This window comes from Cnephaeus nilssonii, assembly GCF_951640355.1.
Source record: "Cnephaeus nilssonii genome assembly, chromosome: X".
NCBI classification, from domain to species: Eukaryota; Metazoa; Chordata; class Mammalia; order Chiroptera; family Vespertilionidae; genus Cnephaeus; species Cnephaeus nilssonii.
The window spans coordinates 123,533,061-123,677,239 of NC_137071.1; the positions used below are offsets into that span (position 1 = coordinate 123,533,061).

At 44.2% G+C, this 144,179-nt stretch overlaps 4 protein-coding genes across 7 annotated transcripts; 2 read left to right on the forward strand and 2 right to left on the reverse strand.

The window, feature by feature from the left end:
- Positions 1-31,063: 31,063 nt before the first annotated feature.
- On the forward strand, positions 31,064-53,121 carry ALAS2 (5'-aminolevulinate synthase 2). Its single transcript, XM_079764886.1, has 10 exons — positions 31,064-31,121; positions 36,390-36,585; positions 37,243-37,365; positions 41,165-41,387; positions 41,951-42,135; positions 45,032-45,211; positions 48,261-48,425; positions 49,233-49,501; positions 50,917-51,079; positions 52,838-53,121. The coding sequence occupies exons 2-10, from the start codon at positions 36,405-36,407 to the stop codon at positions 52,999-53,001; spliced, it is 1,653 nt and encodes a 550-aa protein (XP_079621012.1). The 5' UTR covers positions 31,064-31,121; positions 36,390-36,404; the 3' UTR covers positions 53,002-53,121.
- A 1,108-nt stretch (positions 53,122-54,229) lies between these two features.
- APEX2 (apurinic/apyrimidinic endodeoxyribonuclease 2) lies at positions 54,230-61,621 on the reverse strand. Its single transcript, XM_079764891.1, has 6 exons — positions 61,375-61,621; positions 60,314-60,397; positions 59,063-59,243; positions 58,380-58,526; positions 57,561-57,630; positions 54,230-55,503 (listed from the first exon to the last, which is right to left on the reverse strand). Exons 1-6 carry the CDS (start codon positions 61,520-61,522, stop codon positions 54,595-54,597), a joined length of 1,539 nt encoding a protein of 512 aa, XP_079621017.1. The 5' UTR covers positions 61,523-61,621; the 3' UTR covers positions 54,230-54,594.
- Positions 61,622-63,423: 1,802 nt separating this feature from the next.
- Positions 63,424-109,618, forward strand: PFKFB1 (6-phosphofructo-2-kinase/fructose-2,6-biphosphatase 1). 4 transcript variants are annotated; one of them, XM_079764888.1, is made up of 14 exons: positions 63,424-63,859; positions 79,911-80,036; positions 82,658-82,751; positions 83,814-83,880; positions 84,974-85,048; positions 87,763-87,819; positions 90,274-90,395; positions 94,160-94,367; positions 96,986-97,132; positions 101,128-101,232; positions 104,902-105,031; positions 107,828-107,890; positions 108,891-108,955; positions 109,288-109,618. In XM_079764888.1, the coding sequence occupies exons 1-14, from the start codon at positions 63,832-63,834 to the stop codon at positions 109,345-109,347; spliced, it is 1,347 nt and encodes a 448-aa protein (XP_079621014.1). In that variant the 5' UTR covers positions 63,424-63,831; the 3' UTR covers positions 109,348-109,618. The 4 variants fall into 4 exon arrangements, with proteins under 4 accessions (XP_079621014.1, XP_079621013.1, XP_079621016.1 ...); XM_079764887.1 differs by lacking the exon at positions 63,424-63,859 and adding an exon at positions 67,823-68,301; XM_079764889.1 differs by lacking the exon at positions 63,424-63,859 and having other exon boundaries at positions 80,002-80,036; positions 82,642-82,751.
- A 1,434-nt stretch (positions 109,619-111,052) lies between these two features.
- Positions 111,053-119,080, reverse strand: TRO (trophinin; the record flags this gene model as incomplete). Its single annotated transcript, XM_079765826.1, is given in 15 exon segments — positions 111,053-112,825; positions 113,600-113,714; positions 114,273-114,335; positions 114,757-114,799; positions 114,891-114,970; positions 115,667-115,758; positions 116,311-116,390; positions 116,626-116,689; positions 116,799-116,903; positions 117,572-117,874; positions 117,876-118,028; positions 118,032-118,168; positions 118,171-118,345; positions 118,347-118,745; positions 119,036-119,080. Coding segments are annotated over 15 exon segments (3,627 nt in total).
- Positions 119,081-144,179: the final 25,099 nt, after the last annotated feature.

Sequence of the window (144,179 nt, forward strand, 5' to 3'; positions counted from 1 at the left end):
GATTGATCACCCCTACCCACTCTGCCTGCCTGCCTGATCGCCTCTAACCACGCTGCCTGCCTGATCGGCCCAAGACACTCTGCCTGCCTGCCTGATTGCCCCTAACCACTTTGCCTGACTGCCTGACCACCCCTAACCACTCTGCCTGCCTGCCTGCCTGATCGCCCCTAACCACTCTGCCTGCCTGCCTGATTACCCCTAACCACTTGTTTGCCTGCCTGATCACCCTTAACCACTCTGCCTGACTGCCTGACCACCCCTAACCGCTAGCCAGCCTGCCTGATCACCCCTAACCACTCTGCCTGCATGATTGATTGCCCCTAACCACTCTTCCTGCCTGTCTGATCGCCTCTAACCACTCACCTGCCTGCCTGCCTGAACAACTCGCCTGCCTGATTGATCACCCCTAACCACTCTGCCAGCCTGCCGAATCGCCCCTAACCACACTGCCTGCCTGCCTGATTGCCCCTAACCATTCTGCCTTCCTGCCTTTCTGATCATCCCTAATCACTTGCCTGCCTGCCTGTCTGCCTGATCATGCCTAACCACTATCCAGCCTGCCTGATCACCCCTAACCACTCACCAGCCTACCTGATTGACCCTAACCATTCTGCCTGTCTGCCTGCCTGATCATCCCTAACCACTTGCCTGTCTGCCTGATCACCCCTAACCACTATGCCTGCCTGCCTACCATCCCTAACCACTTGCCTGTCTGCCTGATCACCCCTAACCACTCTGCCTGCCTGCCTATCATCCCTAACCACTCACCAGCCTGCTTGATCACCCCTACCTGCTCGCCTGTCTGCTACATCCACCCTAACCACTCTGTCTGCCTGCCTGATCACCCCTAACCACTCTGCCTGACTGCCTGATCGCACCTAACCACTCTGCCTGCCTGCCTGATCACCCCTAATCACTTACCAGCCTGTTTGATCACCCCTAACCACTGACCTGCCTGCCTGATTGACCCTAACTGCTTGCCTGTCTGCCACATCCCCCTTAACCGCTCTGTCTGCCTGTCTGATCACCCCTCACCACTCTGCCTGACTGCCTGATCTCCCCTAACCACTCTACCTGCCTGGCTGCCTGATGGTCCCTAACCACTTGCCTGCCTGTTTGATTTCCCCTCACCACTCACATGCCTGATTGATTGCCCCTAACCACTCTGCCTGCCTGCCTGATTGCCCCTAACCACTCTGCCTGCCTGCCTTCCTGATTATCCCTTACCACTCACCTGCTTGCTTGATTTCCCCTAAACATTTGCCTGCTTGATTGATCATCCCAAAAAACTCTGCCTGCCTACCTGATCGCTCCTAATCACTCACCAGCCTGTTTGATTGGCCCTAACCACTCACCAGCCTGCCTGATCGCCCCTAACTGCTCGCCTGTCTGCTTCATCCCCTCTAACCATTCTGTCTGCCTGCCTGATTGCCCCTAACCACTCTGCCTTCCTGCCTAATCACCCCTAACCACTTGCCAGCCTACCTGATCGCCCCTAACAACTCTGTCTGCCTGCCTGATCATCCCTAACCACTAGCCTGCCTGCCTGATTGCCCTTAACCACTCTGCCTTCCTGCCTGATCGCCCCTAACCACTCTGCTTGCCTGGATGATCACCCCTAACAACTTGCCTGCCTTCCTGATTGCCTCTAATTGCCTCTGTGCCTGATCACCCCTAATGACTTTGCCTGCCTGCCTGATCACCCCTAACCACTCGCCAGCCTGCCTGATTGACCCTAACCACTCGTCTGCCTGGTTGATCCCCCCTCACCACTCTGCCTGCCTGATTGCCATTAACCACTCTACCTTCCTGCCTGATCACCCCTAACCACCTCTGTGTGCATGCCTGACTGCCCCTAACCATTCTGCTTGACTGCCTGATCATCGCTAACCACTCTGCCTGCTTGCCTGATCAGTCCTAACCACTCTCAACCCTGCCTGATCTCCCCTAACCACTCTGCCTGCCTGCCTTCCTGATCATCCCTAACAACTCGCCTGCCTTCTTGATTGCCCCTAAATATTTGCCTGCCTGATTGATCACACCAAACCACTCTGCCTGCATGCCTGATCGCCCATAACCACTCATCAGCCTTTTTGATCGCCCCTAACCACTCACCAGCCTGCCTGACTGCCCCTAACTGCTCGCCGGTCTGCCTCATTGCTCCTAACCACTCTGTCTACCTGCCTGGCCACCCCTAAGCACTCTGCTTGACTGCCTGATCATCGTTAACCACTCTGCTGCATGCCTGATTTCCCCTAACCACTCACATGCCTGATTGATCGCCCGTAACCACTCTGCCTGCCTGCCTGATCATGCCTAACCACTCTGACTGCTTGCCTGATCGCCCCTAACTACCTGCTTGCCTGCCTGATTGTCCCTAACCACTCTGCATACCTGCTTGATCACCTCTTACCACTCTGCCTGCTTGCCTGATCACCCCTAATCACTCCATCTGCCTGCCTGATCACCCCTAACCACTCACCTGCCTGCCTGTTTGCCCCTAACTGCTCGCCCGCCCATCTGATTGCCACCAACCACTCTGCTGCCTGTCTGATCTCCCCTAACTGCTCTGCCTGCCTTCCTGATTGCCCCTAACTGCCTCAGCCTGCCTGCCTAATTGCCCCTAATCACTCTGCCTGTGTGCCTGCCTGATCATCCCTAACCACTAGCCCGCCTGCCTGATTTCCCCTAACCACTCTCCTGCATGATTGATCCTCCCTAACAACTCAGCCTGCCTGATTGATCACCCCAAGACACTCACCTGCCCCCTGATCAGCCCTAACCAATCTGCCTGCCTGCATGATTGCCCCTAAGCATTCATCTGCCTGCCTGATCGTCCCTAACTGCTCGCCTGCCTGTCTAATCACCGCTAACCACTCTGCATGCCTGCCTGATTCCCCTAACCACCCTACCTGCCTGCCTAATCAACACTAACCATTCGTCTGCCTGCCTGATCACATCTAACTGCCTCTCCCTACTTGCTGATAGCCCCAACAACTCTGCCTGCCTGATTGCCCCTAACCACTCTGCCTGACTGCTTGATTGCCCCTAACATCTTGCCTGCCTGACTGATCACCCCTAACTGCCTCTGCCTGTATGCCTGATCACCCCTAATCACCTCTGCCTGCCTGATCACGCCTAACCACTCTGCATGCCTGCCATATCACCCCTAACCACTCTGCCTGCCTGCCTGATCGCCCCTAACCACTCTGCCTACCTGCCTGATCACCCCTAAGCACAGCCAACCTGCCTGATCGCCCCTCACCACCTTGCCTGCCTCCCTGCCTGATCATCCTTAACCACTCGCCTGCCTGCCTGATTGCCCCTAACCACTCACATGCCTGATTGATCACCCCTAACCACTCGCCAGCCTGCTTGATTGCCACTAGCCAGTCTGCCTTCCTGCCTGTCTCATCATCCATAAACACTCGCCTGCCTTCCTGATTACCCCTAACCACTTGCCTGCCTGATTGACTGCCCCTAACCACTCGTCTGCCTGCCTCATTGCCCCTAACCACACGACTTGCCTGCCTGATCGCCCCTATCCACTCTGCCTGCCTGATTTATTGTCCCTAACCACTCTGTTTTCCTGCCTGATCTCCCCTAACCACTCACCTGCCTGCCTGATTGCCCCTAACAACTCGCCTGCCTGATTGTTCACATCTCACCACTCTGCCTGCCTGCCTGATCACCCCTAACCACTGCATGCCTAATTGCCCCAAACAGCCTCTGTGCCTGCTGGATCACCCGTAACCACACGCCTGCCTGCCTGATCGCCCCTAACCACTCTACCTGTCTGATTAATTGTCTCTAACCACTCTGCCTGCCTGATCTCCCCTAACCACTCACCTGTCTGCCTGATTGCCCCTAACAACTCACCTGTCTGATTGATCACCCCTCATCACTCTGACTGCCTGCCTGATTGCCCCTAACCACTCTGCATGCCTGATCTCCCCAAACAGCCTCTGTGCCTGCCTGATCTCCCATAACCACATGCCTGCCTGATTTCCCCTAACCACTCACCAGCCTGCTTAATTGCCCCAACCACTCTGCCTGCCTGCCTGATCTCCCCTAACCACTCTGCCTGCCTGATCAACCCTAACCACTCTGCCTGCCTGATTTATTGTCTCTAACCACTCTGCATGCCTGTCTGATCGCCGCTAACCACTCACCAGCCTGCCTGATCACCCCTAACCACTCTGTTTGCCTGCCTACCACATCATCCCTAACCACTCGCCTGCCTGACTGCCTGATTACCTCTAACTCCGCCTGCCAGCCTGATCGTCCCTAATAGCTCAACTGCCTGCCTGATCACCCCTAACAGATCACCTGCCTGCCTGATCACCCCTAACTGCTTGCCTGCCTGCCTGGTCAACCCTAACCACTCACCTGCCTGCTTGATTGCCCCAAGCACTCTGCCTGCCTGCCTGCCTGATCTCCCCTAACCACTCTGCCTGCCTGATCAACCCTAACCACCACTGCCTGCCTGCCTGGTTGCTCCTAACCACTCACCTGCTTGCTTGATAGCCGCAACCACTCTGCCTGTCTGCCTGATCACCCCTAACCACTCTGCCTGCCTGTATGATCACCAATAACCACTCACCAGCCTGACTGATTGCCCCTAACCACTCTGTTTGCCTGCCTGCCTCATCATTCCTAACCACTCACCTGCCTGCCTGATCGTCCCTAACCACTCTGCCTGCTTGCCTGATTGCCCCTAATAGCTCAATTGCCTGCCTGATCACCCCTAACTGCTCGCCTGCCTGCCTGATCGTCCCTAACTGCTCACCTGTCTGCCTGATGGCCCCTAACCACCTCTGCCTACCTGCCTAATCGCCCCTAACTGCCGCTGCTTGCCTGCCTGGTAGCTCCTAACCACTCACCTGCCTGCTTGATAGCCACAAACACTCTGCCTGTCTTCCTGATCACCCCTAACTACTCTGCCTGCCTGCTTGATCACCCCTAACTGCTCGCCCACCCATCTGTTCGCCACCAACCACTCTGTCTGCCTCACTGATCACCCCTAACCACCTCTGCCTGATTGCCCTTAACCACTTGATCACCCCTAACTGCTCGCCTGCCTGCCTGATCACCCCTAATTCTGCCTGCCAGCCTGATCGCCCCTAACTGCTCACCTGTCTGCCTGATGGCACCTAACAGCTCACCTGCATGATTGATCCCCCCTAACCACTCTGCCTGCCTGATCGCCCGTAACCACTCTGCCTGTCTGCCTGCCTGGTCATCCCTAATCACTAGCCTGCCTGCCTGATTGCCCCTAACCACTCTTCTGCGTGATTGATCCTCCCTAACAACTCTGCCTGCCAGATCGCCCCTAACCACTCGCCTGCCTGCCTGATTGCCCCTATCCACTTGCCTGCCAGATTGATCGCCCCAAGCCACTTGCCTGCTTGACTGATCAGCCCTAACCACTCTGCCTGCCTGCCTGATCGCATCTAACTGCCTCTGCCTACTTGGATGATAGCCCCAACAACTCTGCCTGCCTGATTGCTCCTAACCACTTTGCCTGCCTGCCCAATGGGCCATAACCACTTGCCAGCCTGCCTGATCGCCCCTAACCACTCTGCCTGACTGCTTGATTGCCCCTAACATCTTGCCTGCCTGATTGATCACCCCTAACCACTCTGCCTGCCTGCCTGAATGCCAGTAACCATCCTACATTCCTGCCTGATCACCCCTAACCATCTCTGCCTGTATGCCTGATCGCCCCTAACCATCTCTTCCTGCCTGATTGTGCCTAACCACTCACCTGCCTGCCTGACTGCCCCTAACTGCTTGCCCATCTTCCTCATCGCCCCTAACCACTCTGTCTGCCTACCTGACCACCCCTAACCACTCTGCTTGACTGCCTTCCTGATTATCCCTAACCACTCTGCCTGCATGCCCAATTTCCCTTAACCACTCACATGCCTAATTGATCACCCCTAACCACTCTGTCTGCTTGCCTCATCACCCCTAACCACTCGCCTGCCTGATTGATTGCCCCTAACCACTCTGCCTGCCTGCCTGATCGCCCCTAACCATTCTGCCTGCTTGCCTGCCTGCCTAATCATCCCTAACCACTCACCTGCCTGCTTGATCACCCCTAACCAAGTCTGCCTGCCAGCCTGATTGCCCCTAACCACTCTGCCTGACTGCATGGTCACCCCTAACCACTCTGCCTGTCAGCCTGATCGCCCCTAACCACTCGCCTGCCTGCCTGATCGCCCCTAACCACTCTGCCTGCTTGCCTCATCGCCCCTAACCACTCGGCTTGCCTGCCTGCCTGATCACCCCTAACCAAGTCTGCCTGCCAGCCTGATTGCCCCTAACCACTCTGCCTGACTGCATGGTCACCCCTAACCACTCTGCCTGCCTGATCACCCCTAACCACTCTGCTTACCTGCCTGATCACCCCTAAGCACAGCCAGCCTGCTTGATCGCCCCTGACCACCTTGCCTGCCTCCCTGCCTGATCATCCTTAACCATTCACCTGCCTGCCTGATTGCCCCTAACCACTCACATGCCTGATTGATTGCCCCTAACCATTTTGCATCCCTGTCTCATCACCCCTAACCACACGACTTGCCTGCCTGATCGCCCCTAACCACTCTGTCTGCCTGATTGATTGTCCCTAACCACTCTGCCTGCCTGCCTGATCTTCCCTAACCACTCACCTGCCTGCCTGATTGCCCCTAACAACTCGCCTGCCTGATTGATCACCCCTCATCACTCTGCCTGCCTGATCGCCCCTAACTGCTCTGCATGGCTGATCACCCCAAACAGCCTCTGTGCCTGTCTGATCACCCATAACCACACACCTGCCTGATCACCCCTAACCACTCTGCATGCCTGATTTATTGTCTCTAACCACTCTGCCTGCCTGATTGCCACTAACCACTCAACAGCCTGATCACCCCTAACCACTCTTTGCCTGCCTGCCTCATCATCCCTAACCACTCACCTGCCTGCCTGATCACCCCTAACTCTGCCTGCCAGCCTGATCGTCCCTAACTGCTCACCTGCCTGCCTTATCATCCCTAACTGCTCACCTATCTGCCTGATTTCTCCTAACAGCTTGCCTGCTTGCCCCTAACTGCTTGCCTGCCTGCCTGCCTGGTCGCCCCTTACCACTTGCTTGCCTGCTTGATTGCCCCAACCACTCTGCCAGCCTACCTGACCTCCCCTAACCACTCTGCCTGCCTGCTGATCTCCCCTAACCACTCTGCCTGCCTGCCTGCCTGCCTGATCACCCCTAACCACCACTGCCTGCCTGCCTGGTTGCTCCTAACCACTCACCTGCCTGCTTGACAGCCACAAACACTCTGCCTGTCTGCCTGATCGCCCCTAACCACTCTGCCTGCCTGTATGATCACCAATAACCACTCACCAGCCTGCCTGATCACCCCTAACCACTCTGTTTGCCTGCCTGCCTCATCATCCCTAATCACTCACCTGCCAGCCTGATCATCCCTAACCACTCTGCCTGCCTGCCTGATCGCCCCTAATAGCTCGACTGCCTGCCTGATCACCCCTAACTGCTCGCCTGCCTGCCTGATCGTCCCTAACTGCTCACCTATCTGCCTGATGGCCCCTAACCACCTCTGCCTGCCTGCTTAATTGCCCCTAACTGCCACTTGATCACCCCTAACTGCTCGCCCACCCATCTGATTGCCACCAACCACTCTGTCTGCCTCTCTGATCACCCCTAACCACCTCTGCCTGATTGCCCTTAACCACTTGATCACCCCTAACTGCTCGCCTGCCTGCCTGATCGCCCCTAATTCTGCCTGCCAGCCTGATCGCCCCTAACTGCTCACCTGTCTGCCTGATGGCACCTAACAGCTCACCTGCATGATTGATCCCCCCTAACCACTCTGCCTGCCTGATTGCCCATAACCACTCTGCCTGTCTGCCTGCCTGATCATCCCTAACCACTAGCCTGCCCGCCTGATTGCCCCTAACCACTCTTCTGCGTGATTGATCCTCCCTAACAACTCTGCCTGCCTGATCGCCCCTAACCACTTGCCTGCCTGCCTGATTGCCCCTATCCACTTGCCTGCCAGATTGATCGCCCCAAGCCACTTGCCTGCCTGCCTGATCAGCCCTAACCACTCTGCCTGCCTGTATGATCACCAATAACCACTTGCTTGCCTGCCTGGTCACTCCTAACCACTCACCTGCCTGCTTGATAGCCGCAACCACTCTGCCTGATCGCCCCTAACTACTCTGCCTGCCTGCTTGATCACCCCTATCCACTCTGCCTGCCTGTCTGAGTGCCCCTAACTGCTCACCTACCCGCCTGATCACCTCTAACCACCTCTGACTCTGCCCCCGCTGCCACGCCTTTTTCTGGAAGGACGTCCTGAAGGTCGTTTGGCTGTCTGGTCTATTTAGCATATTATGCTTTTATTATTATAGATAGATTCCTAGATATGGATATGTGGTGGTGGGAACTCAGCATCCAGGTGAAGGGGTTGATGCTTGGAAGAACAAGAGAGAACACTATAACAGAGGAAGAAGAGGCTGTCGGCAAGACCCTTTACCTCTCTGAATCTGATTGCTCTCTGTAAATGAGGCTAATAAGATCCACCATTCCCAGGAATGTTGTGTATGTCTGATTAACACAGAGCCTGTTCATTATAAGTTTTTTACCTTTTATTGTGTGTGTTTTTTTAAAGCTGAATGTTATTTGTCATATGTATGTTCCGATTTTATTGATCCATCTGTTGACGGACAGTTAGGTTACTTGTACTGTTTTTTTAAAAGCTATGCTTTAGATTTTATACAAAAAATATCTCCTTAATATCACACATCCAGTCAATATTCAAATTTCCCTAATTCTTGCACATTTTAACTGTTTCTTTCCAGAATAAATGTTACTTGATTTGTATGCCTACCCCACCATTATAGAGGTTTTAGATATATTAACAGTTTTCCTTCTAAATATGTTAAAGAAATAACTGAAGATGCATAAAGTGATTTATGATCAAAGATATTTACCCAAGCTTTTTTTTAACAGTGGAAAATGGGAAACAAAGACCATGAGTAAGGGTTTGGTTGGATAAATTAGCCTTCATATTTGCAATGGTATGTTATGGCTTTAACCCTCTGAGTGTGCCTCAAATTTTCCAGGCAAACCTAGGAAGTAACATCTGACTCCTGTAAAAAAGGATTTAAAATAACTGTCTGTGTTATCTTGGACTCCCAGGACATCACACATGCTGTTCCATCCTTCTTGAAACTTCCCCATTACCATCACCCTCCCACATACACATCTGACAAAACCCTAGCCATGCTTCAGATCTCAACTCACATGGTACTTCCAATGGCCAGCTTTCCGTGATCCTGTTAATTGTCATTCCCTATATCAGAGATAATATTTACCATTTGGTTGTAATTGCTTGCATATTCAACTATCTCCCCTACTAAGTCACTATTCCCTATACTTAGCACAGGATTGTTTGCATGTTCTGGCAAAGACTCCAGGCACACGCCCACCTCACATGTTTGTGCTGCCTGTTCCCACTAGTCCTCCAGATACCCTTGTGCTTTGTTCCCACATCATCTTTAAGATCTGCTCAAATGTCACCTTCTCAGCGAGGCATTTAAAACTGTATACAAACCGATCAGCACTGCCAATCCCACTTCCCTGCTCTGTTCTTCCAATAGACTATATTGCTCCTACTGGATTGTAGTATTTTATTTATATTCATCGCTCTCTCTACAGCTAGAGTATAAACACAACAAGGGTGGGCACTTGCGTCTGCTTAGTTCACTGGTGCACCCCCAGCTCCTAGAACACTGCTGAGCATGCAGGTGATCTCAATAAATATCTGTGGCTGGAATGATGTGCCTAGTGCATAGTAGGTGCTCAGTGAACGGCAGCCTTTATGATTGCTACTTCCCTGGTTCAGTGATGCTGGAGAGGACACAGTCGGTGACAGCACATTGCAAATTGCTGAACACAGAGGGAGGAAAGCACCATCCATCTAATTGCCTCGACCCAAGCGCTGGCAGTTGTTTTCGACTAAGTAGATGCTGCTCTCTCCCCCAGAGGAGGTGTCATCCTTATTCGTCAGACCACCCACCCTTTTCTACAGGAGCCAGATGTTACTTCCTAGGTTTGTCCAGCATGTAAAGAGACACTAAAACAGGAAGCAGGAGCTGGATTCCTTTATAGCTTCCTCTACGACATCTCATAAAATCTCATGTTTACTTTATAAATGCTTCAAACTCCCAGTCACCTCTTGTTATAAATATTAACAAGAGGCTTATTACCCCATGAAATATGAATGTTTTGTTGCAATACAATCCTTCCCTTTTGTTAAAGAACAATCGGGAAGAATTACGAGGTGGATGCTGTGTCCTTAGCCTGAGAAAATGATAAGCCCCTCTCATCTGTCCAGTTACAGGAGCTTAGGGTCAAAGCTGCTCCCATACTCTCTGGAGAGGGCAGGCCTGTTGGGATAAGTTCTTATTTTATGGGCTGGAGCAGAAACAGAAAAGGAACAATTGGCATTGTTCAAAGCAGAAGTCCTGACGTCATTGAATCTAACATCTCTCTAATTTTTTTCTTAACACCTAGTGCCATCTACAGAATTTTGGCAAACAGCTACCTACCTGATCTAATCCTTTAATTTCAAAGACCAGGAAACAGAAAACAAAGGGAGGCAATACAGCCTGCCCTAAGTCACACAAATAATGTATCTGGCCCTAACCGGTTTGGCTCAGTGGATAGAGCGTCGGCCTGTGGACTGAAAGGTCCCAGGTTCAATTCCGGTCAAGGGCATGTACCTTGGTTGCGGGCATATCCCCAGTGGGGGGTGTGCAGGAGGCAGCTGATTGATGTTTCTCTCTCATCAATGTTTCTAGCTCTCTATCCCTCTCCCTTCCTCTCTGTAAAAAAAATCAATAAAATATATTTTTAAAAATAAAAAAATAATGTATCTGAATGTGCATATAGTCATTAATATTCACACAGTGGCCCTAGCCGGTTTGGCTCATTGGATAGAGTGTCGCCTGAGGACTGAAGGGTCCCAGGTTCGATTCTGGTCAAGGGCATATACCTTGGTTGCAGGCTCGAGCTCCAGCCCTGGTCGGGGTGTGTGAGGGAGGCAACTAATCGATGTGTCTCTCACATTGATGTTTCTCTCTGTGTCTCTCTCTCCCTCCCTTCCACTCTGTCTAAAAATCAATAGAAAAATATCTTCGGATGAAGATTAATAAAAAATTATATATAATACAGTGACCCAAGAGAGGTTTTGAGAGCAAATAAATCTAAATGTTAAAAATGGCAAATTCTCCCTGATTAAAGAAAAAAAGCCTCTATCAAACAGCTTCACTAAATCACAAAGTGCACTCCAGTGGGTCTGCTTTCCCTCCATGTCAGGCCAACAAACAAGGAATTTGTACCATGCTGTGCACTGCATTGAAATGTCAGATAACTGCTGACTCTGGTAATTCATCATTGAATTGAAGGCATTACATATGGGAAGATCAAAAATCTAATTCCGGTTTCTTTCAACAAGAATTGATCTAGGAGTTCATTACAGAAAGTAATTTTTATTAACACAATGACAACAAAAAAAAGTAATGACAAGGATTTTATTTCCAATCACTATGTCTTGAAAATGTCAACATTATAATAATAACTATTAACCCCTTTGTACAGAGGATAAAAACAAAGCTCAACAAAGCATAGTGACAGAACTAAGGTTACAGAGCTAGTAAGTGACAGAACATTGATTTAAATCATAGTAAGCTTGGCTCTAAAGCCTGTGAACTTTCCATCATGTTTCAAGTGATAATATCGACTTTGCTGAGAAAACTGTACCACAGAGGAAGGACAACCACTGGGGTGGGGTTAATAGGCAGATTGGAATGCTTGGCCAGTTTCCTATTCATCAAGCTGTTTGAAAAAATAACAGCAATAACACATAAATTTTACCAGAGGGAACATGAAGGAGGCTGATTTTAAATTTCCTGAATGGACTAAAGTCTAATTCTGGCTCAGGAAAAAGATACTTAAAAGTAGTTTCTGCTTATTACACTTGATATCTTTGTCTTGCTAGAATTCGTGTTTGTAAAATATTTTATTTTGGTTGAGTGATTTTAGGGTTGTTATGAAAGTAGACTATTTGGAGTGTCACAAAATGTCTAAAAGATTGTATGTGCTTATGAAATAGAATATTTAAAGACTCATTAAACTATGAAAAGAGAAAAATAAATGACACCTAAGTAAACATATTTATTTTAATCCTTTTTTCTGTCTTTATGTGTGGCTGTGGGTATATGTATAATTTACACCACTGAGATGATGCTCTCTATATAGTTTTACATTCAGCACATTTATATAATTATTTCTAGTTCTTCTTCTAACTATAAATGCAATTATTTAGAACAGTGGTCGGCAAACTCATTAGTCAACAGAGCCAAATATCAACAGTACAATGATTGAAATTTCTTTTGAGTCGAAAACCGACTTCTGCTGATGGGCCATGAAGTTTCAATCGCACTGTACATGCGCGCCCGCACGTGGTATTTTGTGGAAGAGCCACACTCAAGGGGCCAAAGAGCCGCATGTGGCTCGTGAGCTGCAGTTTGCCGACCACTGATTTAGAACATAAGATAAACACCCCCAAAAAACAGACCAAAAAAAAAAAAAAAGGATTGTTTGGAAGACAGTATAACTACTGGGCGGATCGGGGCCAGGCCTGTGGGGAGAAGACGAAAGGAAGTTGGCCAGCTGACCAGCCTCATCGGGCTGATCAGTCTGATCAGGGCTGGGCTGGCTGGGGGGAGCGGCCACGGGCAATTGGCTGGCAGGCCCGCCCCTGATTGGGGTGGGGGGGGATATTGGGGCCAGCAGCCTAGGGGAGGGACCATGGGTGGTTGACTGGCTGGCCCTGCCCCTGATCAGAGTTGGGGGGGGGCCATCAGGGATGGGGCCAGCCAGGCAGTAGGGCTGCAGGAGGTTGGTCAGCCAGCCCCGCCCTCTATTGGGGTTGGGGGGGGGGGCGATCAGGGGCAGGGCTGGCCAATTGGGGGTGAGGCCGGCCTGAGGGGAGGGCTGTGGGGGGGTTGGCCAGCCACCCTGCCCTCCCTCAGGGTGGGAGAGGCTGATCAGGGGCGGGGCGTGGGAGGTTGGCCTCCGGCCCCACCCCCGATCAGGCTGGTTCACTAGCAGCAGTGGGTGTCATAGCAACTGGTCATTCCGGTCGTTATGGCGTTCCAGTTGCTGGCTTTTTATATATATATAGAATACTATGAAAACTACTAGAAATAAATACTGTGTTACTTACTGGCTGACATATCCCATCATTAATTTTAATTGATATTATTGTTTACCTGAGAGAGGCAAGAGAATACGTCGGAAAATCTCTTCAAATAACATATTGAGAAACCTTAATGGAAAATCTGAAAAACTTAGAAAATGAAAATGATAAAATTATTTTGAGCACTCTATTAGATGCTAATAAATGGAGAGAATTTGAGTCTGGTTAGAGGATGATGAACAAGGTGGCTGTGGGTGAGGAAAAAAGTTATCATTATTAAAATACCTAAATATAAGGACTGAAACAAACAAACAAAAAATAGAAGAAAATGTAGGTACCAAGATTATGGACCTCGGTCTTAGAGAGGATTTTATTAATTTGACCTCAAAGGCAAGGGAAATAAAAGCAAAAATAAATGAATGGGACTATATCAAACTAAAAAGCTTCTGCAGAGCAAAAGAAACCATCAACAAAACAAAAAGGCAAAAGCAAACAATCCAATTTTTAAAAAATGGGCAGAGAGCCTGAACAGATACTTCTCCTATAGACATATAATGTAAACTGGTACAGCCACTATGGGAAACAGCATGGAGAGTTGTAAAAAAAAATTAAGACTAGAGTTACTGTATGACCCAGCGATCTGTCTTCTGGGAATCTATTTAAAAATTTTGAAGGTATTTATTTGCAAAGATATATGTATCCCTATGTTCACTGCAGCACTGTTCACAGTGGCCAAGAAGAATGGATCTTGAAAATATCATGTTAAACAAGCTAAGTCAGATGGAAAAAGTCAAGAACCATACAATTTCCCTCATATGTGGGATATAAAACTGAAAGCAACGAACAAACAGAAACTCATTGATACAGACAATAGTATGGTGGTTACCAGAGGGAAATACGGGTGGTGGGTAGTAAAGAGTGTCAAATATATGGTGATGGAAGGAGACCTGACTTTGGATGGTGAACACACAATATTTCAGTGAGGTATTTCAATGACCTCAATATGGAAAATGTAGGTTTCCATATCAAAGTAATTCTACATCACTGCTTGACCAATTTATCACATACTTCATGGCTTCAAACAATATTAAGTTCCCATCTCACAGTTTTTGTGTGTCAGAAGTCCAAGGGGGGGGTTGGCTGGGTCCTCTGCTTAGAGTCTTACAAGGCCAAAATCAAGCCTTCCTGGAGGCTCTGAGAAAGAACCTACTTCCGGGCTCATTCAGGTTGTTAGTAGATATGGTTCCTTGCCAGATGTCAGCTGAGGGCCGGTTTTTTTTATCCGAGGGGCTGCATTCCTTCTCACGCTTTCCATGTGGCTTTCTCCAGCAACAGTGGGTCAAGTCCCCCTGTGACACTCTTAATCTCTCTGCCTTCCCCTTCTGCTGCATCTCTTTGACTGACTTTTCTGGCCTCCCTCTTCTGCTTTTAAGGGCTCATGTTATTGCATTGGGCCCACTCAGATAATCCAAGATCATCTGTTTTAAAGTCAACTGAATTACAGCTGCAAAGTACTTTCAACAGTAGTGCCTAGATATGCATTTGGTTGAATAACCAGGGGAAGGGAATTTGTGGGAATATCTTTAGATGTTTGCCTACCACACGTTTATTTACTGAAATTATTATTATTAATCTATTTTTAGAGATGTTGGTGAATTTTGTGGCACTGCGCCAAGGAATGATCTCGGACACTGATTCAAACTCATTTAGTTCCTGCCCTAGCTGGTTTGGCTCAATGAATAGAGCGTCGGCCTGTGGACTGAAGGGTTGTGGGTTCAATTCTGGTCAAGGGCATGTACTTCGATTACAGGCTTGATCCCCGGCCCTGGTTGGGGTGCGTGTGGGAGGCAACCAATTGATGTGTCTCTCTCACATCAATGTTTCTCTGTCTCTCCCCCTCCCTTCCACTCTCTAAAAATCAATGGAAAATATCCTCAGGTGAGGATTTACAAACTCAGTTAGTTCCTGAGCACCATAGAAAGTCTAAAGATCCTATTTCTACAACCAGAAAAATAAAATTTTCCACACAGAGTTTCAAATGAGAAATCTGAGATTGGAGGCAGGGCATCTGAGGAATACAATTGTTCACTTCGAAAGCCGCACTTATGGTTAGCAATAAAGAGTACATTCACATAAGGTATAGAGATACTAACTCTCACCTGGCCTTTTCAGGAGATCCTCTTTCTCTTTCTCTCTCTGGATCACTTGTCTCGAAGTGTTGGCCCGTGAAGAAGATAGAAGTTAGACTGCTCGGAGCAGAAGTCCTCTTGAGATTCTAGAGAAGCGGAGTCTTCCAGCAGCCAACCTGTAGGGAGTAATGACTGGATGTGGCAAGTGATTCTTGAGAAAAAGCAGGACTTTCTGAAGGATTGGAGGTTTCCTTACAGGGATAGTACAAATGAGATAAACAGGGCCCCAAATTTCCCCCCCTTTGGTCTAGGGTGACTAGAGAACAACTGTTCAGGGGCTTAATGGTGATCAGCTTCTTGGTGTTACAAGCGGGTTAGAATTTTTTTTCTTTTCATGTGAAATAAATCACTAACCCTGATTGAGACCCCTGAAACGAACACCCCATTTCCTACCTCTAGCTGGACAGTGGCACCACTGAGGGGGCCCTCCCCCAGGCTTTAGATGCTTACTGGGACACCTGATGACAAAATAAGAGTTTCCAAGGCACTAGAGATGATGTAACAGTGGAGTGATTGGGAAACAGGTCATAAACCACATCCCTGTGGTGACGGGGGAGAGGAGGGTGTGTCCAGGCAGGAGGAGGTGATGGGTAGAAGGATTTATAGGATGCATAAATCTCTATGTGACTGACTGGTGTTATTTCTTTTAGCATACACATCAAAGAATACAATTTGTATGCATTTATTCACACCTGTTTCTAATGAGAATACATACACATGTTGAAAAAACTCAATGTATCTTGTATGCATATGCAAGCACACACAGAGGAATTCGTTCTCTTTTTGCCTAGGGGATAACTGACACTTGAATAGTCATTTAAAGACTAAAAAATGGCCCTGGTCAGTGTTGCTCAATGGTTAGAATTTCAAAGATAACGTTTAAAAATTGGAGCATTGTTTTATACTAAGTGTTCACTGCAGATGTGATTATTGCAAATGATTGTCATTATCCTTATGTATTAGATGATAAAATAGGCACTTGAAAAGAAAAAAAGAACAAATAAATAAAACTGAGGCACTTTAGGTTCTTAAGAGAGCTTAAGTATGCTACACAAAGTAACAAATGCAGTAAGTGTTGGAGCCTAGATTCATGATCATCTTGGACCTTAACCACTATGCTATGCTGCCATCCACTGATGACTCCCAGATCCACATCTTCAGCTCAGTCTCTCTCCTTGATGACAGTCTTGAGTATCCAGCAACCCTCTGCACATCTTTATCTTATGGTCCCATAAACACCTGACACTCAACATGTACACCCCTAAATTTAGCCTTGGCAAATGTGTGCCTTCTCTGATGTCAGTAACTCTGTGAAAGATACCTTCATCTATCCAGCAGTTCCAGCCACCTCAGACTCTTCCACTACTCTCACCACCCCTAACACATCCATCCAATCAATAACCAGGTCTTTAAAATAAAACTTTACTCCTCTATACCCTCTTCCTACACCTGCCTAACTTCTACTAACCTTAGATGAGTTTTTCTGTCTAAGCTCTCTCTTAGGGCCCACAGAATGGCCCTGTGATAGAGAGACGTCATCTCAGATTGTAGCACTGCTTATTTTATTAACTAGAGGCCTGGTGCACAATATTCGTGCACAGAGCAGGGGCGGGTGGGGGGGTTTCCTCAGCCCGGCCTGCACCCTCTCCAATCTGGGACCCCTTGGGGGATGTCCAACTGCCAGTTTAGGTCTGATCCCACAGGGCCTCTAGTATAAGTAATGTTCACAGTTCAAAAATAAAAATCCCTCAAATGTCCATCAACAAAAAAATTGATCATAATCTGTGGTATATTACTATAATAAAATAGAATATAGAAAAGACAATAAATTAATCTACATCTACAACTGGTGGTTGGACATCCCTCTCATAATCCGGGACCGCTGACTCCTAACCACTCGCCTGCCTGCCTGCCTGATCGCCCCTAACCACCTCTGCCTGCATGGGGGGTGGGTGTCCCTCAACCCCACCTGCACCCTCTCCAATCTGGGACCCCTGAGGGATCAGGCCTAACTGGCAGTCGGACATCCCTCTCACAATCCGGGACTGCTGGCTCCTAACTGCTCGCCTGCCTGCCTGCCTGATTGCCCCTAACCCCTCTGCCTGCCAGCCTGATCGCCCCTACCTTGCCTCCCTGCCAGCCTGATCGCCCCTACCTGGCCCCCCTGCTGGCCTGATCACCCCTAACCACCTCTGCCTCGGCCCCCAGTCTGGCCTCCCTCTGTGGGATGTGACCTGGCAGATCAGGGGAAGGCACCGCCCCCATTACCCCACTGCTGCTGCCACTGCCGACCTGATCCTCAGCCCTTCACAGCTGCCCACAGCTGCCTGAGCCTCGGCCCTCACAGCTGCTGCAGCTTTGTCTGGAAGGACGTCCAGAAGCTGTCCACTCTAATTAGCATATTACCCTTTTATTAGTATAGATATGGTCTCTGATATAATGACCTCCATAAAAGCAAGAGCCCTGAATTCCAAGAGACTTGCATATTACCTGGTACACCATTTTGAATAAATTGTGTCAGAGTTGAAGACCAGATGTTAGGATGAGGATAGATTAATTTCTTAATCTTCCAGTGAAGGTTATATCTGGATGAAAAGGCAAAAGGAAAGGATGTGAAACTTTTACTGAGTGGAATGTGATGGGAACCCTTTATATCTTTCCCCACTGGACTAATATAGTATTCAGAATACACCCAGTAGAAACAGAGTCTGAAAGAACATGTAGTTTCTAGTAGATAGTTCCTTGGTCTTAATAGGAAACACATGGAAAGAATCAGCTCCACATTTTGCACTGCACATTACTGCTGTTGAGAATGTATCCTGGAAATGTGCAATAAAGGAGAAAGAACAACAATATGAAAGTAGCATAGTCCCCTTGTAATGTCATCAGAACAGTGACCTTTATAAATTATTTTTTATTTTTATTCCATCCAGGACTTTTAAAATATATATATTTTATTGATTTTTTACAGAGAGGAAATGAGAGGGATAGAGAGTTAGAAACATCAATGAGAGAGAAACATTGATCAGCTGCCTCCTGTATGCCCCACACTGGTCTAAGTCTCCTTGAGTTGATAGAGTGGCCTTGTGTAGTAGGTGTCATATAGGGCCCAGTGGCTCAGCCTCCCCAATAACCTGAGGTGGACACTCTTGATACACCCCTTTGTGGGCTGTGTGCAAAGTCTTGTTGTAGTTGAGCCTTGATTGCTGTTGGTGTCACTGGGAGGAATTGACCTCCAGGCCAATTGGCTGTGGGGACCAGCTGCGACTACAGTGGAGAACTGCTGTGCAGGAGACTCCCTTATGGGGCAGGACTTGCTTCAGTGGGGCTTTGGTGCTCACTGAGTCTGCCCCTTGAGTGTGTCCCTTATGGATCTGAGGAGTTGTAATCTGGTATGGTCTCACACTGGCCACTGGGTACGCTGGCTCTTGGGTCTCCAGGGAGGTGCAAAGTCAGCCACTGCCTGGGGCCACCCAGCAGGAGCTACAGAGAGATCTGCAGATTCCTCCTCTCTGTATCTGGTTTGGAAGTGCCCAGATGAGGCCCAGCTGTGAAGCAAGGCAAGCTGGAGCTGGTGCTGGATCTTGGGCCTTTTATTGATAGGTTTGGGGATCCCTAATCCAGCTGCAGCTCCTTTGACAGGTTTTAGCCTGAGAAACGACAGGCCCATCATATGCAAAAGCTGCTGCACACAGCTTGAGTGGGGGTTGTAAATGGGTGGGGCGGGGTCTCAGGGAATCACCAGGGCTGAGCAAACAGAAATGGCTGCCAGTCAGCCCTGCAACTGAGAAGGGCCCAACACAGGAACAATGACAACTGCAACCACCTCTATCTGGGAGAAAGCCACCCCCGAGTTCCTGCCCCGATGCCAAACAGCCCAGTTTCTCCTCGTATGTGTCTGGATCCCCCCAGAGCCTCACTTGGCACTGGCGTTCAGAGGAAGCGGGAGCTTTTAAGTTCATTTCGTAGTGTTGGCCTTTTAAGAGGAGCAGCTGGGTCTCCAGCAGCCTCTATGTCACTGAGCCCCAATCTGCACTGGTTTTTACAGCCTGTAGTTCCTACCAGTCTCAGTGTGCTTTCTTCCTTACTTCTCTAGTCGTAGAGCCTCCATTAAGCCAGATTTCTGGTGGTTCTGATGATGGTTGTTCTGTATTTTAGTTGTAATTTTGATGTGGTTGTGGGAGGTGGCGAGTACAGGTGTTTGCCTGTGCTGCCATTTTGGTTCTACCAAGGCCTATGAGTTCTTTATAAATATTAGGTATTAACCCTGGATCAGATATATGATTGGCAAATATTTGCCCTTATTTCAGAGGTTGCCTTTTCATTTTGTTGATGGTTTCCTTTGCTGTGAGTTAAACAGTTAGCAACACTCTACTCATGACTTTTTGTTATATGAGATAATTTGTCATCATGTGTTAAACCAGTTTAGTCAAGATCTTCTGTTTTGCTAAAGAAAAGTGGCTTATCTGAGAATTCTCCCTGTGCCAGGGGTTTGTTTTATGTTCATTCTGAGTTACCAAGAAGGCAAGAAGCAGCTACCTACTGGCTTATGGGGTCCTTCTGGAGACTATAAAGAGGCCTCACACATCCCATTGGCACCCTCAGAAGGTTCACAAACCCATGGAGGCAATAGTGCCAGTTCCTTCAATACCAAGCAAATTGAGGCATGCCATTGTAGCACCAGTGATTAAAGACGAACCTGTGAGGGTGGCCTTTATTCATTGAGAGTCTATCATTTTAATTCCTGTGAGCACAGCACACCTATGATTAATAAGCTATGTAAATTTAAAAAAAGAAAGAAAATTCTAGAAATAGCACCAACCCTGCCCCTTCACCCAATGCTGTCATGACAAACCAAAGACAGACTAGAACCCCAATGGTCTGGCATCCCTTCTCTCCACAGTGATTGTAGATTACCCAGGCACAGTGTGAATGCCTCCTTATAGGCCAATGCTAGGCTGTGTGTGTCTTTCACCCAAGGTAGAACAGGAGGACTAGAATTGGTATCCCAGGCCTCACCCAGCCATGACACCCAGCTGGTGGGTCCCCACCTACAACAGTTCTGGGCTATAATCAGGGCTTGTCTCCCACAGTTAATCCTTTAGAAAATAACTATATTTTCTCTGGTCAAGGAAGTGTAGAGGAGGGTAATATGGACCTATAACTGATTATACTGTATATATATTAGAGGCCCGGTGCACGAATTTGTGCATGGGTGGGGTCCGGCCAGCCTGGCCAGGGGGAGGGGACATGGGCAGTTGTCCGGCCTGCCTGCTGGTCGAACTCCTGGTCGGGGGGGACAATTTGCATATTAGCCTTTTATTATATAGGATATACACTGAGTGGCCAGATTATTATGTGTTCAGAGATCATAATAAAATTTGCACTGCACATTTTTGTTGACTGCTTCACTTTCATCAATTGTTATCAGCCTGTTCAGGTTTTCTAATCCTTCCTGATTCCATTTTGCAAGATTGTAATTTTCTAGGAATTTGTCCATTTCATCCAGGTTGTTCAACTTGTTGGCATATAGTTGGTCAGTATTTTCTTACAATCCTTTGTATTTCTATGGTGTCAGTTATTACTTCACCTCATTTGTTTCTGATTCTATTTATCTGGGTCCTCTTTTTGTTTCTTGATGAGTTCTGACTAAAGGTTCATCGATCTTATTATCTTTTTTTTTTAATACATTTTATTGATTTTTTACAGAGAGGAAGAGAGAGGGATAGAGAGTTAGAAACATGGATGAGAGAGAAACATCGATCAGCTGCCTCTTGCACAACCCCTACTGGGGACGTGCCCGCAACCAACGTACATGCCTTTGACCGGAATCGAACCTGGCACCTTTTAGTCTGCAGGCCGACGCTCTATCCACTGAGCCAAACCCGTTTCGGCGATCTTATTATCTTTTTAAAGAACCAGCTCTTGTTTTGTTGATCTTTTGTGTTGTGGTGGTTGGTTTGTTTGTGTTTTTGTTTGTTTGTTTGTCTCTATGTCATTTATTTCTGCTCTAATCTTTATTATTTCCTTCCTTCTTCTTACCCTGGGCTTTTCTTGTTGTTCTCTTTCTAATTCTTTAACTTTTAGGGTTAGATCGTTTATTAGAAAATTTTCTTATTTCTTGAGGTAGGCCTGTAGTACTATGAGTCTCCCTATCAGGACTGCTTTCGCTGTGTCCCATAGATTTTAGGTTGTTGTATGTTCATTTTCATTTGTTGCCAGGGAGTTGTTGTTTTTTTATTCCTTGGACTTCATTGATAACCCATTCATTGTTTAATCAACCAGTCTTTCTTGACTCCTATATAGGGCCTCCCATGTTGGTCTGTGTAAGGACACCATATACCCAACCAATTGCAAGTTAGTAATGGTCAGATGAAATAAACAATACAAATTATCTCACACCTAATAGTGTTGGCAGGAGGGAAGACAGCACCAGGTGTTAGACTGGTGGGGTCAGGCTGGACCTAGGTTCAGCAACCTTACTACTTGAATTCTGGTTAGGAAAGAATTCAGAGCCAAGACTCAAACTATAAGAGAACATCCTATATAATAAAGAGGTAATATGCAAATTGATCCTCATGCCCTCACAAGATGGCTGCCGACTACCAGGCCGGCAGGGGGGTTAGTGAGGGATGACTAAAAGATGGAACAGCAGGCTGCATGGGGTGACCTGGCCAGCGGGGGGGGAGGGCAGTTGGGGGTGACCAGGTTGGCAGGGGGGGAAGTGAGGGGTAACTAGGCCAGTGGGGGGGGCAGTTGGGGGCAACCAGGCCAGCAGAGAAGGGCAATTGGGGGCAACCAGGCTGGCAGGGGGGGCAGTTAGGGATGATCAGGCTGGCACACAGAGGCAGTGAGGTGCGATCAGGCCAGCAGGGGGGGCAGTTAGGGGTGACCAGGCAGGCAGGCAGGTGAGCGATTAGGAGCCAGTGGTCCAGGATTGTGAGAGGGATGTCTGACTGCTGGTTTAGGCCAGCAGTCAGGCATCCTCCAAGGTGTCCCGGATTGGAGAGAGTGCAGTCTGGGCTGAGGGACACCCCCCACCCCAGGCACAAATTTCATGCACTGAGCCTCTAGTTTATTTAGAAAATCACAGAGGTAGAAGAAATAATTCCTAGAGGAAATGGGCTTAGGAAATAAGTTATAGAGGCAAAGGAAGGGCCCTTGGAGCTTATGGGGAGAGGGAGGGGAACATCAGGCTGTACTCTCAGGAGAGAGAGTGCTCCCCTCTATTCTAAGGGTTTTTAAGGTGGAGATTTTAGGAGAGGTCCTAGGGGTAGATCTCAATAGAATATTCAGCAGCTTTCCAAGTGTGTGCTGATTGATTCAGTGCCAGGGCTGGGGTCATTATTCAGTGCAGCTTGTCCTGAATCAGCTGTGATATCCCTTGTCTGGTTTTGCTGCTTTTCCAGGTCTGGAGCTGAAATACAACTGAGGCCCAGATGTTATCTCTAGGAAGGAAAAGTCAGGAGGTATAAACTGAATGACTCGTGATTTGAAAGGTCAGGGGGTCCACATAGTATGACCAGTGATAGGCTAAGTGAGGAAAGGTCACCCTGAGAATGAGGTCCCACCCTATAATTGTCTGTTGCTAGTCACTCAGAGCTTTCCACTCTAGTGTCTTTCTGTACCTGGCCCAACGTCCTTGCTCTGCTCATGTCTGTCTAACTGCCTACCACAGTAGTGCTCAATAAATATTGATACATTCAAGTTATCACCCTGCTCTTATCTACTCTATACACACACATACCACAAATTCTACTCAAATCTGTTTTTTTATTTCTATGAAATTCCTCCAGTCTTAGAAGAGATTACAGACCGATATAAATCACCCCCCTTTTACTCCCTTCTTAAACGTTAAAGGCAGTTCACTTTAACTTATAACGTCTCTGTGGTGATCACAAGATTAAAACAACAGGGACTGTATCAAAAAGCAGTTGCCACAGAGCAGAATCTATTTTATCATCAGAAGAATATTATCGCCAGTGGTAGACTACCTGTTTTAATACACTATAATCAAAAACATTAACATATTTATTGTTTATTTCACAATTGTATATGTGAAAATGTACAGATAAGAGGCTAAAAGTGTTTATACAACATTCAAATAGAAAAACTGCTCTGAGCTGCCTGCAGCTGTCAAGAGAGTGCAGTCTACATTTTTTACACTAGGGGCAGCAACATATAAGAAATGGTTCTTGATTCCCATGACATTTCTAACAGACTGTAATATTTGACCAAAAACAAATACATATTAATTAGAAATTGAAAGACTGATACTTTGGGACCAATTTTCTGGGATTTGAGGAGGACCTCTAGGGGAAGATGTTGACTGGTGTGGTATATAATTTTGTTGCTTTTAAAGCTAGATGAAGTGATGCCTTTGTCTCTCAGCATGAGACACAGCATCAAATGGGAGAATAGCACACAGCAGGGTCTGGATTCTAAGTCATTCCATAGAGTTATTCTTAACTAAACTTCTAAAAAAATCTTTCTGTTTATCTTTGTGTATTTATATAGTGTATGTAAAAGAATTATAAGGATGAATCTGTCTGCTTGTTTGGTTAAACCCACCTTCCAGGTAACTCCATATTGTTTTCCTCAGTGGCTGCACCAGTCTGCATTCCCACCAACAGTGCACAAGAATGCCTTTTTCTTCTCATTCTCGCCAACACTTGTTTGTTGATTTATTGATGTTAGCCATTCTGACAGATGTGAGGTGATATCTCCTTGTGGTTTTAATTTGCATTTCTCTGATGATGAGTGACATGGAGGATTTTTTCATGTCTACTGGCCATCGGTATGTCCTTTTTGGAGAAGTGTCTATTCAGGTCCTTTGCCCATTTTTTAATTGGATTGTTTGGGGTTTTTTTTGTTTGTTTGTTGTTGTTGTGGTGGTGGTGTTGAGTTTTATAAGTCCTTTAGAAATTTTGGATATTAACTCTTTATTAGATGTATCATTGGCAAATATGTTCTCCCATTCAGTGGGTTGTCTTTTCATTTTGTTGATGGACCTGGAGAGTATTATACTAAGTGAAATAAGCAAGTCAGAGAAAGACAAGTACCATATGATTTCATTTATATGTGGAATCTAATGAACAAAATAAACCAACAAGCAAAATAGAAACAGATACTCATAGATACAGAGAACAGATTGACAGCTGTCAGAGGGGAGGGGGAAGTGGAACTGGGTGAAAACTGTGAAGAGATTAAACAAAAAAATCCCTCATAGACACAGACAATAGTATGGTGATTACCAGCAGGAAAGGGAGTGGGGAGGTAGAAGTGAGTAAAGGGGGGATAAATGGTGATGAAAGGAGACTTGACAAGATGGTGAACATATAATACAATATACAGATGATATATTATAGAATTGTACAACTGAAACATATATAATTTTATTAACCAATGTCACCCCAATAAATTTAGTAGAAAATGAAAAACACTCATCCTCCATAAGGTTGTGCATTTTGAATACCAATTTTGTTTTTATCTCACAAGCTGAGGAATCAAGCATATTCAGCTTCAGTTTCCTTGGCAACCAAACTGCTTCCTGTCTAGACTTCTGGTCATGAGAGAGAGAAAAGGAAAAACAAAGAATGGGGGAGGGAAGCTAAAAAATGTTATACCTTATCTCCCTTGCCTTTCCCTACCACAGTCTAATAATTCTCTACCACTCTAGCCATTATCCACAAAAATAAATTAAATCTGTGGATGATGTTGAGTGAGATTAATCCCACATGTAAAGTCCAAATTCCCTTGCTCCCATCTATGCATCTGGGGTAAAATCTAAGGTTTTCTTTCTTTTAAAAATATATTTTTATTGATTTCAGAGAGGAATAGAGAGAAAAGAGAGAGAGAAAGAGAGAGAGAGAGAGAGAGAGAGAGAGAGAGAGAGAGAAACATCAATGATGAGGGAGAATCATTGATTGGCTGCCTCCTATATGCCCCACATTGGGGATCAAGCCCACAATCCAGGCGTGTGCCCTGACCGGGAATCGAATCCTAACCTCCTGGTTCATAGGTCGATGCTCAACCACTGAGCCACACCAGCTAGGCTCTGAGGTTTTCTTGACAAGAGACCCTTGACTAAGAACTCATGACATCTTTATTTCTACTCCTTCCTGCCTCTCTTTCTGAAATATAGAATAGGATTTTTATCACTAATCATAGAAAACAGCTCTATACTTTTTTGTTCTCCTATTCCATCTCCTTATGTCTACTGAAATGAGTGAGGGAAGAGAAGAAATTTGACCCACAGAAGAGACAGGGGACAGCACTACTCCTGGAATCCCTAAATAGTAATCTATTCCAGAGCAGAGGTTCTCAGTCACTCCTATCAATGCCTCCACATTGCATTATAAAGGAAGGCTTTTTGTTGGAGACCTGCCTTCATCTTCTCCAGTCCAGCATTGTGTTCTCACTCTAAATCATCCTCATTGGCATCCATGCCACCATTCTAATTCTCAACCTCTACTGTGAACCCTCCCATAATAAACCATTTTGTGACCCTTATCACACTTCAAAGGGGCTTCCTAGAAATCCAACTATCTGGGATAAACTTCAATGCTAGCAAACCTCAAACATATGCCCTTAGATTGGCTCTATCATCTTGGCCTCAAGATTCTCCCTTTCTGGATTCTAGTTTTTAGTTGCAACAGGGTGTAAGGATACATTCAAATCCTCTCTTTCTTGGCCTAAAAGACTCCTACCACTTATAGGGCTCTGGACATCAAGGCCTCTAAATTCTCTCCCATGCACCTCTATCCTTTCTTACCCCCAGTTTCCCCATTCCCAGCCCCCACAAGGCGTCAGGGAGCAGGAGATGCAGGATAAGGATATCATTGCTAATATTTTCCCTGTAAAAAATAGAGCAATTTGCCCTAGGCAGTTTGGCTCAGTGCCGTGGTCGGCAAACTGCGGCTCGCGAGCCACATGCAGCTCTTTGGCCCCTTGAGTGTGGCTCTTCCACAAAATACCACAGTCTGGGCGAGTCTATTTTGAAGAAGTGGCGTTAGAAGAAGTTTAAGTTTAAAAAATTTGGCTCTCAAAAGAAATTTCAATCGTTGTACTGTTGATATTTGGCTCTGTTGACTAATGATTTTGCCGACCACTGGCTCAGTGGATAGAGCATTGGCCTGCAAACTGAAGGGTCCTGGGTTCAATTCTGGTCAAGGGGACATACCTCAGTTGCAGGCTTGATCCCTGTGCGGGAGACAACCAATTGGTGCGTCTCTCACATTGATGTTTCTCTCTGTCTGTCTCTTCCTCTCCTTTCTACTCTAAAAATCAATGGAAAAAATCCTCAGGTGAGGATTAATTTTAAAAAAAAGAAAAGAAAAAGAAAACAGAACAATTTAAAGGAAGCAACCAAAGCTTAAATTGTGAGGAAAGAGCTTGATGAGCTGAAGATATGTTTATAACTTTATCTCTATTCCAAGTGATCTGGGTGTCCCTACTGATATAAGTCTCAGTCCTACCCTCCCTCTCAGAGGCCCAGCTGTAGGCTGGAGCTAAGACCCTATACTCTACTCCACAACAGCTACCTTCACCCATATTCATTGGTTTATAACAACAAAAAAACTTCTAAGTTATCTTGGGGTAAAGATGAAATTTTAAAAATGCAATTACATGATAATTTGAATTGGAATCAGTAAAAACATTATAAATTCGGAGTTAAAGGAACGATTCAAGTCTATCTTCAGGCTAATTTTCATCTTGAACTGTTTTTTTTTTTCTTTTAAATAAGAGAAACTAAAAAAAAAAAAAACCACAACAACACTAAATTTTCAAAATTGTTCAACAAGCAAGCCTGAAGAAAGCAAAATAGACAGTAGAGAAAATAGCAGCAATCTTTGGCATAGTAAATAAAAAAATTGTTAAAAATTTTAAAATTTTATCTGATAATTATGTGAAATACCACAAAAACAGAGTGGACTCACATAAATAAAATCAGAAATGAAAGAGAAGTAACAACTGACACCTCAGAAATACAAAGGATAGCCCAGCTGTCCTGGCTCAGTGGTTGACCTATGAACCAGGAGGTCACGGTTCGATTCCCGGTCAGGGCACATGCCAGGGTTGCTGGCTCGATCCCCAGTGTGGGGTGTGCAGAAGGCATCCAATCAAAGATTCTCTCTCATCATTGATGTTTCTATCTATCCCTTCTTCTCTGAAATCAATAAAAATAAAAGAAATACAAAGGATTGTAAGAAAATACTATGAACAACTATATGTCAAGAAATTAGACAAACTCAGCAAAATGGATAAATTCCTAGACACATACAATCAATCTTCTGAAAATTAATCAGGAAGAATTAAAAAGAAAAACCTGAATAGACCAATTACAAATAATTAAATCAAAGCAGTAATAATAACAATAATAATAAAACTCCCAGGCAAAAAAAAAAGTCTTGGACCAGATGGCTTCACAGGTAAATTTTATCAAACATTCAAGGGAGAAGTAACACCTATCCTCCTCAAACTATTCGAGAAAATTCAAGAGAAGGGATGACTTCCAAGCTCTTTTTTATGAGGCCAGCATTATCCTAATTCCAAAACCAGATGGAGACAATACAAAGAAAGAAAACTCTGGGGCTATATCCCTGATAAACAGATGCTAAAATCCTCAACAGTATATTAGTAAACTGGATCCAGCAATACATTAAAAAGATCATACACCATGATCAAGTGGGATTTATTCCAGAGATGCGAGGTTATACAATATTAGCCAATCAATAAATGTGATACATCACATAAACAAAATGAAGGATAAAAATCACATAATATTATCAACAAATGCAGAAAAAACATTTGATAAAATCAGAACCCATTTATGATAAAAACTCTCAGCAAAGTGGGAACAGAAGGATCATATCTCAACACAATAAAGGCCATATATGACAAACCAACAATCAATATCGTATTCAATGGGCAAAAACGAAAAATGTTTCCCTTAAGATCATGAACAAGACAGGACCCACTTTTACCACTCTTATTCAATATAGTATTGGCAGAAGCACTAGCCATAGCAATCAGATAAGATGAACAAATAAAAGGCATCCAAATGGAAAAGGAGGAATTAAAACTGTCATTATTCACAGATGGCATGATATTGTACATAGAAAACTGTAAACACTCCACACAAAAAAACTTCTAGATCTAATAAATGAATTAAGCAAAGTAGCCGGATACAAAATATTCAGAAATTGGTGGCATTTTTATATACCAATAATGAACTATCAGAAAGAGAAATTAAGAAAACCATCCCACTTACTATCGCAACAAAAACATAAGGTACCTAGGAATAAATTTAACCAATGAGGTAAAAGACCTGTCCTAGGGAAATTATGAGATACTGAAGAAAGAAATTGAGAAAGACACAAATAAGTGGAAGCATGGATAGGAAAAAATTAGCATCATTAAAATGTCCATACTACTCAAAGCAATTTGTAGAATGATTGCTATTTCTATTAAAATACTAATGACATATCTCACAGATCTAGAATAAATAATCCAAAAATCTATATGGAACCAAAAAAAGACCCCAAATAGCCTCAGTAATCTTGAGAAAGAAGAACAAAGTTGGAGGTATCACACTACCTGATATCAAACTATACTACAAGGCCATAGTAATAAAAACAGCATGGTAATGATACAAGAACAGGCATATAGATTAATGAAACAGAATAAATAGCACAGAAATAAACCTATGTTTTTACAGGCAATTAATATTTGACAAAGGAGGCCAGAACATACAATGGGGTAAAGAGTCTCTTTAACAAATAGTGTTGGGAAAATTGGACAGATACATGCAAAAAAATAAAACTGGACCACCAACTTACACACCATACACAAAAATAAACTCAAAATGGATTAAATACTTAAATATAAGTCACAAACCATAAAAATCCTAGCAGAAAACATAGGCAGTATAATTTCAGACATTTCTCATAGCAATATTTTTGCTGATATATCTCCTGAGGCAAGGCAAACAAAAGAAAAAGTAAACAAATGGGGCTACATCAAACTGAAAAGCTTTTGCACAGCAAAAGAAACCATTAACAAAATAAAAAGGGTACCCACTGAATGGGAGGTCATATTTGCCAATGACATATCTGATAAGAAGTTAATTTCCAATGTATATAAAGAATTTATACTACTCAACACCAAGAAGACAAACAACCCAATTAAAAATGGGCAATGGACCAGTATAAATACTTCTCCAAAAAGGACATACAGATGGCCAATAGACATATGAAAAAATCCTCAATGTCACTAATCATCACAGAGATGAAGATTAAAAGCACAATGAGGTACCACCTCACACCTGTCAGAATGGTTTTCATCAATAAATCAACAAACAACAAGTGCTGGCGAGGATGTGGAGAAAAGGGAACCCTAGTGCACTGCTGGTGGGAATGCAGATTAGTGCAGCCACTGTGGAGAACACTATGGAGTTCCCTCAAACAATTAAAAATCAAACTTCCTTTTTGATGCAATGATTCCACTTCTGGGAATATATCTGAAGAAACCCAAAATACTAATTTGAAAGAATATATGCACCCCTATGTTCAATGTAGCATTATTTACAATAGCCAAGATCTGGAAACAATCCAAATACCCATCAGTAGATGAGTAGATTAAAGAAAAGCTGTGGTCCATGTACACAATGGAATACTTCTCCACTGTAAAAATGAAGAAAACCTTACCTTTTGCGACAGCATGGATGGATCCGGAGATTATTTTGCCAAGTGAAATAAGTCAGTCAGAGAAAGATAAATGCCATATGATCTCATTTATATGTGAAATCTAATGAACAAATAAACTGAGGAACAAAATAGAAACAGAGGCATGGACACATGGAACAGACTGACAGCTGTCAGAGGGGAAGGGGGTTGGGGAGCTGGTGAAAAAAAGGTGAAGGGATTAAACAAACAAAAAAAGCGTGGATCTGAAAGCAAACTGCCTGGGTTCATAGTTCGGCTATGTACTTACTAGCTGGCTAATTATCAGTTAGTTACCTCATCTTTCTTAGCCTGTTTCTTCATCTGTAACATGGGGATAATAATACCTATCTTGAAAGGTCCTTATGAGGATAAACTAAGTTAATCCATGTAAAGCACTTAACCAATGGTCTGGTGCATAATAAGCACTTGACATTGTTACTTCTTTGGACCAGGCACTGTGCTTAGTGTTTTCTGTACATGATGCTATTGAATTGTTACAATGCCCTAGATGTCACCTATGGAAGCTGACTGCTAGAGAGAGCCCTCCCTACTTGTGCTACGGTTGCTTTTGAGTTTGATTGCCCATCTTTTATGGCTGAAGAAAATGAGGGTCAGAGAGGTAATTTTGCTCAAGGTGCCTTAGCTATATATGAATGATCTGATTCCAAAGCCCAGGAAGTTCATTTTACTACATCAGAGGAAGAAGAGAAATAAAATAGAAAGGGGAGAACAATGCTGGGGGAGAGGGGGGAGAGAGGACTACATTGGGTTTTATCTCTAAGAAGGGCCTAAGATACCTTTGGGGCCAATGCAAGGCCAGGCCAGCAGAAGGCGGGGTGGGTGGAGCTGAGCCAAGGAGGAAGGGATAAATGCCAGGTCCTGACCCACAGCATCCACCCAGTCGTTCGTTCGTCCTCAGTGCAGGGCAACAGGTAAGAGTGACTTTCAGCCTGGTGCCCTCTTTCTGGTCTGTCTGCCCACCTAAAGGCTGCACATGCTAACTCTCTGGCCTGGCTAGATCTGACTTTGTTTCTTAGAATCTGTCTCTGTCCTTTCCTCTCCCCTTCCCCCCATGTATTTTCCTGCTTTTCCCTATTTTTAGCTTTTTTTTTTTTTTTTTTTTTTGGTCTTTGTCCCCTTGTTTCCTCTCCTTTGTTAGTTTTCAAGGTCACTCACTTCAGTTCATCTCTCTCCGACACACTAGCTTCCTCTTATTTTCCCTTCTTTGTCTGAATGCTATCTGTGTTCTTCCCTCCTCTCTCTCTCTCTCTCTCTCTCTCTCTCTCTCTCTCTCTCTCTCTCTCTCTCTCTCCTCTCCATCTCTTCCTACTATTCTGCTCAGTCTCTGTCTTTCTGTCTCTCTCTTTCTCTACTTCTCTCTCTTTCCCAGAAAGATGTCCCGATATTTCTTCCAGCAATTCTCCATTCCTCTCTCACTTTGACGCCTCTCTGCTTAGCTGACAGCATAGATCTATGAGTCAGAACCTAGGGGGACAGAAGTAGGAAGAGAAAACAGGACATGTAGAGATTATGGGAATAATGAATTGGGGAAAGATTTGAAGGAATTGAGAGATGGATAATTAGTAGAAATAAGGGGGAAAGGTGAAAGAGGAATGTTGTGTCACTGAAAGTCAATAGATTTGTTTTCTCACACTAATTCATTGTGAGACCCTCTGAAAATGGAGCTTAGCCTATGATTTCCACGGCTTCTTTTAATTTTGATTTTGTGGTCTTCTAAATTTTTCTGTTTTTAAGAATTCCTGATTTCTGCTTCCTGTTATCTAAAATTCTCTATGATTCTTTCATGATGGAGAGAGGGTGCTAGGAAGGGAAGTAAAACCTGATGCTTCCAACTCCTGTAATTAAGTGTCCACATCTACTCCAGACCTAACCCATTCTTACAAAGCAGGCCACAAAGGGGAAAGAGGGGGCAAGGAATACTACAATTAGTGGTTTCTGGCTCTCTGCTGGGGTAGAGTTGTGGTTGGCCCTTCTGATATCAGGGACTACAGATTGGCTGCTGACATGAGAGAGGATTTTAAGGTACAGGGAAAACCTACTAGTAATGATCTGTCATTTGGCCTGAAATTGCACTATTATGTCTTTGAATAAAAGCACTGTTTTAATAGGAGTCTTGGAAAGGATTGCCACAGAGTGGGTGCATAAGTTATTAAGTGGTAGAATGAATGAATAAATGAATGAATGTTCACCAGTGCCTGAAATTTTACTTCAGTTAGAAATATGTTCCTTTGGTAAAGGCATTGGTCACATTTCAAATTCAACTATTCCAGAAAGGAGCCTGTTAGTACAGCAGAGGGGATTGACCTCTGGAGTTGAGCTCTCAGTCAAGAATATATGTAGTAATATTTAAATCACAGATCCACAGTGGTTAAGTTAGTAGGATCTGGAACCAGATTCCCCAGGTTTAAATATTGGTTCTCCTACTTAACTAACTCTGTGACCCAGATAGTTTACTTAATCCTTTTGAGCCTCAGTTCCATCATCTTTGAAATAAAGTTGTCATTAGTGTCTACCTCGAAGAGTTACAAGGATTAAATAAGTTAATTCATGTGAAGTATTTCCAACAGTTAGTACTCTATGAATGTTTGCCTATTAGAATCTGATGGATTCTATGAAGTTATCCAGTCCACTGTCTGTGGAGAAACTGGGGCCCAGGGAGAGAAAGTACAGGACCCAAATTCACATAGTAAATTGTAACAGAATAAGGGCAAGAATTAGGGTTGAGACAAGAATCAGTTTTTGGGACCTGGTCTGATGCATTCATGATGTAACTCCCCTTTCCTTACATAGAAAATGTAAAAAGCAAAAATAATAGCTAACACTTTTTCAGTGTTTACTATGGAATAGACACTCTCCTATATACTTTATATAGATTATCTTACTGAATCTTCACAACATCCCTGTGAAGTAGATTGTCCTTGTTATTATCTACATTTTACAGATATAAGACACAGAGCAGAGATGTAACTTTTCTAAGGTCCCAGAGCTAGTGAGTGGTAGAGTCAGGATGCAAACCCACATAGTCTGGCTCCAGAGGCTGTGCTTTTAATACCCCAAATCACTAAAAGACTTCTTTGATTCAATTTTACTCACTCCAGTTGCATGACGGGTAGTGGGATGGATTGTAAACAGAATCCAAGGTAAATAGATTGCACAGTTATGGGTCATAAAGATGGACAGGTAGAATGAGGTGGGACAAATTCCAGGAAAGGAGTAAGAGAACAGAGAAATTAGAACTGAAACTTGAAAGAACTTGATAGTTCAATGAATTCCAAGAAGTAGTCTATATTTTTCTAGGTCCCTGAGAACCGCATAGCCAAAACCTCTTAGAGATGATGAGTATATTGCACTTCTTCCATTTGTATACAAGGGAATGGACGTAGGCTTTAATTCACCACCATCCCAAAGCAGGACTTGACTTTGCTTCCGATCTTTGGGGCTCTCCTTACTATTACATGTCCCTCTGTTGTTGTCATTACTCTCAGTGTTGATATTGGAGAAAGGCATTTCTAAGAGCCTGGAACCTAGCTATTTGTTTTGCATTCCTCTCCCTGGGTGTCCACCCCTCCTCACCACCAATAGCCAGAGTCAGCCCCAAGCCAGATGCTCAGACGTGATTCTAGAAAGGAGCTCCTCTTCTCTCCCACACCCTGGTCTCATCTGGGGAGCGGTCATACCTCAGTGGCGATAAACTCTTGGAGCTTTATCTGTGGTCTGCAGGCTCAGCCTCAAGTGCTTTAGCCTTTGCAGGCAGGCAGGGAAAGGAAAACTCATATCTCCAGATACAAAGTAGTCATTGGGCCCAATTCATTACCTTCCATATGAGGTAGGCATAAATACCTTACATTTGACAGCTGATGAAAGCTGAGACCAAGAGGGGAAGTGACTTTTCAAGAATGTCCAATAGGGAGTTGGAGAGCTAGAACTGCAATAAGAAAAGCTACCATTTATTGAAAACTATGTGCTAGGCACTGTCTTAAAAGCTTAACATGATGAGTTTCATTTAGTCCTTTAAACACCCCTTGACTTTTTCCAATTCCAAGGTCCACCCACACACCCTGCCCCACCTACTAATCTCTGCTCCTATGACAGACTGTGAGAGTTAGAGGGACAATGCTCTGGGGTGAAACAAGGGGAAGAGATTGCTTTGTGAGTCAGGGAGCACATGCTTGCTTTGTGAGACCTGGAAGGGAAGGTGTTGCTCAGTAAGAGGTGAAGGAGGTTGCCATATGAGAATAGGGCCATAAGCTCCTTCTGTTCACTTGTCCCTTACAACATAAGACCCTATATCTAATAGCATAGAGGTGCTATTAGATTCTACTTAGTAGTTTTCCTGGTGGTGCCAAGGCCTTAGTCTTCCCACATTCCTTCATATCTCTCCTATTGTCTTGTCCCATATCTTGTCTCTTGATCCTCTGATGCTGGATATCCAGTTTGCCCTTTTTCTTTTCATCTGTTCCTCCCTCTTGCTCTCCCTAGCTGTCTTTCTCTGTGTATCTCTCAGCCCTCCCTCATACTAACTTCCAACCCACCTTAACTACCTCTCTGTCTCTATTGTTTTATCTTGTCTCTACTCCCTTCTGTCACTCAGTCTCTGTCTCATCTCCCTCAACAGGTCTGAGCTCCTCTTCCCCGAACTCTTCTTTGTTGTTCTCTCCCATCCCCACAATCTCTGACAGCTTTTCTCCTTTATTTTTGTGCCTGACTGACTCTCTGCCCCTGCTAAATTCTCTCCATTCCTACTCTCAGTTTTCTGAGTCTTTATATATTCCTCTATGCTCCTTGATCTGTCCTCATTTCTCTTTCTCTCTCTCTCTCTTTATTGTTAACCCCCACCTGAGGATATTTTTCCATTGATTTTTAGAGAGAGTGGAAGGGAGAGGGAGAGACAGAGTAAAATGAGACACATTGATTGGTTGCCTTCTGCACATACCCCGACTAGTGCCGGGGAACCTGTAACCGAGGTACGTGCCCTTGACCAGAATTGAACCCTGGACCCTTCAGTCCGTGGACCTACGCTCTATCCACTGAGCCAAACTGGCTAGGGTTGTCCTTATTTCTCTTTTGTGTCCTGTCTCTGCCTTCTCATTCACTAAAATCTCTCTCTCTCTCTCTCTCTCTCTCTCTCTCTCTCTCTCTCTCTCTTCTCTTTCCCTATTCTTCTTTATTTCCCATCATCCTCTTGTCTTCTGTTTTCCTGGAGCAGTCCTCTTCTCCTTGTTCTTATCTCTACCCTCCCTTTTCCGTCTGGCTTTTATCTTTTTCTCTCTTACAATTTCTGTGCTTCTAACTCCACTACCATGACTGTACATTTGTTGTCTCTCACTTTCCTTCTTTTATCTTTCCTAATTTTTATATTCTCCTGACTCTTCCCCTGCTCTCCTCTTTTCTCCATTTGAGTCTCTGTTCACTCATTAGTTTACTCCCAAATTCAACAAATATTTATATGTACTTTTTTTTTAATGATCTTCTCTCTGTCCCCTTTCTCTCCTCTGTCTTAGCCTCCATCTCTTTTGTTCACCCATAGACTTGTTCCCCAGGCCCTTTGAGTCTTGCTTTCACCTCCTTCTCGATCTGTATTTTATCTTGTAAAATACAGAAGCAAGTCCAAGAACAGCAAAATACTATTCTTGGGGAACATGGTTTGTAGGGCCTAGGGCCTGCCATTTTGTCCTATTCCCTGAATATACTTAATCTGGTACCTGGGGCAGAAAATCTCTGGGATGAGGCTCAGAAGCTCTGATCAATGGTATCTTTGTGTATTATCAGGCTGAATCTCCACTGGGCTGAGGCCAATATTTTTAGAAAAATTCTTGGTCTTTAGTTGTGATTCAAAGAGTTAGTGGATTGTCAACTCCCATCCTGGCCACAGTCACACTTCAATGACCCCTCTGCATCACAGAGGGGGTCAGTGGCAAAGTCTGAATCAGAATTCAGGCTTTCTGACCTCCAGTTGAAACTCTTTCCGTCACCTCTTTGCTTAACAGCCAGTTTCCTATTTCTTCCTCTCTGATGCCCTATTGGTACTTTTAAACATTGGGGAAATTCTTACCCTGAAAGGACAATAAGGGCAAGCATTTGGGTAAGAAGCTAAAGACAAAGAATCAAATACAGGAAAGACCCTTGGCTTTTGGCGGGGCTTTCATGATGAAATCTCATCTCTTCCACATCTTCTGCAGGACTTCGGGCTCAAGATGGTGGCAGCGGTCATGTTGCTACAACGCTGTCCTGTGTTTGCCCGGGGTCCCTCGGGCCCCCTGGGCAAGCTGATTAAGACTCACCAGTTCCTTTTTGGTAATGGATGCTGTCCCATCCTGACCACCCAAGGACCAACCTGTTCTCAAATCCACCTTAAGGCAACCAAGGCTGGAGGAGGTAAGAAGAAGCTACTGGAAAATGGGGAGAATGTCTGGGTCCTAGACACAAGGTCCCAAGTCATACAATTCATCATTGCCTAATGATTGGTATGGTTTATGTGAAAAGAGTTAAGGCAGAATGAGCTGGCCTAAAATGAGCTGGGATATGACTTCTGCCAGCATCTCCAAAGAATCTCAGGCTCATGCCCCTCATACTCTACATACTCCAGTCACTTTGAATTACTTAAAATTGCCTAGATCAACTCTATTATCTGAAGCTTCTGTGCCTTCACTCCTCTCAAATGATCCTCTTCCACACCCTTTACCAGAGTATCTCATATTTCTCATGAGACACTTAACTTGGGCATCATCTTTTCTGTCAAACCTGCCTAGACTTCCAGCCTGTCCAATTCCAATTCTGTGTCATGTGTCCTCCCACTTTTAGGCTTTCTGTACTCTCCCAGCACTATTTATAATGCATCTTCAATGGGTGCCATTCCTGCCAGTTTAAGAGCTCTCATCACAGGAATCTAGCATAGGGACCAGACTCATCCATCTCTGTGTCTCTACCATAGTCTGAGATGGCACTTTGGGTTATAGTAGGTTTCAGTAATAATTGCTAAATTGAACTTATGGTTAAAAATGCACTGCCACTTACTCGCTTACCTTTGCATAGACTCTCCATCTTGGGCCAAGAGCCACTGTCCCTTCATGGTGTCAGAACTCCAGGATGGGAAGAGCAAGATTGTGCAGAAGGCGGCCCCAGAAGTCCAGGAGGATGTGAAGACTTTCAAGACAGGTTGGTGTCAAGTTCTATCTCATCAACCTCTACTCCTAATACTTGAACTCACTTCACTAGAGTCCTGAGCTAGGCTACTCCAAGGGCAGCTAGCTAATATACATCCCATTATGGGGAGTCTAGTCTTTCTAGGGGAACCATGGTAGGCAATAGCTTAGACTGTGCACTGAAATGCACCCTCCCCAATACACACAAATGCACAGGTTCCTGTAACTTTTAGCCATTAGTCTAAAATACCATTCTTGGGGAACATGGTCTGTAGGGCCTAGGGCTGCCGTTTTGTCCTATTCCCTGAATATACTTAATCTGGTACCTGTGGCCTCAAATTCCTTCTTCCTTTAGAGTTCTGCCTCTTCTCTTCCAAGTGGCTAAATGGATCCCAACAGGCTGGGCTCCCACATTTAAGCAATACCACACTGACAATCTGGATTTGCATGAAAGAATAAGTGTTGGAAACAGGTACATACTATCCAAGGTTATGGAGCCCCAGGTCAACCCAAATGGTTCAGATCACTCAAGATAATCACACTTGAGAGATGGTTGCATTGTTGACATCTTTCATAGGCCCTTTTGTTAGATCATTAAGGATAAACATTTCAAAATCAAATTTTAATGACATTCAGAAAATAAGAGTAAGATACACTGTGCTTCATCTACCTCCCACATGCAAGACCCAGGGTGGCTTGTCCCAGTTACCTCACCTAAGGGAAAGTTCTAGTGGAGAGAAATGTGATTCACATTATGGAAGGTTTCCTGACACAGGAGGCTCCACTTGGGGGGATAAATAGGTGATCACTTTGCAGAACATTTTTTTCTTTCTGTAGAGGGCTTACCTACGTCATAAACTTGAATTAACATATTTTGCTTTGAGTTAAAAATGACTACACATGCTTTCTTTTCCTCCCTTCCCCTGCATCTTCATGGCCTATGTATTCCACACTCCCTTTCAGACCTATCCAGCTCATGGCTTCAACCAGCCTGAGGAATCTATTCTCTAGTCCCCAGGAACCAGAGTAAATTTCAGAGAAAGTCACATACCTGCTACAGAACAACATGGGTAGTGAATTTGCTGAGGTGGAAATAAAGGAGGTAGAAATATGGAAGGAGTGATAAAAGGGCTTCTAACACAGTAGTGGAAATGGCAAGCACTTTGAAATCAAAGGGAGTGTGAGTTTAAATTTTAATGCTGGCACTTGCTGGATCTGGATCAGTGGGATTTTAATACCTGCTTCAGTGGACATGTTTCTAGCTTGTTATGAGGCCTCATTAAATGTTGTTTATTCCTATCATTTATTCTCCATGCTTCCCTCAGAAACACTCATCCTTCATAGAGCCTTTTCCCTGTTTTGTATTTGTTTATATTTATTTTCATAATGGAATGTGTTTTACTATCCTAATATAAAAGGAATGTGATTCACTGTAAAATATTTTCCAACAGATACAGTAAAGTATAAAGAGAAAAATTTAAAACCAGAGCTCTACAATCCACCATTATTTTTTGCTGTTTTCTTCCAGATATTCTTCTATGACTAAACACACACACACACACACACACACACACACACACACACACGCCTCCTACATTCTCCTCCACCTATGTTTTTATTAGGAATGTGATCTTATTCTACCCAGAGTTTGTTATTTTGCTTTGTTCACTTAACCATATGTCATGGGCATCATTCCATGTCTCTAAACATGGAGCTGCATAATAATTATTAAGGGCCGAGGCAGCCAGTATCCCAAGAGGCAGCCAGTATGCCAGAAGCAGCCAGTATCACGAGGGACAGTCAATATCGCGAGAAGCAACCAGTGTCGTGAGAGGCAGCCAGTATATGAGAGGCAGCCAGTATGCAAGAGGCAGTCAGTATCGTGAGAAGCAGCATCAGGGGTAGGACAGTCTCAGACAAGCATCTATTTCTGTGATAGGTAATAATAATGAGGGGGAAGCACATACAAAAAAACGGTCGAAGTATGTTCTGTAGCATGAATGCAGTATCATTCAGTTAATCAAGCACCTATATTTCAGGTTATTGTTGTGCGAATTCTTTCAATTTATACTGTATGTTGATGTTCCATTCATATAAATGTACCCAGATATAATTTGTAGTATTATCTTAGACTTAGTATGAATATACTTGAGATAATTTATCTACTCTATTGGGTTGCTTCCAATTTTTCCTATTACAAACAGTAGTACAACAAACATCATTGAATTTATCTCTTCATACACATAGGTAAGTGTTTTCTAAAATGTACAAACCCTTACACCCCAAGAGGTAGAAATTCTTGTGGTGTAAGGGTGTGTACATTTTCAGTATTAATAAATATTGCCTATTAGCCCTTCAAAGTGATGCACCAGTCATTACAGAAAGTATCCACATTCTCACACCCTCTCCAGCACTTGATATTATCAAACTTGTCTTTATCAATTTGATAGTGGGAATATGTTTGTGCAGTTTGTTTTTCCCTGATGAAGCATTTTTTTCTACATTTATTGAATTCTCTGTCTATATTCTTTGCCTACTTTTCTACTAGACTGAACATTGTTCATAGTAATGTTTCAATGTATAAAAAGGAATTCTGGATATCAATAATTTTTGTCAAATGTGCTACAAAGTTTTTGTAGGTATGTCGGTCTGTGCATTTAATAAACTTTTTTATATATACTTTCATTGATTTCAGAGAGGAAGGGAGAAGGAGAGAGAGATAGAAACATCAAGGATGAGAGAGAATCATTGATTGGCTGCCTCCTGCACGCCCCCTACTGTGGATATGCCCTGACCTGGAATCAAACCTTGACCTCTTGGTTCATAGGTGGATGCTCAAGCACTGAGCCGTGCGCACATTTTAAAAACTTTTGATACATATTTCCAAATATCCTTGCAGCAAATATGTTATCAGTGTACACAGCCCTACATCATGAGTTACCATTGGCAACAATCATGATTTCTGTCTCATGTATAGAGTTCTAGAGTTTAACAAGCCCTTTGGCATATGTTATTTCAATTTATTCTGAAAATAGGATTGCCCCATTGTGTATTGGTAGTGGTCATTTACTGGTAGGCCACTTACTTGCTATATGACCTTGATCAAGTTACCTAACCTCTCTATGCCTTGGTTTCCTCATTTGTAAAATGAACATACTATTAGAACTTCCCACATGGGGTTGTTGTGAGAAATAAATGAAATAATAGTTATAAAGTTCATAAGGCAGAGCATTACAAATAATAGACAGTCATTAAATATTGGCTATAATAATATAATCAAATAGTTATTATTATTATTACCACTACTACTATTACTTTACTCATAATAATATGTGCCAGGTATTAGTTTAGGTGTATTACATTCTGTGTGTAATCAGATGATCCCAATTCTTTAAGAAGGTATTATTAGCCTCATTCTACACATGAAGAAATTGAAACTAAGAGAGAGAATTCATGACTTTCTCAAGGTCACATAAGTAGAAAGTGGCAAAGTAATTACTTGAAACTAGATCTGTCAATACTCTTTCCACTAATACTGGAAGTAGTGATTCCAGTGAGGCTTCTACACTAACCACGGGGGTAGAAAGCCTGAGTGAATGTATGAATAAATTACTGAGTGAATGAGTAAGCAAAAGAATGGTTGAATTAAGTAGTGGAGAGTTAATGTGGCCCAGTAAGTTAATGACTGATCAAACAAATGAATAATTGGAAAGAAAACTAGAGAAGGCAAAATGAACTGTATAAATAAAATGCAGACTTGCCAGGAAGTGATTTTAAATGAATTCTTTTCATCCCCATCTCTACTCCTGCAGGAAACCATGTCTTTGGTTATGACCAGTTTTTCAGGGACAAGATCATGGAGAAGAAACGGGACCATACCTATCGTGTGTTCAAGACTGTGAACCGCTGGGCTGATGCATACCCCTTTGCCCAACACTTCTCTGAAGCATCTGTGCCCTCAAAGGATGTGTCTGTCTGGTGCAGTAATGACTACCTGGGCATGAGCCGACACCCTCGGGTCTTGCAAGCTACACAGTGAGTAGTAGGGTCTGGGCCATGAGCTATGGGGACAATTCAGAGAAGAGCCAAAGCCACACATGGAAGGAAAAGGCAGAGCTGGAAGTCGAAACCTGGGTTCCACCCACCACCTCTGTTGTACAAGGACCTCCAGCATATTTAATCCTCAGATAGGAACTAAATCAGTCAACAAACCATGTTTTGTAAACTCTTGAGTGTACAGTGCTATTGAGGAGAGGATAGAAGAACAAGCAAGCCCACTCTCCATGAGTTCTCATTCTGGCTGCAGGATGAGTATTGACAGAGATGGTGTATGACCTCCTCTAGAAAGTCTTCCAAGCTGCTCAAGCTCAACCTAGATTTTCCCTCCATCCCTGAGTGCCTTCAGCCTGAGAAGGAGGTTCCAAGTCTTTCCACCATCCCCATCCTTCCCTCTACTTAGTCACTTAGGTCACAGCTCACACAGGATCACTGTCATCATTGACCCCCATCAATGGGTGGAACACATGAGAAACCTATCCAGTTCCTCAGTGTCTGTCAAGGGTTTCTTCTCCTTGTCTCCCCTGTTTTTTCCTGACTAGGGAGACCCTGCAGCGTCATGGAGTTGGAGCTGGTGGCACCCGCAACATCTCCGGTACCAGTAAGTTTCATGTGGAGCTAGAGCAGGAGCTGGCTGAGCTGCATCAGAAGGACTCAGCCCTGCTCTTCTCTTCCTGCTTTGTGGCCAATGACTCTACTCTCTTCACCTTGGCCAAGATCCTGCCAGGTAAGCCTAAGGCCTAAGCTTTATACAGCATACAGTCTAACTGTTTTCATTACTCTTTCCCTCTATTCTGAGTTCACTTGCTCTCATTGCCCTTCCTTCTTACCCACCTCGCATATCCTCAATGCTGGATGACTACAGTCCTCTCCTTTCTTCTCTTCCATACATAGGCTGAAGATCACTACTAAGGAACACTGCCCAACTTCACAGAAGAGTAACACAATAAATTTGTCACCCCCAACTCAACTAGGCTCTTAATACTCATAAACAATACTTTTATGTCCCCACATCCAATTTTTAAAACTTTCTTCCCTCATCTAAAACCTGTGACTACCTCCTCCTTCACTCTTAACCAGTTACCTCACATTTTACATCACACGCACACACGCAAATCACCAGACAGGGACTCCTTTAACTTACAGCCACCAAACCTACAAATTTTTCTAATTGTTCATTGATTCTTCTTTCATTCTTCCCTTTTACAATTTGAAAGTGCATCTCTTCTTCTGCCTAATACCAATCCCTTCCCTTGTACACTGGATCCCATCTGGATCCTACCTTCCCACTCTCTAGTCAACAACATCCCACCTTCCCTCTCTCCCACTCTTTAGTGAAAAATATCCTCAACTCATCTAGCTGTCATCCTTCCATCATAGCCCCAACCCTGGATGAATATAACTCTCCACCTTCTCTCTCAATCCTGGGCTTATATAATTGCTCAGGCGGGAGCCACTACAAATTTATGGTTCCCAACTTCTGTCAGCTTGTCTATGCTCTCTGGCAATCCTGTTTCCATGGTCAGTTCTCCAAGTCTCCAGGGTAGCTTTGCCAATTCCCATTTCCTCAGCCCTCCTAGACCTACACCTCACTCTCACCCACATGAGTGAGCATCCTCACATGTCCTTTCCTCATTCCTTCTCTCCTATCACAGTAGAAAAGGTGCCCTTTTTCTTGTTGACAAATCTTGCCACTGGTACTCTGTGTCCCATTCCCCTCTACTTCCTCAGGAACTTTGATCTATGTTTCCTCTCCCCCGTATCTTCAGCCTCTCCCTTTCTTTAATCACGTTGAAGCTGATTCTTTGGCACACTGTAAACATCACCACTGCCTCTCTGAAACTTATTCTGAGGTCACACATAACCCCAACTAAATCCAATATCCTTAGAAATTTTTTCAGTGAACCCCCTCCTCAACCATTACAATTCAACTTCTTCCCATTTCCACTGCAACCATCTTAGCCTAGACTAATATAATTTTTAAATATATTTTATTGATTTTAGAGAGGAAGGGAGAGGAAGAGAGAGATAGAAACATCAATGATGAGAGAGCATCGTTGATTGGCTGCCTCATGTACGTTGGACCGAGCCCACAACCCAGGCATGTGCCCTTGACTGGAATCAAACCTGGGACCCTTGGGTCCGCAGGCTGCTGCTCTATCCACTGAGCCAAACCGGTTAGGGCCAATATAATTTATTGATTTCACATTTGCCCTCCTGCAATCTATTCTTCACATCAGGCAGAATGATATTTTTTAAATGCATACATATTTTTGTTACTCCCCTGCCCAAAACCCTTTAATATGTCCTCATTGCCCTTAGGACCAATTCCAAATTCTTTTTTAAAAATATATTTTTATTGATTTCAGAGAGGAAGGGAGAAGGAGAGATAGAAACATCACTGATGAGAGAGAATCATCGATTGGCTGCCTCTTGCACACCCCACACTGGGTATCAAGCCCACAACTTGGGCATGTGCCCTGACCGGGAATCAAACAGTGACCTCCTGGTTCATAGGTTGATGTTCAACCACTGAGTACACCGGCCGGGTCCAATTCCAAATTCTTTATCATGGCTTCTAAAGCTCCAAACAATCTGGTCTCTACCTACCTCTTATGCCTCATCTTTTGATACCCCCTTTTTTTCATTCTTTCATTTGGCAATATATTCACTCATATATATATTCACTCACATATATTAGTTATGTTTATTCATCCATTTATTCAAAAAGTGCTTATTTATCAACTACTGTGTACCTAGCCTTATACTGGGTATCAGAAAGAGAAAGATAAAAAGATGTGGCTCCTTATCAATTGTCGGGGAAATCTGATGAAAACTTGCCCTTGTGCACAAAGATGCACGTTCAAAAATGTTCACTGCAAAGTTGCTTCGAAGAGTGAAAATTTGGAAACTCTAAAAAGTCCACTGGTGTGGGAGTGGTGAAGTGGGTTATGGTACACCCATTACTCATGATAGATGCAATTGTAAAAACAAGGTAGACTTGTATTTACTGATATGGAGATCACCAAGATATACAGACCTATTGCCAAATAAAAAGAAAGAAGTCACTGAACAATGGAAATCGTCCATTTAGATCGCCACAGACGTAAGTGAAGATGCACAATTTTGTAAACTGAGGCAAAGGTAACTTTCTGAAAGAACCATGTGGGAACGTAACGGTGTTTCCCTCTTGTACACAGGGAGTGAGGGTCCTCTCCGCTTTCCACTCTATTTCCATGTTGATAGAATTGTTTATAACTAGGGTGAATTTCCTTGTTCTCTATGTAATTAAAAGAAAATAATAAATGCTGCTTTTAAAAAAAAGATGTGGTTCCTGCTCATAATAATGATAACAGCTAACATTTACAGAGTGCTTATTACATGCCAAGCAAAATTATTAGCATTTTATGTATATTAATGTACTGAATCTTCACAATTCTATGGGGTAAGTGTTATTATTCTAACTTCCAGTCTACTTGTCCTTCATGGTAGGTTCACCAGAAAGTCATGCAGGGTCTTCAACGGGAGGAAAGGGTTGGCCCTCTGTCCCTGCCAGGTTGTCCCTGAGGATCAAGTAGGAATACTGGGACAGAAACTTAAGAATTATGCATCTGGTTCCTCAGGGTGCGAGATTTACTCAGATGCAGGCAATCATGCTTCAATGATCCAAGGTATCCGCAACAGTGGAGCAGCCAAGTTTGTCTTCAGGCACAATGACCCTGACCACCTGGAGAAACTTCTAAAGAAGTCCAACCCTGAGACACCCAAAATTGTGGCCTTTGAGACTGTTCACTCCATGGATGGTATGTATATGTGTAAATGTATGTTTACTAACATTGGTCTCACAGAAACCATGATAATAATGATAACAGCTAACATTTACAGAGTGCTCATTACATGCCAAGCAAAATTATTAGCATTTTATGTATATTAATGTACTGAATCTTCACAATTCTATGGGGTGTTATTATTCTTTCTATTCATTTACATGAGGAAAGTGAGACACAAACTAGTGAAGTAACTTGCTTAAGATCACACAACCAGTAAATGCCAAAAGATTGAGGCAGCTATTATAGTGATCTTACGGATTAAGAAATTAAAGTTCATAGGCAGCTTCCAACTTCTCTTGATTCTAATATGATTCTAATTCCTTCATACAAGGGCTCCCTCCGTGATAAATTATGTATAAATCAATGCTATCAGTGTCTGGTTTCTGCAATGGAAAATTTTTACAAATTATTGCCTGAAGATTGTCTTCAAGGTTCAGTATGAAGCGTTGGAGTCAAAACAGGCTTTGAAATCAGACAGATCTGGGTTCAAATTCCAGGAACTTACTGGCTCTATGACCTTGGATAACTCTAACTCTCTGAGCCTAAGTTTCCCCCAAGGTAAAATATCTAGTTGTAAGAATTAGAGATAATGAAAGTCATCCCATTTATTATGATCTAAGTAGAAAAAAATGACCTTTTCCCTCCTGCCTCTTCCTCCCCAAACTGAAACAATCCTCAAATCATTTTATTGCTGCCCCCTTTGAGCAGAAATCATGTATTTTAGACATCGCCTTCTGGATTTATTGAAGGGAAGAGGTCCTCACTTCATTTCAATTTGTCACTTTTCCAACTAAAACAAAGAAGAGTTCCTGATATAGCGAACGTACATGCCATGTAATGGTAATGCACAGGCTGTGAAACCAGACTATCCATTTTGAAAACTCAGCATGACAAGTTACTTAACTTGAGCAAGTTTCTTAATTGCTGTGTCTCAGTTGCCTTATTTGAAAAATAGAGGTGATAATAATAGAGTAGCTGTGAGAATTAAATGAGTTGACATATGTACAGAACTTATTGTGCCCACGCCCACATTTCTACAACTAGCAATAAAGTAAAACCATCCTATGATTATATTCCTACTACTGAGACTAATCTAGTTCATGATTTCTCTGGTGGAAACCATGTTAGGACCATCCTACTTCCTTACTTTTGCAAGTGAATGGTTCCTTTTTTTAAATCCTCACCCCGGGACATTTTTTCCATTGACTTTTAGAGAGAGTTGGAGGGAGAGAGGAGAAGGAGAGAGAGAGAGAGAAACTGACATGAGACAGAGACATCGATTGGTTGCCCTCCAGCAGGAGCCCTGACCAGGGGCGGGGATGAATCTGCAACCGAGGTACATGCCCTTGACCAGGAATTGAACCTGGGACCTTTTGGTCCGTGGGCCGACGCTCTGACCACTGAGCAAAACCAACCAGGGCTGGTTACTTATTTTTTTATGGAAACTCTGCCTAAACTGTCTATCGTAGGGCAGAATTTCTCTCATTGACATGATGCTTGAGCTATCACACTGCCCCATTTATCTTGGGCTACATCTCCTGTGGTTGTTCCCACCAGTTGCTCACATTCTTTAATCCTGGCCTGGAGTCCCTGTTTCCCCATGAACAAGTTTCTTCTGTATTTCGATTCTCCGCACCTGAGTAGTTTCCAGGGATGGTGAAGGTGTGGATTCTTGTATATGCAGAGTCTGCATATGGGATTCATAGCCACTGGAAAACCTTATAAAAACTATAAGCATATAAGATGTCTAGAATAACATAGATTAAAAAAAGGTAATCTGTATGGAAATGAAGATGAACCTACAGATCACTTCTAATTCACCTTCAATTCAATAGATTGAGATTAAGCCTGTGGTGGTGGTGGGGGGTGCCCTCATATAACATTGACAGAGATGAGAAATATGCTGTCATGGAGACACGGGGAATACAAAGAGACAGAGGCACCAAAAACAACAACAACCACACACACACACACACACACACACACACACACACACACACACACAGAAAGGGACACAAAGGTACAGAGAAAGAAAGTCCAAAGCAGAGAGAGAGGTAGACAGAAAGAGACACAATGCAAAAGTGAAGGAGGGATGGACAGAAGCAGAGACACAGAGAGGAAAGAATGGGAGGGGAGAGAGAAAAATATGGCAGAGCCATAAAAATAGAGATATAGAAACAAAGATGGAAATGCCACAAAAAGAGAGATAGTGACAGAAAGCCAGGCAGATAAAAATAGGGAGGACCAGTGAAGGATAAATATATTGCCAGGGCTGCCAACAGCACCTGGCTGAGGGGATGAGTGGTATCTGAAATCAGAATGGCATTAACCTGGAGCAAAAGGTGACATTTTTTCAATTTATTTAAACAAAGGTATCACACAGGCTAGTGCCAATCCTAAATGGAAATACACAGATAGGGGAGGGGGGAGGAAGAAAGCATAGAGAGGCTGGAAAATGACATAAATAAGAGAACATATATTGGCAATATGAAGTAAAAATAGGAAAGGGAGGCAAGCCTTGATCATAGCCTGGAGAAACACACACACACACACACACACACACACACACACACACACACACAGAAGGAGGGGAAGGAGATGCTCAGCCAGCATGGCTCAGTGTTTGAGCATTGACCTATGAACCAGGAGGTAACAGTGCGATTCCCATGCCTGGGTTTCGGGCTCGATCCCTAGCTGGGGTGTGCAAGAGGCAGCTGATCAATGATTCTCTCTCAGCATTGAATCATTGATATTTATCTCTCGCTCTCCCTTCCTCTCTGAAATAAATTTAAAAATGTATTTTTAAAAGAGGGGGAGGGGAGGGAGAAGCGGGGGGGGGGGGGCGGAAGGAGAGGCAGAAGGAGAAAGAACACGCAGGAGCTTGGGTAGGAGTGAGGTAAAGGCAGTCATTACATACAGAGAGGTCTGAAATAGTCCTCAAGTAGTTGTGGGTCCCAATTCCACACTGGAGATGGAGTTGGGGAAGGGTTATGATCTACCTCTGTTCCTTGGCTTTGCTCAGGTGCCATCTGTCCCCTCGAGGAGTTGTGTGATGTGGCCCACCAGTATGGAGCTCTGACCTTTGTGGATGAGGTTCATGCTGTAGGACTGTATGGTTCCCGGGGCGCTGGGATTGGGGAGCGTGATGGAATCATGCACAAGATTGACATCATTTCTGGAACTCTTGGTGAGTGAGTGCCTTGGACTTCCCTGACATACAATCCAGAAAGGAGGCCCCTGTAAGATCCTTTTCTCCCTCCCCAAAGTTGCAGAAGCTATTTGGGTAGAATTCACAGCCCTAGACCCGTGGTCGGCAAACCACGGCTCGCGAGCCACATGCGGCTCTTCGGCCCCTTGAGTGTGGCTCTTCCACAAAATACCACGGCCTGGGCGAGTCTATTTTGAAGAAGTGGCATTAGAAGAAGTTTAAGTTTAAAAAATTTGGCTCTCAAAAGAAATTTCAATCGTTGTACTGTTGCTATTTGGCTCTGTTGACTAATGAGTTTGCCGACCACTGCCCTAGACTGTGGAACTCCTGGATTCCCTCCTTCCACTCCCTCCTCACTACAGAGTTGCTAAAAAAAAATCTGGGGTTGTGTGGTTTTTTTTTTAGAAGACCCCTGAACTGGGCCAAATAGCCAGGTTCCCCTCAGTAAGTGAAGAGTTGTAGTCCTAATCTCCTTTCCCATCCCAGCTCCAAGCTTCATCGGAGCTCCACCTTTGGGCCTAAACAGCTCAAGATCCCCACCCACCTCCTGCCTATCTAGTCATTGCATATGGCAGGCCTTGAAAGTCCTATCTCAAAGCAGCAGAATTATTAGCTCTTGCTGATAATAATTCTCCTGTCACGGGCAGGAAAAATGAGCAGAGGTCTGGGAAGGGAGGCAGGAGCTCCAGCTTCTGCTGCACCTCCTTGTGTTACCTGGGGTTTGATCCTACTCTTTTGAGGAATGAAAATGGGGTCTGTGCATATCTTCCTCCTCCCTGTCTCCAGGCAAGGCCTTTGGCTGTGTGGGCGGCTACATCGCTGGCACCCATGACTTGGTGGACATGGTGCGCTCCTATGCTGCCGGCTTCATCTTCACCACTTCACTGCCTCCCATGGTGCTCTCTGGGGCTCTGGAATCTGTGCGGCTCCTCAAGGGAGAGGAGGGCCAAGCACTGAGGCGGGCCCACCAGCGCAATGTCAAGCACATGCGCCAGCTACTCATGGACAGGGGCCTTCCTGTTATCCCCTGTCCCAGCCACATCATTCCCATCCGGGTGAGAGCCCCACGCTTCCCATCACCCTCTCCTCCTCTCTCTTCTGGGAGCCTTCCCACACCCAGCAAACTGACACCTGCTCCTGTCATCAACTCTTTGCTTTCCTGTTAACCATTTTTGAAAAGTTATCAGTCGTTCTGGATTAACCAGTCTTTTTTTTTTTTTCTTTACTTTCTTTTCTTTTTTTTCATTAGCCATCCTTATTAGACTGTTCTGACCCTCACAATATTGAGTCTATGACCTATGTATAATTCAGTGTTTTTCGGACTGTGCATAAATACCGTTCGTTAGTGGACCATACATAACATCACCTTAATAGGTTATGATGAGAATCTTTCTTAAACATCCAGCCTCTTAAAGAGACCGCCTCTTAAGGAGCCTATAAACTATGCATGATGAAAATGCTTGTATTTTATTAAGGAATGGCCATTGTCTTAACTCACCACATCTATGGTATCATGACTATAAATATAGTTGCTTACAAAAAAAATAGCAGCAAAGAACATGTACATCACACATAGTAAAAGTTTCATTTTATGGGAAATTTGTTTCAGTTTTGCATATGACTATATGCACATGCATGTACATATGTGTATGTGTATAGCATGATCATGAAATATATTTCTTATTGAGAATTGAAGTCAGAAAATATAACATCAAAAGCCATGGGACTAGCTGCTATTTTTGTGTTTTTGTTTTATTTATTTATTTTTCTAGCTGCTATTTTGGATCCTCAACTATGTTTGAGTGTTTACTGCCTTTAAAAATTAACTGCGACTTCTTTATTATTATTTTTTATCATTGACAGAATTATAGATGTCTCCCCCTTCTTCTCCCCTCCACCCAGCCCCTATCCCACCCCAGGCCTTTACCACACTATTATCTGTGTCCATAGACTATACTTATATGTATATATGTTCTTCTTTCTTAAATAACATCAATTTGTGTGTCGGTAAGTAGGGGAGCAGGGAGGATACTTTTATGTGACTGTTGAAAGAAATAGTCATTGCTCCTTGGACCAACCCAACATTCCCTTGAAATATTGCTTTTGTAAATAACTGTTGTTGTTTTTTAATGAACCCAGTGGCAGCATCCCAGATGGGGGATGCTTAAGGGATTTTCCTTCTTATCCAGAACCACCCAAATTAACATACTAGCTAAGTAAAACCTGTGTACTTGGTCTGCATACAGTTTCAAGACAAGGTTCCTAGCACCACCTCCACCCCACTCCTTAAAATTTGATTGGTGCCTCTGAGTAACTCCTTGCTAGAGATATTCTGGAGCTGCCACTGATTAAGGCCCTTATGAAAAAAAATATGTTTATAAATTCAGTGTTGTTCCTTCATCTGGTTCCCTCCACCTGCGATAGCGGGGCAAGGGTGACAGATATTGACAGGCTTTTCTCCTGAGCCCAGGTGGGTGATGCAGCGCTGAATAGCAAGATCTGCGATCTCCTGCTCTCCAAGCATAGCATCTATGTGCAGGCCATCAACTACCCAACTGTCCCCCGGGGTGAGGAGCTGCTGCGCCTGGCACCCTCCCCCCATCACAGCCCTCAGATGATGGAAGACTTTGTGGGTAAGTCCTCGACATGGTTGCCTATAGCACTTTCCCTCCTTTCAGCCCCAGGATATGAAGAAGATGAGTGAATGGATGCCATTCATTTTTTTAAAAATGTATTTCTGAAACATCTATTATGTTCCAGACTCTCCACTAGGGCCATAAATGGATTAAAAACACACAAAAAACAGTCCCTAGACTTGTAGGGCTCCAGTTTGGTTGAGGAGGCCATCCATAGCAGATACAATCACTTCAAGGGGTGAAAGTTCAACACAGTACATGTGGAAGGTGTGGGAGCAGAAAGGAGGGGCCTGACCCAACATATGAGATTCAAGACAGGCTTCCTAGTGGAGATGACACCTGAACTGAGTCTTTCAAGGTGAATGGTATTGAACCAAGAGAATAAAGAGGGTGTGGAGGGGTATTCCTAGCAAAGGGAAGAACATAAAAGGCAAGGAAGAGAGGGTAAGAAGCAGCCTTGGATATATCAAGAATAAGCAGGTGCCCAGTTGGTGTGCCTCAGTGGTTGAGTGTCGACCTATGAACCAGGCAGGTCACAGTTCAATTCCCAGTCAGGGCACATGCCTAGGTTGCGGGCTTGATCTTCAGTGGGGGGCATGCAGGAGGCAGCCAATCAATGATTCTCTCTCATCATGGATGTTTCTATCTCTCCCTCTCCCTTCCTCTCCAAAATCAATAAAAAATATTTTTAAAAAATAAGCAGGTGTTAGAGGAATGCAGGATAGTAGGAATGGTGTGGGGGAGGGGAGTGTCAAAAAGACAATACAGAACAAGGACTGGATTGAGAGATTTATAGTGCTAACTGAATAGCTTGGTTTTTATCCTGAAAGATGGCAGTTTAGTCAATTCACCTAAAGTTTATTGTATTCCTATAGGGTGCAGTTTTTAGCATGGGGCCTGACATTGGAGATATTGAAAGGCAACTGAAGATACAAGTCTAGAATTCAGGAGGGTGGTCTGGGATGGGGATGAAAATTTGAGAATCATCAGCATAAAGATGGTGTTTAAATCCATGAGACTGTATGAGATCACCAAAGGAATGGTCATTTAAAAAGCCATGGATAGCCCTAGCCAGTTTGGCTCAGTGGATAGAGCATTGGCCTGTGGACTGAAGAGTCGTGGATGAGATTCTGGTCAAGGGCATGTACCTCAGTTGCAGGCTCAATCCCCAGCCCTGGTTGGGTGGCAACCAGTCAATGACTCTCTCTCACATCGATGTTTCTCTCTCTCTGTCTGTCTCCTCCCCACTCTTCCACTCTCTAAAAACCAATGGAAAAGGATTAATTAAAAAAAAAAGCCATGGACAGAGCCCTGGCACACACCTGAGGCATTTCTGAAAGTGAGGTCAGGTTCTCTCCTCTGGGTTCCCACCCCCTCCAGGAACTCCCCACCCCAGGTTCCCGTGTCACAACAGTGACACTGTGTGGTTACTGTCAGTGTCATTTTTCTCTCCAGGCTAGGTGTTTCAAAGTAGATGATTTCACTTCTTGGGCCATAGCATGTCCTGTACCAGGCCAGTGCAGCTATAAACTGTGTCAAATTAGGAGCTTGGCAATCTTTTATACATCCCAGCACCCATTCACAAATGGCAACATTCATCACACACACTGGAGCAAACCAGAATCCACTTGTAGTTCCAAGACATCTTGAAGGGTTGAAGGGAATCTACATCTTGGCACAGCTGTACTGTGACACAAGGATTAAGAAAACCTAGTCTAACCAATTCTTTCCCTCCTCTCTTCTCCTCAACTTCAGAGAAGCTGCTGGTGGCCTGGACTGAGGTGGGTCTGCCCCTCCAGGACGTGTCTGTGGCTTCCTGCAATTTCTGTCGCCGTCCTGTGCACTTCGAGCTCATGAGTGAGTGGGAACGCTCCTACTTTGGAAACATGGGGCCCCAGTATGTCACCACCTACGCATGAGAAGCCAACTGACTTGGATCCCCAGCCACCTGCACTTCACTTGGGGCTGGGCCTCTTCCTTTGCTTTGTTGTGTGCCTTCAGCTGACTTCAGTTTGAAAACAAATAAAGAGCAAATTGCAGCATTTGTTGCCCTCTGTTGGACAGAGAACAAACGACTGCACTAACCCCGACTCCCTAAGGACAAGCAGCAGGGCCATCAGTAAACCACAGATCACTTGTAGATCCGACCACCCCATTTTACTGATAGGGAAACTGAAATCCAGAAAGAAGGAGACTATACAGTAAGTTGGACAAAAAGCGGAGACACTTGGCAGGTTTATTTGAAACTAGAGGCCTAGTTCACAAATTCGTGCATGGGTGGGGTCCTGCCGGCCACCCCAATTGGGGCCAATGGGGCCAGGCTGGGCCGGGGGAAGGGGCCACGGGTGGTTGGCCAGCTGGCGCCACCCCCTGGTCAAACTCCAGGTTGAGGGGACAATTTGCATATTAGCCTTTTATTATATAGGATGGCTCTCACCCAATAGTTTCAACAAAAATCCTGGGATTGACTCTTCACTGGTAGGCCTGGACACCTGAGCCTCAGATAGCCCCTGAAGCCAGGAGGTAGAGTCAGCTCAAACCAATCTGCCTAGAGGAGAAGAACAGTTCCCCAAAACTTTGGAGTTATTTTCCAGTAGAAGGAATGGATGTCCTCCTCAATCCATTATCCTTGCCTTCCCACACCTTACAGAACAGGACTTACCAGCCCCATTTTACCAGGTGAGAAAGAGGCTTGACTATAGAAAGCAACTTATTTAAGGCAATGCTCCCAACCTTCCCAGATCACAGGACACAGAAAACATTGGCATGGCATACTTGGGTCAACTAGTGATACTTGCCTAGGAGGAAATCTTTCCTGACACTTGTGCAATTTTTGACCCTGGCTGGCAACTCTAGAGCTGAGACCCATTACTTTCCACCCCATAACCCATTTATGGCAGCTGTCAGACACACCAGTTGGGAAGTATTGGTTTATGGCTGAGATTTCTGTCACACCACACCCACCTCCTCTGTCGAGCCAACCTCAGCAGTGCAGGAACCCCTACAACTCAGCAGAGCCCTTTATGGTGAGCACCACTCCTCCTTCCTCTCCTTCCTCCCGAGTTATACCACCAAGCGACAAGCAGTTGGCAAACCCAGTATTCAGATATCATCTAAGGAGCATATCTAAAACCTTCAAATGGCACTAAAACAAAGACACAGACTTTATTGAGGCAGATACATTTCCTAGCAAGGGAGGAAAGGGTCTTAAAAGTTCCTGGAGCAACTGGTTCCTGTGTACTTCTTACAGGAAGGTGGAAATTGGGGTGGAGGACTGGGGTGCAGAATTAAGGCACAAGTAGCTCACCAGTGAGGAGCAAGGCAGGAAGAGAAAGGAGAGAGGCCTTAGAGGAGGAAGAGAAAGAAGAAACAGAAGGATCCCTGAGGAAGGTGAAGGAGGAGGAGGGGGGTGGGGAAGGAGGCCTTGGGGGAGGAGGTGACAGCTTAGGAAGGTGCTGGCCTCAGTTCATGTACAGGGCTGACCAGGCCAGATATCACTGGGCTGGGTGGGCTCAGCTGGGCCTGCTCCAGAGGAAGAAGTTGCAGCGAGAAGAGGGGTCAGTGGAAGGCCCCCGGGGCCTGGAACACATGTAGAAGTGGCGGCCCTGGTTGGGTCCTGCCTTCTTCACAGTTCGCATCACACATGGCTCTCCATGGCCCCCACAGAGCGGCATGGGCAAGGGACCCCCCAGCACAGACTTCCAGAATGACGTCCGTACCTCCTTCTTATCCTTGGCCTCTGCATCCTTGGCCTGCCCCTCTACCCCTTTGCCCATCACCTCGTCTTCTGGGATCTTTGGGGTCACAAGGGCACACAGGTTAGGAAGCTCCAAATTGGGAGAAGCTTCGATACGGCTGGAGGATGGCTGGAAGTAGTTGATCAGTTTTTTCTGGCCTCTGCTGGAGCCAGCCCGACTTGGCCGAGGCCTGATCGAGCGCACATGGGCTTTGTTTTGGCGCATCTGTCCCTGGGTTTGACTGCTGAGCTGCAGCACTGACTGCTTGGACACAGGCTCTTGTTTGGGATGAACTAGGAAATGAAGGATCTTGAGCTGGGTGCCTGAAAACTCAGGGAGGAAGCGGGTGCAAAGAGGAGGGCATTGTTTTGCTGGCACAGAAGACACGCTCAAGACTGCACCCACGGGACAATGGTCAGAGCCCATCACCTCAGGCAGCAGGAAGGAGTCCTGGAAGGTGTCTATAACCAGAGTCCTGTCTCCCAGCACATAGTCAATCCGGGAGCCATAGTTCAGACGCCGGGCGCCAGTGATTGTTGACCAGCAGGTAAAGGCCCTCTCCTGCTTTGGATGGAAGCAGCGGTAGGTATCAATAAAAGCCCCAACGTGGGACCCATCCTGGCAATCCAGCTTACTGAGCAGGCCGTCCATCCACTTGCGTCCTGGGTCCTCTTCAAAGCATTCCTGGGGAAAGGGAAGGGGGACAAAGAGAGAGGCAGAACTAGATGCCGGAAGGGACTTGGCTTCATTTTACAGACAAGAAAACGTAAGCCAGCAATGGCTGGGATTCCATTTCCATCCTTCCTGATTTGTTACTTGCTTCATCAAAGCAATTCTTAGAATTGCTCACCAAAAGAATGGAAAATAGGAAGCTAAAGGTGGCTGCCTCTAAAAAGTAGGGCTAGGGCCGGGAGTTAAGAAGACTGCTGCCTTTTCATTTAAACCCTCTGGCACTATTTGGCTTCTCTTGTGTCAAAGCCCTCACTGACCATCCCTCACTCCTGAGCTCAGGGGCTCCAGAAATCCATGTCTGATTTCTTCCTTTGACTCTGCTCCCCAGTTCATCCATCCATCCAATTCACCCACCCACTCATTCAACCAACAAATGTTCAAAGAACACTGAGCAGGAGTAACCTAGGCAGAGGGCGTTACAAATGAAGAGAACAGCCTCTCTGATGGGCCTCTGGAGGGAGGGGACAGTATACCCAAACACCTGAGGGGCAGCCAAACTGAGGGCCAGAATACCAGCAGAAGATGACTACTATAGTTCAGGCCAGCAGCAGATGATGGTCACTTAGACTAGAGGTGTACCAGAGGAGACAGAGAAAATTGAAATTAAAAGATGATGTGGAGCCCGACAGGTGTGGCTCAGTGGTTGAGCTTTGACCTATGAACCAGGTCATGGTTTGATTCCCAGTCAGGGCACATGCCGGGTTGCAGGCTCAGTCCCCAATGGGGAGCATGCAAGAGGCAGCCGGTCAATGATTCTTTCTCATTATTGATGTCTCTATCTCTCTCACTCTCCCTTCCTTTCTGAAATCAATAAAAATATATTTTTAAAAAAGAGATGATGTGGAGCTAGACTCTATAGTACTCGCTGGCCAACTGAATGTGGGAAGGGTAGAGGAAGGAAGAAGGGCAATAGTAACACAATTCTCAGGCTTCTGGGAAGAGCAACCAAGGGGATAACAGTGTCATTTTTAAAGATGAGAAGACTAGAAGAGCTGGTCTTGTGGGAAGTAGACATATTCTGCTACTTTGGACAGTGTCATGTGACCTGGTACTATTAATTCTCATTTGCTAGAAGAAAGAAGGTAGGAGGTGCACTTAGATCTAGGACAGTTCTGAACTAAAAAAAAAAAAAAAAAGGTTCATGAGCAGAAGACAGAGTGTATTAGAAAAATGATTGCCCTAGCTGGTTTAACTCAGTGGATACAGCGTCAGCCTGTGGACTGAAGGGTCACAGGTTCAATTCCAGTCAGGGGCACATGCCTGGGTTGTGGGCTTGATCCCCATTAGGGGACGTGCAGGAGGCAGCCAATCAATGATTCTCTCTCATTATTGATGTTTCTATCTCTCTTTCTCTCTGCCTTCCTCGCTGAAATCAATGAAGATATATTTTTTTAAAAAAAAGAAAAATGATTGGCCCTTGAATTCTGGCTCCAAAGGGGCCCCATCTCCTGCCACTCACCTCCCTTCCTATGTCACCCCCTAATAAGAATGGGACTTGCAGCCCCCTATGCACACCAGGCAAATTCTCAACCTGCAGCCTTTTCTCATGCTAGAATGCTTTGGTGCCCTCGCCCCAAACCCCTACTCTACTCATCTTTTAAGATTCAGGACATTTTCAGATGCCTCCCCGATGCCCAGGCTGGCCCAGGAATCCCATTTCTGAGCTCCCTAGCTACCTGGACTGCCAACTCTGTCTCAGCCCTGAAGACACCATTCTATAAGTGGCTGGTCATGTGTCCACAGCCCACCACCACGCAGAGAGCTCTGAGGGGCCAAGAGCCAGAACTGGGTGGTAACCTGAGTCCCCATCATGTGAGTCGGGCTAGGTCAAGGGTAGGGTCAGTAATGTCTATTGAATAAATAAACAATCCTCAGTGGTTTGAGAATAGTATTTCAAAGGAAGCTGCTCCTGAGCCAAAAAACAAAACAAAACAAAAAAAACAGCACTGATTGGCTGGCTGAATAGAACCACAGTCAGGAGTGAGTTCAGAGGCATAGAGGGAGCCTACCAGGTTGACTGCATCCCAGTGGTCAATGGGGCGGTGCGCTGTGTTCAGGTCACCCAGAATGATCACATGGCTGAAAAACACAACAGTGGGATTGTCAACTGGGAAGTCAAGAGAGGGAAGCAGTAGTCCTGGCCCATCTATGTTCTCCTGGGCTCAAGAGCTCAGACAGGCCACCTCCCAAATTGAGGCCAAGGTGAGAACCAGCAGCAACTCAGAACAGCCTCTTTCTCCAACCTCATTGTAACCTTGCTGCCCTTTACTCTTGACCAACTCAATTCTGATCTCCAAAGGTGACACTGTTCCATCTGACATGACTGTCTGGTTGATCACCTCAGGGTATTTTTCTGGTCCTTCAAAGTTGAACTGGGGTACCACTTCTTCTAGGAAGCAGCCCTTGATTACTCTAACACACCCTCACTTTCCTGTCCCTCTCTGGGATAACACTTATTATTTGCTCCCAGGAATTTTATATTCCTCATCTCATTTCATTCTTAAAGCTATTCTGCGAGATAGGGAGTCATGCATTCATTTGACAAAAGAGAAAAGAGAAGCAGGACGAGCCTTGGGGCTCGTAATGAGTAAAAGGAGGAGCCAGAATAGGTGCTCAGAGGTATTTGAATACAAACCCTATATTTGTGTTCCTTTCCCTGGTCCTTGACTCTTATAGAGCAGGGCCTATTCAGGTAGGCATGCTGGTGTCTGCCACTAGACTGAAAAAACTCCCAAGATGAAGATCCCATTTCCCATCCAATGGAGCCTGACATGGGCTGGACACACAAGAAAGACTCAAGGAAGCCTTGCTGCCCAGGCTTGCAGTACCTGCCAGCTGCCAGGAGGGCTTCTGCTCGGATCTGCAGCAAGCGATAGAAGCGCATCTTAAAGGTCAGCCGCTCAGGCCTCCCAGGGTCCGCGTGGGGGCAGTACACGTTGATTATGGTCAAGATCTTCTCCTTACCATCCCATGTGCTGGGGAGAACAGAACCCCCCCAAGAAAATGAGTCATTTTCAAGCCTCTCCTCCCCACACCTTGTGGCTTCCACTTAATGGTTATCTGTGGGATGGGCGCAAAGAAAAGGGACAGAAAGACATGAACGAGCTGGCACACACAGGACTTGGGGACTGACTATAGATTTGGCAAGGAGAGGGCCATCTAGGATGACAGCCAGGTAAAGCAGGGCATGGTGCTGCCAGTCAAAAAGACAGGACGCACAGAATGAGAGCACCTTGGGGCAATGAGTTCAGCCCACGATAAACTGCTTTTGTTTGTGCCTGTGGAAATACGAGAGCTGAATCTCCCAGCCTTGCCCCCTGTAGAGATCCCCATCTCAAGGCTCAGAGGGAACACGATTTACCCAGTGTCACACAGCCAGGACTAGAGTCCAGGAAAGGCAAGTTTGGGAAGTTTCCTATGGTGAATGCCTGTTTATAAAGGCTAGCCTCACAATCACCACATGTAGACTACGACCAGCAGTGCTCAGTGACAGGGGGAGGTGGGCTATTACCGGATCTTGTGCTGAGTGAGGAGGGCCCGGCCCTCATTATCCAGAGCCCGAAGCTCCTCTTGGCTGAACTCATCCATGTTTCCATAGCAACCCACGTCCCCATTCTGAGGGGCAAGTAGGCCGCTCAGGCCTTCTTCAGCAGCCAGTGGGGTGGTGCTGTCCTTACAGAAGGTGGCTACACCTAGAGACAGACAGGGTATTTTGAGCAGGCCTGGCAGCCAATAGCCTGTTGCCCCCCCACAAGTCACCTCAAGTTACCTGAGTCATCTCCATCAAGTGTGGTTGTATCAACGCTTCTACCAACTCAAAGGCCTTGATGGCTCCCTAGAGCCTGGGGAAATTCTACTCAAACCCTGAAGTCTCAATTTCTTCATGTACAGCAGCTAATATTCTAAGTATTGTACATGAATACATGGTAAGTGTTCGACTAGTGTTAGCTACTACCATTATCACATGAACTCATTTGTGTAATCCTTATAACTGTCCACAGTGGTCGGCAAACTCATTAGTCAACAGAGCCAAATATCAACAGTACCACGATTGAAATTTCTTTTGAGAGCCAAATTTTTTAAACTTAAACTTCTTCTAACGCCACTTCTTCAAAATAGACTCGCCCAGGCGGTGGTATTTTGTGGAAGAGCCACACTCAAGGGGCCAAAGAGCCCCATGTGGCTCGCAAGCCGCAGTTTGCCAACCACTGCCCTAGGACAGTGGTCGGCAAACTCATTAGTCAACAGAGCCAAATATCAACAGTACAACGACTGAAATTTCTTTTGAGAGCCGAAAACCGACTTCTGCGCATGGGCCACGAAGTTTCAATTGCGCTGTATGTGCGCGCCCGCACGTGGTATTTTGTGGAAGAGCCACACTCAAGGGGCCAAAGAGCCGCATGTGGCTCACGAGCCGCAGTTTGCCGACCACTGCCCTAGAAGGTACGTATTATCCCCATTGTCTAGCTGAGGCATAAAGAGATTAAGCAACTTGCCAAAGGGTACAGAGCTAGGAAATGAGCTAGGATTTAAACCCAGGCAGTCTGACTCCAGAGCTCATACAAGTAACCACCACACTATTGTGCTTCTGAGGTCCAATAGGATAATTTGACACATAAAATTTGACACATAATTTTATGCGGCTTTAGCTCTATGGACTAAAAGCCTAAGTTTCTCATTACCTTCTCACCAAATATTGGAAAACCCTTTCTCCCTTCCTGCTTTCATCACCAATTTCAAGTCCCCAGAAACCCCCATTTACCGGAATAGCCACTACGGTTGCGGCTGAAGCTGAAATAGGAGTTATAGCCCTCAATGATAGCCAGGGGCTCTGTCAGCGCATCCCCTGAAAAAAGATGCAAGATTATGTCAGAGATGAAACTAAGACCCAGGACACATAATTACAGTTGTAAGGCTAATTCCTTGTACACATCAGAGTCACAGTTGGAAAATAAAAGGAAGTATCTATGATTAGAGGAGGAGCTAGAAAGTTGAGGACTAGAGAGGGAATTGATATCAGAATGAGGAGGAGGGAACTATGAAATGGGAGGTGGAGAATTAGGTAGGAGAAGGGAGGTGACTAAGTGACAGGATGGAGCTGGGGGAAGGAAATGGGGATCTGGGAGAGGGATCTGGGGATCTGGACTGGGGGGAGGAGAGGGAATTAGAGGATCTGAACTGGAGATGGAAGGAAAAGTAGGGAGTCTCAGAAGGGAGTGTGTGGGGCAGAGAAGGAATCAGGAGAGGGAGCTGGGGGTGGGAGATGGATGGGAAGGAGAGGGAATTAGGAGGAATAAGCTTGGGATGTGACATGAAGGAGAAATGATGAGAGGCTCTGAGCTGGAGAGTAGCGATAAGGGGAACCAGGGATCTAATTAGAAAGTATAAGGAGGAAATTAGGGAGTCCGATCTGGGGGCAAAAATGGGGTTGGAATGAAAGGATATGAGCTGGGGGCAGGGAGGAGGAATTGGGGAGTCTGACTTGGAAGTGGGAGATGGACAGCATGCGGGTGGGGAGAAAATTATGGGGCCTGAGCCGGGGTGGGAGAATGAATGGGAATTAAGAGGGTCTGAGCGAGGATGGAGGTTGCAAGGGGGAGGGAATTAAAGGTCTGCTGGGGACAGGAGAGATGAACTGGGAATTAGGAGATCTAGCGGAATTGAGAAATAGGGGTTTCAAGGGGTGGGGACCGGGGTTCTGAGAGGGTCTGAGAAGGGGTGGATTCTAAAGACAGAAATGGAAGAGTGAAATGAGATGGAGCAGCGGGCAAGTTAGCAGAAAGGGGAAAGTATGGTAGGGGTCTTGGATTCTTGAACGCTCACTGGTAACTTTAGTCTCCTGAAGACAGAGGATGTCAGCATCCAGCTTGTCCAAAATGCGCGCCATGGCCATGGTGGTACAGTGGTTGGGCTCCTCCGCTTGCAGAGGGCTCCGGATCCCATTAATGTTCCAGCTCACCACGCGCAGCATTGTGACTCCAAACCGCTAAAGCCTCCCAGCCCGCGCCCTACCCGGGGACCAGAGGGCGGCGAGCTCCCCCACGTCCCCCCTGGCCCGGCCTTCGGGCCTTCCGGCTTTCCGAGCGCACTTGCGCAGGCGTCCTCTGACGTACCACGCAACGGTGGGACGTACGTGGGCGGGGCTTCAAGCCCCTCCGTTCCCATTGGCTACAGGAGAGGAAGCTGCAGGGGGCGGGGCGGACGTCTAGGAGGAATGAATGGCGGGAAAAAGGCCTCCGGTAGGGCTTCTGCTTCTTCCGCAGCACTTGATTATTTTTTGTCTTTCTTGTTAAAAGTATCATATATGTCCCCTTTTCCCCCCATTGTCCCGCAGCACTTTAGCCCACGCATCCTAGTGTGACTGCGTTTCTGCTCTGCCCAAAAGCCCTTTTGATGCTTCCGATGACTTACAAATGCAGCGGAACCGTCCAGCCACCGAAGCCCCGCCCCCAACGTGGCAGCCCGCCCAGCCGGAAAGCAGACAGCTGTAGCGCTGGCGCCCTAGGAGGAGCAGCTGACGTAACTGTGCTGCGAGGGAGGAAGGATGCGTGAAGGGAACTTCGCCGCTGCAGGAGGGAGCTTTAAGAAGCAATACGACTTAGGAGAGGGCCCTGGCTTTATTGGGTGGGGAGGGTGGGAGGGAGGAGGGTGTCTCAAGCCTGCTCAGTAGCCATTATTTGTCTTGAGCCTTATAACATCCTAAGGACATGGCTGGACACATACAGTCTCTTGGCTCCATTTCTCAGATGAGTAAAATTGAGGCCCAGAGAATTTAAGTGAGCTCCCAAGCTCCCATGGCTCTTACATATGCATTATCTCATTTCATTCTCAGGACAATCCTTTAAGGGCCATTAAGACTAAGTAGGAGAGATTGAGTGAATTCACTCCATTCTCAGAGAAGTGACAGTGTCAGGATTCAAAACCTATCTTAATCAGCTCAAGGAATATATTTTTAAGTAACTTTTTTCTAACCACCCACCTCCCCAGTTAGATCTTTTCCTCTAGGCCCTCCCGGCACCCTATGGTCCATTCTGTCACAGCACTTATCACATTGCACAGCTACCATTGATTTCTATTTCTGTCTCTAGACTGCCAGCAACTTGAGAACAATGAACATGTCTGATTCATCTTGTTAGTCCCATCCCCTAATATGGGGGATAACATATATTAGAGGAGTTAGTAGATATTTGTTGAATGAATAACAAAGGACAATTGCAATAGCACCAACAGGTTAGTGACTTGATTTTTTTTAAGTTAATTCATTTTATTATTATTATTATTATTTATTTATTTTAATCCTCACCTGAGGATATTTTTCCCATTGATTTTTAGAGAGAGGGAGAGACAGAGAGAAATATCAAAGTGAGAGAAACACATTGATTGGTTGCCTCCTGCACGCGCCCTGACCAGGGTCCAGGCCGGGGAGGAGCCTGTGCCAAGGTACATGCCCTTGACTGGAATAGAACCTGGGACCCTTCGGTCTGCAGGCTGATGCTCTACCCACTGAGCCAAACCGGCTAGGGAGTGACTTGTTTTTGAGAACACAAAAATAGAAATAATAGACATATACAATGTACAAGGGAAAGTGTAACTTAGGTTCCTCACACAGAATTGCAGCATAATTATTTCCCCCCCCCCCCAGAATTTGATAGCCTTAGATTAACCATCCTCAATGTCTGCAGACTGAAAGAGCTGCTTTTCCTACTGGGGGACTTAAAGGTTACCTTCCAGTTGTTGCCATCAGAAAACAGCTCTGCAATTAAAATTAAATATGTGCTGTTTTAAACTTTTTCATGCTTTGGTGGTTATTGGTTCAGGGTTGAATCCCAGGAGTGGGATAATGAGGACAAAGGAAATGAACCTTTTTATTGCTCTTGCTTTATATTGCCAAATTACTCTCCAGTAAGGGATCATGCCTACTTACACCGAAGAACAATCTGAAATTTCGCCCCAAGGAAATGCATACAGATCTTGCCTGTCTCAGTTGCTGGTTTTAATTTTCCCATTCTGCAGTGGCTTGTTAATATTAGTTCTGACCTTTGGGGCAAGGTGAACACATGGTTAGCTTAAAGAGAAAAGGCTCTGGGTGGCTCAGGAACTTCTTTGGCAACTACAACAGCTGATATTTCAACAGAGCACACACACACCCCTCTTACCAAGGGTACTTCCCCAGCCTTCCCAGAGAACCAACGGAAGGCTCCAGGCTCCCTCTTTGACGCCACCCACTGGACCTGTTTGGGGGGTCTAAATAGAAGAGGACTGCGTGTCGGATAATTACCAATGGAAGAAAAAACCTCTAAGAGAACAGGTAGGTGAAACAGAGGAAAAAAGAGTTACACAAATCCAAATCCGTTCTTTAGGCTGTCTGGAAAGTTTGTTGTTGTTGTTTTAATTTGAATAGGTGGCCACTTGAAATGTGCATTAAAGGGTGTGGGAGAGTTGGGGAAAAGATGATATCTATATCCATCTATCTATCTATCATCTATCTATCTATCTATCTATCTATCTATCTATCTATCTGTCATCCTTCTGATCTGTCCTTGTGGGACACTGGTCCAAAAAGCCTCTCTGACTTGGTCTACTTCAGTTTTGAATGAACTGGGAGATAGAGATTATGTCTTTTCTTCCCCCAGCGTATGAGGTAGGGCTGGTTTGCTCTGGCACTTGGAACAAACCTTTTAACTTCTCTGGGCTTCAGCAGCCTCCTCAACTAAAATGGAGAGTGACGTTCCCTTAGAGGACTGTCTCTAGGTGAAGAGGCGTGGAAGGACAGGGACCAGAGCTCTTTAGAGATATTTTAGGACTTCTATACTCTCTGTGACATTAGTGATCCTGCTTTTTCTGCAGTCTTGGCAGGCAGTACAACGCACAACCCTCTATCTGCTCTTCTCCTTGCGTGACTGTGGTCTATGAAAAGCTACTCCTAGAACTAGGATGCAGTGAGCCTTGGACCCAACACATGGGGCTGAAAATACGGGGGGATGGTGGGCCAAGGCAGTAGCTAAGAAAGAAGAAGATCCTAGGCTGCCGCCGCAGCAGACCTGGTACTTATATATAGGCACCTGACCTGTAAGCATGTGGCCAATCTCCCCTCTGCACCCTAACCTCCCACAAGTGCATTCACACCCACACGCTTCAAGAATTACCAATAGGGAAACCCCATTGGTGATTTTGTTACCCATCCGTCCTATCTTGATACTGCTTTTAATGGAATTCTCTAACATAACTCATACTTTGGGAGGATGATCAGGATCGGTGGGCCACAGGAAGTCACACTGTATGCTTTTCTTCCCCAGAATTAACCCCATTTTAGAATTTGTGGCTCAGCTTTTGGTCTTGAGTGAGTCTCTGATATTGAGTGAACACTTCTTCTTTAACCAGTTAATTCGACCTGTTCCCGGAGGACTTCCTTCTCTTATGTATTCTGTTCTGCCCCATTCAAGGTGGAGAAAACTTCTAGATGCCACTTTCTATCTTCAGACCAAGTTAGTTCCTCCACCCAGGACCCTGCATAGCTCTCTGTATAACATTTACCTTGTTTGAATGGGGATTATTTGTCCACATATTCATCTCATCTAGGGCAAAGAGATGAAGATTGTACAAACACTCATTGAGCAATTGTCTCCTCTGTGCCAAGGCCTTAGCTGGCCACTGGAAACACAGATTGCAGACAGCAGAGATCCCGTTCCCATTCTCAAGAATCTCACAGTCTAGTAAGGAAGCAGAGCAGTAAAAACACAGGTGGATATTTGCTCAGATAGACAGAAGCATAGTTAATATGACAACCAAAGACAAAATCTGCCCTGAGGGTACAGGGAAGGCTTCCCAAGGAGGCAAACATTGAAGAGTGAGTTGTATTGAACAAGGCCTTGAAGAGTGAGTTGTATTTTGTTGAGTATGGAAGGGAAGAGAAGGCATTCCAGGCTAAGCAAAGACTGAGGCAAAAGAGAAAAAAAGTACATGGTATGTTTTGGGGCCCAGTGAGTCAGCCAGTGCAGTTTAAGCATGGGGGTGCCTAAAGAGATGCATGACTAGAGAGGTGGGTTAGGACTTGATTGACAAGATCCAGGCTGAGGCCTTTCCATGAAGCTTGATTAATTCTCCTGCTTCTGGGACCAGAATTGATAACAGTGGTAAAAAATAAATTAATAGCTAATTCCAGGCCGTTTTAAGCTGGGTTTTCAAGATTGGACCCTAGGTTTACCATTTCAGTCCTTGCCAAAAGCCCGCTAGTCTCCTATATCAGATTTCCTACTGCTAAAATTATCTTTCTGCCTTTTGGCAGGATCGTGAGGACAAAATTATAAACAGATGAGGGCTCATGTTACTGGCTCAATTACCTTGGACAAGCCCCTTCCCCTCCCACACCTCAGTTTCCCTGTGAGGCTAGTGAGAGTGTTTGTAAGGAGCAACTAGGATAAGGAATATGTTGCTGCTTTGTGGGCCATGGAAAACATACATGGAAAAAGTTATTAAGATTATTAGCATTAGCAGAGTGATATTTATTAAGAGACTTTTTAGGATTAAGAGAGTTACATATCTTTCAAAGTCTAGTTATGAGACTCTAAAGATTCTAAGCTAATGTGGAAGGACGCATTCTTAAATCAAGCTAGATTGATCAATTAGCCAATGAAAAGCCCTGGAGTGGGAGAAATATGGTACCCAGTGTTCTACTCCTGACTTATTTGCTGCAGCGCCTTAGGAAAATACTGCCCTCTCTGGGCCTCCAGTTTCTTACCTGAGAGGGTTGGATGAAACAATTTCTAGGGGGTTCACAAAACCAAAAAAGTAAAAGTGAATTCATCTTTCTAGTTGGTTGGCAGGAGCTCTTTATTTATTATAAATGTTAACCCTTTGTCTTAACGTTGTACGTTTCCTTTAGCGAGTGATTCCTGTTTGCTCAGCATTACATTTGCCAAAGACATGACTGATCATTTACTTCACAAAAGGAATCACACAGCGTTAGGGGATATATATTGAGCATTTCCCAGGTTGCTTTACATGTATTAACATGTTGAATCTTCAACAACCATAAGGGGGTAGGTACTCTTAGCAGATGAAAAAACTGAAGCATTAAGTTGTCTTCTGCCCTGGGTCTCATGACAAGGGGCAGAGGTGGGAGTCCACTCAAGTAGTATGGCTCCAAGAGCCTGTTGCTCTTCACCACTGTGATCCACTGCTTCAGTACATCCATTTACATGGGCAGGCTCTGAAATGCATTGAAATTTTATGATTTATAAACAGCAACTGGAGGGGATCTAACCCTTGTGTAGAGTAGGACACTGAGAATGTACTTCAGGGAATTTCTTAAAAGGCAAAGTGGAGCTAAGAGCATTGGAGGGCAGGGGTTGGAGATTTCTATTCCCAAGCGATTGCCCCTGTATAGCCCAGCTGAGTGGAAGAAAGTTGAGCTTCCTTGTAGCCAATCACAAGAGGTTCATCAGGGGGTGGGAAGGTTGCAAAATAATGAAGTAAGAGCACACTTGGACACCTTCCAGGTAAGCTGTGCCTTTAGATGAGTTATACACATAAAAGCCTCAATACAGCCAGGGGGAGATGGAGGGTAAAGTGGAGACATCTGGGTGGGATGTCCTACTTTGAGTTCATTGCTCCCTATTGCCCACACTCAGCCTGCTACAGCCTTCACCCTAAACCTCCATTCCTATGGGTTGGCATGAGGAACTTTTGCCAGGTTTTGAATCAGATCACATTGCCTTTTCCCCTAGGGCCTAGGGCACCCGATGGCTGCTGGCAGCCATGTGGGCAGTGCTTGCCATCTCTCCCCCAGCAATGGCTGCATTCATTCCTCTTCCCAGAGGTGTCAGGTTTACTCCTATTTATTTAGCCTTGGCTGAAGAGAGCATAAAGATGTTTAGATAGTGCCCATCTCTCCAAGACTGCCCCAGGCAGCATATTTTCGGAGGAGAGGCTCTGCCATAGACAAGTCAGCAGAATTGAGGGGAACACAAGTGTTGCAATGCCATTTTGTAGGAGAGGGTGGGGTAGCAAGGCAGTGAACCTTCCACTTCCAGTTTGGGCCTTTGATTGCTGCTAGATCAAAACATTGCATTCGTCAGTAGGGACTGTGTGTGTGTTCGTATTTGGGAACCTTGCATTTCTGATGTGGATCTCTGTTTCCGGGTTGAACCTTGACATTCTACTTGGGCCTGTATTTTATTTCAAAGCTGTGAAAGCTGTTGAGACCTGCCTCCATCACCTTTGCCTCCCCACCTTGCACAGGATGTAAGCACATGATCTTTGGTCTTTTATTTGCATACTCTACTAGTCCTGTCTTCATTGGAGGGAAGTGACTGGCCAGACCTGGGCTGTCTTGCTGGCCGCCCTCCTTTGCTGGAAGGAACTTATCTCCTATGTACACAGCTCTTGGAGTTCAAAGGCCTCTACTGACCTCTGCCCAACCTCTCCCTCTCTGCACCCAAGTCCCCACTGCTACATACAGGACCAAAGACAGGCAAGGACTAAGTAAAAGGAGAGGAGGCTGGAGACAGGCTGCCAGAGGGCTCAGCTCACTTCCCTGTCCCAACGCTGTCCACCTACTGCTGTGGCCACAGCAACAGAAGAGACAGTTAGCAGGACAGGAAGTGAGGCCCGGTACCTTGTGGACAGTGGTGTCATTAGCTGTGACATCTAAGATGTCTCGAGAGATGGAAGAGCTCACCCAAACAAGGTTACAGAAGATCTGGATTCCACACAGCAGCGACAGCAGTGGGCTGCAACGGAGGAGGGGCTGTAAGTGGGGTTTGCTTCCGTGGACTTCAAGGTGGTGGTGGTAAAGTGGGTATAGAAGAAGAGCAAAGGAAATGCCTCCCCTATGCACCCCTACCCCAACCTGGAAGCTGGAATTGATGAACAGCTGGGTAAAGTAGCTATAACATAACAAGGGGCTAATGTCAGAAAAAGTAGAGAAAGAATGAGAGAACGACAAAAAGAGATAAAGACAGACAGAATGAGGACTGGGTCAAGACTACTTAATCAGAGGGATTTTTGATACAGGCCCAAGTAGAATGTCAAGGTTCAACCCGGAAACAGAGATCCACATCAGAAATGCAATTTTTGACTAGGAGCTTTTTTTTTTTTTTCTCATATCAAGCTTACTTGGAATGCTTCTTGTTTGAAATTTGACATTTCTAGTTTGGAACCGTTCAGTGCTTAGCCGAGAGTGTCTCATTTTGGTGACCTCAGTGAAATGTCTGAAAATTGGTCCTGTCTGATAGTGCATGGGTGAAATAAGGTTATGGCTCCTAGAATAGTTTCTCAGGGGACAGGTGCAGGGTACACAACAGTACCATATCATTGGTCAGTTTTGCTCCTCCTCTTTCTCAAGCCTCTTCTAATAAATCTATACCTGACTGGGTTGGGAAAGGCTGGGTGTCCTGTCTCCTATGTTGCCTTCTTGGCACATATGGACACTTTCGCTGCTCTCGTCAGAGAGAGAAAGAAGACAGTCTTCTCAGGGAAAGCCTGTTGTGTTGTTATATTGTTCACTTTGAAAATTTAAGGAAACAGAGGGTCAAGGGAGAAGCAAATGAAACCTGTACAACTATTTTTAAAAAGCTGGAGTATACCATTTCCCATAGATAATAGAGGACAGTTGTGGACCAAGGTGCTTCCAGCTCAAGGATTATGGCCCGAGGAGCCATAAGGTGGGCAGAGATAAGACAGCTGTGGACTGTGGGACTGAGACAACTCAAGGACCATCTGACCAAGCTTCCATTATGCTAATGCTGCAGGAGGTCCAGGGTCAGGGCCTGGTGGGAGGAAGGGTAGTTGCTTAGAGGATCCAGGAAGATGTAGGATGTTAAATATCGTCTGTAAGATGTAGGATATAGATGGAGGAAGAAGAGCAGAAGGGGAGGAAACCCGGACTCATGTTCTCCTCTGTCCTCCTTTTCACCAGCAGTTTTACTCACTCATTGGGAGATCTAGGAATTGCATCTCACCCTCACCTACCTGGACAGTCTTGAACCTTTCTAAGGGGCTGTTGGGTTTAGGTGGCATGCAGGCAAGCCACTCTCTGCATACCTGGGTTCTCCAGAATTAAGACCCTTATATTACTGGGAACTTCCTTTTTAGGTTGGAGAAATAATACACACCAATCACCTAATATAGTCTCTGTCACCTATATTATTGTTGCATGCAATTGTAGCTTGTTTATTCTCGCTGTGTAATATTACATTTTGTGAATGTCCCAGTTTATGCATCTTAATGTTCAGGAGCATTTAGGTAGTTTCTAGTTTTTGGTTATAAAATATAATTAAATAATAAAAGGGCTTGCACATCATCGTAAAAAACTTTTTGCTTATTTTTGTTGCTATTTTAAAGAATACATTTTTAGAAAAGTTACATTTTATAGCAGTTTATTGGTAATGTATACAAATATAATTGGTTTGTTTTATATTGCATTTATAACAAACCTAATCGATCATTACTTTTTAAAAATCCTCACCCGAGAATATGTTTATTGATGAGAGAGAGAGAGAGAGAGAGAGAGAGAGAGAGAGAGAGAGAGAAACATTGATGTGAGAAACATCCATGGGTTGCCTCCTGTATGCATCTGGACCAGGGTACAAAATAAATATGTGCTCTCTTTGGTTCTGAGCTTCTCTCTCCTCAGCTGTAAAACAGGATTAATACCTATCCCCTATTTTGTTGGATGATTCAGTGATTCAGAGGTTCTGGATTTAGATTGCCTAGGTTTCAGTCCCAGCTCCTGCCTCCGTGACCTTGGACAAATCTATTTGTGCTTTCATTTCCTCATCTGTCAAAAGAAGTTAGTAGTAGTGTTGTTATGAAGATTAGAGAGCCAAAGCATATAAAATGCTTAGAAGAGAGTCTAGCTTATAGTATAGCTCAAGAAATGCTATTATTATTTAAACAAGAAGATGGGTGTGTGGTCCTTTTCCCCACCATATCCCCAGCATCATGACCAGGGCATCTTGTATAATAAAAGGCTGATATGCAAATTGTCCCTTCAGGAGTTTGACCAAGAGACCAGGAGTTCAATCGCTCGCTATGACGTGTGCCAACCACCGGGGGTGGAGCGGAACATGGCGAGTGATCAGCAGAGGTGGCAGGGTGCTGAGGGAGCAAGGGAAGGAGGAGGCGGGGAACCTGATTGGCCCTGATTGCTGGCCAGGCCTAGGGACCCTACCTGTGCATGAATTTCATGCACTGGGTCTCTAGTGGTACATAAAGGTGCTCAGTAAATGGTCACTCTATTACTTCCACTCTACCACTCACCATAGCCAAGCATGGAGTTCTCTGTGTGCAAGACTACGTGAGTGATTGAATTATGTAAGATCATAGGTGCAATAAGCTTAGATAGCGTTTGCCACATCCTGCCTGGGTAATGTCTGCTTCACTTTTTTTTTTTTTTTTTTTTTTTTTTTTTTTTTTTGCTGGGGAGGTCAGGTTATTTACCCCACAAATATCTGAGTCATCTTTTGCTTGGAGCATCCTCTCTAGAAGACCTGCCTGGCCCCAAAGGGAGTGGTGGCAGGGAGGGGGAGGGAGGCATACAATCACATAATGAGGTTGTTCTGAGGATTAAATGCATTAACATGTATAAAGTGCTTGAACTGCTGTGTATATTCATCTGTAACTTGTTTTTCTCATTCATTGTTATGTTTTGCTGGCCACCTATATTATTGTTGCATGCAATTGTAGCTTGTTTATTCTTGCTGTGTAATATTACATTTTGTGAATGTCCCAGTTTATTCATCTTAATGTTCAGGAGCATTTAGGTAGTTTCTAGTTTTTGGTTATAAAATCTAATTAAATAAAATGAAAATGTTGTCCCATAAATTCTAGAATCAGCTTTTCAAGTTACACCAAGTTACATGCGCGCGCATGCGCGCGCGCGCGCGCGCGCGCACACACACACACACACACACAGAAAATGTTTGGGATATTTATTGGAATTGCATTCAATCTGTAGGTCAATTTAAGGAGAGTTAACATCTTTGCAATATTGTCTTCTGTAAACATGGTATGTCTCTCCATCTATTTAGACTATTTTATTTTTTTACATATATTTTTATTGATTTCAAAGAGGAAGAGAGTGGAAGAGAGAGATAGAAACATCAGTGATGAGAGAGAATCATCGATCAGCTCTCTCCTGCACGCCCCACACTGGGATAGAGCCCTGGCATTTGCCCTGACCAGGAATCGAACCCTGACCTCCTGACTATTGGTCGATGCTCAATCACTGAGCCACTATTTTCATGTCATTTAAGTAAAGTTTTGTTATTTAAAAGGGCTTGCTTAAGCCTTCGCCAATGAGCTCATTGGTTAGAGCATTGGCCTGCACACCGATGGGTCATGGGTTCAATTCCCAGTCAAGAGCATGTACCTGGGTTGCAAGTTTGATCCCCTGCCCCATTAAAGCACGCAAGGGAAGCAAACAATCAATGTCTCTCTCACATTGATGTTTCTCTCCCCCTCGCTCCCTCCCTCCCACTCTATCTAAAAGCAATGGAAAAATATCCTTGAGTGAAGATTAACAATAAAAATAAAAGGGCTTGCACATCATCGTAAAAAACTTTTTGCTTATTTTTGTTGCTATTTTAAAGAATACATTTTTAGAAAAGTTACGTTTTATAGCAGTTTATTGGTAATGTATACAAATATAATTGGTTTGTTTTATATTGCATTTATAACAAACCTAATCGATCATTACTTTTTTAAAAATCCTCACCCGAGAATATGTTTATTGATGAGAGAGAGAGAGAGAGAGAGAGAGAGAGAGAGAGAGAGAGAGAGAAACATTGATGTGAGAAACATCCATGGGTTGCCTCCTGTATGCACCTGGACCAGGATCAAACCCATAACCTTTTTGGTGTGTGAGACAATGTTCCAACCAACTGAGCCAGCTGGCCAGGGCTAATTTTGATAAGTTTTATGTAAATAAGTTTTCTTTATTCCCTTCCATTCCTTATATTTTTAGTCATTTTTTCTTATATTACTGCACTGCTAGGACCTCCTACCTCCAATACACACACATCATTTTCAGTACAATGTGAATACAAATGTTAATAGTGTACATTAGGTTGATCCTAATTTTAAAGGGAATACTTTAAAAGTTTCACCTTTGAGTAAGTTTGCTGTAGTTTTTTAATAGATACCATTTAACAGGCTAAGGAAGTTTATTCTTTTTTTTCCCCACAGTGCAGGGTTTATTAGGGGAGACTCCCCAATTTTCCAATAGGATTATTTTCAAATGAGTAGATGCTGGATTTTATTAAAGGTGTTTTCTGTATCCACTGAGGGCTTGACAGGCTAATTTTACACTTTAATCTGTTAAGGTAAGTTAAATTAGAGGTTTTTTATTGTGTTGAACTAATCTTGCAGTCTGATGACAAATAAAAACTGCTTGGATTTAGTTCATTAATACTTTGTTTAGGAATTTGGAGTTTTGTTCATAAATGAGATTGTCCTTTAATTTTTTCATTCTCTATTTCCCTATTTGATTTTGGTGTCATAAAATGAAATGGGAACTATTTTCATTCATTCTATTTTATGACAGAGGTTGTCCAAGGAATTATCAGTTCTTGAAATATTTGGCACAATTTTCAGGTAAAAACATTGGGGCCTGGCATCTTCTTTGTAAGAAATATTTTATTTTTAATTAAAAAATATTTTAATTGATTTCAGAGAGGAAGGGAAAGGGAGAGAGAGATAGAAACATTGATGATGAGAGAAAATCATTGATCAGCTGCCTCCTGCACTCCCTACACTGGGGATCAAGCCTGCAACCAGGGCATATGCCCTAACTGGAAATCGAACTATGACCTCCTGGTTCATAGGTTGACACCCAACCACTGAGCCACGCAGGCCAGGCAGAAATATTTTAACTGATACAATCTGTTAAATATTTATTGGATCACACCAGTTTGCTATTTCTACTTGTCAGTTTTGTTAAGTTATGGTTTTCTAGATTTTTTTCTATTTCACATCACTTTTCAAATTTATTTGCATAAAGTTCCTATCTTTACATTTAAAAAAATCTGTGTTGCATTTACAGTTATATCCTCTATTTTTTTCTAATGTTGTTTATTTGCACCTTCTCTTTTTCCTTCTTGATCAATTTTTCCACAAGTTTGTTACTTTTATCTGTTTTTAAAAATAGACGACTTTGGCTTTTTTATTCTTTCTGTATATTTTTGTGTTCTATTCAACTACTTTTCTTATCATTATCCTATTTCTTTCATTCTCTCTTGGTTTATTCTGCTATTCTTTTTAACCTCTGGAGTTGGATGCTCAGTTCATGAATGTTCAGACTTTCTTTTTTAAAATATAAGCTTCCAATGCTATAATTGGCCTACTAACCAGGGCTGATATTTGACGGATATACAATTGAATGGACACATGTATTTGTAAAATATCTCCAGAAAATTGGGTCAGTAAGCACTGCTCCAGGTTTCTTAGTTCCTCTGCCACTTAGCCGGTTGTCCTGACCATCTCAGTCCCTTTTCCAGGATTGCTGGGGCCTCAAGTTATCATCTTGCAACTAAAAGGTTAATGCCTGCACAGCAGGAGACCTTCCTTAATCCCTGCCTGACCTTGGGCCAGGGCAAGTTTCGGTTTTAACAGATCATTGCCTTGCCATTTCCAGTCTGATTTAATTATCTTCACAGAACAAACTTTGCGTGATTTCAGGTGTTTGAAATCTACTGAGATTTGCTTTATGGTCTAACATAAAGTTTTTGCTGACTATTCCATGAGCACTTGAAAAAAATGTACATTTTACAGTGGGTTCAGTGTAGTATATACTTAAGTCTAATGCTCAGTTTTTCTGGAGTTTTGGCTGCTTGTTGATATGCAGATTTTGTTAATGTTTCCTTGTGACTATGTCAATTTTGAAGCTTTGTAAATAGTTACAAACAAGTTTAGAACTGCTATATCTTCCTGGTGACTTGAACATTTTATTCATGTATAAGGAGCTTATTTATTTCTGGTAATCTAGTTCATTGGCATTTTGCCCTGCAATCAAATTTTTTTGGATATTAATATACATATTAGTTTTATTTAGCTTAACATTGGCCTCATATATCTTTTCCTATACTTTTTAAAAAAAATTGTCCTTAATAGAGAGATAATTCGCATACTATCAAGTTCCCCATTTTAAAATGTACTTATTGGTTCCCTAGCTGGTTTGGCTTAATGGTTAGAGTGTCGGCCCTTGGACTGAAGGATCATGGGTGCATTACCCTCAAGGGCGCCGCATACCTGGGTTGCAGGTTCTGCCTTGCTGGGGCGCTTGCTGGAGGCAACCAATCCATGTGTCTCTCACACATTTCTCTATCTATCTATCTATCTATCTATCTATCTATCTATCTATCTATCTATCTATCTCTATGTCTAGCTCTTCCACTTTCTCTAAAAAATCAATGGAAAAAATATGCTCAGGTGAGGTTTAACAAAAAAATAAAATGTATTTAGTGGTGGTTAGTATATTCACACGGTTGTATAGCATCACGACTAATTCCAGAACATTTCATCACCCCCAAAAGAAACCACATACCCTTTAGAGTTATTCCACATTCCTCTCTTCCCTCAGGCCCTGGCAACCACTAATTTACTTATTGTCTCTATAGATTTGCCTAGTCTGGACATTTCATGTAAATGGAATAAAACAATATGTTGCCTTTTATATCTGGTTTCTTTCATTGGGCATAATATTTTTAAGGTTAATCCATGTTGTAACATGTATAGGTACTTCATTCTTTTTTTATAGCTCAATAATATTCCATGAGTATGGATACACCACGTTTGTTTATCCATTCATAAATTGATAGACACTTGGATTGTTTCCAATTTTGGGTATTATGAATAATGTTGCCGTGAACATTCTTGTAGAGCTTTTTGTTTGGACATATGCTTTTATTTCTCTTGGGTATATACCTAGGAGTGGAATTGCTGTGTCATATGGTAACTCTTTATACAGTAGTCCCTGCACAGGGGATATGTTCTAATACCCCCAGTGGATGCCTGAAGCTACAGATAGTGTCGAAACCTAGATATACTATGTTTCTCCTACACACAGAGACCTATGATAATGGTTAATTGGCAAATTAATTTCAATAAGAGATTAACAATGGCCAGTGAAAACAAAATAATTATAACATATATTATAATAAATGTTACAATACAAGTTATGTGAATTTGGTCTCTCTCAAAATATCATATGGTACCATACTCACCTTTCACTTGAAGGAAGCACTTTACAGCTTCTTTGGGCATATCCCAATTGCCAGCAACACTATTCTTGTGCTTTGGATCCATCATGAAGTAAAATAAGGCTTATTTGAACACTAGCAGTTTGATACCATGACGTCGATCTGGTAACTGAGAAGGCCACTAAGTGACTAACAGGTGGGAGGTGTACACAGCATGGATATGCTGGACAAAGGGATGATTTACGTCTTGGGCACGACGGAACTGGATGGTGTGATATTTCATCACTCAACTCAAAATAGTGTGCAATTTTAAGCTTACCAATTGTTTATTATTGGGATTTTCCATTTAATATTTTCAGACGATGGTTGAGCGTGGGTAACTGAAACCACGGAAAGCGAAACCCAGAATAAGTGGGGACTGCTGTAGAATACTTTGAGACACTGTCAAGCTATTTTTCAAAGTAGTTTCACCATTTCACATTCCCCAAAGCAGCATATGAGGATTCCAATTTTTCTATATCCTCACTACCACTTGTCCATTTTTTTATTGTAGCCATCTTAAGTAGATAGGAAATTTCTCATTGTGATTCTCATTTGCATTTCATTAATGACTTATGATGTTGAGCATTTTTTCATGTACTTATTGACCATTTCTTTACCTTCTTTGGAGAAACGTCTGTTCAAATATTTTGCCCATTTTTTTAAAAAAATAAGTCATTTGTCTTTTTATTTGTATTGTTTTGTAAGAGTTTTTTTAATATATATTTTGGAAAGTAAGCTCTTATCAGATATATGAATTGCAAATATTTACTCCTAATCTGTGGGTTGTCTTTTCATGTTCTTGACAATATCTTTTGAAGCACAAAGTTTTCATTTGGATGAAGTGAGATTTACCTATTGTTTCTTTCTTTTTTTTTTATTGTTTAAAGTATTACATATGTCTCCTTTTTCCCTGATTGAACCCCCTCCCCACTTCCACTCCCTCCCCTGAGGACAAGCCCTCACTGCCCCAGTGTCCGTGTCCATTGATTATGCTAATATGCATGCATACAAGTCCTTTGGTTGATCTCTCACCCCCCCCCTTACCTTCTCTCTGATATTGGACTGTCTGTTCAGTGTTTCTTAGTCTCTGGATCTATTTTTGTTCATCAGTTTATGTTGTTCATATATCTCACATATGAGTGAGATCATTGTGATATTTATCTTTCTCTGACTGGCTTATTTCGCTTAGCATAATGCTCTCCAGGTCCATCCATGTTGTTGCAAATAGTAAAAGTTCCTTGTTTTTTATAGCAGCGTAGTATTCCACTGTGTAGATGTACCACAGTTTTCTAATCCACTCATCTGCTGATGGGCACTTAGGCTGTTTCCAAATCTTAGCTATTATAAATTGTGCTGCTATGAACATAGGGGTGCATATGTCCTTTCTGATTGGTGTTTCTGGTTTCTTGGGATATATTTCCAGAAGTGGGATTACTGGGTCAAATGGGAGTTTCATTTTTATTTTATTTTTTGAGGAAACGCCACACTATTTTCCACAGTGGCTGCCCCAGTCTGCATTCCCACCAGCAGTGCACGAGGGTTCCTTTTTCTCCACATCCTCACCAGCACTTGTCGTTTGTCGATTTGTTGATGATAGCCATTCTGACAGGTGTGAGATGGTACCTCATTGTCGTTTTGATTTGCATCTCTCGGACGATTAGTGACTTTGAGCATGTTGTCATATGTCTCTCAGCTTTCTGTATGTCCTCTTTCGAAAAGTGTCTATTTAGGTCCTTTGCCCATTTTTTGATTGGATTGTTTATCTTCCTTTTGTTAAGTTGTATGAGTTCCCTATAAATTTTGGAGATTAAACCCTTATCGGAGATAACGTTGGCAAATATGTTCTCCCATGCAGTGGGCTTTCTTGTTGTTTACTTGAAGCTTTTTATTTTGATGTAGTCCCATTTGTTTATTTTCTCCTTAGTCTCCATTGCCCTAGGAGCTGTATCGGTAAACATATTGCTATGACATATGTCTGATATTTTGCTGTCTATGGAGTCTTCTAAGATTTTTATGGTTTCCCATCTTACATTTAAGTCCTTTAACCATTTTGAGTTTATTTTTGTGTATGGTGTAAGTTGCTGATCTAGTTTCATTTTTTTTGCATATATCTGACCAATTTTCCTAGCACCATTTATTGGAAAGACTGTCTTGACTCCTACCTGTTGTTTCTTTTGTTGCATTTGCTTTAGGTATTATATCCCTGAAAACATCTAATCCAAAGTCACAAAGAGTTATGCCCAGGTTTTCTTCTGAGTTGTATAGTTTTAGCTCTTATATTTAGGTCTTTGATCCATTTTGAGTAAATTTCTTCATATGTTTCTTTCTTATGTCTCGATGCTCAAATACTTACCATTGGGGTATAATTGCCTATACTATTCAGTACAGTAACATGCTATATAGATTTGCAGCCTAGGAGCAATAGACTATACCATATGGCCTGGGTGTGTAGAAGGCTATACCATCTGGGTTTGTGTAAGTGAAATCTGTGATGTTCACACAATGATAAAATTGGCTAATGACACTGCTCAGAACATATCCCCACTATTGAGCAATGCATATCTGTATAACTCTTTGCTCTGGCACTTGGTTAGTCTATTTTAATTAAGTCCGTTTCCCTGTGGTGTTGCTCCTGGAGCCTTTGGGCTCACATTGACTATCTCTTTCCCTGATCTTTCTATTAGACTGTCAGTCTCAACTGCTATTATGCTCTAGGCCAGGGGTCCTCAAACTTTTTAAACAGGGGGCCAGTTCACTGTCCCTCAGACCGTTGGAGGGTCGGACTATAGTTTTTTAAAAAAACTATGAACAAATTCCTATGCACACTGCACATATCTTATTTTGAAGTAAAAAAAACAAAACGGCAAAAACACCCACATGTGGCCCGCGGGCCGTAGTTTGAGGATGCCTGCTCTAGGCTCTACTACTTACTGATTGCTCTATTTTTGTTTTCATATTTGCCAGCTTTGCTTGTTTCACTGGGAGAGTAGGTACATGGAGCTCTTAATGATGGAAGTGAAAGTCTCACAATTGATTTTTGTGCATTGACCTTGTATCCTGCAACCATGCTGAATTCACTTCCTAGTTCTAAGGTACTTTATAGTTTGGAGGAATTTCTATGCATAGAATCATGACATCTACATATATGGAATATTTTATTGATTCTTTTTCAAATTATATGCCCTTTATTTCCTTTTACTGCTTCATTGCACTGGTTAGAATTTTCAGTACTATGTCAAAAGAGTGTAGAGTGGACATCCTTACATTGTTTCTAATCTTATGGGAAAAGCATTCAGGCTTGCACTTTCAAGGGTAATGACGATGGTAGGTTTTTGTTATAGAGGTCCCTTATCAAGTCTAAGTAATTCACCTCTATTCTTAACTTGCCGTACATTTTATTATTAATGGGTGTTTAATTTATGAAGTGTTTTTCTCATGAATTGATATATTTTTCTTCTTTAGTTTGTTAATATCGTGGATTATGTTGATTGACTTTTTTGAACATTCATCTAATCTTGCATACCTGGACAGAATTCCACTATGATTCTTTTTATGTGATATTGGCTTCTATTTTACAATATTTTCATGAGGATTTTTGCATTTAAGTTTATGAGAGATACTGGACTCTAGGGCTTTTTTTTTTTTTTTTGGCATTCTCTTAGTCTTGTTTTGGTATATCTGGTACCTCTGGTTACCAGAGGCCAGGGTTACTCTGGATTCATAAAAGTAGTTGGGAATGCTCCCTCCTTTTCTTGTGCTCTCAAGCTATAGTTTCATTGTCTTTTCCCCGTGATGATTAGGGCTTTTTTCTACCATAGGGTATGTAGAGAGAATGGTCTGGGGAAAATTTCAGCAATAGTTGCTGTTTTTTTTCCCTTCCCAAGCCAGAATAAAATATCTTTCTCAGGATTCTTCTCAGTCTTTCCTGAAGAAGCTTGTCTCTACAGATTTTAGGTTAGATGTTTGCACTGCAATCTCAGTTTTCTGATTAATTCAAGAGAAGTCAATTTGCAATTTCCAGGGATTTTTATATAGTTATAAAATTCTGCATCCCTGAGTTGATACTAGAAGATCATATGAACCTGGAGACAAGTTTTTGAGGTTCTGTTTGTCTTCCAGCAACTATACCCCAGTTTACCAATTCCCCCACAATGGTGATTATGGTGGGTTTACCAGCTCGAGGAAAGACTTACATCTCTACGAAGCTCACCCGATATCTGAACTGGATAGGAACACCAACTAAAGGTAAGTCTCTGAAACCTTTTGTTATACAGCCCCCTACAGGCTACTGGCTGCAAACAGAGTAAGGTAGTATGCCTCAGTACCAGGAAAATCTCAATTATTAATAGAATGTGGACTATTACTGCTACTGCTATTACTACTACTACCACTACCACTATACTCTTATAAAATTTAAAATTTCTTGAGCACATACTCTGTGCCCTACCCCAGGCTAGGTGCTAGGCAGGAAAACTAGTAAGATTAAATATCTTTCCTCAAGAGAGCTCCATTTTTGCAAGACCATGCACCTCTGAACTCCCACACAAACCCTACCACAGCCCCCTGTATGCCAACACTAATTACATAGTGTGTTGTTATAGTGTGTGTCTGGGTCTCTCTCCCCCGGACCTGCTCTGGGGGGAAAGGAACTAGATCATATTTATCTCTGTCTCTCAAGTATGACAAGATTAAAACTAAATACCAAAAGATAGGGTGCTCCCACATCATACGCAATTCAGAATACAAACAGTAAATGTAAAATAGTCTACCAAAGGTTTTTATTTATTCCCTAATGACTATGCTGATGCTTTTAAAGAATATCAACATAGTTGAATATTTTTATTGGGCCATGTTCCTCCTTTACGTGTGCACTAGGCAAGTAGTTAGACTTCTCTAGTGAAATGGAGCACACTACTCTCCAGTGTAGAAAACGGGTCTCCTAGGCATTCATTTATCCACTCAAACATTAATTATTTGTTGGGATGTTGGGCAAACAAAGACAAGTAAGTCAGGATGTCTGTCCTCACAGAACTCACAGCTATTCTTAAGTTCTTAAAACACCCAGGAAGGAGGAACTGTTATCGTCATTTCACAGTTGATAAAATTAATGCCTGGGAGGTGAAGTGTCTTATCTAAGGGCACATGGCCAATAAGTGACAGAACCAGGATATGAGCCCACATTTACGTGATTCCAAAGCCTGACACTCACTGTGCCAGGGCTCATACTTGGCTCTACTGATGGGAAGAGAAAAGAATCCCACATTGGCCCTGTACCCTCCCTTCCTCCACTCTTTTCCTCTCCTTTCTCTTGCCCATCCCAACACCTTTATTTATCTGCCCCATTCCCAAACCGCCCCCCCCCACTGAGTCTCCTCCTCTCTTCCTCCCATTTCTTCTTTCTCTTAATGCACTTTCTCTAATTCACTAGTGAAGAGTTTCCCAATGCTTTTCCATGTGCCAAACCCATGCTAGGCATCGGAGGTGTAAAAATGGATGCTATTCGCACCCTGTTCTTGAAGAGTTCTCCATCTGGTTGTGATGCATAAGAGTACTTCATGTCACCTAGGAATCCCAGATCAGGGTACTGAGGGGGCTCACAGAGGAAATTACCAACAGGAAGGCAGTGAAAGCTTCCAGATAGGTTATATGTGAGCTGAGTCCTGTGGGAGACGTAGGGCATTCACAGAACAGAGGGCAGAAGGAACAGTTCTCCTGGAGGCCTGCAGGCTCACAGGAGCCTCTCCTGAGTGTAGGAGGCACATAACCCAGTGGTGGATGGGTCTTAACTCTAAGCTGCTTTGCCTGTTGTTCAAGGACTTCTACAATCATCCCCTGCAAGTCTCTCAGGCCTCAGTCACAGGGGATGACTCACCATCCCCAAACATGCTCTGCCTTCTGCCAATGCCCTACCTTTTTTTGCTCAAGCTGTTCCTCTACCTGGAATTGTCTTTGTTCCCCCCATCTCCCATGTTGGCCCGTAAAAGTCCTGCCCCCACCCCCGAAAGGATTGATTCAAGTCTGCTTTCTCCAAGAAGCCTCAGATCGCCCAAAGTTAATTAGTCTTTCCTTTCCCCTTACTTTTCTACATGGCTCTGTCAGAGCACTTAACAAACTGGATAAGAGCTGTTTACTGATTTCTTCTCTGTCCTGTCTGTTGGATTCTGAGGACTTTGAGAGCCTCATCACACAAATATGGTTCATCTCTGAGACCCCAGAAGTCATGTCCTTCTTCACAGAGTGGACATCTGAATAAATGTATTAGTTGAATGCATGAAATATTACTTTACCTCATTGCCTATTATCCCCTTTCCTTCCCTCCTCTCTGTTTTTTTTTACCATTACAAATGAGAAATATGGCCTAGAGAGGGCTTAAATTTAGTTTCTCTGTCAGGATACAGAAAGATGTAATAACATTGGACTATGATTCAGAAAGCCCAAACTAGTTCTGACTCACTGTTTGACTCTTGGTGATTGATTTTACTCACTGGACCTCAGTTTCTTTATCTTTCCAATGGAGTAGGGCATGAAAAGGGTTGGAGTTTATGATAAACTAAAATAGTGGGAAGACCACCAGCTTTGGAACCAAACAGCTCTGAGTTTAAATTCCAGTTCCCCACTAATTAACTGTGGTGTTACTTACCATCTCTGAACTTCAGTTTCCTCATTTGTAAAATGGAAATGGCGATTCCCACTTTGCAGGATTGTTGTGAACAATAAATAATCTGGTAGACAAAATTTAAAGCTTTATAAGCATATTATATAGCTACAAATTATACCTTCTTCTACCTCTAAATTCCCTCCCAACAAGGACATGTTTTTGCTACTGAGATCTTCCCAAACTCTTCACCAGTGTTCCCTGCTTTCAGTGTTTAATTTAGGCCAGTATCGACGAGAGGCAGTTAGCTACAAGAACTACGAATTCTTTCTTCCAGACAACATGGAGGCCCTACTTATCAGGAAGTAAGTATCTAACATTTTAGGGACCTGCGCTGCTCCCTGGCTGAGGGAGGGCTTTGTTCAGGTGATGGGGGACTAGGGCAGAGCCAGGAGGGTTATCAAGGAGACCCTCTAGACTCTCAAAGGGTGGTTTGGACAGCCCTTCTACCATATTACCTACAACCTGTTTCTGGTCATAGCTATCCCCTGCTTAAAAACTTTAAACAGTCTCTTACTTCTGACAGGAAGAATGGAAACTTTTCAGGCTAATATTTGAGACAAGAGTCTCAGTAGCTTGGCATATTCCAATCTCTCCAATCACATCCATTCAACCTCAAGGTGTCTCTCCTCTAAAAGACTGAGCACTTACAGAAAAGAGCCCTTGTCTCACTTATTGATCCATGCCTTCATAATAGAACCTTGAAAAGAGTAATCACTAAATAGATTTTTACCAAAACCATAAATACATTGCCAATGCCATACATGTGCTTGCACTGGTACCCATGTCAGGAATGCCTTCTCCTTCACAGACCGTATACTCAGGCTCTAACTGGGTTCAAGAAGCAGTTCAGCTTGAGCTCTAGTAACTCAAGGGATGGAGCCTTTTTATATTTTTTATTTTTAAAAATATATTTTTATTGGCTTCAGAGAGGAAGGGAGAGGGAGAGAGATAGAATCAGCAATGATGAGAATCATGGATCGGCTGCCTCCTGCACGCCCCACACTGGGGATCGAGCCCGCAACCCGGGCATGTGCCCTTGACTGGAATCGAACCTGGGACCCTTCAGTCTGCAGGCCGACGCTCTATCCACTGAGCCAAACCGGCCAGGGCAGGATGGAGCCTTTAATAGTATGGCTTCTGCCACTTTATACCTGCCCCCAAGATGTTCACACAGAGCCACTTTCCCCTGTGTGACACCTCTGTGCTTGTCATGGTGCCTAGAAGATAGGACACCTTGTGTAGATGTTTAATAGGTGAATAATTCAATCTAGGACATCTGAGAGATGGTGCAAAAGATACTGCAGAAAAATGGAGAGGAACCAATCTTGAGGATGGGTCTTGTTTGTTTCTCTCTCCTTTTACAGGAGGTGTGCTCTGGCAGCCCTGAAGGATGTCCATGATTATCTCAGCCGTGAGGAAGGCCACGTTGCGGTAAAGAAACTTGTATTGTTCCCTAGGGTTTCTGCTGGGATGGAGAACAGTTAATATGTGTATTGAGCATTTACTGTGTTCCACACGTTATTCTAGGTACTTTGTACATATTAATTTAATTCCACCTTACCCCATGAGATAGGTATTATACCCTAGTTTATATCCCAGAAGAATGACACACAGAGAGATTAAATAGTTTCCAAAAATGCCACAGTATGTATGTGGCAGGACAGAACTGTAATCCAAGTTGTGTTGCTCCTAAATCTACAGTTAACTACTATACCTCCCACCCCACTCCCAAGAATTTAGCAGCACTACACTACAATTTAAACTACAGTAAAACATTTATGAGTTCTGAGATTTACCTAAACATTTTAGTCAATTTAATCTCAGGCTTTTGAGATAGGATTTGCAAATTCTAAAAGGGGAAAAAGATCCTCAAATATGCAAATTGTCCCATCTAAGGTGCTGGATCTAGGGAGCTGTTTCCTGTTCTTAAAGAGCTCCTGGGTGATAAGGAAGGAAGAAGCCTCACCTAGAAGATGAGAAATCAGTTCTAACTATGCTCTGTCAGCAACTCTCAGTGAGCTTGGTTAAGGCAAATCCTTCCTCAAAGGCTCAGCTACTTCACCATATAAAAACCCACAATTTTTGCTTGGCCAGCATGGCTCAGTGGTTGAGCATCGACCTGTGAGCCAGAAGGTCATGGTTCGATTCCTGGTCAGGGCACATGCCCACGTCGCAGGAGGCTGCCGATCAATGGTTCTCTCTCACCATTGATGTTTCTGTCTCTCTCTCCCTCTCACTTCCTCTCTGAAATTGGTAAAAATATATTTTTAAAAACCTCACAATTTTTTTTCTTTTCTTATTATACTTACAAAGCCTGCTACATTTTGTGAGAGACAGTAGGACTCAATGAGTACTTGAGAAATTGACACAAGCCAATTCCAAATCTTTCCTATCATTCGTCACCAAGTCCAAGTTCTCTCTCCTCCTGGTAGCACTCCACTTGGCTAAATACAGGAATGCTCAAAGAGTAGGCTTTCTACCAGCACCAGACTCACAGGAAACCAATCTCATCATGTGCCTCTAGGTTTTTGATGCCACCAACACTACCAGAGAACGACGGTCACTGATTTTGCAGTTTGCTAAGGAACATGGTTACAAGGTACAGTAACTCTGCCACTCTTATCTAGAGCCTACTAATCCAGCACAAACTCCAAAGAAAGGCAAACCAGAGGACTCATCAGTGCCAAATCAGCTACCATAGGCTCAATATTTTAATTTGGTTGAGATGGCTTTCCAGATCATGGTTAGAAGCAGCAAAACAGAACAGAACAGGAAAGGAGAGGTGCCATGTTAGGCAATGAAGGTGATGGCTGACAGGCTGACACTGTGGGAGGTTGGGGGTGAGGAAAGTGGAGAGAGAACCACTACAAAACACATATACACTGAGTGGCCAGATTATTATGATCTCTGAACGCATAATAATCTGGCCACTCAGTGTATATCCTATATAATAAAAGGCTAATATGCAAATTGTCCCCTTGACCAGGAGTTCGACCAGCAGGCAGGCCAGCCAACCGCCCATGTCCCTTCCCCCTGGCCAGGCTGGCCGGACCCCACCCATGCACGAATTCATGCACCAGGCCTCTAATATATATATACTAGAGGCCCAGTGCATGATTGAATCATGCACGTGTAGGGTCCCCTACACGCTTTTGCTTTTCGCAGTGGAGCTGGGTGCCTGTCCAGTGGTGCACCAGGCCTTTCAGAAGCCTCCGGCTCGGACAGGCACCCAGCTCCCCCACTTTTGATGGTCCGCGGCCACTGAGGGGGGCTACCCTGCTGTTGAGAGGTGCAGGGGGCGGGAGTCCCGCCCCCTGCACCTCTCAACAACCGCTGAGTGGGGCTGCCGTGGACACCTGGCTACCCTGCCATTGAGAAGCGCAGCTGGGTGTCCGCGGCAGGCCCCCTCAGCGGCCACGGATCTGGCCGTTGAGAGGCACAGGGGGCGGGAGTCCCGCCCCCTGCGCCTCTCAACAGCAGGGTAGACCCCCTCAGTGGCAGCGGATCCGTGCCTCTCAATGGCCGGATAGGCCACCTCGAGTCCCGCCCCCCAGCCTCCCGCCGCCCAATCATGGGCGTAGCGGAGTGATGGTAATTTACATGTTACTCTATTATTAGATAGGAGATATATACACACACACACACACACACACACACACACACACACACACACACACACTGAGTGGCCAGATTACTATGTGTTCAGAGATCATAATAATCTGGCCACTCAGTGTATAAGAACTAAAAGCCAGTAAACACAGCAAAGAAAACCATGAACAAAACGGGGAAAAAAAATCTACTGAATGAGAGAAGATATTTGTGATATACTTGATAAGGGGTTAATATCCAAAATATAAAAAACTCATACAACTCAATATTAAGAAAACAAAAAAATCCAATTGAAAAATGGGTAGCAGACCTGAATATATATTTCTCCATCGGAGACATACAGATGACTGATAGACATAAGAAAAGATGCCCAACATCACTAAACATCAAAACCACAGTGAATACCCCTCACACCAGTCAGAGTGGCTATCATCAATAAGTCAACAAGCCCTGGCCGGGTGGCTCAGTTAGTTGGAGCGTCATCCCATACACCAAAAGGTGGCAGATTTGATTCCCAGTCAAGGCACATACTGAGGTTAAGGTTTGGTTCCCAGTTGGGGCAGATAACTGATCAATGTTTCTCTCTCATATTAATATTCCTCGCTCTCTTCCTTCCTCCCTCTGAAAAATCAATTTAAAGAATTTTAAAGCCAACAAATAACAAGTGTTGGCGAGAATATGGAGAAAAGTGAATCCTCATGCATTGTGGGTGGGAATGTAAATCAGTGCAGCCACTGTGGAAAACAGTATGGAGATTCCTCAAAAAATTAAAAACAGAATTGCCATACGCCCCAGAAATACTACTTCTGGTTTTTTATTCAAAGAAGATAAAAACCCTAATTAAATATATATGCACCCCTATGTTTATTGCAGCATTATTTACAGTGGCCAAGATATGAAAGCAACCTAGGTGTCCATCAATAGATGAATAAAGAAAATATGGTATATGGAGAACGATTAGGTTCTTAGAAAGTTGTAGTGCTCCAAGAAGGATGTATATATACTTACACACACACAATGGAATATTACTTAGCAATTAAAAGAATGAAAATTACCATTTTCAACAACATGGATGTACCTAGAGGGTATTATACTAAGTGAAATAAGTAAAAAAAAAAGATGAATACCATATGATTTCATTTATTTATAGAATCTAAAACACACACACAAATGAATAAATAAAACAGAAACAGACCCATAGATACAGAGAATAAATTTGATTGCCAGAGGGGATATGGGTATAAAAGGTGAAGGGGAATTTTTTAAAGTTTTCTTTGCGACAAAAAAGAAAGAAACAAAGAAAGAAAATGGTCATTAATTAATTAGATGAATTGGCATCAGGAGAATTGATTTCAGGTGAAATGGTATCAGGTGAGCTAAATCCCCATCACCACCGTAGCATGCTACTTACAAAAGGTTGTCCATCCCTCTTGGAACATTGTCTTTCTAAGAGCCTGATTTATTCTGTAGACATTACTTATAGGATCCCACATTTTAAAAAGCAGTCAAAATACAAAGCAATAATCTGGAGCCATTCAATTTAGAGCCCATCTGCCCCCCAAAAATCTGAATCCTTAAAAGCACCACTGAATGAAATTCTGTTTCAGAGATGCCCCCAGTGATGAATCAGAGCCATTGAGAAGGGGTCAAGCTCCTATCAAACATAATTCCCTGCTGGAAATCTCTCTTCTGTTTCTCTTATAGGTGTTTTTCATTGAGTCCATCTGTAATGACCCTGGTATCATTGCAGAAAACATCAAGGTAAGGAGCCCCAGTTACCTTTCCTCCTTACTTTGCTTCAGGCTTGGATCATGCCTAAAATTACCTCTATAGGATCAAAGAAGGTAGTCTTCCCCAAGATTCTCTTCCCACTTCCTACAGGAAGCATTCACGACAACTGTGGCCTACAATTTTCCTATGAAATTAAATGAGGCCAACATATATTGAGCTATTAATATGCACCAGGCTCCAAGCTTTACTCTCATTGATTTTTCACAACAAACCTGCATGATAGGAATCATTTCAGTCTTGGAAACAAGAAACTGAGGTTCCAAGAGAAGTGACTTGTCAAGGGTTTGTACAGTCAGAAAGAGGTAGAACTGGGACTGGACCTCAGACTTGGCTATCTGCCTCAAAAGCTCTTTATTCTGCCCCACGATTCACAGCAGAGCTATCACTGCTTATAGATTCTAGGCATGTGGTCTAGAACTAGATCACTTACCGTATTTTATTGTTCCTTATTTCATCAAATTACTGAAGCTCAGTGACAGAAGAGACCTTAAAAGTCATCTTCAACCCTCCATCAGATACTTGAAATCTCAGGTGAATGTTTGTCTAGCCCAGTGGTTGGCAAACTCATTAGTCAACAGAGCCAAATAATCAACAGTACAACAATTGAGAGCCAAATTTTGAGAGCCATATTTTTTAAACTTAAACTTCTTCTAACGCCACTTCTTCAAAATAGATTTGCCCAGGCCATGATATTTTGTGGAAGAGCCACACTCAAGGGGCCAAAGAGCCGCATGTGGCTCACGAGCCGCAGTTTGCTGACCATGGTTTCTAGACTCTTTCCTCATACCTCCAGTGACAAGAGGGTCATTGCCTTCATCAAGTTCAGTCCAATCAAGTGAAATCTGCCTCCTTGTAATTTCCATTCAACTGGTCCTATTTTTGCCTCTATAGGCACAGAACATGCCCAATCCTTCTCTTTCCTCTTTATCTATCCATCTATTCATCCATTTATTTATTCAACAGAAAATTAATCCATACACCTGTGCTGGGCCATTCTGGGTATTAGAGACATAGAAATGGATAGAGAAGAATCTTGCTCTTGTGCTCACAGTCTAGTGAGAAAGACTGACAAGTTTATAGGCATAATTCTGTGCTATCAATGCTAAGATGAGGGGATAAGGGAGGCTGTGGGAACAGAGTGTTGAGAACCTAAACTTGCATGAGAGGGTTAGGGTGCATCAGGAAGGCTTCTCAATGAAGGTAATAGCTGACCTGCATTTGAAGAATGCATAGGAATTTGGCAGGCAAAAAATGGGAAATAAGGGAATAGCATGTATGAAGTATGGCATCTCCATGGAACTGTAAGTTGCTTAGGTTGGCAAAAGCAAAGTGTGCAGAGGAATAGGGGAGTAATAGGAGATGAAGATGAAAAAATCCTTTCCTGCCCAATCATGATAAACCATGAGTCACCCGCAAAAATATTTCATACTTTGTGCTAAAATATATGAGAACTGGTGAAAGGTCTGAAGCAAGGGAATTCTATGGTCAGATGAGCATGTTAGAAATATCCTTCTGGCTATTAGTATGGGAAATACATCAGAAATAACAAGATTTTATTTTATTTTATGTATTTTTATTGATTTCAGAGAGGGAGAGAGAGATAGAAACATCAATGATGAGAGAGAATCATTGATCAGCTGCCTCTTGCATGTCCCCTACTGGGGATCGAACCCACAACCCGCGCATGTGCCCTGACGGGGAATAGAACCATAACCTCCTGGTTCATAGGTCGACGCTCAATCACTGAGTCACACTGGCTGGGCAGAAGTAACAAGATTTTAGACAGAGTGATCAGTCACAAAGCTATCATGAACATTCAGGCAAAAGAAAATACAGGCCAATTGAAGAGATATTTATAAGATATAGTGGAGAGGATTTTGGTGCCTGCTGAGGGGAGGGGAATGTTAGAAAGGGACTTATCTAGGATGTCTCCCAGTTACCTTTTAGGCTCTGTTGACTGAGTGGATGATAGTGTCCTTCACTGGGATGGGTGGAGAAGGTAGGTACTGAGAGAATTGGAGATGCCAGCCCTAAAGCAAACATGCCATATTCTCCCAGGAAACACTCGATACATGTAAGCTATTGTGACCCCTGGCCAAGATCTCCTGTTCTTCAACCATTTCTCATGGCACAATCTCCAGGCCTCTTATAAATGTTCTTTTTAAACAGTGCGTTCTAGAACTGAATATAATGCAACATACGTTGTTTGGCCACACAGAGATATAAGTAATGAAGAGTCACACAGTCCAGATTTTCTTCCACTGACTCATTTTATAAACTTGGGCAAAACCCTTTCTCCAACTCTCAGTTTTACCATCTTTATTATGAGGGATGTTTTACTCAATGATCTCTAACGGCCCTTCCCAAGGGCACTGTCAGAGTCTCTGTCCTCCACGGTCCCTCTGTCCTTCTCTCTTCTCCCAGCAAGTGAAACTCGGCAGCCCTGATTACATAGACTGTGACCGAGAAAAGGTTCTGGAAGACTTTCTAAAAAGAATCGAATGCTATGAGCTCAATTACCAACCCCTGGATGATGAACTGGACAGGTAAGAGCCCAGAACTCCACAGTCCAGGTCTGGATGCTTAGCCCTGTTTCAATATGCTATAGGACCTAGGGAAATTTCTTCCCTCTGTGGACCTCAATCAGCTCCTGTATCTGTAACATCAGGGAGCTGGACTTGATTTGTATTCAAGGGCCCTCCTAGTTCTAATTATCAATGAGGTGGTGATTCATTGACGTGCAAGGTGTTCACAAGAGGATTGAAGTAGTGTTTTCCTGAGCAACATGGACATATCAGGGGCCTGATCTTTGGTGGGGGTGTGGACAGACATTTATAGTTCCTCCTGTCTTTGTTGCTATTATTTTTTGAAAAGTATTCTTTACTTGTGGATGGCATTTCAGTTTCCAAACATGTTCACATTCTTTGTTTCATTGAATTCCCTGTAAAGGAGACTAAAATAGGTCTTATGATCAGAAATTTTCAAGAAGAAGAAATTGAGTCTTAGAGAGCTGAAACTACTTGCCCAAGCTCCCACCATTAGAGCTAGGATTCTAACCACATATTCTGTCTCCTAGCCATGTCTCTTCTTACAATGCCCACGTATACCTCTTCAATCAATAAGTAGTAGGTCCCTCCGGGTTGTGGTGTACATAGGGAGTTAAATAAGAGCAAGAGAGTTGGGTTCTATTCTCAGGTAGCTTCCTATAGTGCCTTGAAATATGGGAAGACACATGAAAAATTTGAAGCTTTTATTCCTAATACCAGATAAAGATAGGAGAGGTGTTAGCTGTCAGTACAGGGAAGATGTAAAGTTTTAGACATAGGTTGTTCCCAGAGCCCTACTCTTTTTCAAAATGGGTTGTGATGAGAAGAGACTTTCAGAGTCACTCAGACTCTGTAATCCAAGTGAGAAGGTTAAGGAGGTTTCAAGCTGAATACTACCCTAAGAAGTTTAAAGAACATCCTTCTAGCTCTGTCTAACTGAAGTCCTAAGAGGTGAGCAATGTTACTGCCTCACTCCTCAGACAGGGAAACAAAGACCCAGAGCAGGGCAAGGGCTTATCTGAGGCCACATAATGAATCAGTAGCAGAATATATACTCAAACACTTATCTCCAAACTTCCAGCCTGGTTCTTCCCTTCTCACATCCCTAGGTCATAAAAAGTGTCACATGAGGCTTAGACACACAGTGCAAGGGGAAGGACCTTAGGTACAATTGTGAAGATTGTTCACTGTGCAAGGATATTTAGGTCAAGGGTATACTTACTTTTCTCACCAAGGCATGTGTGCTGGAGTGGGGCTGTTTCTGCCTTGAGGAAAGTGTAACTTTTTCCAGTTTCCACAGGCAGCATAGGGGCTAGCAGCCTATGGTGAAAGAAATTTGAAGGAGAGGAGCTGAGGTGAATGAATGGCATGGAGAAAGCCCCTAGCCTTCTAGCCTTCAACCTGTATTCCTGCAGGTGCTCAGTTAGTGTTTGATGAATCAGTTTGAGCATCACGGTTGACTTTAATCATTTTTCCATGAACAGACATTTATAGTCCATGCCTCAGGGCTCAGCCCTAAGCTCTGCCCTAGGAACCCAAAGAGGGAAAGTCTGTCCCTGCTCTGATAGAATGACCATTTTGTTGGGGAAGACAGTGAGAATGCAGTTGATCAGAATAGCAGGGATGGTCAAACAGGTGGGCTGGAGGAACACAGAGGAGAAGACCCAGCTCATCTTGGAGGAAGAGGTCTAGAAGAGCAGGTTTACCCAGTAGGTGGACTAGACATGTGTTTAGGGCACCAACAAGGAAGAGGCTACCAAAAATAAGAAGAAAATAATCTTGAAATATTTTAATATTTTATATTTCCAGCATTAAGGTAGTCAAAATAGTAAAAATAAAATCAGAACTTGGTAGAACCTCCTTATAATATAGACTATGATTTTTATTTTAAATTATATATGGTAGGGTGGAGTATTAACTACTGTAATACTTTTTTTGTGAAGCACTTCTAAGTGACTTCACATGTCTGGGCTCAAAGAAGTCTTCCTAGAGAGAGTGAATGTACTGGCTGTAGAAGGATGGATACGTAGGGGCTCAACTTTGGAGACCAGTCAAGGAACACATTTCAAGCAAAGAGAATAGCACTTCATAATGGCCTAGTTAAATCTGAATAAGAGTAGAGGAATACAGAGAAACACCCAGAAAAAGCATAAAGGCTAGAGTGAAACAGAAGTTATGAGCATGGGCCTGGAACAGTGAGGCGAGGCCAAATGGGACCAGTGTGTGAAGGCACCGAGAATGTCAGACTAAGCTGAGGAATTTGGAAATTCTCCTAGAGCCACCAAGAATCTAGTGTCAGGAACAGACAGTAACCAGACAACAATGCTACATCATATATTTGCTACCCTTAAGCTCTGAGGGTCCTTGGAGAGGTTGACCTTAGGCAAATCACTTCCTTCTCTCTGTTTCAGTTTCCTTACCCATAAAACAGAGATAATAATCTCTGCTTCCTATGATTGTTATGAGGATTCATGCACTTTGAAGTCTGCATTCCCTGCCAGAAGCTCCCAAAATGTTCAGCAAATATGAATGCCCTATGGGACCATTGGACATGAATGACAGGAAAGGGCATGCTGAGTATGGTGCAGATAGAAAGGCCTTCTTTAGGAATAACAGAGAGGCTTTCTGAAACCAAACCCATTGCTCACCGCCTTACCTGCTTTGGGGTAGTGCAGCTATTTCCATTCACTTGTTTTTGTTACTGTGCACACAAGGTTGCTAGTGTGTCACCCCATTGCCCTAGCCTCCCTCACCTCTTTCCAGGGATCACCCTGAACTCCTCACAATAAAACAACTTAGGAATTAGTGCCTGGCACAACAGATGCCTCAAAGTCTTGCTCCATGGTTCTATTCTTGATTAGTCAAAGTCCCCCATTTCGAGCTTCTCTGCAAACAGGTTGTTGAATAATTTGATGATCATTCTGTGTATAGTTATTAGTTCATGACAAAGAGGAGACTGAAAAGTGGCTCTAAGCAAGGACCACAAGTTCCCCACTGATGTTGTGAACCACATCTGTATTCCCATGCCCCAGCACATGACACACCTTAGAGTATGTTTGTGGAATGGGTGTTCAGCATTGGTCATGCATTTCTAAGTATATATTCTTAACTGGCCTAAGAACTTCCAAGCACAACACTTAGAACAGACAAGGGTATATTTGTTGACTGCTTGGCCGATAGAGAAAGAACCCAACTCACTCCCCTTTCTGAGTAAGGAAGATACATACGCACAGAGACACAGCACACACAGACACAATCTTGTAACTGCCTATAGAGTATCAAATACAATATATCACAGCAGAGATTCAAAGAACAGAGAGGCAGAGCTCAGGTCATGATTTGAAAGAGTGAGGGAGTGGGCAGATTTGGAGCTACTGGGGAGATGTTGGAGGTATCCAGAGACACAGAGGATTACTGCTTCTCTCCAAGTATGTCAGGAGTGTGAACCACAGAAGACAGAACCCCAGATGCCTAGAATGTGATAAGTGAAGGTGAAAAGACAACCTGGCTCAAGTTGAGACTGAGAAAAGGATACAGAGGGAGATGGTAGCAGGCAGTGAGCTTCTGAAGGTGGCCAGGAACCAAGTTTCTGAAACAGGTACCTAGAATAAGAAAAGGCATGGCATCTTGTTAGAGGAAAGGTAGGTGAAAGCTGGGTTGTGGAGGAAGCTTGTAGGCAGGGTGTGTAGTTGGGGTTTCTCTTGGGATTAGCCTTTCCACCATCAGCCCCTGAACTGCCCTTGCTCTTACTTGGACTGGCCCAGCCACCTGTCCTACATCAAGATCTTCGACGTGGGCACACGCTACATGGTGAACCGAGTGCAGGACCACATCCAGAGCCGCACAGTATACTATCTTATGAACATCCACGTCACACCCCGCTCCATCTACTTATGCCGGCATGGTGAGAGTGAACTCAACCTCAGAGGCCGCATTGGAGGTGACTCTGGCCTCTCAGCTCGGGGCAAGCAGGTAGGGAAGGCCCCATGTACCCAGAGGCATTGGCTGATCTGGACCAGGGGGTGCCACAGGTGGGTGGAGTAGCCACTACCTGGGTCCTGAAGATTGGGAGTCTCAGTGACAGGGTAGAAGCAGGCTCTGGTTATTCCCACTCTTCTGCCCTGATAGCCACTCAGTCTTGAACCATCCTTGAATGCTACCATATGCCCACAGGAGCTGCAAGGCTGAGAAGCTAGGTCCTGGCACTCCAGTCCTGCTCATATCTGGCTGCTTCTCCAACTCCAGCATGATAAGCACCTTGGCCCCGCCTGACTGGTCCCCTCATCTTCCTCACAACTCTGTGCCTTTACTTGTGCAGTTTCCCCACCTAGGCTGCCTTATTCTGTCAGCTGATGACCATCACTTGCACAGACAGCTACCCTGAAGTGTCCCATCCTTGAATCCATCTTCTCCTCCCTTACTCAGGGCTGATGCTACACCCACTCCAACCCACTGCAGATCATCGCACTGTCAGCACGTATCCCCCACCTGTTACTGCTTCCTTCCTGCCCCACCTCCCACACCCTTCCAGGGTCCAGTTGCTGCTCCATGGTCTGGTCTAGGAAGCCCTTCACTGTCCTCTCCAGTCCCCAGACAGCTTACCATGCCCTGGGCTCCATATCTCCCAGTCCTGGCCCATCTCTGACTTTATGGCATGAGTCCTTTCTATCCATCTAAGCATGGTGACCTGCGCATTATGGGTGCTGGCTCAATAAAGGGACACATTTTCCTGTGTTCAGCCCTGTGCCTAGGCTTATTAGCACAGGTCCTTGCTGGGGAAATCGCTTGGGGATGGGATAAATGGGATGTGGGTGCACAGGGAGGAAACGCCCTCTTTCATTGGACACTTGTGGCCTCATTTAATCTTCACAGCAGCTCTGTGGGGTGGGCATTACCATCACCAGTTTACGGATAAGGAAGCTGAGTCCCAGACAGGAGCAGAGAGCAGCCCCAAGTCAGACACAGCAGGAGTGAGGACTGAAAACCAGGCCTTCCTGCCTGCCCTCAGCAGCCCCACTGCAGAGGTGGCGTTGTCACAAGCAAGGGACTGTACCCATCCTCGTGGCTCCCTTTCTGTGGCCTTCACACTGGCAGCCTCCCCTCAAGAGCAGACTCAGAGGCCACCAGAGGCATCACCCCCACCTCGTGGCACCACCTGCAGCCAGGAGTCTCTTGGGTGGGGCTGGCCACGGCCTTGCCCACCTAGCTCAGCACCCAGCTTGGACACATGGCCATCTCCACACGAATGTGAGCATGGACACACACCCGCCTGGCCCCCACCTTCACGGGTGGGCACAGGGCACCACGCCCTTTCCCAGGGACTGGCACCCACATCCATTACAGTAGCTCTCACCTACCGTGTGCCAGGGGGTGCTCTGGGCACTCCCCATCCACGAACTAATCTCCACCCGCAGAGACCAGGCTGGGTGAGCGAATGCTGTTCACATCTTCCAGGCAGGAGGTCCCAGGCCAGAGCGGGCAGGGACGCCCCAGGCACAGGGAGCCCATGTAAGGGAGCTGCAGCAGTTCAACCCCATCACCTCCCCCCCAGTCGAGGGCTCCTTCCACCAGAGCACACTGACTGCTGCTGACTCAGAACCCACCCTTAGAGTGTGTGCACACAGTGCCCATATTCGGACGTGTAAACGTGTGCCGTGTCTGTGCGTCTGTGCCCATGCTCCTCACACACACCTGCACCCATAATAACATGCCTGTACGCAGAGGAGAGGGAATCACTGGCTCCTCTGGGCTCCCACCGCCCTTGGTGGTTTCTCTCGGTGCCGTCACCGTTTCCCTCCCTGGACTGGCCGTGTCTTGAGAACAGGACACCCTGATACTCAGTGCAGGTCCACACATACTCAGCACAAGTTTGAATGTGGTTAGAACCTGGGTACCAGCACCCCTACTAAAGCAGTAAGAATTCAGAGTCAAAGAGAAATATTCCCAAAATCCCACTCCACCACATCTAGACCGCACTCTGAGTACCCAGAACCCAAGAAATCTCTGCCCTGTGGTCTGGTGTCTGTTTCCAGTGCCTGTGTGGCCCTATCACAGAGTCTGTCCTCCTAAACACGGGCCATATCACAGGAGTTTTCACCCCTAGGTGAAGGCGTGGCCAAAGGGATCAGGGGGATCTGTGAGGATATGGTATGGGCAGAACTTGGTCATGTGATGGATTATCCACAAACCTGTACTCAAGGCATCTATGAGTGCAGGATGGAGGCAGGAAGAGAAGGGAGATGGACTGTGGATGGAGAGCCTCCCTATGCACTCTTGTCCCAGTCTCCACAAATGTTAGCGGTGGACTGTTTGGAGGAATGAATAACCGAGTAGGGGGCTCAGTGAACAAGCATCAACAAACACACACACACACACATAAACACACATATTCTATTCTATTCCCTTGGTCCGTAGTCACATGGGAAAGAATATGGCTTTTTATAAATTGCAAACATTTAAACTGTATTCTTGCTTGTTCATCATCATTCTACCATGTGTGATAGATCCGAGCTTGTTCTCATGGCTACCCTGTCTTCTTTCATCTCTCTCTTTCTCCCCTCCTCTCCTCATCTGTACCCTCTATTTTCCAGTATGCTTATGCCCTGGCCAACTTCATTCAGTCCCAGGGCATCAGCTCCCTGAAAGTGTGGACCAGCCACATGAAGAGAACGATCCAGACAGCTGAGGCCCTGGGCGTTCCCTATGAGCAGTGGAAGGCCCTGAATGAGATTGATGCGGTGAGATGCAGGGGAATGGATTTCCTGGTGGATGGTGGGGCTTCACTCTCGGCTTATACCCTGGGTTGCCTCTGCTGGCTCCTATGGTAACCTAATTAATTCGACAAACATTTCTTGACAACCAGTCATGTGCCAGACACTATTCTGTGTGTTGAGGATCCATGAAGGCCAGAACAGACAAGTTCTCTGAACTCATGGAGCCCATATGCAGACAGTAAATAAGACACTGCATCTCATGTGACAAAGGGTTGTGAGAAGGGAAGTACAGGGACTATGGGAGGCTGAAGGTGCTCCTGACAAGATTTGGTGGTGTGAGATTTACAAGGAAAGCTTCCTATATGAAGATGGAGATGAGAAAAGAAACAGGCAAAATGGTCTGGGAATGAGAGAATAAATTTAATTTCAGTGGCAAGGAACAGCTCATGTGAAGGCCCAGGGGTGAGAAGAGAGCATGGCGTGTTCAGAGAACGGAGGCTAGAACAGCAGAAAGGCTGGGATAATGATTGTGAGGTCTGGAGATAAGATTGGAAAGGAAGGTAGCTCATAGGGCTTTATATCGTGTTGAGGAATTTGGATGCTGACTTATAAATGGGAAGCCATTGATGTAGTCTAAGTCAAGGAGGAATGGCATGAATGTGATTCACTTTTTTTAAAAAATAAGAAGACCATTCTGGCCACGTGTGGAGACTAGGTAGGAAGAAGGCCAGAAAGAGCATGTAAACTGGTATGGAGATGGCTGCATTAGTCCAGGAAGAGGTGAGGGTGTGATGGACCAGAGTAGTGGCACTGGAGATGGAACAAAGAAGAACTTGAGGAATATTTTATCAGACCCTTATCACATGGCAATCTCTCTTTGGGTCAGGTTTTCCCATGAGCTCTTTTTTAAAATGTTTTTATTTGTTTTAGAGAGAGAGAGAGGGAGAGGGAGAGAGAGATAGAAACATCAATGATGAGAGAAAGTCATTGATTGGCTGTCTCCTGCACACCCCACACTGCAGAAGGAGGCCACAACCTGGGCATGTGCCCTGACTAGGAACTGAACCATGACCTCCCGGTTCATAGGTCCATGCTCAACCACTGAGCAACACCAGCTGGGCCCATGAGTTCTTTGAAAAGGCATTGTTTCCTTTCCATTGTTTCACCTGCACGATAGATACACTGATATCAGATAGTGGCACATAGGTTATGATTGTTAGACCCCAAAGTAAAAGCTTCACCACAGATACAAATAACTTGAATGTAGGTAGGTTAACCTGCTTGCCTACTAAATATGCCTCTATAAATACTGACAAGTATATGTGTGTATATATACATACATATGTCCTTAATGATAGATGTACAGCAATACCCATACTTACAAAAAGGGATATGTAGCATTGTTCTGCATATCATATATATTTGCTATAAGATACATGCAAGAAAATATGTCAACGCTTCATCCTAAGAGTTCACTTATGGTTTGTTTCTTGCACACATGTGATATAAACATTTATTTGATACCTACTTTGTTTCACAAAATCTGTTTCACATATTTTGGTTCCTGTCTTCACTGAATTTTCAGGCTAAACAGGTTAGACAGAGGAATAAACAGAGGAATACAAAGCAGTGTGTGTAATACAGGCTCTGGTAGGCTAGACTGTGGGTGCATAGATGTCGGGGCAGGACATGTGGCCCAGCCAGGATCTGCCTGGAGGAAGTGATGCCAATGTTAACTTGGCAGGTTAATAGTGAGCCAGATAGAGAATATCAGGAGTGGTATGCCAGGCAGAGAGAACAGCTTAAACAAAGAGGGTATTGTGTGTGTACAGCTGCTAAGGTTGTAGCAGTGGGGGCTAAGAGGGAGGAAAAAGGAATAGATTTGAGAGAAATTTAGGAGGTAGAATCCCAGCAATGGGTTATGAGGGTGTGGATGAGGAAGAAGCAAGAATTTAGAATGATGCCTAAGTTTCTGGTTTGTTTTCCATGATCAATAATATATGGATAATTAGTTCCATTTATTGAGTCTTTAAAATGTGCCTTATATAGCCTGTACTAGTCTCTTTTGCACATATTACCTCTCATATTCAAAACACTCTTGTGGGGTAATTGTAATTCTGATCATTTTGCAGATGAGGAAAATAAAATTCAGAGAGGTTGGGCAGTTTTCCTTAAGTCAGTAGGGAACCAGTGACCATTTCCACTGGCAACAGGTTCACAGAATGCCTCTGAATAGAAAGTCAAAGCCAATCTGGAAGGATGTTGTGTGTCCTGTAGGGTGCACTTTCTCCCATGGGCAGGGCCAGTTGAAGAAGTTTGACAATGCATAGCTGTTTGTGGGCTGGGGAAGAGGTGAATCTCACACCAGAGCCAGCTGCTTCCCCTACAGGACAGTCTAATCCTTAGAATCCACACAACCAGATGGAAAACTTATAAACTCAACATGGCTTCCCTACCCCACCAGCAGCCACCTCACTTCTGGGGATTTCTAAGTGGATTAGGAACTCTCATATGCTCCTGAGGGACAGTCTTTGAGCTCTCAATCCCACCTTTGAGTGAAGAGAGTGTATCTCCCATAGGCCCACTCTGAAACTGTTAGGGATTTACTAATTCTTGCCTTCTGAGATGTCTGTGGATAGCTGTTTATCTGCCAGAGATCCTCGGGCAGAGGTAGGGGCAAGAGGGATGAGAGATGCTCTAAAATGGGAGAACCCTGCTGTGGATGCATAAACTTGCACACACAGTTACAGATACTCACCTCAGTATGCTTACAGTCACAGATATGCACTTCATGGACACTAGTCAGACACAGGCTCTCTCTCAGACACATCTACCAATAACAGCCACACCATACGCACAGACGCATACACACTTAAGACACACCTAGAGATACATGCAGACACAATCACAATCACCATAGACACACATGCAGTCTTTGCACATTTCTATATCACATGAGCACAGAGGCATACCATGGGCACACACACAGTATATCACACAGCCTCGAGCATATTATCACAAATTCACACAGGCTTCAGACATAGGCACATAGATGCTCACACATATCCACCAGAAACATAATCAGGGGCATACACACTCCCAGATACACATGCCACAGACACACTGAGGTACACATGGAAAGACAGACCACAGAAGCATTCATGGAGGCACTTTCTCAGATGCTCAGACACCCTGTACACATACAATCCCATGAGCACACTACATATGATGAGACAAATATACAAACACAAAGCATAGATCCCTAAACATACCACAGGTACACACCATAAGCACGCTGCACACACACATGCAAAGTCACAAATCCTTAAGCCCACATATTTATTTATTTTTTAAATCCTCACCCAAGGATATTTTTTCATTGATTTCTAGGGAGTGTAGGAGGAGGAAGGAGAAGGAGAGAGAGAGAAACATCGATGTGAGAGAGACATATTGATTGGTTGCCTCCCACACGCACCCCTACAGGGGCTGGAGCATCTGCACCTGAGATAAGTGCCCTTAACCGGGAATCAAATCCGTGACCATTTGGTCCATGGGCCAATGCTCTAACCACTGAGCAACTGACCAGGGCAAACCCACATATTTATAAAAATACATACACATATGTACAATATACACCTACAAACCTGTTGGGATAATCATATAGGAACACATCTTTACACATGTACTCTCATATCTGCACAGCCACATACCTCGTGCACACACACACACACACACACACACACTCAGACAACAGGCACAAACCTAAAGCTGTGTTCACAGAAACCTAGGTGCTACTGTTCTACAATCATTTGGCCTTGAAACTATGGTAAAGGCTGGCCAGGCTGACATGGCTCAGTGGTTGAACATCGACCTATGAACCAGGAGGTCACAGTTCAATTCCCAGTCAGGGCACTTTCCCGGGTTTCGGGCTTAATCCCCAGTGTGGGGTGTGCAGGAGGCAGCCAGGCTGTGTGGATTTCACCATGTGAATACTTTTGTCCCCAAATAATTTTTCTCAGGGTGTCTGTGAGGAGATGACCTATGAAGAAATCCAGGAACATTACCCTGAGGAATTTGCACTACGGGACCAAGATAAATATCGCTACCGCTATCCCAAGGGAGAGGTAAGCTTTGAAGGGTGGACTGATTCCTAGAACTCCTCCTCAGTATCCTCATTCCAACCCTCGAGGTTTCTTAGTTTCCTAGATTGCTTTCGAAACAGAATAAAGCATATATTGCAGCAACTGCCACCCCACAGGCACGTGATTATCTGGCCCTTGGCTGACTCAGATTCTTGGCTCTGGGCAACAAATTCCTCTGTTTTAAAAGCTATGTGTTTGCCCTGGCCAGTGTTTCTCAGTGGTTAGAGCATCAGCCCATGCACCAAAGGGTCTTGGGTTTGATTTCCTGTCTAGGTCATGTACCTGGGTTGCAGGTTCAATCTCCGGCCTTTGTCGGGTTTGTGTGGGAGGCAACCAATCGACGTGTCTCTCTCACATCAATATTTCTCTCTCCCCTCACTTCCACCCTCTCTAAAAATCAATGGGGAAAATATCCTTCGGTGAGGATTAAATAAATGAAATAAAAGCTACATATTTGCCTGCTATTTCCTTTCTGCCTTTCAGGAGGACTCACCTGACCTAGACGTTGTCTCTGGTATACTTTCACTAAAGGCACTTGAACTACTTCAACATACTCTAATTTCCTGACATTTTATTGTCAAGTTGTCTAAAGCTCCAGCCTCTCTGAGCAGTGGGTTGGAGTCCAAATGGACAATGGCTAATATTTTAACCTACTTCTTTGCCACCACATGAACCAGACCATCAGTTCTCTATCCCCATATGAGGTGAATCCTCATTGCTTTCTACACAGCCTCCATTTAGCCAGTTCAACAGTTTAGAGTATTTATTAGTCATACCCCATTTCTGATACAAATTCCTGGGAATAGTTATCAGAAAAGCTAACATCAGGGAATACAAAACAACTGATATCCTGTGTTACAAAGCATTTTCACTTTTTCAACTTCATCCTCAGAAATGACATTATAAAGTTGGTCTGAGTTTGCCCTCATTTTCCTTTGTATATTTGAGGCTCTGTCATTAGAGGCATATAAATTTAAAGCAATTATATCTTCTTAGCAAATTATATATTTAATTATTATATGGTGAGCCAACCTCTTTTCTCCTAAAAATGGTTTTGCCTAAAAGTGTATTTTATTTAATATTATTATAGCTAGATAAGATTTCTTATAGTTAGTATTTGCCTAGTTCATCTTTATCTGCTTATTATTTTGAGCTTCTTTTTGTCTTTTTGTTTTGTGTCTGTTATAAACAGTGCATAGTTGACTTTTGTTGTTTTTAATATAAATTGCAAATATATGTCTTTTGAATGGTAGGTTTGGTACATTTACTTCTACTGTAATCACTAATTTGTTTCAGCTTATTTCTGTTCTCTTGTTTGGAGCTCTCTATGCTTTGTTTATTTTTTTCTCTTTTCCTCCCTTCTTTAGAATTGATAGTTTTTAAATCTATATTTGAGTTATATAATGTTTCCATTCTTTTAGAGGTTGCTCAACATTTTAATATGCAGGACTAACAAAATCTAAAATCCATCTTTCCCCTAAATTAAGAATTTTAACTCTGGTCATTCCCTCTCCCAACTTACATGTTCATTACTCTTGTATTTTAGTGCAACCTTGTGTCTTAATCTTCAAATGAATTCTTATTGTTATTATTAAATGTGTTATTGTATATAATCAGTGCTTGTTTATATTTAATCACATGTTTACCAATTTCTTTGATCAATTTTTCTCCTTGCATCTCAAGTTTTCCCTCTGGGTTCAATTTCCATTTTCCTTTAGAAGTTTATTAGGAGGATCTGTTGGTAGTAAACTCACCATTTTTGTCTAAAAATATCTTGGTGGGGTTCAGTCCTGGATGATACTTTTGGCATAAAACTCTAGGTTCATGGTTGTTTTCTCTCAGCACTTTGAAGATAGTCCCCCCGCCCCTGTCTTCTGACTTCTAATGTGGCTAAGAAGTCTCCTATCAGTGTAATTGGTATTTCTTTTCTCTCTACCTGTTTTGTATCTTTTTTGCTTTTAAGTTCTACTCTGATATGTCTAAATATTAATTTCTTTTGATTTATCTTGCTTGGGTTGGACACCTGTACCTGAGAATTGGGATTTTCATCAATTCTAGAAAAACTTGAACTATTCTTCTCTCACATGTTCTCTATTATCTCCTTCTGGAAACACAATTAGATATGTGTTAGTCCTGTCTCTATTCTTTAGGGCTCCTATTTTTCTTATTTTTTTATCTCTTTGCTGCAGTTGGAATAATTTCTTCAGCTCTGTCTTCCAAATTCCTATTTCTTCCGTTGTATCCAAATTTCTGTTTAATCCAACAATTGAGTTTTAAATTTTAATATATATATATATATATATATATATATATATATATATATACACATATATTTTGTTTCTAGAATTCGATTTAGTTCTGTTACAAATGTACATCGTGTATTAGGTAGCATCTTGTTTCTTATATTTTTTACTCCATCTTTTAATTTTTAAAAATTTTAAACATATTCGTTTTATATTTTGGATTATTTATCTTGAGTTTTTAAGGTTCATCTTGTTTGTTTTTTTCTGTTTATTTTCATTCATAATAGTTTACTTTTCTTTGTGTATTGTGAGCTTCAGTTTGGCAAAAATGTATCTGTGGGATTCCCATGTGGTGTGAGTTGAGAGAATCCAGAGAAAATGTCTATTTGCTTCTTCCAGACACTCTGAGAAGCTAACAACTTGTATCACTTTTTTTTAAACTCTCAGCTTAGCATTTTCTAAAACACATGGATAGTAAGATTCTGAACCAAAAACCCACTTGAGGGTAGACTTGTGGTTGTACATTCTTATAGGAGGCATTTTCTAAATTTTTATACTCAGAGTCAGAGACAGATATAAGTTCTTATTGTTTCCCTTTGCCTATATATACTTTTTTTCTAGTTTATACTTTTATTGAGGATGTAGCCCTTTGAGGGTCTCAGGTTTATTGGAGAAATTCAGTCCCAACTCCCTACTTTGTGTATACCTAAAGCCTTGTCTCATGTCTCTATAAAGTTTTAAAAATTCAAGCCTCACCCGGCCAGTGTGGTTCAGTGGTTGTGCATCAACCTATGAACCAGGAGGTCACAATTTGATTCTGGGTCAGGGCACATGCCCGGGTTGTGGGCTCGATCCCCAGTAGGAGGCGTGCAGGAGGCAGCCGATCAATGATTCTCTCTCATCATTGATGTTTCTATCTCTCCCTCTCCCTTCCTCTCTGAAATCAATAAAAATATATTTAAATAATAATAATAAAATAAAAACTCAAGCCTCTTGGAAAACATGATTATAGATGCCTCCATGGCAGTTGTTGCTTCCACATCCACTTAGCACTCTTGTTTACCAAGGTTTTCTTCATTTTGGAACCCTATCTTTATAATGTTTCCTTAATTTTCTTGAAAAGTCAGCAGTGCGGACATTTCTTTCATCTAGCTTTTCTAGGAATTTTTTGTAGTGAGAAGTTTTATTATTGTTATAGATATCTAGATGAATATATTGATTGCTCCCCATTTAACAGATGAGAAACCAAGACCCTAAGAAGGAAGTGAGTTGCCTAAGGTCGTACTGCTGGGTCAACAGCTGAACTAGTACCACATCCAGGTTTTCCTGATTTCTAGTCTAGAGTTCCTCTCCTCTGGGCAACTGTGCCTCATCTCCCTTTCTTACTGAAGTATTTTCTTATTTTTAGTCCTACGAGGATCTGGTTCAGCGGCTGGAGCCAGTTATAATGGAGCTAGAACGGCAGGAAAATGTACTGGTGATCTGCCACCAGGCTGTCATGCGGTGCCTCCTGGCCTACTTCCTGGATAAGAGCTCAGGTACCACTGTCCTCTCTGTTCCTGGCATAGGGAGCTGGATGTCATTTGAGACCCTGACACTAGAAATTGGTGGTTTATATCTTAGTAGTTAAGAGCACAGTGTCTAGAACAAAGATGCCTGAGTTCAAGTTCTTGCTCTGTCACATACTAGCTTTGGCAAATTACTTTAACCTGGCCTCGGTTTCCTCTTCTGTAAAATGGGGAAGATAATGATGAAGTTTAAATAAATCAAAATGTGTAAAGAGCTTAAAATAGTTCATGACACATAGCGTGGGCTACATAAGTCTTAGCTACTATTATTAGTATTACTACCATTCTGAGCTAATGTCTTCAAAGCCGACCTTAACAGTCTGCCTTGATCTGGAAAAGCTGAGCTAGTATTTCTCTGAAGCATGCTGTCAGCAGGTGGTAATGGACCTTCCCTGACCTCATGATCCTGATTTTAGGTTTCTATATTTGCTGTAGAGGTGATTTTCTCAAGATAGTGTTTCCATTGTTTTACATTTAAATGATTATTTCTTTTTCTAAAAAATGTCGACATTGTTGAGTATTTATACACTGAGTACACATACTGAATCGCAAACTCAGGCAGGTGGCCTGACAAAAGACTATTGTGCCACCCTCGAGTGAGAGTCCACTTCTGACAGGGATGCTGACGTGTTGGCATCTCCTGGACCCTGTGAGGGTGTATGAGGACAGCGCAAAGCCGTATTTGAAGTGGGCAGTGTTTGCAGATTTGTATTGTTTCTCTGTTGTTAACTTCAAAATCAAGGGCACTTGTAATATACAGTCATCCAGATTTGGAACCTGGGGAGCTTGAGAACTTCACATTGGACAAATCATTCCCTCAATTTCCTCACTGAAAAGGGGTGGTGGGGGTCCCTGTGCTACTAGATTTCTGATACCATCCACACATCTACTGCTCGGTGTTATCTTTGAGACTGCAAGGCAAGCACATTTCAACTCTAGACTAGAAATCAGTAACCTGACTGTGCAGGTGAGGAAATGGTGGCTTTGAGAGGTCAAGTGACTGGCCCTATCTAGGTCACAGGGCTTAGAGGGGTTGGGAGGGACATTAATCCCAGATGCATTCCAGAAGCCTTCCCCTCTCACACACACATGGGATGTGTGGGTGGCTCATGCGTGTCCTATTGGCACACTACTTTACCCGCTTCCTACCTGCTTTCATGCACAGGACACACCAGCTGTTCACAGCTACCCTGGGAGCTGAGCCAGGCAGGCTGAGCACAAGCTCCGACCCCTATTACTCAGGTGAGGAATGTGAGGCCCAGAGAGATGATGTGACTAAGGATGCAGACCCAGCAGACCTCACAGCTAGGGCACTCTCGGAGTACACCTAATCCAATCCTATGCTGTGAGAGATGGGAAGTCTCAGAGCCAGAGAGAGAAAAGGTAGGGCCAGGCCACTGGTGGAGGTTGTGGCAGAGCAGGGTCAGAGACCTCAGGCAAGTGGGTTCCCTATTCTGAGTTTGTTCCCTCACATCTGCCATGAGGAACAGTAACTCCTGCAGAGTATCAGCAAGGATGGAAGGAGATAGTGCACCAAAGTGCCGGGCCCAGGGCCTGACAGCGATGCTGACCAAGAGGAGGAGAAGGAGCAGTATGGACACCTAGGAAATTGCCAAAACAGATGTCTCAGGTGGCTGGGAGGGCATTGGCAGGCCCCTTAAAAGTGTAAGAGAGGCCCAGCCAGCATGGCTCAGTGGTTGAGTGTTGACCTATGAACCAGGAGGTCACAGTTCTATTCCGGTAGGGGCGCTTCATCCCAGTGGGGGGCCATGCAGGAGGCAGCTGATCAATGATTCTCTCTCATCATTGATGTTTCTATCTCTCCCTCTCCCTTTCTTTCTGAAATCAATAAAAACTATTTTTTTAAAAGTGTAGGAGGGATTCTAGGGATGAGAAGCCATGAAGGGTGGGTTCTGGCTTAATGAAAGGAGATAGGGAGTGGTATGGGCAGTCTGGGTGGATGGAAGGTGGAGGTGTCAACCCAAGATACTGTGAGCCCCTCAAAGAGTGGCAGCAGACTTCAGTGGACAGAGCACACAATTGAACTCAGAGGGTTCTGGGTTCCAGGCCTAGGGCTGCCACTCTCTGGCTGTGTGCCTTAGGACGAGTGTCTTCACTCTGAGAACCTCGCTTTCCTCATCTGTACAATGGGCCTGATCATCCCCTCTCCTCAGGGCTGTCTGATAAATACAACCTAGGCCCATACAAGAAATTATAAGTGGATATTGAGAGAACTTTATGCATCATAGTCGATAACTGGAAACAAGGGAATAATGCTTGTCCATCAAAAAGAGTGAGAGGAATCAGAGGGCGCAGACCTGGGAGGGGGAAAAGCTGTGCAGGCTGCCCAGGTACCCACACACCTCATCGCAGGGTCTGGTGTGCAGTAGGGTCTCAGGAACCCCTTCGGGAGATGCACTGTGGGCCTCTGTGGCCGGGAGCCTGTGGAAGAACTGGGGCCAGGGGTGGGGTGAGGGGTGGGAGGGGGTTGGAGGCCTGTGAGTGAGGAGGTAGGGCACCTCCAGGGTGGCTAGCCTGACCATCCCAGGGGACCCACAGTCTGACTGCATTCCCCAGGGCCCTCCTGCCTCCCCTCTGCTCTCTTCCTCTCTGGCCACCCTGTAGCTGTGGGGGAGTGGGCCCCAGGGGAGGCCGACCATGCGGAAGGGCTGTGGACAGGGGAGCGTGCTGTCAATCTGCAGGCCTGGGGACCCCCCCCCCCCCGCAGCACCCTGTTTCTGATGGCTGCTTTCTCCTCCTTTCCAGATGAGCTGCCGTATCTCAAGTGCCCTCTGCACACAGTGCTCAAGCTCACACCTGTGGCTTATGGTGAGATTCCCACCCCCACCCCCACCTTTGTCTGGGGAAAGGTACATAGAGGCCATGAGCATGCCTCTAGTACCTACCATTTGCCCAGTAGAGTCCTAGGGGAGGTTCCTGGGGTGGGTAGTTGGATGTCCTGGTAGAGGTGGGCCTGGTGGTGGCAAGGTGAGCACTGAGCATTGAACACCAAACTGTAGCAGGGTGACAGGGGGTGGGGTGAGGGAGAGTAGTCTCCAAAGGGGACCAGAGGAACAATTAAGTGTATGTTGGGGCCAGATTGAAGAAAGGCCTCAAAGGCTAGACTCTCTCTTGGGACATTAGTTAGCTGTGAAATGTTCATGAGTAGGGAAGAGACAGACAGATCTTTCTGGACTGTGAACAGGACAAATGGTGTACTGAGTCCCAGAGTAGAGTGCAACCCAGAGATGGAGCTAAGGGGGCTTCCATAGGCATTGGGTCTCCTCTGCCAGCCTCAGCCCCATGATACCACCGTCCTCCTTCAGGCTCCCCAGAACTCCCTGTGACCGCCACACCTTGAAGGTTCCATAACCACTGTCCTCTAATTACACTTTATCTGGGGCTGATGGTCTCAAGGCAGTGGCCCAGACCTCCTCCACCACTTCACCACCTGACAGAGCTGGGAGGACCGCAGAGCTCCATCATTATTATCTAGACTAGAGTGCTGTCCCACAGACCACAAGACTTCGGGAGCCCGGAGACCATCTCTTTTCTTCGCGCCATTGACAGTTGAGCAACTGAGGCTCAGAGACCACTGAGACGATTAGGGGAAGAGCTGGGAGGTTGTCTCTTTGGTGGCCTCTTTGGCCAGGTGTCTTCCCCACACAGCACAGAGCTGGTCTAAGTTCCCTCCCTACAGGGAAGTCACAACTACACACAGCATGGAGCTGGGGGTGTGGGTGGTGATGGGCACGTTGAGGAATGACACCTCGGGGAAGACTTAGTCTTTCCTTTGGGGCTTATGGATGGATGGGTTTTTCTTTTTGAGGATGCAAAGTGGAATCCATCTACCTGAATGTGGAGGCCGTAAACACACACCGAGAGAAGCCTGAGGTACGTGGGCACATGGTGAAAGCACCCTCCCCACCCAAAGGGCCACCCCAGTGCCACAGACCTTGGGTGTTTTGCACCATCAGATAGAATAACCAGCACCTGGAAATGCTGGATCCTCCGCCCAGATCGGAGGCACCATGGAGATGCAGGGCTAGAGCAACCCCTCCCAAAAAGGCCTCAGACCAGACTCCTCCAGGCTCTCCTGAGAAAAGGATCAGGATGCAGGCCTGGCTGAGGGAGGGGAGCCTGGTAGTGAGGACAACCGACAGGGGATGGGCTGAGGCTCCACACTGCCGTCTCCTTCCTGTTAATCCTGGGCTTTCTTCTCTCAGAATGTGGACATCACCCGAGATCCTGAGGAAGCCCTGGACACTGTCCCTGCCCACTACTGAGCCCTCTCCAGGAAGTCAAACTACCTCTTTCCTGACTGTCTTCCACCTTTAGAAGCTTCTATCCTTGCTCTTCTACACTGAGAAGACTTTGGATTTGGCCTCACTGGGACATCCTGCTTCCAGTGAAGAAGCCCTCGGCAGTTCCAAAACAGGTGTCGATTTCTAGCTACAACCAAGGAGCTGTCTAGCTCTGGATGAAACTTTTTCCTTAATTTTCATTCTCTGATCAATGAAAACTTCTCTTACTGCCTCTAAGAGGGGAGAGGGGGTCATTGTGAGGCTTCTCCCACAGGATCTTCTTAAGATCCCGACCCCGCAAAGTGGCTCTGGTGATGTGGGGATGTGGAATGGGTGAGAGCTTCCTGGAGGAAAGACTTCTGGGAGGAGATAGGTCTCTGTGTCTGCCTATGGGCTTTGTTCTTTGGTGGGCAGTGTTCCTGGGGCATGGCACCATCATCCCTATACTCAGAGAAGCTCTACTTGGACCACAGTGCGCCTGTCTTCTCCCACTCTTGCTGCCATTCTGAGTGTTATCACTGTCCATGTAAATAATCCAAAGAATACCCTGGTCTCCCAGTCCCCCTCAACTCCATGACCACCCACTCCATGGACATTGGCACCATGTAGACTTCTCCCCAGTGTGACCTCTTAAATACAAGCATCCCACTATCTGACCACAGACCCGTAGTCCTTACAACTTTCTGTGTCATGCACAGGATCCCTAGCAGCATGCCTTCTCTACAGCAGATATGCACATAGTATTTCTGGCCAGGTACCAGTAACCCAGTGCTGAAAAGACAAACTCATACAGTATTTTCTGGTACTCTAGCCCACCCCAGCTTCTCAGGGATTGCCTACTTCAGTCAATTCATGACTATTCTTTTTCTATCTCCTGTCCTTTTCTGTTGGCTTTTGCCTCGATGGTCTATGCAACATGGTCAGGTCTCTCTCCTATCCCAATAAAACTCTCCCTTGTTCTTGTGTCACCCTCTAATTAACCCCCTCCATTCTTACACAACCATCTCAAAATGAATGTATAATTACTATCCTTGTATAATTACCTTCTCCCTGTGCATTCTGTTCCAGGCTTTCCCCCCTTCATATCTTTGTTGATATGCCTGCCATGCTTTCCCCAGGTCTCTATCCCACTGAAGTAATCCTTTCCTTTTAGCCTAAAGCTGGACCCCACATTCCCCAAAGAGCTATGTCGATCGTTAGCTCTTCTATGAACTCAAAATGTCACTCACAACAATTAAGCATAATAAAGAAAGAAAACAACTCCAGTTCATTTTGCAAATTTAATGTAACGCTGATACCCAAAGTACAACAACAGCACACAGAAAGCGAACAGTAAAGCAGGATTGGCAACTGGATTTTTCATAGCATGTCAACCTCAGCTGATTGGTAGTATCTGCTTAGACTGCTGGGTGGACACAGATCCCAAGGATGGTCCTTGGCTCCATGGGAAGGAAGGACTGCTGCAGCTCATTAGCGGTATCTGTAAATGTGGGTCATAAACCTGCAAACAAAACACCAAAAAGGAACATATTTTAGCATCAAATATACTGTTTTCTCATACTTCCTCCACTGTCTTCATCTCCCCACCCTTCCCTCCCACCTCGGGGTTTCTTATAACATTTCCCAGCACTTATATGCATACCCATGGGCCTTGGCTATGGAAATGCTGTAATTACCTGAAACCTCACTAGCCATAGGAGAAGCTACAGGCACCAAGGCTGGTGGCTCCACCACCAAAGGGAGCACCGTTGCTCGGTCCACCGCTGAAGCCAGCACCGGTGTTCAGTCCACCGCCGAAGCCAACGATAGAACTGGGTCCACCATTGAAGCCCATGCTGGTGCTGGGTTCGCCAGTAAAGCCAATACTGGTGTTGGAACCACTGCCAAAGCCAATGATGGTACTCAGTCCTCCGTCGAAGCTGGTATTAGGCCCACCACCAAAGCCATCACTGATGTTGAGGCTACCACTAAAGCCAGCACTGGTGCCAAGTGTGCTGCCAAAACCAGCATTGGTGCCCAGTCCTCCACCAAAGCCATCGCTGGAGATCAGTCCGCCACCAAAGCCAGCACTGGTGCCTAGTCCACCATTGAAGCCAGTGCTGGTGCCTAGTCCACCATTGAAGCCAGTGCTGGTGCTCAGTCCACCACCAAATCCAGTGCCGGCACTTAACCCATCACCAAAGTTAAAACCCACACTGGTGCTAAGCCCGTTACCAAAACTGGCACTGGTCGCTCCACTAAAGCAGGTGCTGGTGCTAGGAGGGCCACCAAAGCATAGGTTGGTATTAGGCACATTACCAAAGAATCTGGTGCTGGGACCTGCACCAAAGCCAATGCTGGCGCTGGGGGCACTTGCAAAGTCGGTCGTGGTGCTAAGTGCCCCAGTGAAGTCAGCACTAGTGCTGAACATACCGCCAAAGCCAGAGTTGGTGGTGGGTGCACCACCGAAGCCAGGGCTACCACCGACAGCACTGCTGAAACCAGCACTGGTGTTGAGCGTACCGCCAAAGCCGACACTGGTGCTGATAGCACCACCAAAGCTGGCACTAGGATTGGGAGAGCCACTGAAGCAAATGCTGGTGCTCAGTGTGCTGCCAAAGTCAGCGATGGTGCTGGAAGAGCCACTGAATGAGACACTGGTGCTGAGGATGCTATCAAAACCAGTGCTGGTGCTAGGAGAGCCACCAAAGTAGATACTAGTACTGAGCGTGCCACCAAAGCTGGCGCCAGAGCTGGGAGAGCCACCAAAGCAGACACTAGTACTGAGTGTGCCACCAAAGCCAGTGCTGGTGCTAAGTGCACCGCTAAAGACGGCACCGGTGCTGGGGGCACTGCCAAAGCTGGTGCTGGTGATGAGAGCACCACTGAAGCCAGCAGTGGTGCTCAGTGTGCCTCCAAATCCAGGGCTGGCCCCGCCACTGAAGCTGGTAGTGGTGATGAGTGGGCCACTGAAACTAGAGCTGACTCCACCACCGAAGCTGGCACTGGTATAAGGTGTGCCACCAAAGCTAACGCTGGCTGTGCTGCTGAAGCTGGCACTGGTGCTGGGTGTGCCACCAAAGCTAATGCCAGTTCTGCCACCAAAGCCACCACCACTGGGGCTGGGTGCACCACTGAAGCTAATGCTAGCACCATTGTGGAAGCTAGCTGCGGTGCCAGCTCCTCTGCTGAAGTCGATGTTGGTGCTGGCATCTGCATTTTCGTGGGCTCTGGCCTCAATTTCAAATGAAAATCTGCTCCAGGCCTGAGCATCATCGCCTAACTCTTCCCGTGTTAGGCAGTCGATATCCATGTCATCCCAATTCCAGGGCCCAGCCACAGCTTCCTCTCCAATTCCCATTTGGGCTCTTGCCTCAGCCCTGGCCTCAGCCTCAGCCACAGCCACAGCTGCAGCCTGGACTTCCATCTCCACTGCCTCCCGGTACTGAGCAGCCCAGTCCTTGGGGTCTTTCTTCTGTACCTGAAATGGGAATGATAATCATTATAAGGAAAATAACCTTGTAATTATGTATTAAGTGCATATTATGGGCTTTGTATAAAACTAGTAGCAATATTTTTCAAGACTATCATGGGTCAGTCTTGAGATCCAATTTCAGCTCTAATGACTTAGGTACTGTGTGATCTTGGATAAGTTACTTAACCTCATTGAGCCCAAGTGTCTTCATCTGTAATATGGGAAATGATAAGAGAGTAAATGTGTCATGGATTAACTGCTGTGTCTCCCCAAAATTCATACGTTGAAGCACCAGCCCCCAATGTGACTGTATTTGGAGATCGGGCCTTTATGGAGATCGAGTTAAATGAAGTCATAACGGTGCAGCTCTGGTCCAATAGGATTAGTGTCTCCATAAGAAGAGGCTCTCTCCACCATCTTAGGACACAGTAAGAAGGCATCCATCTGCTTTCCAGGAAGAGACCTCAGCAGAAACTAACAGTTATACCTTGATCTGGTACTTCTAGCCACCAGGACTATGAAAAAATAAATTTCAGTCATTTAAGCCATCCAGTCTATGGTATTTTGTTATAGCATTCTGAGCATACTAATACAAAGTATGAAGAATGAATGAAACAATGTAAACTTTATGTTGAGCAGCATCTGGGACAAAATTAAATTCCATATGTTTATATGTGAACTGCAGGTTGCCCTGTACCTGCCCATCCCTACACATAGTCTGCCCCAATCAGGAGCAACCCATACCCTTAATATGCCAAGTCAGGGCAGGTCTCCTATTACCTTGCAGGCAAACTTGAGGACTTTCATCTTGCTAGTCTCATGGTAGGAGCGCAAGCCCCAGAAGAACTCATATTCAGGTGGTCTGCTGTTGGGGACCCTCTTGTACTCCAGGTACCTTGGAGAAAGGAAATGAAACTTGCTTCTAAACAAACAAATCTGTTGTCTAACCGCTGGAAACTAGCTGGCAACTTCCTTCAAACACTAAACTCAGCTCCTGGAGAAGATTTCCAAGACCCTTCATCCCTAGACTCACTCCCAAACATCATTCATGGTCTGGCCTCCACTATTAAGCCATTTCCCATGGGCTCTGTGCAAAAGAGTCACTTGGTGCTGCAGGGGAGGCATGTGTAGGGCATGATGTCACAGGGAGGCCAATGTACCCTGCCACCTGTGAGGAGTAAGCCCAAGTTCCTGTTGGGTGTGTTGTAAACAGAGGAGCCATTCTTCAGACACTCTGCTCTGAGCACACCCCCTAACAAGAGCCTTGTGTTTGATCTGGCCCAGCCTTGGAATGTTCCACCCATGGGGATTGTGGACAAGCCTCAGATTTGGGGCACAGGATGCTGATACCTCTAAAGCTAGTGTAAGAAAGGAGCTTATAAAGCACTTCCTGAACCAGACCAACACACCCAGAACACTTCAGGGCCTGACAATGCCCCAAAACACCACTTACTTCTGCTTCACAAACTCGTCTGTGATGAGTTTCCTCACTTCCCCAAAGAGCGAGTGCCTCACCCTGACAATGGGAAAAATAACCCATGAACAGAGATCAGAACTTCCCAGATGAGGACAGAGGCATTTCACAACATGGAAGACACCTCTCAAGCACATGTGGCCATCTTCATGAAACCAGAAAAACAGTAAACACATACATGATCACTAGAAGTATGCAGCTGAGGCCAAATGGTTCTTTGCCAGGGATACCCTGAAGGTCTATCTTATATCTCATCTTAGAACAGACACAGGACATAGAGGAGAGAGGGAGCAGGGAGTTAAGGACTAGTTTCCCCATTCACCCAGATCAGAGACATGGACCATCTACCCAGCCCGATACCCCCGCCCATTCCACCAGACCACCAGGCTGATGCGATCCTGGGACCATCCTCTCTTGCCAAAGGACAACACGGACAGCAAGTGCTGAGAGAGCCCAATCATACCCCGGGCGCAGCCCCAACTTGCGCAGCACCTCCCAGATGACAGCTGGAAGGGGATGCAAGAGGAGAGGGACAGAAAATGAACATGTGGCATTCTGACCACGTTCACCCATTCAGCTGCATGCTCAACCACTCACCCTCATTGGCCTTGTTGCCATTCATAAAAATGACACTCAGAATCACCATGAGAAGACCTAGTTTGGGTGTGTCCTTGGTCCTAGGGGAATAACAGGACAGAGAGAATGTTTATGACCTGCAGCCATCTGCAAAAAACACACCAGCCAGCTCACTAGGCTAGCCTCTCCCAGATTCCTCAGGTATGGGAGAGTTCTGCCCAGTCTATGCTTCTAGCTCCACGTGACCCTGGGCAAGACACCTAGACCCCTGAGCCTCAGTCTCCTATTCAGTGAAACGGAAAATCACATCCTCCCCTCCCCGGGCTGCTGAGAGGACAGAAGAAATCCTCCCAACAGAGTTAGACCCAAGCACTAGGTCAATGTGAGGCCCTTCTTCCTCTCACAGGACCCTCAGCCACGAGAGAATTCACAGCCACCGATGCGTCTGCCCTTCGAGCATCGTGATCCACCCACACCAGGAAGGCCTCCCGCGAGAACCACTCTACAAGACCAGTAGGAAGAGACAAGCAATGACAGGGCTGCTTTCCCGGGAAGCTTCTGGACAAACAGACAACCTGACAGTCGGCAGGCCCCACCCCAGGCTTCGACACCCTTCAGTCCATCATAACCAGACACAACTTTTGTGGGCAGGGTTCCAGCTACATGTGGGAGCTGGAATGGGCTTCAGGCCTGTCTTTCCTGACTCTCTAAGGGAGTGTGGGACAGAAGACAGGGATGGGGTAGTACCATGGACAAAAGCAGAAACCTCCCTCCCACCCAGCCCTTTCCCAGCTTACGTTCCCAGTATGCCTGCGGAGGATTCCTGAGTGCTGATGAGAATATACAAGCTACTTTGCTTATCAATTTCCTTCAGATTGACTCGAAACATCTGCCAAGCAAAAGAATAACCTGTGAGATAACAAAATTCAGCCTAGGCATCAATGAGCTTCCTGAGCATCCCACAGCTCCCCTTGTACCTAGGAACCAGTGTGTGTGTGTGTGTGTGTGTGTGTGTGTGTGTGTGTGTGTGTGAAATCAGTGAGATAATGAATGTAAAGTACTTAGGTATGAGGCCAGCATACAGAAAACAGGCAACAAATGTGCTATTGTTATCAATATCACCCTTGTGATTAGTGGGAATCTAGGCAAACAGAAAATGAGGAATAGAAGGAAGAGGTGAGCATCTGGAATACATTCCAGGACATGTCCAGCAGCAGACAGAAGTCAGGACTAAGTTGGTTGGCTTGAGTCCTAGCTGTGCTTTTACCACTGACTTGGGTGATTCTTGGCAAGTCTGTACACCTCCCTAGGTCACTGTCTGCCCAACTGCACAGTGATGGGGCTGAGTTAGCCTGTGTAGTCCCTCCAGAAGGGATGTGTACACCTTTGTTTGATTCAAAGGCTTCGCCACTGCACCCATCCCCCAGGGCTGCCACTTCACCTTCTCCAGAGCGTAGCTTGCTCGTTCAATGATCTCTGGGAAATATTCATCATATTCTTGGATGACATCTTTCAGCATGTCTGCAGGAGGGGAGAGGTGGGAGCACCTGGGCTGAGCAGAGGCCACAAAGCTGCAGCCCTTTAGCAAGCCCTGTGGGGTCAAGTGCAGTCTGAGTCCTAAACTATGTTTAATGGGAGATGCCATTAACACAGTGTGAGGAGAGTAGGGGAGGACATATGAGGGAAATAGCCCCCAGGGTATGGGAGAGAGGGGAGTGAGAAGAGAGCTAAGGGAGGAGGGTATGTATGACTCTACCTGAGCGCTTGATGGGGATCTTTGTCTGGTCCTTAACCAACAGGTATTTCACCAACTTATTTGCCTGGGAGAAGAGGAATACATAGGGAAATCTCAATATGTTTTAGAAAACTTGGAAGAATGCCAGAGAAGGGGGCAGGTGAAGAAAAGACTGGGCAGCATAGGATTCTTACCCTTTCTTGCAAAATGGCCACATCTCGGGGTGGCGGAGGCCTCTGGCCCCATGGATTCCACCTGTAATTACGGCCACCTCTCTCATGCCCAGTCAGATGCTTGAACTGCATCATCAGAAAGAAGGAAGGTCCAGAGTCACCAGGTGAAAGAGATGGCTCTGTCTCCTTACCCTACCTCCTCCTGACAGTCCCTTAAACCCTCCCTGTAGTGGGTCCTGACCTTACTTTTGACCACCCTGAGTCCTAGACTTGTCTTTCACTGTCTTCCAGGCAGGAGTTTCATTTCCCTGCTAGGAAAGGAGCAACCCAAAGGCAGGGCCTGGGGTTCCTCTTCTTTTGGCCACCACTAACTCTGCTAGCTGTACCCCTTGGACAAGTCTCTTCATCTTTCTGGGATTCAATGTTCTTATCTGTAAAACAGGGACATATGATCCCTAGCTGGTAAGAGTTACTTTCAAAACATGAAAACATAACCTGTGTGAATGTACCCAAGACAAAGCCTGGCACATGGTAACTACTATGTAAACACATGTTGCATTATATCTAGGTTGTAGTTAAGTATATGGATGTCTTATTTTCCCACCAATCTGTGAACTGCCAGGGAGCAGGAACTACGTCACATTCTTCTCAGCATCTCTCACAGCCTATCTGAACACAGAGACTGTCTCAAGGTAAAAAGGCTCAGTAAAATTTTATAGAATAAATGAACAAGCTAGGAGGATAGGAACGGAAACCAAGTGCAAATTTAAGGATTGTGATGTCAGAGATCTCACCTTTCGGTTCCTCTTGCCCCGGGTCCTGGTTGTGGGCTCCAGACTCAACTGAGCCAGGTAGTCATCTGCCAGGGCCTGGACAGCAGCAGCAACCTGAGTCTCAAGGGTACTTAAGTTGGTCTGAGAGCTGGCCATCTCGGCCTGAGCTCCTTGGTCAACAATTTGAATCTGGGTTTCAGCTACCCGCGCCTTAGTGGAAGTCTTCCGAGCCCTGGACCCTCTCTTGACCCGGAGGGTGGCAGCTAGGGCTTGGTTTGTGACCATTTGAACAGCAGGTGGGGCCTCCGAGATCTCATAGGCAAAAATGTATGCCCTTATTGGCAGCCTTCTTGCCTTTGGATTTTTTGGCCTGGATAGCCACTGCTGAGGCCTCAATCTGCCTGATACCTCTCTCAGTGATATCTGGGACCCCGAGGACAGTGTCAGTATTTGTGCCTTTAACAATTGCCCTCTTGTCTTAGGAAGCTTTCTTAGTTCGAATGGAAGCTGCCGTGGCCTGGGTATTGGTTGTCTCATTGGTAATTTGGCCTTGGGCGGTAGCTGTATGGATGGTGTTTGAAGCCAGTGAGATCTCAGTGGAATTATGCATGGCCTTATCCTGGAAGCTTTATTAGGCTTGATGGAGGCTACTAAGGCCTGGGGATTTGCTGACTCACTGGCAAGTGCAGCCTGGGTAGCCTGTGGGATGACTGGTAGGTTGAGGGCCTTCAAGGGTGACTTGATCTGTATAATGACACTCTCACTGCCAGTTGGAGATTGAGGGCCTTGGGCTGCCTCTAGCAGTAACTCTCTTTGTCTCGTTGGCTTTCTTAGACTGAGTGGTGACTGAAGAAGCCTGAATATTAGCTGCCTCAGTGGTAGCTGAAGCCTGGCTGATCTGGGGGCTGATTGGCAGTTTTAAAGCCTGCAAAGGTATTGTAGGCTTGTTGATGGTAATCACATTGGCAGATGGGACTGAGGGGGCAACAGGTATTGTCTCAGTAACAGCCTTAATAGGGGCCTTCTTGGTCTTGCTTTTCTTAGGTCGGTTGGCAACTGGTGGGTCCATAGGCAGGGGGTCCTTTGTTGCTGCCAAGAGGGTATGCATCAGCAAGACACTGTCCTCTTCAGTGGTCTCAACCTGTACATCTGGAGGGAAGTGAAGCCCCAAGCTCCCAGGGGTAGGCAGAGGGCCCTATACACTTAGGATTATGATCTGCTGATTCATCTGATCTCCCTACAGCCCACCCTTTCCATGAAGGTCTCCCCTTCCTCTGAGCAGTGATTGAAAGGGAGGGTGAAGGAAAAGGAAGAGAGCAAAAGAGTCAGGCCTTATATTTTTTTCTCCTCCTCCTCCACCACGCAGGGGTGGACTGAGACGGGCTAGTCAGAAAATTATGCAACTACGGAGTGGTATGGGGCTCAAAGCAGGAAGTGAACTCAAGATGGGGCAGCTGACCTGGCAAGAATGCAGAGGGGCCTCACCTGGACCGGGGGCATCCTATAACCGTAGTCATTTCTCCTATCCATTTTTCTGGGAGGTCATGTAACAGCTGAACCTGAGGGGAAGGGGTCTGAGTTAGGGGAGAATGGAATGAGAGGGAGGAGGAGATTCACCAGATTGTCTGAAGGAGGGGGGCAACCTCATCTAACCTTGGGCCCCAAACCCTTCAACTACGAGGTTCTCATACCTAGAAACCCAGACCATCTGGTTTGTAAACCCTACCTCCTTTTGCCTCTAAAAATCCACCAGTCAGTTCTACCACCCACCCCTTCACCCTACACAAGTCTGCCGCAACTCAATACTGCGTGTGCGCAACAACCAGAGCCCCGCCCATCTCAGGACCTCAGAGCGCAAGCGGCTTTGGTGGACCACAGTCTGACCACCTCAATCCCACACACTCCCCACCTTCAACATCTCCACCCACTCTTTCTAACTGCATCACATCTCAGTCCATCTTTCGCCCAAATCCGGCGCCCTCCCTCGTCTCTGCAGTACCACTTTGCTCCGCCCCTTGCCTAACACCGCCCACGTCTCCTCTGCAGTACAGCCACTCAAAGCCCCCCGCGATATGCCCCCTCCCTCCGCTCTGCAGTCGTTCTCCGCACTTCCCCTTCCTTTTAATACGCCCCCTCCCTCCGCTCTGCAGTAAGTCCCTGCACCGCCCCTCCCCCAAGACCGCCCCCTCACATCCACGTCTACAAGTGATCAGTCCCATCCTTTCTGCAACATGGACACCTCACCCACAAATCCAACGGTATTACGCTTTTGTATATTCCTTGTTCCTGAAACCTACCAAGTTCTGTCCCTTCCCTTTTCAAATCAAAATCTACCGGGTACTAGTCCCTCTTTTCTTCCCTCTGTTCCGGGTCATTGCAGCTGTTCAAAAGGCATTCTGCTTCATCCTTTCTCCAAGTCCTGATCCCTTTTTCTGTGGCCCAAATCAGGTCCTGACACCTTTCTCCGGGCTTAAAGATTCCTGTCATCGCTTGTCTCTCTCCAGAACTGGGTTCTGCTCCATCCCTTCTACCGCCTGAACGATCTCTCTCTCTCTCTCCTTTCTGCAGTACCAAACGGGTCTGCATCCCTCCCTCCTGTTGCCTTAAGAGAGTCCACATCTCTCCATTCTGTGCCCAAAGGAGATTCTGCCCCCTCCTTTCTCCCTTGCGAATCGGATCCAGGCACCTCTAAACCCAACCACTTCAATGCCGTTAGCTCCCAAACACCTAGCAGGTTTTCTTCAAAACTTAGGGGCGTAAGGAGTCAAGCTGGTCAAAGCTGCAGACCAGAGGGCACCACAGTTTTCATTAAGCTGGGCACCTTAGCTCACCTCGTCCTTTTGAATCCAGAAGACGTCTGCTCTCTCCAAGCCTCTCCTTAGGTCTGAGCCTGTCCACTCCCCCTCCCCTGCCGGAAGTGGTCCTGCCTCTTTCCGCCTCCAGAGGGGTCTCCTTCCCTGCCTGTCAACCTCCTCCCTCCTCCCTACTTCCATCTTTCCATTCTCCTCAATATGGCCTTTTTTCTGATTACTACCCCTATGCAGAAATCCATCTCTCCTATTATCCAGTTGATTTCTCCACCCCACCCCCCACCGTGTATCTCTGATCCTATTTGATGCCTCTGTTCCCACTCAGAGGACCATGCACCTCTGAGCTCCCACACAAACCCTGTGATAGCCCGCTGTATGCCAACACTAATTACATAGTGTGTGTTTAGGTCTCTCTCCCCAGGACCTGCTCTGGGGGGCAAGGAACTAGGTCATATTTATTTCTGTCTCTCAAGTATGACAAGATTAAAACTAAACACTAGAATATAGGGTGCCCCCACATCATATGCAATTCAGAATACAAACAGTAAATGTAAGATAGTCTACCAAAGGTTTTCATTTATTCCCTGGTGAGAAGTAACCAAAAGCAGGCAGATGGTGGAGGAGAGTTAAAACATAGACAAGTAACCTGCATGAGGGTAACTTATTCAGGTTTTTTTCTTCCTCAGTCTTGCAATGAGAGTGTGCCCCACTCATGGTTTGGAGCCGCACAGGTTACTTGTCTACCATCAATGAGGGAAATACAGACACATTCTGATATGTCAACGTAGGTTCATCAATTGTAACAAATGTACCACTGTGGTGGAGGATGTGAATAATGGACGGGGTTGAGCATGTGTGGGAGAAAAGGGTACTTGTTTCAGATCTTGTGTTTAGGTTTTTGATCCCATTTTAAATAATCTAGTTTCATTTGTTTGTATGTGGCTTTCCAATTTTCCAAGCACCATTTATTAAAGAGGCTTTCTCCATTCTGTGTTTCTAGCTCCTTTGTCGAAAAGTATCTGCCCATATACATGTGGTTTTATTTCTGAGCTCTCAATTCTGTTCCATTGAGCTGTGTGTCTGTTTACCTGCCAATACCATACTGCTTTGATTATTGTAGCTCTGTAGTATAATTTGAAGTCAGGTAGCATGATACCTCCAGCTTTGTTCTTTTTTCTGAAGATTGCTTTGGCTAGTTGGGATCTTTTGTGTTTCCATACAAACCTGATGATTTCTCATTCTATTTCTTTTAAAAATGACATTGGGATTTTTATGGGGATTGCATTAAATTTCTATATTCCTTTGGGTAATATGGCCATTTTAACTATGTTGAGTCTCTCAATCCATGAACACGGAATATCTTTCCATTTTGTTATGTCTTTTTCAATTTCTTTTAATAATGCTTTGTAGTTTTCAGTATATAGGTCCTTCACATCTTCTGTTAAGTTTATTCCTAGGTCTCTCAGCTCAGCCACAGTTTGCACTGCTTACTTTTGCAGGAGTGCCCACAGATTTTCTCTGCTCCTCCTGACTAAAGGAAGCCCGAACTTCCCCGCCCCCAACTCCCTGGGCTGAGCCCCCTGTGAGCTCCTGGCTGCAGGGCTGCATCCCTGGCCAGTCTGAGTCTCCTCCTTCTCACCCCCCCCCTGCCCCCTCCCAGTTTATTCCCATTGCCCACCTTTAAATGCTTCAATATGAAAATTTCTAAGGCATGTCTCTATGTTGAGCAGGGAATCCTTTGTTGAGTTATAGCTGTTCAACTTGTTGAAATTTCACAGGAAGAGACCAAGGGGATCTTTCACACCTCCATTCCTTGGACTTCACTGTGATGATTTTTAAGATCCTTATATATTGGCTCAGAGGCAACTTGGTTTTAAGAAGCTAAAATAACTGGATGAAAGAAGGTGAATGGATTAGCTATAACCCATAGACAGACCCAGTGTGGTGATGGCCAGAAGGAAGGGGTGCAGAGGCTGGGTGGAGGTGGGTTCACAAAGGGGGTGGGGGTGAGGACATCTGTAATAGTGTCAACAATAAATTTTTTTAAGAAGCTAAAATAGTCACCATAGTTTTAAATTTGGGGGAATAAAAAATATAAATTAATGAAACAGAATAGAGTCCATAAATTAACCCACACATTTATGGTTGATTGATTTTTGTCAAAGATACAAAAACAATTCAATAGAGAAAAGAAGCCTATTTGACAAATGATGCTGAAACAATGGTGCAAAGCAGAGTTCAGAACTAGAATATTATTGGGATAAAAATGTTATTTAATTATAAAAAATAATTCTTCAAAAAGATATAACCATCTGAACTATGTATGCAAACAGCAACATAGCTTTAAAACTATAAGACAAGATTTATGTAATTGAAAAGAAAAAAATAGATAAACCAACAATAATGGTTGGAGACCTCAACATTCCTTGCTCAGTAACTGACAGAACAAATAAAATAGAGAAGACCTGAATAAGTTTCAATCTCTTTGGCAAAGTACTCCTGTTCATTAATTTTATTCTCAATCTCATTGAACTTCCTTTCTGAGTTTTCTTTGATCTCGTTGAGGTTTTTTATGACTGCTATTTTGAATTCTCTCTCATGGATCACAATCTTCCATGACTTTGAGTTTGGTTTTTGGAGAACTGTCATTTTCATTCTGTGTTACCATGTTACCTTGGTTATTCATAGTGTTTGATGCACTGCTCCTCTGCTGGAGCATTTGAAGTAGTGAACATCGCAGTGGTGATGGGAGTCAATGCCTGGATGACTTGGATGGTGGGTATCCCCACTGGGTCCAGGTCACCTGAGTCATGGGGCACCACATCGTGGTGGTGGGGGTGACATGTGAGGGAGGTGGCTGGGTTTCTAAACTCACTGGACTGTTTAGTTGTTCACTGTGGCTGCTTGCACTGCTGTGTTGTAGCTTAGAAGCCATAGAAACATCTCCAATGCTGTTACCAAACTGTGCCTAAGTGGGGAGAGGGAGCCAGATTCTCAGGTGCTAATGCTGCTTCTGCCCCTCTAATCTTCCACTGGGCAGTGGTAAGAGGTCCATACCCTGAATCTTCACCGCTGTCACATTAGCTGGGGTCATGGTCCCAGCTGTTGTGGACTGGGAACCACATCTGCAGGCACTCTTTCTGTCCTTCCCCCTTCCTGCTTCTCCTATGTATTCCATTATGCACACTTTCAGATGTATCAATTTGTGGATCTATTAGTTGTGCTAGTGTGTTAAACAGAGAAACCTTTGTTGGGTTATAGATGTCCAACTTGTAGATTTAAAGAGAGAGACAAAGAAGCCTTCTCATTCTGCCATAATGCTAATGTCACTCTGAGAAAGAGCTCTTATCCAGCTACCACCCCTAGGGCACAGAAGAAAGCCCACAGTCTGAGGCACCCAGTCTATTGTGTAAGAACTCTATTAGCTTATTCTCATAGCTGCATCCTAATTAAACACACATGTAAGGGCCAACTGTAATGCTCCCCAAAGACCACAGAGGGTGGTAGCTATCTTAACACAGCCTGCTGTGCACCAGAACAGTAGTAACTCCCAGTGAGTAGCTTGTACACACATCTTATGCCCTGGTTTTTATGTATGGTGACAGTTTTTGTGGTTGCCACTCAGGGGAAGCTCCTTGATTGACAGGCTCTGGTGGCCAGTGGAGCTCACGTTCACAAGCTCAATAGGACTGTAGCAAAGAAACAGTTCTTAGCTGGCTATCCTTCAACTTCTCAGTGAAGAGGGCACAGACAAAAATGCCCATCTCCCAGTCTTCCCCTGAAAGGATATATTTGTATACTTTAAAGTCTGCTGCTTGACAGTCTCGTTTCCAATCAGCTTGAATTTTGGATAATGCTGTCCTCCTGAAAAGAGCTTGGAAGTCTTCCCTCCTCTGGACATTTTTGGAATAGTTTGAGAAGGAATGGTGCTAGTTCTTCTTTGACTGTTTGGTAAAATTCACCTGTGAAGCCATCTGGTCCAGGATTTTTGTTTGCTGGGAGGTTTCTTTTTAATATTTTATTACTGCCTTTTGACCCAGCAATCCCACTTCTGGGAATATATCTGAAGAAACCCAAAACACTGATTCGAAAGGATATATGCACCACTGTGTTCACTGCAGCATTATTTACAATAGCCAAGGTTTGGAAGCAGCCCAAGTGCCCATCAGTAGATGAGTGGATAAAGAAACTGTGGTATATTTACACAGTGGAATACTACTTGGCCATGTAAAAGGAAAATCTTACTTTTTGTGACAGCATGGATGGACAAGCCAGTCAGAGAAAGACAAATACCATAGGATCTCACTCATATGTGGAATGTATTGAACAAAATAAACTGATGGACAAAATAGAAACAGAGGCATGGATACATGGAACAGATAGCTGTCAGAGGGGAGAGGGGAAGGAGGGAATGGATGGAAGAAGGTGAAGGGATTAAGCAAAGAACATATATGCATAACCCATAGACACAGACAACAGAGTGGTAATTGCCAGAGGGAAGGGGGGCGATGATGGGGAGGAGTGGGCAAATGGGAGGAAAATGAGTACATTTGTAATAGTGTAAACAATAAAAATAAAGTTTTAAAAAGAAGAGGAGGAAAGTCTCAAAGACAAAGCAAAGAAAGCTTGGATAACACTGTGGACTTTGAAAAGGGAGCCGATAGCCTGCTAAAACTCAGGCTAAACTCCAGAACTCCCACATTAGTATGAATATATAGAAGAATTCAATGTTGTTTTCCCTCCTTAGTGTAGAGGACAGGTACCTGACAAGGTCCCAGAGTTTTCTAGTGCATCACAGCTTGCAAGAATACAGAAGAAATGCTGTGCAGCATCTTGGAACATAGAGCTGCCCATTATTTCCTGTAGTCAAGAGCAGCATAGGAGCAGTGAAACATTTCCCAGGTAAGGAAACTGAAATAACTCTGTGACAAGAACAAGGAAGATGTATCAGTGACTGGCATACACAAATGACCTAAGGTTACACAAGAAAATACCTAAGTGATGCCAGCATGGATATATAAGAGCATGGAGTATTAAAAGCCTAACTCTGTATCCTCCCTCCAGAATATAAATGCAACCCTGGTGAAAAGTGGAGGGTCAAAGGGGAAGGGGTACTTAAATAACTGAAATTAAGTTTCCACATTCTGGTATGATGGAAATTTAAAAAGAGAAAGAAAGGATCAGTGTTAGGGGTGGGGGAAGCAAAATTTCTTACACCCTTAAATTGGTGCCCTTAGCTTATACTATCAATATAGTTAAGTTTAGAATCAGTTATAAGTGGAAAAAACTAACAAACTTCTAGGTTAACTAACCACACCTATGCCTCAGCATACAAGAATAATGCTCCTATTGCCACCTGATGGCAGTGTACTCTAGAGTAGAAGCTCCCTTCAGTTTTGCATGGATGGAATGCTTTCTTCCTACATGCCATGCTGTTTTATATTCCCATATCCCATCCTTTCTGGCTGTAATGATCTTTCCCTGCATCTTTTCCACCTAATGAAGGTGAGGTCCCATTTATGTTTTATGTTTCAACTCAAATATTCCTTTATCTACAGAGCCTTTTTGTCCCCACCTCCCCACATCTCTGATCCCCCACCCTCAATGCAGGTAAAAACAACCTCTCCTTTCTTTGTGTTCCAGTAAATTGGAACAGTACCAACTTCTTACTGTTATTTGTTCACATATCTGAACAAATAACAGTAAGACTTTTTAACCCATACAAGGCATGAAGGTAGGTCTGAGTGATCCTGGAGTCCCAAAATTAGAAAGCAGATGGCAGATACAGAATATGAAAGCTCGGGAACTGTTTGATGATGAGTTTCATGGATATATGGAGAAAAGAAATCAATATTCTCTATCTGAAAATTGAACACATTCAATTTTTTTAATGTATTTTATTGATTTTTTTACAGAGAGGAAGGGAGAGGGATAGAGAGCTAGAAACATCAATGAGAGAGAAACATCAATCAGCCGCCTCCTGCACACCCACCACAGAGGATGTGCCCGCAACCAAGGTACATGCCCTTGACCGGAATCAAACCTGGGACCCTTCAGTTTGCAGGCCGATGCTCTATCCACTGAGCCAAACCGGCTTTGGCAACACATTCAATTTTAGAAAGCTTTACTTAATCACTTAAGTCTTTCAACACTTTTCTACGTACTAGACATGCTCCATTGTTGAAATAAGACAATTGATGTCAGTACTATAAATGTATGTTTCCATTTCCCATTCTACTAGTCTTGAAGGAAAGTATTTAGCTCCTATGTTGCTATGAATCCTTCAAAAATTTGAAGTCTTATTATTGACTAGGAGCCCGTTGCACGAAGTTTCGTGCAATAGACTTTTCCTTCACCTGGCTGCCGGCACCAGTTATCCGCCAGCAGCAGTTTTCCTCTGGCCACCCGCCGATCGGAGCGCCTCCTGTCAGCACGATCGGCCACCCCGAGAGGAATTCGGGCGGGTGGCCAGAGGAAAACTGCTGCTGGTGGAAAACTGGTGCCAGCAGCCATGCAATCGGCCACCCCGAGTTCCGCCACCAGCGTCTTCAGCAGCGCTGGCCTAAGCAGCGCCGGCCTTTTTAAGCCAGCGGGAGGAGCGGGGGTCGGGGACTCCCGAGTCCCCGCCCCCCCCACCCCGCTCCTACCGCCAGCCAATCGGCCACCCTGAGTCCCGCCCCCGCGCCTCCAGCCGGCCCAATCGTGGGCGTAGCGGAGTGATGGTAATTAGCATATTACCATTTTATTAGGTATGATGATGATACTCTTTATCCTATTTAATAAATTTAAATATATGCTTTCTTTTTATGGTATGTGTTCCACTCACTTGTGAGAGTAGGGAACAGGAAAATACCCAGAGTTTCTCACAGAACTATGTGAGCAGGCACAAGAGCAAGGCTTCACACATCAGTTCAGTCAAACATCTTAACAAGAAGGCTATTATCAGAGTAAACTGAGACTTAAAGAGATTTGGGAACTTGGCTACTGTTACATAGATAGGAAATAGAACAGGCATCAACTCCAAAGCCCAGATTGGGCTCACAAGTGATGGGTAGATGATACAGATATAGGCTTCTCCCTCTCAGTCCTAGTGGACTGAGGTAAGCAGGCCTCATCTGAATGGGTGGAGTGAGGTAGCATGGAGAGTGCTATGATCTGAATGTATGTGTCCCTCCAAAATTTATATATCGAAGTCATAACTCCCCAAAATGATGGTAATAACAGGTGATATTACTTCACATCTCTTAGGATATCTTCTCTCAAAAAGACAAAGGATAACACGTGTTGGCAAGGATGTGGGAAAAAAGGGAACCCTGTGTACTTGGAATGTAAATTTGTACAGGCATTACAGAAAATAGTATGGAGGCTCCTCAAAAAATTAAAAATAGAACTATTATACAATCCAGCAATCCCACTTCTAAGTATATTTTCAAAGGAAACAAAATCACTATCCAAAAAAGATATCTGTACTCTCCTGTTCATTGTTGCATTATTCATGATATAGAAACAACACAAGTGTTCATTAATGGGTAAATGGATAAATATGTATTTCATGAAGGTAGGTCTGAGTAAATACACACACACACACATATCTTAATCATGAGAAAGAAAGTCTGCCATTTGTGACAACATTGATGAACCTGGAGCATATTATGCGAAATAAAATAAGTTAGGCAGAGAAAGACAAATATTATATGATCTTGCTTATAGGTAGAATATTTTTTAAAAGGTCAAATTCACAGAAACAGAGTAGAATGATGGTTATCGGGGGCTGGATGGCTGTGGAAATGGGGAATGCTAGTCAATGGATATAAGCTTCCAGTTATTAGATTACTAGGTTCTGGGTATCTAATGTAGAGCATGTTGACTATAATTAATAATATTGCATTGCATACTGAAAATTACCCAAAAGAGTAGATCTTAAGTGTTCTCATCACTAAAAAGGGTGATGGGTGTGTTAGTTAACATAATTGTGTTAATCATTTAACAATATATGTATATTAAATCATCATGTTGTATACTTTAAATATATGCAATGTCATTTGTCAATTATACCCCAATAAAACTGGAGAAAAAATAAAGTATATTTTAACATGAAAAAGAAACTATTTTCAGTTGACAGGTGTGTTTTTTTCAGCACTTTAAATGTCATTTCACTGTATTCTAGTCTCCAAGATTTCTGCTGAGAAATCAGCTGACAATCTTATTGAGAACTCCTTTTATGTGATGAGTTGCTTTTCTCTTGCTACATTGAAAATTCTCTCTTTGTCTTTACCTCTCAACAACTCAATTAAAAGTATTCTTGTGGTATAGATTTCTTTCTTACTTAATGTTTGTTGAGCTTCTTGAATTTCTAGGGTCCTGTCTTTTCCTCAAATTTGGCAAAACTTTAGCTATTATTTTTTCAAAAAATTTCTTTGTCCCTTTTGCTCTCTCTTCTCCTTCTGGGGCTCCCATAATTCATATATTGGCCTACTTACTGTGTCCCATAAGTGCCTTGGACTCTCTTCACTGCTTTCATTATTTTTTATTTGCTCCTCAGATTCATTAATTTCAAATATCCTGTTTTCAAGTTCACTGATTTTTGCCCACTCAAGTCTGCTGCTGAATTTCTGTAGTGATGTTTTACTCCGTTATTATATTTTTCAGCACTAAAACTTTTGTTTGTTTATGTTTTGAATTTCTAGCTCTCTGTTGATATTATTATTTTGATCAGATATTATTGTCCTGATTTCTTTAGTTACTTGTCTTTGTTTTGTTTAACTTTTGGAGCATATTTCAGTCAGTCGTGGGGGTTTTTCCCTAGTCAGTCTGGTGTCTGTGTGTCTTTGGGGATGGTTTCTGCCATTTGATTTTCTCTCTTAGAATGAGCCATGTTTTTCCTGTTTCTTTGTTTACCTTGTGTGTTTTTTATTTTTTATTTTTTGAAAATTGGGAATATGGGCGGGCTAGAAGGGCTCAATGGGGGGAAAAGCAGATATATGTAATATTTTCAACAATAAAGATTTAAAAAAAAAAAAAAAAAGAAAGCCACAAAAAAAAGAAATGAAAATTGGGACTATGGAAAGACTATCAACTCTCTTAGTCTTTGTACACTGGCTCTGTACTATGCAAGTCCTAATTAGCTGGGCCTTAGTTCTGAGCCTCAGGATCAGCATGAAGAAAAAGCTTATCATCATCTCAGGCCTTTTTGGAACATGTGTCTTACTTGGGCCTCTGTGTGGCTTTGTCAATTCCCCCATATACTCAGTTGCTTTTAAATATCATAATTTCTGAAGGAGTCCTTCCTTGAAGACTTTGATGGTCTGTTGTATGTCTCCACTTTCAGTGTCCCTGCCGCTTTCCCAAGATTTTCCGGCTGCTTCTCCTGCTTGAGAACAAAGTTGGCAAAACAGAGAACAGTCCTTTAAATAGCCCCCAGACAGGTTAGTATGTGGTTTTTTAAAAGGCTACACTAATCCCTCCTGTGTAAAGGAGGAAATTGGGAACCAGCTGGTGCTTCCTCCAGACCAGGACATTGCCATAGCAGGGTATGGTATGGCATAAAGGTAAATAATACCCCATGGAATTTCCTACCATGTGGAATGTGGCTTTTTCTTGATTAGGCAAAACTTGATTCCTGTATATCTTTGATTGTTTTCCAAAAACTCTTATAAAGACATTTTAGGCAATCTCTGGTGGGAGGGGTTAATTATTTTTGGGGGGGAACCAGGGTCCAGAGCTTCCCAGGCTGTCATTTTATGACATAATCAGGCTTATGTCTTTCAAGAAAATGGGATAAATAATTAATAACCTTCCAAAAACAGAAAGCACCAGGTCCAGATGGGTTCCCTGATGTATTCTACCAAACATTTAAGAAAGAAATTATACTAATTCTCTATCATCTAGTCCAGAAAATAGAAGCATAGGAAATACTTCCTAAATCATTCTATGAAGCCAGCACTACCTTAATCCCATAAGGAAACCACAACCAATATCTCTCATGCACATCATTCCAAAAATCCTCAACAAAATACTATCAAGTAGAATCCAACAATGAATAAAAAGAATTATACAGCATAACCAAGTGAAGTTTGTTATAGGTATGCAAGGATGCTTGAACTTAAAATAATCCATAATGTAATCTATTACATCAACTGGCTAAAGAAGAAAAATCACAAGTCACATCAATAAGATGCAGAAAAAAATCATTTGACAAAATTCAATACCAATTCATGATTTAAAAAAAAAACAATAAGCAAACAGGGAAAAGAGAGCAAATACTTGATAAAGAACATCTACAGGAAAAATAGGACTCTAAGATGGCTGTAGAGGAGTTGGAAGCTACACTAAATTGCCTCGGCTCCAAACTGGATTTACAGCTAAATTATAGAGCAATCAACCTGGATAACCAATTAAAGATGAGCTGAACTGAAATATTATAACCAAAAATTTACAGAAGCCACATGGAGAAGGTCAGAGACAGGGAGAGTGCTGGCCCCCTCAAACATGTGTAGCCGCTGAAAAGCCAGAGGGATATCTACGCTGTAAAAGTTCCTCCCTTAAGGGGTAAAGGTATCTCCAACCCAAAGCAAATGAGATGAAAAGAGGAACCTGCATAGCATCTGGTGGTGAAAATCAGTGGGGACTCAGTCCACCTGTAAGAGAAGCGAGTCTGCTAAAGACACACACACCACCTTTCCAGGGTCAAACACTCCTATTGTTAAGCAACAGCCTGAAGAATGCACTGCCCAGTCCTCCAACTATGGGCAAAACCACTCTGCTGTGCTCAGGTCCTGCAGAGGGGTCTGCTGGCTGCACCCACCCGGAATCATTGGAGCACTCTTTTTCTAGAGTTCTTGGGGAGAGACTCAGACAGTGATTGAACTATGTAGCTTTAAAAAGGAGATAGTTCTTCCCAACCTCAAGTGCATAGTTGTTGACCCACACACACACCTGCTGAGCCACTTGGCCTGCATTTCCACTCTGTGGCCCTGCCCTGCTGAGTTCAGTCTCTCAGGGAGATCAGAGTGCTTGCTGTACAGAGCTGAGATTTTGGAGCGCATCTCCCAAGGAGGTTTCTGTCCAGGAATCAGACAGACAGGAGCTGAGTTGTGTGGTTACATCATGGGGCTAGTGGCTAGGGGGATACTCCTATCTGCCCTGTGAACACAGTCCCTGCTATTGCAGAAAGTGGAAGAATGCCCCCCTCCATCCTCCTACAGGCTTGCTGGCACCATCTCAATGGGAGACTGTTAGAATCTGCCCCAGCAAGTTCTGGTGGCCCTGATCTGCTGAGTTCAGCCCCGCAGGGGGAAGGGAGTGCTGCTTGGAGCGGGGACATTCAGAGTGTGTCTGGAACTAGAACAAAGTACTTGGCCCCCTCCTGTGGGCTCAGGCAGCACCACCCCCAATGGAAGTCTCTTTTGATCTGTCCTCCCAGCGCTTGTGGCTCTGCTCTGCTGAGCTTGCTCCTGCAGAGGGCACGGCTGGCTGCACCCAACCTGAACCTGTGGAGTACTCCTCCTAAAGGAGCTATAGCTAGAGACTCTGGCAGAGGCTGAGTGATTTTGCCTTTGTATATGAGCCACTCCCCTCCTCCTTTGAGTGCCTGACCATCCAACCCCCAAGTGGGGACACTCTAGCCACGTCCTCCTGACACTGGTTGCCCTGCCCTACCAAGCTCATGATGTGGAAGGGTCTGTGGGTCATCACCAGCCTGGGCCCACTATACAGTCTTTCTTTGGAAGGCTCTAGAAAGAGCGCAGGCAACCTAAGGGAGAGACAGAGTAGCTGACAGGTAGAGGCGGACCTCAGGGAGCCTCAGAACTTTTAAAGACATGCCCCCAACTCTAAGCTTGATAAAGCTGATCCTTGTAAACATATTGGCCCCTCCCAGGCCCAGTAGACATAGCCACAAACAGTGAAAAGCATGGTAACTCTAGGCAGGTAGCCCAAGGCCGGTTACACACAGCCTGACATCAACCTGTACCAGAACTCCACTCAAGTGGACCCAGAAGTAACACCAGTGGTGGCTTCAGACCACACCTGAGCTCAACCCAGCCAGCCACCCAAGTGGCACACCCAAAGGGGGATTCTGATAGGCACTAGACCTTGCTGGGAACAACTCTGCATCCCGGAGAAGCCCCTGCACAGTGACTCATAGATGATGGTAGCCATTTATCCTTATAGCCAGCCAGCCTACAGGGTTAACTCCATCCGTGAAAGGTCCAATAGGATTCAAGACTCAATTACAGGCGGGGGTTGGGGGGGAGGGAGTAAGAGATCAACCAAAGGACTTGTATGCATGCATATGAGCGTAACCAATGGACACAGACAGTGGGGCGGGGGGCGGGTGGGGTGAGGGTATGTGCTGAGGGGTGGGGGCGGCCCTGGGAAAGGTCAATGTGGGGGGGATAAAGAATTTAAATTTTAAAAAAAGAAAGGCTCAACTACAATAGGAGGGTGCACATAACCCACAAGAAACATTCCTTAAGATCTGGAACAAAACAGAGATCTCCGCATTCACCACTCTTATTCAAAATAGTAATAGAAGTACTAGCAACAGCAATCAAACAAGAAGAAATAAAAAGCATCCAAATTGGAAAAGAAGGAAGTAAAACTATCATTTTTTGCCAATGACATGATATTGTATAGAGAAAACCCTAAGGACTCTACCAAAAAAACTACTAGATCTAATAAATGAATTCTGCAAAGTAGCAGGATACAAAATTAATATTTAGAAATTGGTGGCATTTTTACACACCAATAATTAACTATCAAAAAGAGAATTTAAGAAAAAATCCCATTTACTATTGCAACAACAAATAATAAGGTACCTAGTACTAAATTTAACCAAGGAGGTAAAAGACCTATACTAGGAAAATTATAAGATGCTGAGGAAAGAAAGTGAGGAAGATACAAATAAGTGGAATCATATACGTGTTCATGAATTGGAATAATTAATGCCATTAAGATGTTCATACTACCCAAAGCAATCTATAGATTCAATGCAATTTCTATTAAAATACCAATGGCATATTTCACAGATCTAGAACAAACACTCCAAAAATTTATAGGGAACCAAAAAAGACCCCAAATAGCAGCAGCAATCTTGAGAAAGAACAAAGTTGGAGGGATCACACTACCTGGTATCAAACTATATTACAAAGCTATATTACTGTAATCAAAACAGCTTGATATTGGCAAAGGAACAGGCATATGGATCAATAAAACAGAACAGAGAACCCAGAAATCAACCCACATCATTATGGTCAATTAATATTTGACAAATGAGGCAAGAGCATACAATGGAGTCAAACAGTCTCTTCCATAAATGGTGTAGGGAAAATTGGATAGGTCCATGAAAAAAAACTGAAGCTAGATCACCAACTTATACCATACCCAGGAATAAACTCAAAATGGATAAAAGACTGAAATGTAAGTTGCAAAACCCTAAAAATCTTAGACATCTCACATAGCAGAATTTTCACCAATATGTCTCCTAGGGCAGTGATGGCGAACCTATGACACGCGTGTCAGCACTGACATGCGTAGACATTTCTGATGACACGCAGCCGCATGCCGAGGATGAAACATTTGCTGCTCCTGAGGATGAAACATTTGCGACTAGAGTCTTGGAGTTAGTTTTTTCCTCAAAGTGACACACTACCCGAGTTATGCTCAGTTTTTTGGCAAAGTTTGACACACCAAGCTCAAAAGGTTGCCCATCACTGGCATAGATGCACCTGGAAAATATTATGCTGAGTGAAATAAACCAGTCAGAGAAAGACAAATATCACATGATCTTATAAGTGGAATGTAATGAACATAATAAACTGATGAACAAAATAGGTCCAGAGGCATGGAACAGACACATATCTCAGAGGGGAGGAGGAGGGAGATGGCAAGAGATTAACCAAAGAACTTATATACATACTAGAGGCCCAGTGCACAAAATTTGTACATGGGGGTGGGGGGGTTCCCCTCAGCCCAGCCTGCACCCTCTCCAATCCAGAAACCCTTGGGGGATGTCCGACTGCCGGTTTAGGCCTGATCCTGCAGATTGGGCCTAAACTGTCAATCAGACATCCCTCTTACAATCCGGGACCACTGGCTCCTAACTGCTCACATGCCTGCCTGCCTGCCTGATCACCCCTAACTGCCCCCCCCTTATGGCCTGGTCAACCCCCACTGCCCCCCCCTGCTAGCATAGTTTCCCCCAACTGCCCCCGCCCACCGGCCTGGTCATCCTTTAGTGCCCCCCCCCTTGCCGGCCTGGTCACCCCTTGCTGCACCCTCTGCCAGTGTGGTCGCCCCCAACTGCCTCCCCCACCAACCTGGTCACCCCTCACTACCCCCCTCTGCTGGCCTGATCACCCCTCACTGCCCCCCCATGCCAGTTTGGTCACCCCCAACTGCCACTCCTGTGGACCTGGTCACCCCACACAGCCTTCTGCTCAATTGTTTGGTCACCCCTCACTAACCCCCTGCCAGCCTGGTTTCCCCACACAGCCTGTTCATTGTTTTGGATGCAATGGTCACTTAGTCTTTTATATATATAGATATGCATAACCAAAGGACACAGACAATAGTGTGGTGAAGGCCTGGGGTGGGGTAGGGGCTGGGAGGAGGGAGGAAAGGGAGAGGGAGAAATTGGGGGACATTTCTAATACTGCCAAAACTTTTTTTTAAACCCCAAGAAATAAACAAAAATATCCTCCTGGAAATGATAAATGATTATAGCAAGGCTGCAAGATACAATGTTAATATACAAAAGTCAATTGCGGAGAGAAACCAAGATGGCGGCATAGGTAAACACCTGAACTGCTGCCTTGCACAACAACTTCAAAACTACAACTAAAAGACAAAAGGGACATCATCCAGAACCACAGGAAGGCTGGCTGAGTGGAAATTCTACAATTAGGAGGAAAGAGAAAAGCACACTGAGACTCAGAGGAGCTACAGAAGTAAAGTGCAGAGGTATCGAGGCATGCGCGGAGAGAACTGGCATCTGAGTGCGCAGCTGTCTTTTTCAAGTGGAAGGGAGACAAAAGCTCCCGACTGCTCTGAACTCCAGTTCTGGGCGAGACTCTGGGGACCCAGACTCATACGGGGAGAAACTGGACTGTCTGGCAGCAGATGGAACTTGAGGGCGGCTTTCTCTCAGAGGTGCTTGCAGTGATTACCGAGGGACACTGAGACCCAGGGGCCTCTTAGGGCAGGACTGACGGGAAGCCATTGCTGTTTGCTCCACCCTGAGACTCCACCCCATCATAGCTGTGCACAGAGGCTTTTGCATATGAATGGCCTGGTCCTTTGAAATCTAAACTTACCTAACAAACTGCAACTGAGTCTATGAGACCCAGAACATCCAAAAGAAGGCCCAAGGCCCAGCAGCAGCATGCATTGCTTCACAGCTGGGCCTCATCTGGGCACCTCCAAAACCCAAACAAAGAAGAGGAATCTGAAGATCTCTCCATAACTCCTGCTGGGTGGCCCCAGGCAGAGGCTAAATTAGCACCTCTTTGGAGATCCAAGAGCCAGTGTACCCAGGGGTCAGAGTGGGACCACCCAGATTACAACTCCTCAGATCCATAAGGGACACACTCAAGGGGCAGACTCAGTGAGCACCAAAGCCCCACTGAAGCAAGTCTTGCCTCATAAGGATGTCTCCAGCACAGAAGTTCTCCCATTGTAGACACACTGCTACTCACAGCCAATTGGCCTGGAGGTCAATTCCTCCAAGTGCTACCAACAACAATCAAGGCTTAACTACAACAAGACTGTGCACACAGCCCACAAAGGGATGAACCAAGAGTGCCCACCTCAGGTAACTGGGGAGGCTGAGCCACTGGGCCCTATAGGACACAAAGTCACTCTATCAACTCAGGGAAGCAGCCAAAATGTGGAGACAAAGAAACAGGTCACAAATAAAAGAAATGGAGGAAAGCAAACTACCGGATATAGAGTTCAAAACCACAGTTATAAGGTTTTTCAAGGATTTTCTAGAAAAGGCCAATAAATTTAGTGAAAACCTCAAGGTTATGAAAAAGGACCAACTAGAAATTAAGCATACACTGACTGAAATAAAAAATAATATACAGAGATCCAACAGCAGACTAAAGGAATGCAAGAATCAAGTCAAAGATTTGATATACAAAGAAGCAAAAAACACCCAACTGGAAAAGCAAAAAGAAAAAAGAATCCAAAAATATGAAGATAGTGTAAGGAGTCTCTGGCACAACTTCAAGCATACCAACATCAGAATTATGGGGGTGCCAGAAGAAGAGAGAGAGCAAGATACTGAAAACCTATTTGAAGAAATAATTACAGAAAACTTCCCCCACCTGGTGAAAGAAATAGACTTACAAGTCCAGGAAGCACACAGAACCCCAAACAAAAGGAATCCAAAGAGGACCACACCAAGACACATCATAATTAAAATACCAAGGGTAAAAGACAAAGAGAGAATATTAAAAGCAGCAAGAGAAAAACAGTTAGTTACCTACAAGGGAACACCCATACGATTGTCAACTGATTTCTTAACAGAAACTATTCAGGCCAGACGGGAGTGGCAAGAAATATTCAAAGTGATGAATAGCAAGAACCTACAACAAAGATTACTCTACCCAGCAAAGCTATCATTCAGAATTAAATGTCAGATAAAGAGCTTCACAGATAAGAAAAGGCTAAAGGAGTTCATCACCACCAAACCAGTATTATATGAAATGCTGAAAGGTATTCTTTAAGAGGAGGAAGAAGAAGAAAAAGGTAAAGATAAAAATTATGAACAACAAATACATATCTATCAACAAGTGAATCTAAAAATCAAGTGAATAAAAAATCTGATGAACAGAATAAACTGGTGAATATAATAGAATCAGGGGCATAGAAAGGGAGTGAACTGACAATTCTCAGGGGGAAAGGGGTGTGGGGGTGCGGGAAGAGACTGGACTAAAATCATACACCTATGGATGAGGACAGTGGGAGGGGGGTAAGGGCAGAGGGTGGGGTGGGACCCGGGTGGAGGGGAGCTATGAGGAGAAAAAAGAGGAACAATTGTAATAATTTGAACAATAAAGATTTATTAATAAACTAGAGGCCCGGTGCATAAAATTCGTGCACGAGGGGGGAGGGTGTCCCTCAGCCCAGTCTGCACCCTCTCCAATCTGGGACCCCTCCGGGATTGGGCCTAAACGGGCAGTCAGACATCCCTCTCTCAATCCAGGACTGCTGGCTCCCAACTGCTCACCTGCCTGCCTTCCTGATTGCCCCTAACCACTTCTGCCTGCCAGCCTGATCACCCCCTAATCACTCCCCTGCCAGCCTGATTAATGCCTAACTGTTCCCCTGCCAGTCTGTTTTCCCCTAACTGCCCTCCCCTGCAGGCCTGGTCACCCCTAACTGCCATCCCCTGCAGGCCTGGTCCCCCCCCCAACTGCCCTTCCCTGCAGACCTGGTCACCCCCAACTTCCCTCCTCTGCTGGCCAGGTCACCCCTAACTGCCCTCCCCTGCAGGCTTCATCGCCCTCAACTGCCCTCCCCTGCTGGCCATCTTGTGGTGGTCATCTTGTGTCCACATGGGGGCAGGATCTTTGACCACATGGGGACAGCCATCTTGTGTGTTGGAGTGCTGGTAAATCTGCATATTACTCTTTTATTAGATAGGATAGAGGCCTGGTGCATGGGTGAGGGCCAGCTGGTTTGCCCTGAAGGGTGTCCCGGATCAGGGTGGGGGTTTCCTTGGGGTGTGGGGCGGCCTGGGCGAGGGCCCTGTGGTGGTTTGCAGGCCAGCCACGCCCCCCGGTGACCCAAGCAGAGGCCCTGGTATCTGGGATTTATTTATCTTCTGCACTGGAAACTTTGTAGCCTGGAGCGGAGCCAAGCCTTCTGCTTGCTCCGTGGTGGCAGCCATTTCTGTTGGGATTTATTTATCTTCTATAATTGAAACTTTGTAACCTGGAGTGGAGGCCTGGGCCAGCCAGAGTGTGTGGAAAGCTTGGCTTCCTCCATCACCGGGGAAACCCAAGCCTCCCTCTTGCTCTCTCCGTGGCCATAGCCATCTTGGTTGGGTTAATTTGCATACTCACTCCTCATTGACTGTGGGTGTGGCTTGTGGGCGTGGCTTGTGGGTGTAACGGAGAGATGGTTAATTTGCATATTACTCTTTTATTAGATAGGATAAATTTAAAAAGTTAATTGCTTTCCTATACACCTGCAATGAACAATTGGAATTTGAAATTAAATGCATAACATAATTTACATTAGCACCAAAATAAATGAAATACTTATGTATAAATCTAACAAAATACATCCAAAATCTGTATGAGGATAACTACAATACTCTGATGAAAGAAATCAAAGTGAGAAATGAAGATATCATCTGTAGTTTGATTGCATATACCCTTTATCAGATTGAAATAAATTTGCCGAGTTTTAATCCTGAACTGGTATTGAACTTTATCAATGCTTTTGGTGTATCTATTGAGATTGTCATTTTTGCTTTATTCTGGTAATGTGGAGAATTTAGTTCTTAAAATTAACTTTGAGGTAAAATTTACATACAGAATAATGCAGCCATTTTACATTTATGGTTTAATAACTTTTGAGTTATTTTACCCATGGAAGAGCCACCACCATCAAGATATATAATATTTCCATTACACAAAAAATTTCCTCATGCATTGTAGCAGACAAACCCCCAGCTCCAAGCCCTAAACAACAATTTGTATGCTTTTTTCAGCAAAGATTATTTTTGTATTTTCTAGAATTTCATATAAATAGAATCATACATCATACTTTGAGAGTGGATTTTTTAAAGTCATAATAATGTATTTGCAATTTTTCCCATGATTTTGCACACATAAGTTTATTCTGTTTCTTGCCTAGTAGTATTACATTATATAAATATACCATAATATGCCTATTCATTCACCTGTCAATAAGTATTAGGCTTGTTTCCAATTTGGGGACTATTATAAATAAAGCTTCTATAAACATCGATTTACACATCAGTTGAGGATATGTGTTTATTTCTCTTGAGTAACTAAGAATGAAGTTGATGGATCATATGGTAAGTGTATATTTAAACTTAAGATGTTGCCAGTGTCGCTATAACATTTTGCACTCCCACAAGCAATATATGGAGAGTTTTATTACATTCTCACCAACACTTGGAATTTTCCGTCTTTTAATTTTATTTATCCAATGGTTGTGCAGCAGTCAATTAGCGTGGCTTTAATTTGTATTTACCTGCTATGTAGTGATGTTAAACATTTTTCAGATGCTTGCTGAACATGGGTACATCTTTTGTGAATGGTTTGTTCAAATATTTAGCCTAATTTTTTATTTTTTATTTACATGTGGAAATTATTATTTTTTGGTGTGAAGATCTATGGATTTTAACAAATGCATATTTTCATATGTCCACCCCCATGATCAAGATAAGAACAGTTCCATACCCCCCAAAATTTCCTCATGCTATCCCTTTGCAATCAAACCCTCCACACACCCTTAATCCTGAGCAGTCCCTAATCTGTTCTTCATCCTGTAGTTCTGTTTTCCCCAAATGTCATATTGTATGACTTGGGGCCTGACTTCTTTTATTTATTATTGCTTATCCCAATTGTTAATTAATTCTGTGTGTTCTTATTCTTGCTTTTTAAAGTTTTTTATATATTCTGAACCTGTCTTTCATCTAATACATATTATAAGTATAACCTCCTGGTCTCTGGTTTGCCTTTTTACTTTTTTAAATATATCTTTATTGATTCCAGAGAGGAAGGGAGAGGGAAAGAGAGAGAAATAGAAACATCAATGATGAGAGTGAATCATTGATTCTTGCCTTTTTATTAATAGTGTCTTTCCACGAACGGAGCTTTGTAATACTGATGAAGTCCATTTCATAAAGTTTACCTTTTATCATTCATGCTTTGTTTTTATATTGATAAACATTTGTCTACTCCAAGTTCTTTTTTTCTCCTTTTTTTATATGTGTGATTACTTGATTAATGTCTTTTTTATTTTTTCTTTATTGATTAAGGTATTGCATATATGTCCTTATCTCCCCATTGCCCCCCCAACCCATCCCTACTCATGCCCTCACCCCCCTGGTGTCTGTGTCCATTGGTTATGCTTATATTCATGCATACAAGTCCTTTGGTTGATCTCTCCCCCTTACCCCCACCCTCCCCTACCTTCCCTCTGAGGTTTTGATGGTCCGATCAATGCTTCTTTGTCTCTGGATCTGTTTTTATTCATCAGTTTATGTTGTTCATTATATTCCACAAATGAGTGAGATCATGTGATATTTATCTTTCTCTGACTGGCTTATTTCGCTTAGCATAATGCTCTCCAGTTCCATCCATGGTGTTGCAAATGGTAAGAATTCCTTCTTTTTACCGCAGTGTAGTATTCCATTGTGTAGATGTACCACAGTTTTCTAATCCACTCATCTGCTGATGGGCACTCCAAGTTATTTTTCAAAATATATTTTTATTGATTTCAGAGAGGAAGGGAGAGGGAGAGAGAGATAGAAACATCAGTGATGAGAGAATCACTGATTGGCTGCTTCCTGCACACCCCATACTGGGGATCGAGCCTACAACCTGGGCATGTGCCCGGACAGGGAGTCTGCAGGCCCATGCTCTTTATTTACTGGTCCAAACCAGCTAGGGCTATTCCAAGTTCTTGATGATTTTATCCTGTGCTTTATGCATAGATGTTTTAGAATTTTAGCTTTCACCTTTAAATCTGTGATCCATTTCAAGTTCATTGCAGTAGGTAGAATGAGATAAGGTTAGGTTCATTTTTTAACAAATGGATATCCAGTTGTTCTGAAGCCATTTTTTAGAGACTGCTATTCCTACTGTTGAGTTGTGGGAGTTCCTTGTATATTTTGGATATTAATCCCATAAGGTTTGCAAATATTTTCTCAAATTTTGTAGGTTGTCGCTTCACTCTGCATTCTTGGAATAAAATTCTCCTAACTTGCATTGCATGTCTCTTAACTTGCATTCTTGGAATAAAATTTTCTTGGTCATCATGTATTATCCTTTCCATATGTCATGGGATTCAACTTATAGTTTATTTATAATTTTGGCATGTTCATGAAAGTTAATAACTTGTATTTTCTTTACTTGTAGTGTCTTTGTCATGTTTTGGTATCAGGGTAAATCTGACCTCATAAAACAATTTGGAAAATGTTTCATCTTTATTGTATTCTATGAAAGAGTTTATGTAGCATAGGGAAATAACTTTTGCTTAAATGTTTTAAAGAATTTACCAGTGCATCCACTTACATCTGAGTTTTCTTGGTAGAAAAGGTTTCAGTAAAACATTCCATTTATTGAACTTATAATTATTCACACTTTTAATTCAATCTTCTGTTTGTTTTTGGTAAGTTGTATTTTTTAAGAAATTTGATCATTTCATTGAAGTTGCCAGTTCTACAAGCACTTTTTATTTACTTACTTTATTGGAATTAGGTAAAAGTTACTATTTTGAGTCTGTAATTTTATAACTTTGATACATATGTTAATGTAACTCAAAACAAAAGATACAGGCAGAATAATTCCATCACCTCAAAACTCTCTTGTATTGTCCCCTTTGAAGTCAACTTCGCCACCCCTCCCAGATCCTAAATGACAACAGATCTGTTTTTCAATAACACTGCCTTCTCCACAAAGTCATATGTTTGGAATAATGCCGCATTTATCCTTTTTAACATGCAAATTTTTTCTTTTAGCATGACACGCTGGAGATTCATCAATGTTGCTGCATGTATTAGTTGGTTTCTTTTGTTATTGAGTGGTATTCTATTGTATAGCTTTATCACAGCTTATTTAGTTATTCATCAATTGAAAGACATTGGAGTTGTATCAAGGTTTGAGCAATTATAAATAAACCTGCTATATTTGTGTACAGGTTTTCATGTGAACATGCATTTTCATTTCTCTAGGGGAAATGCCTGCCATTCCATTGGAGGAATGTACTACTATTTATTTAACCATTCACCAGTTGAAGGACATTCAAGTGTTCCTTTTAATAGGTGATTATGAATAGAGTCACTAAAAACATTCCTTTACAAATTTTTTTGTGAACTGAAGTTTGGGTGGTTGGTTGTTGTTTTTTTATTGCTTTTTTGTTTGTATTTTTACTATTTTTTAAAATTTATCTTTATTGTTAAAAGTATTACAGATGTCCCCTTTTTCCCCCATTGACCCCCCCCTCCTCAACACTTCCACCCCCCTCCACAGGCCTTCCCCACATTAATGTCTGTGTCCATGGGTTATGCATATATTCATATAAGTTCTTCGGTTAATCTCTTTCCACTCCCCACCTCCCTCTGAAATAGATCAGTCTGTTGCATGCTTCAATGTCTCTGGATCTATTTTGTTTGTCCGTTTATCTTGTTCATTAGATCCCACATATAAGTGAGGTAATGTGATACTTGTCTTTCTCTGACTGCTTTATTTACTCTCCAGGTCCCTCCATGCCATCTTATCGGATAAGAGATCCTGCTTTCCTACAGCTGTATAGTATTCCATTGTGTAAATGTACACAGCCTTTTTTATCCACTCATCTACTGATGGGCACTTGGGCTGTTTCCAGATCTTAGCTATTATAAATAGTGCTACTATGAGCATAGGGTGCATATATTCTCACTGGCGTTTCAGGATTCTTAGGATATATTCCTAGAAGTGTGATCACTGAGTTAAATTGCAGTTCCATCTTTAATTTTTTGAGGTACCTCCACACTGTTTTTCATAGTGGCTGCACCAGTCTGCATTCCCACCAGCAGAGTACTAGGGTTCTCTTTTCTCCACATCCTTGCCAGCACTTGTCATTTGTTGATTTATTTATGAAAACTATTCTGACAGGCATGAGGTGAGATATCTCATTGTGCTTTTAATCTGCATCTCTGTGATGATTAGTGATACTGAGCATTTTTTTCACGTCTCTTGGCCATTTGTATGTTCTTTTTGGAGAAGTATCTATTCAGATCATCTGTCATTTTTAATTGGGTTGTTTGTCTTCATTCTGTTGAGTTATATGAGTACTTTATATATTTTGGAAATTAACCCCTTAACAGATGTATCATTGGCAAATATATTCTCCCATAGAGTGGGTTCCCTTTTCATTTTGATACTGGTTTCTCTTGCTGTGCAGAATCTTTTTAGTTTGATATAGTTCCACTTGTTTATTTTTTCCTTTGTTTCTCTTGCCCTAGGAGGTGTATCTGTGAAAATTCTGCTATTTAACATGTCTGAGATTTTGCTGCCTAGATTTTTTTCTAGGACCTTTATGGTAACACAACTTACATTTAAGTCCTTTATCCATTTGGAGTTTATTTTTGTGTATGGTGTAAGTTGGTGATCTAGTTTCATTTTTTTTGCATGAACCTGTCCAATTTCCCCAACACCATTTATTGAAGAGACTGTCTTTACTCCATTGTATACTTTTGCCTCCTTTGTCAAATATTAATTGAGCATAATGTGTTAGGCCAATTTCTGGGTTCTCTGTCATGTTCCTTTTATCTATATGCCTGCAAGACACATCATAATTAAAATGTAAATGTAATACCTTAATCAATAAAGAAAAAAATAAAATGTCAAAGGTTAAATACAAAGAGAGAATCTTAAAAGCAGCAAAAGAGTTAGTTGCCTACACAAGAAGCTCCCATAAGACTGTCAGCTGATTTCCCACAGAAACATTTTGTGCCAGAGGGATCAGCATGAAATATTCAAAGTGATGAAAAACAAGGACCTACAACTGAACTACCCTACCTAGCAAGGCTATCATTGAAAATTGAAGGAGAAATAAAGAGCTTCCCAGAC

What these genes read in the sequence shown, in the direction of transcription:
- APEX2 (XM_079764891.1), bottom strand. Translation starts at nt 61,522, where the DNA reads ATGCTGCGCGTGGTGAGCTGGAACATTAATGGGATCCGGAGCCCTCTG. An exon ending in CAACCGTAGTGGCTATTCCG is followed by an intron (nt 59,244 to 60,313) that starts GTAAATGGGGGT and finishes GTCTGTCTCTAG; the next exon opens with GTGTAGCCACCTTCTGTAAG. An exon ending in CTCACTCAGCACAAGATCCG is followed by an intron (nt 58,527 to 59,062) that starts GTAATAGCCCAC and finishes TGTTCTCCCCAG; the next exon opens with CACATGGGATGGTAAGGAGA.
- ALAS2 (XM_079764886.1), top strand. Translation starts at nt 36,405, where the DNA reads ATGGTGGCAGCGGTCATGTTGCTACAACGCTGTCCTGTGTTTGCCCGG. An exon ending in TGTGAAGACTTTCAAGACAG is followed by an intron (nt 37,366 to 41,164) that starts GTTGGTGTCAAG and finishes CTACTCCTGCAG; the next exon opens with GAAACCATGTCTTTGGTTAT. An exon ending in CTTGGCCAAGATCCTGCCAG is followed by an intron (nt 42,136 to 45,031) that starts GTAAGCCTAAGG and finishes CTGGTTCCTCAG; the next exon opens with GGTGCGAGATTTACTCAGAT.
- PFKFB1 (XM_079764887.1), top strand. Translation starts at nt 67,923, where the DNA reads ATGTACACAGCTCTTGGAGTTCAAAGGCCTCTACTGACCTCTGCCCAA. An exon ending in GATAGGAACACCAACTAAAG is followed by an intron (nt 80,037 to 82,657) that starts GTAAGTCTCTGA and finishes CCCTGCTTTCAG; the next exon opens with TGTTTAATTTAGGCCAGTAT. An exon ending in CTAAGGAACATGGTTACAAG is followed by an intron (nt 85,049 to 87,762) that starts GTACAGTAACTC and finishes TTTCTCTTATAG; the next exon opens with GTGTTTTTCATTGAGTCCAT.